Below are 126,738 nucleotides of genomic sequence, written 5' to 3'. Positions count from 1 at the left end.
CCTGGAGGCCTGAAGAGTGAGTTTGATCCCTACAACTAGATTTATGGATTGTGGTTTGAGCCTCGGTCCTCGGCCAGAGCAGCCAGTGCTTTCAATCACCAAGCCATCTCTCCAGCCCCCTAATTTTTATTTGTAGACTTTAGTTATTTGCTTATTTTTAGTGTGTGGAGTGTGTAACAAGTGGTCAGAGGATGGGCCTGAGTCTCAGTGGTTGACATGCAGTCCTGGACCAATCAGGGTGACTCTGGGAAATGAGCCAGACCATTCTTGGCTGAGCTGGAAGGGGTGACTCTTTCTCTTCACTCTCACCCAGTGATCTAGACGTTATCCCACCCTGACACATGCTGTCCCAGCACCCTAATCATGCCACCCCCCTAAGCTGGACGTCCACCATTTGTTCCAGCACTCTGGAGGTAGAGGCAGGTAGATCTCTTGAGTTCAACGTCAACTTGGTCTGCAGCAGTGGTTCTCAACCTGTGGGTCTCGGTCCCTTTGGGGATCACATATATTTACATTATGTTTCATAACAGTAGCAAAATTACAGTTATGAAGTAGCAACAAAATAATTTTATAGTTGGGGGGTCACCACAGCGTGAGGAACATGTCAAAGCATTAGGAAGGTTGAGAACCTGGTCTACAGAGTGCCTTTCAGGCTAGTTAAGGCTAGTGAGACACTGTTTAAAAAATAACCCCAAATACAAACTTGAGCTCTCCCTCCCAACTAAGGTCCATGGAGCACATGCCTCCGTCCTATGTGCACGTCTGTCCCTGCTGCAGACGAGGGTTTACAGAGCTGGCAGCAGGCACTGGGGTCTTGATGCATGGCCACCCCAGAGCCTGGAAAGATGGCTCCGTGGATAGAGACACTTGTCGCTGATCTTGACAAGCTGAGTTCAGTCCCTGGGACCCACAGGGTAAAGGGAGAACTGACTGGCACAAGCTGTCTTTGGTGTCTTAGGTCTCCACTTCTGCTTCTTGGACTCCTATGGGAACTTCTTTGTTGTCTGTTTTTTCTTTTCTTTCTTTCTCTTCTTTTTCGAGGCAGAGTTTTTCTGTATAGCCCTGGCTCTCCTGGAACTTGTCTGTAGCCCAGGCTGGCCTCGAACTCACAGAGGTCTGCCTGCCTCTGCCTCCTGAGTGCTGGGATTAAAGGCGTGCGCCACCACCGCCTGGCTGGTTTTTGTTGAGTTTCTCCCTGTAGCCTTGGCTGGGCTCATAATTCTTATCTCACTACTTAGCAGGAAGATTGCTGTGAACTCCAGGCCAGTCTGGGCTACAGAGTAAGACAACCTCTGGCAGGCTGTCCACACCTGCTCTCCTCTAGCTCATGTAGCAGCATGTGTTTTCTTTCCTGCTTTTGTTTGTCTTTGACAGGGTCATGTGTAGCCCAGGCTGCTCTTCCTGCCTGAGCCGAGAGTGCTGGGGTAAGGCGTGTGCACACTCCTGCTCTGTTGAGATGTGTGTGTGGATCACTTCTCTTCTCTCTGTGACCAGATGCCTGCCATAGCAAATGAAGGGAAGAAGCGTTTATTAGACTCTCAGCTCAAGGATACAGTCTGTCTCAGTGGGAATGTCTCGATGGCAGGGGCATGAGGCATTGGATCGCGTTGTGCTCACAGTGAGGACGTGGGGTGCTGAAGGCTGCTGCTCCTGTTTTCTCCTTTGGTTATGTTTTGTTTGTGACATTTATTTTGCAGGGGGAGGAGAGGACTCACTTCATGGTCCCCTTGTGGTTCTCTACTTCTACCACGTGGTCCAGGGACTGAACTAAAACCGCAGGGCTTAGCCGCAGGTACCTTCAGCAGCACTCTTGCCGTTGTCCAGCCCCTTCATGTTTTCAGATAAATCACGGCTTTATAGGATGACTTTAGTCTTTTCAAAACTGTGGCCATCTCCCCCGACCCCAAGTCCAGCTCATGCTGTGCCTCCATTCCACCCTCCTGCCTGGCATGCAGCTCTACTCCTGGCAGACTGGTGCAGGAAGATCTTGAGTTCAAAGTCAGCCTGAGACACATAGTGAGACTCTGTTAAAAACTAACTAGCTGGGCAGTGGTGGCACACGCACTTGGGAGGCAGAGCCAGGCGGATCTCTGTGAGTTCGAGGCCAGCCTGGGCTACAGAGTGAGTTCCAGGACAGCCTGGGATACAGAGCGAGATCCAGGAAAGGCGCAAAGCTGCACAGAGAAACCATGTCTCGAAAAACCAAAAAAACAAAAACAAAAACAAAAAAACACTAACTAACTAAATGAAGGGGGGGGGGGGGAGAAAAGGAGGAGGGGTAGAAGAAGAGGAGGGAAGAGAAGAGGAGGGGATTCCTATTTCCTCTACCGTTCCCTGCTTTCCCCTCTGCACACAGCAAAGTATATGGCTTGTGTAACGCTTAGATTGTGGCTGTGGCTCATCTGGCGGAGGGCTTGTAGCCCAGTTGGTAGAGTGCTCTAACATTCACAAAACTTCCAGCATACCATAAATCAAATGTGGCAGTGCACGCCTTCAATTTCAGCGCTCAGAAGGCAGAGGCAGGCAGATCTCTGTGAGTTCGAGGCCAGCCTGGTCTACATAGAAAAACCCTGTTTCCAAACAAAAACAATCAGGAGTTTAAGATCATCCTTGGATACATAGGGAATTCTGGGCCACCCTGGGCTACATGAGCCATTTACTTCAAAGAAACACAGTCAATAATACCAGATAGGTGAATGGGTGAGAAACAGTCTCGGGGGCAACAGGAAAGATGAACTGTTAAAAAATTTTATTAAAATGTCCAAGAAGTACATTAACGTCCACAGTGTCAGATACCACAGATCCACCGAACATTGAAGCTCCAAGAAAAAAACCAACAGAACGCGTAGCCGTTCACACACACACTCGCACTCCTGCCGCAGATGTGGCCCATGGAGGAAAAGAGCTAAAGATGAGCCTCCACTCCAGAAGAGCCCAAAGCCTCTCCATTCATGGAGCAGGGCTGGAGCAGGGCTGGGGCAGGGAGCAGCACACCCCTGCAGCCACTGAGCCCCCAGCAGCCACGCCCCAGTCCCTCCAGCCCAGGATTGCCAGGGGCTGGCTAAGGGTCTCCCTTCTGTATCATGAAATGTTAAAATAAATACAGCTGTGGCTCCCGGCTTCCCAGCCACAGCCAGAGGCCAGACAGTGGCTGTCTGCTGCAGGGCCACTAGGGATCAGGGTCCACTTTGCTTTTCTCAATCATTTCTCAAGCCAACTAGTGTGTGTGTGTGTGTGTGTGTGTGTGTGTGTGTGTGTGTGTGTGTGTGTGTGTGTGTGTGTGTTTGGAGCACAAATCAAACCAGAATTTGGGAATGGGGCTGAGTTGTGTTTGCAGCTCAGTGGATGTTCACAAAGCACACCAGATTCTGGGGTCCATGCCCGGTACTGTGTATATCAGCCATAGTGGTGCACACCTGTCATTCCAGCACTCGAGAAACTGAGGCAGGAAAATCAGGAGTTTAAGGTCGTCCTCAGCTACACAGTAAATTCAAGGCCAGCCTGGGATGCATGAGGCCCTGTCTAAAAAACAACAACCTTACACTAATTACAGTGCCCACAACGAAGTCCTTCCTGTCTGTAACTTTGTGAGCTGGGGATGGAACCCAGGACCTTGTGCAGGGCTAAGCACTCATCCCCGAGCTCCCCTGCCCATGCCTGCCGCACCAGCTCCCGCCCACACATTTTGAAAATTTTACTTGTTTATTTTGTGCTTGTGCAGTGTGTGTGGGTTTGTGCGGATGGCTTCGCCCGTGCTGCAGTGAGCGTATGGAAGTCACACGGCCTTTCGGGGCCAGCTCTGGCCTTCCACTCCCTCCAGGCTAGCTGGCTCACAAGCTCGCTGTCCCTCTTACAATACTAATCCTGTGACTACAGATTCATGCCATCCCACCTGGCTTTTCCTTTTTGAAACATGGGTTCCAGAGATTAAACTGGCTTCTTCAGGCTTCTTCGGCTACCATCTTTATCTGCTGGGCTGTGCTCAGGCTCCACACTGTGGTTTTAACACAAAATTCACAGATTTTTTTCCCCAGACTGGAGGGATTGAAAGTGGACAGAGGCCTTGGAGACAAATCTCTGGCCCCTCTGGATGAGGGACCCCATCCCTGGTTTGGAGAAGTCTTTTCTAAGGTGCAGATGGGAAGAGGGAGTGTAAGGTGGACTCTATCACATTTTAAAATGTGAAATTACGAGAGAAGGGTGTGTGTGTCACTTCTACAAGGAGACCACAAGGAGGGGTCCCTTCAAGCATTGCCAGTCCACTGGCAGGGTGTGGAGACAAGAAAGGGTGGGGCAGGGGTAGGACCCGAGGCAGGGGATTTACTGAGGTCTGCTGAAAGGGTTTAGTAAGGACAGGCTCTGGGCTAGAAAATGTGGCACCATCTTGGTCCAGGCAGGAGGTTATCTGTCTCCCTGAGAGATGGAGGGGGAATGCAGTGGCATCCAGATCTCATTTCTATACACATGGGTGTGAGAGATTTGTCATCGCAAACCCACGAAACTGCCACATGTGATGGTGTGTGCCTGTCATCCCAGCATTCAGGCAGCTGAAAAAGGATTGCTGTGGGCTGAAACCCAGCCTGGGTTATAGAATGAGATCCTGTGTCAATAAACAAAAGAAGTCTGGGCATGGTAATCCCAGGAGGCAGAGGCAGGCAAATCACTGAGTTCCAGGCCAGCCTGGTCTAGATAGCAAGTTCCAGGCTAGCCTGGGCTACACAGTGAAGTCCTGTTTCAAAACAAAAACAACCTCAAAACAGAGCCACTGTATCTCAGCACTGCACTAACCTGGGGGAGTAAACAATACACAACCCCCCATCACTCTAAGTAATCTCCCCTCAAAAGCCAAGGAGGCCAGTGACTCCAAGAGACATCCTAAAATTCAGTACATGGGGAGTTCCACACTAGATTTATGCACCAAGACCAAAGATCAAGGCTGGGGCTTAGTTAGTAGAGGGCACTTGCTGTACTCATGAGGCCCTGGGTCCCATCTGCAGCACCAAATGAACCAGGCAGGCATGGTGGTGCACAGCTATATTAGTGAGTTCAAAGCCCGCCTAGTCTATGGGGATGGGGGAGATGGAAGCTTGTGGGGAAGGAAGAAGAAAGCAAGCCAGACAGACCGAAGACCACCCTCAGGGGGAATCCCAGGTGAAGCCAGAGCAGGCCATGTTTGCGCTGTGGGCTTCTGCTGAGCCTCCACTCTCGAATCAGTGGCCTTCAGCCAAAGCTTCACCCTGGATTCAGGATGGTCCACTGTTTACTAAGCCTGAATCTCTGGTGTGAAAGCCACTCCCAGCACACACAAACATACTGTCGCCCCCTCTTGGAAGGTTAGCAGCCAGACTTCGGGATCCCTTTTCCCGTGGCTGGAGATGCTCCTAGAGACTTGGGCTGACCACTCTGTGGCCACCCCTGCAGGAGGACCTCAGGAGGGAAGGAAAGGGAGATCTGAGCTTTGTACAGAGGACCGCAGGGGTGTGGGTCTCAAGGGTGTTCCCACCCTCTCTCTCATGGCTGTCTGGGTTCTGGCTCCCCAGGTGAATGCTCTAGAGGAGGTGTGGGAGCATGTGCGTGCTTAGTCTGCATTTTCAGCAGAAATCTCCTTCGTCCTTCTCCCAGTTTTCCGCTGGGTGTCTCTTGTGTTTTCTGTGCTCCTTGTGGGGTTTGTGATGTCGGTGCTGGTGGTGGCGGTGTCTACGCATCCGATGTGACCGCCTGGCTGTAGGGATGGGAAAGAGATGAGAAGGGGTGAAGATGGATGTTGGGGTAGTTGGATGTTACTGGCCTCCTCAGGGGATGGAAAGAGAAGAAATACACTCAAGGAAGAACTCTGAGTTCAAGGCCAGCCAGAGCTGCATAGTAAGACCCTGTCTCAAAAAACTCAAAAAACCAAGCCAGGTTATGGTGGCGCAAGCCTTTGATCCCAGGACTCAAGATATAGAGGCAGACAGATCTTTGTGAGTTCAAGGCCATCCTGGTCTACAGAGCAAGTTCCAGGACAGCCAAGGCTACACAGGGAAACCCTGTCTTGAAAAACAAAAAACAAACAAAGAACCAAAACAAAAAACAACTTGTTGAGGGCTAGAAATGTGGCTTCATTTATCAAAAGAGCCACATTCCTGGGTTGTGTGGGTCCTACTTTACAGCCCAGGCTGGCCTGGGATCTACAGCTTCTTTGCACTGACCTCAGAGTAGCTGAGAACACGGTCAATACCCAGAACCCCATCAGCTGGTGTGGGGACTCGTGTACACCTGTCGACCCAGCACTTCCAGGGTAGGAAGCAAGTCTTGGCTACACATCCCAGCTTTGAAGCCAGTCTGTGCTGCAAGAGATTCTGTCTCAAAAACATACAATGAAAGCATTAGGTGGGCTGGTGAGGTTTCACTTATCTGAAAGGCTGCATTACCAGGAAGATTTTGTTTCGTTTGTTTTTCAAGACAGGGTTTCTCTGTGTAACAGCCTTGGCTGTCCTGGAACTCAATTTGTAGAGCAGGCTGGCCTAGGTCTGCCTCTGTCTCTGAGCACTGGGATTTAAGGTGACTGCCACCACTGCCCAGCCACAGGAAGACTTTTTTTGAGACAGGGTCTCACGTAGCTCAGGCTGGCCTTAAACTTACTATGTAACAAAGGATGACCTTGATCTTCTGAGCCTCCTGCCTCTACCTCCTGAGTGCTCGGAGGACAGGTCTCTGGAAATGGAGCCCTGACTCCAGCAACTGAGCTACAAGCACTGTACTCACCGAGCTACAAGCACTGTACTCACCGAGCTACAAGCACTCTACCCACTGAGCTACAAGCACTCTACCCACTGAGCCACATCCTCAGCTTAGCTTTTTCTCTCCTGTGGGTCTCACACTACAGCCCAGGCTGACCTCAAACTGTGGTCTTCCTGCCTCAGCCTCCACGTTGCTGGGATTACAGATGATGCCATCCCACTGTGTGGAGATAGGGCACGATAACCAGGACCTATAAACAACTGGAATTTTGTCAGGGACGGGTTATGGGGCACAGTACTTACGTTTGGTGCAGACAATCTGGGGCCGGTCCCACTTTCCATTGTTCCGGCATCGGATAGTGGCCACATGGTGCTGGGAGAACCCTTCATCACACTGGTATCGCACAGTGGCATGGACACTGTACTTGGCCTTGCGTACACCAACAAGGGAGGCATTTTCCACTGCTGGAGGGGGACCACACAGCACTGGGGACAGAGGGGCTCTGGTTAGGGGAGTGGCTAAGGGTGAGGATAAGCCAGTGACACATCTTGTTAGATGGCAGCCCTCCAGGTGTCAGCTCCCCACCTCTGCACACACACCCCACTCCCTAGGGCATAAGGCACAAGAATAAACTGAAGCACAAAAGAAAAGTGGACAGAATGCATACAATTATTTCCTTCACTTAGAAATTATCCAGGTGGTGGCGCACGCCTTTAATCCCAGCACTCGGGAGGAAGACACAGCAGATCTCTGAGTTCAAGGACAGCCTGGTCTACAGAGTGAGTTCCAGGACAGCCAGGATGACACAGAGAAACCGTGTCTCGAAAAACCAAATAAAAATTTTGAAAGAAAGAAAGAAAAGAAGAGAAAAAGAAATCATGCCAGGCAGTGGTGGCACACGCCTTTAAATCCCAGCACTCAGGAGGCAGAGGCAGGCGGATCTCTGTGAGTTCGAGGCCAGCCTGGTCTACAAATCGAGTTCCAGGACAGCCAGGATGACACAGAGAAACCCTATCTTGAAAGGGGTGGGGAGAAAAAGAAAAAGAAAAGAAATCATTAACCCCAAGGCACTCCTGGGAATCGTCAGGAACACAGCTACAAGTGTCTAGAGGACAAGCAGGAGGGCACGTGCAGTACCTGTGGCCTTCTTGCAGACGTATGGGAGGTTGTAGTTGCAGGGGACATCATTCCAGCGCCCACTCTCATGTGCCACCATCACCACACAATCCTCGCCACCCGCGAAGAAATTATCTGGCTGATTCTCCCTCCAGTTCTCATATTGCTTTGGAAAGAAAGAGCTGAGGTCACTCTGGTGCCTGTGTGTGAGCCCAGCTCCTGGTGCTTCCTGAGTGATTCCTGTGGCCAGACCCCTCCAACAAGAGGAGGATTGGTGCCCCCGTCTCTACAACAGGCACTGGCCATCTCTAGATGGGCACCCTTCTCTAGCTGGGAGGTTGCAACACCTTTTCTATTCTTCCTGCCTCGTTTATACCCGCTTCACAGCATAGTTGAAAAAATGCTGACCCCAGCTTGGAAGTATAGGAGGGGCTTCCCTCAGGAGGCAACAGGAGGCACTGGAGCTGAGGGGCACCCAGGCAGGGGCACCCAGGCAGGGAACAGAGTTCCAAGCACAGGGAAGTTCCTGCACAGGACAGAGAGTGGGCAGTACCAGATCTCACAGGCGGCAAGAGGAAATGAGTACTTTACAAATTGTGGTAGTGTATGTATACCATGAAACTTGCCTTTAAAGGTATTTTTATTACATTTAAATTTTTTGAGCAGGAGAGGTGGCTCAGCAGTTGAGCACTGGCTGCTCTTTCAGAGGACCTGAATTTGATTCTCAGCACCTACATGGTGGCTCACAACTATTGATAACTCCTGTTCTCTGGCCTCTGAGGGCACTGCATGTACACGGTGTACAGAGATGCACGCTGGCCAAACACTCCCACACAGTAAATAAGGAAGTAAATAAAATTTTACAAGAATTGGTTTGTTTGAGCCAGGCATGGTAGCACACACTTTTAATCCCAGCAGTCGAAAAGTAGAGGCAGTCGAATTTCTGTGAGTTCAAGTTCAGCCTGGTCCACAGATGGAGTTCCAGAACAGCCAGGGCTACACAGAGAAACTCTGTCTCAAAAACTACTATTTCAGAGAGGGACACACATAGCATGTACCTTTGGAGGTTAGAGGACACCTTTGAAAATCTCTTTTCTTTGCTCCTCAGGGGTCAAACTCAGGTGATCAGGCTTGCAACCAGCTTATACCTGCTTGTGCTGTCTCGCCGACCCCACGTAAACCGTTTGAAAGCCGCGGTTCATGACGTTACCCCATCTTAGTGTTGTGTAACCATCACCACTGCGTCTATTTCCAGAAATTGTCATCACGACAAACCAAAATTCTACACCAATCCAGGAAAAAATAATTCCTCATTCTGCCTGCCTGGCGCCTGGCACATGCCGCCTGCCCCGCCCCCACCCCACGGCTCCTCTGCAGGCTTCCTTTCAGGCAGTTGGGCATTGATGCCTTTAACCTGTTGCTTAGCTTGCTGATGCTTTTTGCTTTTTTTGAGACAGAGTCTCAACTGTGCAACAATGACTGGTCTACAATTCACTTTGTAGCCTGGCTAAAGCTCCAGCTTGCAATGATCCTCCTGCCTCAGCCTCTCAAGTACTGGAATGTCAGACAAGCACCGCAATAACCACATTATTTCAATGATACCTATTTCTTCATATTTTACAGTGTTGGGATGGAATCAGATGGAAGCCAGGCTGAGCCATGCCCCCAGCCCCTCACTGGGGATTCTAGGCGGGGCTCCACCCTGACCACGCCCCCAGCCCCTCACTGGGGTCTCTAGGCGGGGCTCCACCCTGAGCCACGCCCCCAGCCCCTCACTGGGAATTCTAGGCGGGGCTCCACCCTGACCACGCCCCCAGCCCCTCACTGGGGATCCTAGGCAGGGCTCCACCCCTGAGCCACGCCCCCAGCCCCTCACTGGGGATTCTAGGCGGGGCTCCACCCCTGAGCCACGCCCCCAGCCCCTCACTGGGGGATTCTAGGCGGGACTCCACCCCTGAGCCACGCCCCCAGCCCTCACTGGGGGATTCTAGGCGGGGCTCTTCTGCCAAGCCACTCCAGAGCTTCTGAGGACCTATGATGCCCACCAGTGGTTGCTTCACAGGAGGGTGAACTGGGGCCATTAGGCAGGCCCACTGGGGCTCAGCAGCCTGAAGACGGGGACCTGCCACTCACCAGTCCCGTGTTGTCTGTCCACTGGAAGTCCCTCTCCACAGTTCTGTCATTCAGGCCGATCCACGAGTTCTCATGTCCAAAGCCTGTTGGGAGGGAGGACTATGAGAGTATGCTCCTCCCCAGGGCTGAAGGAAAAGAAATGATGTCCAGGGGCCTTCTCTTTCCCAGACCAGAGGAGGCTGGAGGAGGGTAAAGGCTGAGGCTGGTGAGAACCACACAGGGAGTTGCCGGCAGGAGAGTGAACACAGTGGACATCAAGGGAGGGGTGGGAAATAAGCATGGGCCCGGAGACCTGAGTGCGAGGGGCCTGGAGAGAAAAACGGGGTTGGATGGGAAGGATGGGAGGGAGTTAGGAGGAGTGGCGGTGACCACACTTAGGGGTTGAGTGGGAAGTGGATGGAGAACAGCCCCACCCTCAGTAACGTGCGGTTTCTGTGGGTCAAGTGTTCTGTGGAAGGGAAGGCCTCAACTTCCCCTGGCTCAGAGGTGGGCTATGGAGCGGTGTAGTGAGTGTGGTAGCACGAGGTGAGGAAGGCCTGGAGCCCTGCCCAGTCATTGGGCAGCCAGAAAGGACAAATGTGGCACATGAGAAAACAGGCACAGGCCCCGTCAGCTCCTTCTGGAGAGGCGAGGGTGGGGAGCGGGGGACGGGGGTCACCCAGGCAGTGCTGGCTGGGGCAGGAGGGCCAGTGAGGAGCCCAAACCAGAAGCCAGTTCCAACCATGGATGATCAGACAGGGTTGACACAGTGAGCCACACAATGAACAGGGACAGGGTCAGTGCCACGTGAAGAAACTGTGACTGAAGTAATGAGTGCCACTTCCAGTTCACGCCACTTTCTGCAGAGACCCAGCTGCCTCCAAGTTCCATTCCCTGGCTCTGTTTTATTTGTCAATTCGTATAGTGTTAAAAATAGGGGTTGGGGATTTAGTTTAGTGGTAGAGCACTTGCCTAGCAAGCGCAAGGCCCTGGGTTCGGTCCTCAGCTCCGGAAAAAGGAAGAAAAAATAATAATAATAATAATAAAGCTGGGTGTGGTGGCACACGCCTTTAATCTCAGCACCCGGGAGGCAGAGGCAGGTGGATCTCTGTGAGTTCAAGGCCAACCTGGTCTACAGAGAAAGTTCCAGGACAGCCAGCCCTACACAGAGAAACCGTGTCTCAAAAAAATAATAATAATAATAATAATGATACGGAATAATACAATAAAGCATGGAAGTCATCCAAGCACCAGGCCACACATTACCTTCTTAGACATGTGCTTGATGGTCAAATTCCTCAGCCCCTTGTGAGTGTCACTTCCTAATGACCCACTTGTCTCACTGCGTATGTCAGGACCTGCCATGAGCGGGAGATAACAGGCGTGCAGAGACTGCTTGGGGAGCATCAGTGAACTAACGTGGGACTCCGCAGATGTGTGGCGGTCAAGAAGGTGCCAGGGGGTTCTAAGGTCTCCAGGGCTCCCCAGCTCACCACACTGTCCCTACCGTTAATGAACTTGTGCTCCTCTGGCGAGTGGACACTTGTCAGGTGGCCAGCCCGGCGCCTGCAGTCTCTCTCTGCATCCTCCCAGGCACGCCGATGGGCAAAGTACCGGTAGCAGTGACCCTGGAATTTGTGCCAGCCACGGTCACAACCTTCTGTGTCTGGGAGGTGGGACAGGAATGTGAGGTGGGCTAGTTACCTCCCAGGCGGCAACGCACGTGATTGCCCAGACGTACAAGCAGTCACAACACCCAAACACACAAAAAGAATAGATTGATTAAAATTTTTTAAATAAAAAAAAAAAATAGCTTGGCGGCAGTGGCACACGCCTTTAATCCCAGCACTCGGGAGGCAGAGCCAGGAGGATCTCTGTGAGTTCGAGGCCAGCCTGGTCTACAGAGTGAGTTCCAGGACAGGCATCAAAACTACACGAGAAACCGTCTCAAAAAAAAAAAAAAAGAAAAGATAAATAAATTAAAATAAAAAAAATAGGGCTAGCAAGACACTTCCGTAGATGAGGGCGCTTGCCACCATGCCCAGCGAGCCAAATAGACAGGATCAAAGGAGAAAGCTGAGTCCTGAAAGTTTTCCCGACCTCCACACACATGCCCCATGCCATGCACATACACAGAACATATAAGTTTTAAACTATATAAAATAAATAATAAAGCTAATTTACACCCTGTGGGACTCAGCCAGACCCAGAGGAGACTTGAACGTGTGTCAGGGGCAGGGACTCACCCTTCTCACACAGGCTGCCCCCATAGCTGGGGAGGCAGAGGCAGAGGAAGCCGTTCACCTCATCAATGCAGGTGCCTCCGTTCTCACAGGGGCTGCACAAACAGTCATCAATGTCTGGGAGACATGGATAGTTAGAGGTCAGAGGTCAGCCTCCACTCAGATCCCAGACCGCAGGTACAGATGGGTCAAGGTCCTTCTGACCACCCCCTGGGCACCTGGAGGGATGCAGGCGCCACCAGACAGACGAGTGGGACTCGGGCATCCAGGGACATGCAGCCTGAAAGTGTTTCCTTTGCACAACTGAAAGGGCCCCTGAGCTCCACTGGTAGTGTTTGTAGACAGAACCAAGCAATTCAGTTAACCTCTGTGTCACCTAACTTCACATGTGCGCGCGCGCGCGCGCGCGCACACACACACACACACACACACACACACGAGTGTGTGGGAGGCTAGAGGCCAATCTTAGATGCTGTTACTCAGTTGTCACTCTTTCGGATTTTTGAAATACAACATTTAAAAAATGTATCTTGTTTCTTGTGTGTGGGTTTTTGTTTTGTTTTGTTTGTTTGTTTGGAAAGGGTCTCTTTCCAAGCCCTGCCTGTCCTGGAACTCTCTCTGTAGACCAGGCTAGTCTTTACTCACAGAGATCTACCTGCCTCTATCTCCTGAGTACTGGGATTAAAGGTGTGCGCCACCATGCCTGGTCCTCATTTGTGTTTTTAGTTATGACTCTATAATTCCTATGGTTGTGAAGTCAAGCAGAGGATGCACAGTGATCAAGAAATTACACCATAGGGCCTGAAGAGATGGCTCAGAGGTTAAGAGCACTGGCTGCTCTTCCAGAGGACCCAAGTTCAATTCCCAGCACCCACTTGGTGGCTCCCAACCCTCTGTAACTCCTGTTGCCTTCTTCTGGCCTCTGCAGGCAATGCACACAAATGGTGCGACAGACAGACATGCAAGCGAAACACCCGTAAATACAAAATAAAAATAAATCTTTAAAAAAAGAAACGACACCATCTATACTTAGTGCTGTCATCTCACATTAGCAGTATGAGTGGTACCCACACTGTTGTCCACCTAGACGAGGGGAGCCTCCCAGAGCCCTTTGCTTGCTGGGGGTCATCTGACCCTTCTGTTGCCCCCCTCCTAACCTCTAATGCTCACGGTTGGAAATGGCTCTCCTGGGCTACAGCCCCCAGGCCACAGCCCCTCAGCTGACTAGTTTGGGCTCAGCTAATTTCGGTTGATTCACCTGACTCAGAGCACAGGGGGCAGGACAGTGCTCTGGCCTGGGACACTCACCAATTTCACAGTTCTCCCCAGCATAGCCCTGATCACAGCTACAGCCGTACATGGTGCCGTTGGTGTGACAGGTGCCCCCGTGCAGGCAAGGGTTGTTCTCGCAGGGATCTGTGGGGTCTGTGGGATGGACAGGCACTGTGAGGATGGACTGGCCGCCACGTCGTCTTTCATGGAATCCAGAAATTAGCCCTTGTCTGTGAAGTCCCCTCCGTTGCCTCCCCAATGAACAATGGCTCACATGCTTTGGGATAAAGACCTTACCCCTTTCAAGAATTGCACCACAGCATCTGTGGGATGCCCTGCTCACAGCAAAGTTCTCTCTCAGGTCATACTGGACTCACCAGCCTAGTGAGTTTACTCAGGGACCAGAAGACAAGTTGCAGCAGTTAATTCTCTTTGTCACTGTGTGGGTCTCGGGGCTTGGACTCATGTCTTCCAGCTTGGCGGCAAGCACCCTTAGCCACTGAACCCTCACTGGCCCGCCAGGTTCCTTTCGTACTTACTGATTTTGTCTCTCTCTCTGAGAGCAGTGACATTCCATATGGCAACCACACTCTTTCATGCTTAAATTAATTAAAATGAGATGATGCATGCATTTCTATGAGCCACATGTCAATATGACCACTCAGAGAATGTTGTTGTAGAGTATCAGCTTGCAAGGCCCAGGACACAGCAATCACTGCAGGTTAACTGAACAGTGGGGGCAGCTAGCTGTCCTGCAGTGGCTGAGACATCTGTCCCTGGGGCAGTGACACTGGGAACCGGGGGTCTGATCTGTGTGATGTGCCTGCTGAAGTCCCAGCCCTGTGTAAGCATATCTGGGACAGAGGGTGACATGAAACACTTGACAGCCACCAGGTTGCCCCACCACAACACCTACCCATGGCTGGCACTGACTCAGCTGAGCTGGTGTATTTTTGGCATTATTAGCATCTGTGCTGTGGGTGTCTTGCCACCCTCCCACCACAGCCACCTTCCGCCACCCGGAGTCCTGACTGCAGACCCTCTAATTAACTTTCGTCCAGATGCTGCCATTCTCGGGGACCCACCTCCCCACAGCCTCCGACCGCCCAGGCTGCCACTGTGTGTCACATGGCCTGTACTCTGCATCTTGCAGGCTAGTGCCGGAGACAGAGGCTCCTCTTCCCCTCTCGTCCTTCCGTCCTATTTTCCTCCCCTCCCCCCTGTCTCCCTTCTTCCCCCACTCCAGCGTTATACAGTCGCATGTCCTGGAACTCACTTCTTAGCTGAGGCTGACTTCTGACCTGTGACCCCTGCCTTTACCTCCCCAGTGCTGGGATGTGGGCTTGTGCCAAGCCCAACTCACAACTCATAAGCTCTGGTTTTTGTTTTTCTGTCCAAGTTCCAGCTCCAGCCGCAGCTGCATGAACACACTAAGTTCTCAGATATCCCTGTGCCTCAGTCTCCCCTCACACAAGAGCTTGTCCCATGAGATGTTACAAAGTTGAACCATTCTGGCATTCTGTCTGGGAATGGGAACACATGCCCATGATCCTCACACTCAGGAGACTGAGGCAGAAGGGTTGGTGAGATCTCTAGGCCAGTCTGGGCTACAGAGTGAGATCCTGTCTAAAAAAAGGGGGTGGGGTGGGGTAATTCTGTGGACATGGCTCAGACCTGAGTTCAATCCCCTGCATCCACTTCATAAAACCTGGGTGTGGCTGGGCATGGTGGCACATGCTTTTAATCCAGGCACTTGGGAAGCAGATCTCTGTGAATTAGAGGCCAGCCTTATTGATCTACAGAGCAAGTTCCAGGCCAGCAGGGCTACAGAGTGGGATCCTGTCTCAAAGTAGGAGGGGGCTGAAAAGATGGTTCAGCAGGTAAGAGCACACTGTTCTTAGGAGTTTGATTCCCAGCATGCACACGGCAGTTCACAACCATTGGTAGCTCTGATTCTAAGGGATCCCCATGGGCACTAGGCACATGTGCAGTGCACATACATGTGGGCACCCCCCCCAAAAAAAATAAGTGTGTGCCTGCAGTCCTAGCTCTGGGGAGATGTAGACAGGGGGATCCCAGGGCTTACTGACTAGACAATCTAGCTTGATTGGCAAGTTCATAGGCCAGTGAGAGACCTTGTCTTCAAACACAAGATGGAGAACTGGCATGGTTGCTCAGCAGGTGAAGATGCTTAATGCTAAGATGATGACCTGAGTTTGATTCCCACGTGGTGGAAGGAGGGAACTCGGTCCCAAAATTGTCCCCCAACTTTCACAAGAGTGCCATGGCATGCATATATTCATGTGCATGCACACACATTAAACAAAAATAATCAAAAAATAAACAAGAGGGACAGTGCCTGAGGACAAGCACCTCTGGACTGTACATGCATGTGTTTATATGTGCACCTACACATGTGTGCACTTGCATGCACATAATAAAAAGATAAATGAATTTTAAAAAACAGGCTGGGTGTGGTGGTTTGAGTAAGAATGGCCCCCTTAGGCTCATAGATTTGAATGCTTAGTCAGCAGGGAGTGGCACTGCTTGAGAAGGATTAGGGGGTGTGGCCTTATTGGAGATAATGTGTCTTCACTGGGGATGGGCTTTGAGGCTGTAAAATGCCCATGCCAGGCCCAGTTCTCTTCTCTGCTTGTGTGCCAGGATGTAGCTCTTAGCTACTGCTCCAGCACAATGCCTGCCACCATGATGATAATGGACTAAGCCTCTGAAACGATAAGCAAGCCCCAACTAAATGTTTTCTTTTATATGAGTTGCCGTGGTCATTGTGTCTCTTCACAGCAATAGGACAGTTACTAAGACACTGGGCATGATGGCATAAAACTAATATTCCAGCATTCAGAGAGCTAGGGCAGGAGGATTGTCACCAGTTCAAGGCTACCCTGGGTTCCACAGTGGCTAAGCAGGCAGTGTTGTTGGTCACTGAGCCTGCTCCCGCCTCCCATTCTCCTCAGGGCTCCAGCCCCTGCCATCTCCATGACTAAGTCAATCCAGCTCTGGTTCCTGCCCATCCTAGATACTGCTTGAACCATGTCCTGTCCTTCCTACTCTGCCTGGGATGCAACCAGATCCAATTGTCTTCTACAGACATCAAAATTGTTGAAGGTAGGCCCTTGGCATCACATTGCCCTGTTCCTCAAAGTGATCTGCATATTTGGAAACTGAATTCCCCCAAATTCAATTCCCCAGTGCCTCATGGAGCCCATGCTTTAGTCAATGGCCACATTCCTTGAGTGTTAGAAGGAACGTGTTAGCCAGACAAGGTAATGAATGCTTTTAATCCCAGGGCTCGGGAGGCAGAGACAGGTGGAACTCTGTGCACTCAAGGTCAGCCAGGTCTACATAGCCAGTTCCATACCAGCAAGGGCTACATAGAGAGACCCTGTCCAAACAACAGCACAAAACAACACAGAAAGGCCCAATGTAACTTGCCTCCTGACCTCTGACCTTTAGCATCATCCTTTGTTAGAAAATTCCAGCCCTCCCAGAGCATTTCCCCTGCTCAGGGAAGCCCCAGCCTCCAGTCCCCAGGCCCTGGCCACACTAGGACAGATGGAGAACCCAGAACTTACCCTCCTGCCCACTGGCCACCTCTTCCCAGAAGTCCTCCAATCCTGGACTCCCAGCCACAACATTCAGGTCTGATTCATCCAACCCCAGGGACACAGGCATCAGGGTACTGGGGGTGTCCCACAGCCCGGTGGGCTCCCCTGAGGAAACTGAGGTCATTTCATCCACGCTGGAGGCCAGGGATGACCATGGATGAGAAGGCAGACTGCTGTGAGGCCTTGGTGACCCCTGGGCCACCATCTGGTCCTGTGGCTCTGGGTGGTCTTCGGAGATTGTGGAGGTCAGTGTAGGCACACCCTGAGTTCCAGCCATGGTCCCTTGGTCCATGCTTGGACTCACAACCACATGGGTGCTAGAAATGGAACTTTTAGGTTCCAACCCCCAAGTGACATCAGCACCTCTGGGGACCAGCTCCATGGTGGCCTTCCTAGGACCCTCGAGGGGGCCTCCTTCCAAAGCCACGGTAGGTTTCACACTCACGGTGACTCCATGGCCTCCCAATGGTGAGGACTGGGAACCAGTGTTCAGTCCTTGGCTGGGCAGTGGTAGCCAGGTGGACAGCACCTTGCCCATAGTGACCTGTCCACTGGATGTGGGACTCTCTGATATGTCCAAGACCCCAGACTCAGTCCCTAGGATGCCAGCATCAGAGGGGACAGGATTGACAGTCACATTACTGGAGTCCAAGGACACCCATGGGCCAGAGCTGGGGTGCTTGGTAGCCTGGATGGAGCTGATACCCCCAACTTCTTTAGAATCTGTAGCAGGGGATTTGTGGCTGGTTTCAACTAGGGCATCCATAGTGGTCTGAGATGGGGTTTCAAGGCCTTCTGCTCCAAGGTTGATGGGCCCGGCAGTGGTAATATCCCCATTCTGTTCTTCTGGATGCCAGGAGGGGAGTGGAGAAGCTGGGGAGGGAGGAATGGGGGTCACATTGGGGACGAATGTGGAGTGTGGCAGGAGCCACAGTTTGGGGGCACGAAGCATTGCAACAATGGGGAAGTCTGGAGAGGTGTCATCAGGGGACGCCTCGTGGTAGACAACACTTGGGGCCTCCGAGGGGCTGGAAGGACGGACAGGAGGCTCTGAGGGAGACCAGGGCAGGTGGCGGAGGGTTGATTTAACAATGGGAGCTTCAGCTGTCCCTGGCTTCAGGCCAGGGTCACGGTCAGGGCTTGTGACAGTAGGTGAGATCAAAGATGGAGACCACATCCAGGGCTCTGGAGGACTCCTGCTGCCATGGGAACCTGTGACATCGAAAGAGTTCTCGTTAGCAGGGCCTGGCGGCACACACTGATGGTCCCAGCACTTGGGAGTGGAGGCAGGAGGATAAACATGTAAGGGCAGTCTGCACTACCCAGAGGCACAGCCTCCAGAGACACGTTTAGCAGATGTGGCGAACAAGCCCGCTCAGGAGAATCTGGGCTTCAGAGTCATCCATGGATACATGGAAGTTAGAGGCCAGCCTGGGCTACATAAGAAGTTGTCTTAACACACCCTCCCCAGCAAACAAACAACAAAAGCTAAACGTGTCAGCACACACCTGTCATCTCAGTGCTTAGGAGACCAAGGCAGGAGGATTGCTTTGAGTTCCAGGCCAGCCTTGGGTACAGAGTGAGACTCTGCCTCAAAACACAAAACTCAGGGTTGGATGATGGATCCAGAGGGTAACGTGTTTGCTATGAAGACAGGAAGACTTGAGTTCGGATCCACAGCACTCCCATAAAAACTGGCCACAGCAGCCCAGGTCTTTAACTCCAGTTCAGGGGAAGGGGGAGGGGAGGGGAGCCAAGAGGGAGCCCAGGTCTAGTGAGAGACCTGCCTAAGGTGGAGGGCCATAAAGGGAGACACTTGAAGTCAACCTCTGGTCTCCACTAGCTTGTGTGCATGCACCCACCCTCACACTCACACACACACACACACACACACACACACACACACACTCACATACCACACACACACACACACACACACTCATATACCACACACACTCCAAACACACTCACATAAACCTCACACACACACTCACTCACATACCACAACACACTCATACACACTACACACACACATACCACACACATACATACCACACACACTCCATACAAACACACTCACATAAACCTCACTCACATACACATACTTACACACCACACACACTCATATAAACACACTCACACACGCACACACAACAAAATGGGTATTTGGAGGCAGGACTATGGCAAGGTTGGGGGCGCTGGAACAATGTGAGTCTTGCTAGCCCTTCCTTTCTCCCCAGGTCACTCACCTGTCCCTGGCATGTCCACTTCGTTGGTCAGAATGACCCAGGGACTGTGACTGCGGCTCTGGTCACTCTCTGAGGCCTCTGTGGTAGCAGAAGGCCCCCAGAAGTCAGCAGTAACTTCCAGAGTCGGAGGCTGGGCACTGGCTTCTGCTGTCCCAAGCAGCTGGCCCTCTGTGCCCTGTTGCTGGAAGTGTCGACCATTTAACCCTTTGAAGCGGCCCCTCCTCGCCATGGGGGTGGAGGCTACCTGTGTGCCCGAGGGTGTTGTCTCTACCATATCCACTCCCATGCTGCTGGGGCTGGGGACACCTGTAAGCACCCATGAAGCCAGTGTGGGACCGCCTGCGGTAGAGCCAAGGGTCTTCTGAGGCTCTTGTGTCCATGTCGAGTCCAGGGGTTCATCTTCTCCACTGGACATGAGAGGTTCCTGGAACTCAGGTGCTGCCTCCTCCCTCAGGCTGGGCTCTAGTTCTTGGGCTGGGGGTCCCTCTGCTGACACAATCTCCCCATCATCTCCAGAAGAGGGGGTCTCCGGGTCTCTGTGTTGTGGTGTAAGGTGATGAGCTATAGAAAAAGCAGCAGTGGTTGAGGTGGCCCAGGCAGAGCCAGGAAAGTAAAGTGGTGTGAAGCCCCACCCAGGGCGGGATTTCTAGGGTTAAGGCATCTCAGGGAAATAGAGCCCAAGGGGAGAATGCAACTTCTCCAGAGCCCCACCCACTAGTGCGGTGTCTTCTTGTCTGTCTGCAGTCCAAGCTAACCTGGAAAATCAATATATAGCCCAGGCTTACTTCAAGCTCACAGAGATCCTCCTGCTTCAGCCTTCCAAATGCTAGGTGATACAACAGTGGCCCAGCAGTGGCCACATCAAAGGAAAGACCCATCTGAGGAGGAGGGACTCTCCCCAGAGGGTATGCTCGTCACAGGGTTTCCATGGAGACATGGGCATGGGAATGATTTTATTATTTTGTTTCTGGCTTTTTGAGACAGGATCTCATGTAGCCCAGACTTGCCCTGAACTGATTAGGTAGCCCAAGATGATCTTAGCATTTCTGATTCTTTTGCCTCTTTGTCCCAGGCCCTCAGGTGCACACCTGACTTTATCTGGTGATGGGGACAGGACTCAGGGCTTTGTGCCTGCAAGGGAGGTGCTCTACCCGCTGAACCACAGCCACAGCCAAGAACAATATAAAGGAATGCTTCTGGACCCTGCACTGGAGGCAGAAGCAGGTGCATCCCTGTGAGTTCAAGACCAGCATGGTCTACATAAAGAGTTCCAGGCCAGTCAGAGCTGCACACTGAGAACCCTGTCTCAAGAGAAACAAGTTAATGAAAAATGGTAGGGATGTGGCCTTCACTAGCCTATATCCAGAAGCATGTCCACAGAAGACTCAGCCATGGAGCATGCCCATCATCAATGGTCCTGATAGGGTTATGGGATGTGGCCTTCACCTACTCCTGATGGGCTCAAGGGAACATAACTAATGGCATGTGGTTTGTTCCACCCAATGCAGATGATGGGACACGCTCACGGAGGCCATAACCAAGCTTTCCTGGTGGGTCTGTGGTCCCAAGGGAACACATCCACAACACACAACCAGTAGCTGCAGGGGTTGGCCCGGGTGTATGCGGTCAGGCGGGGACACCACCTGGGGGCATGGCTTAGTCAGACACTCCCAACTGGGGACGGTCTGGATGACACACACCCGCGAAGGGTGGCCCCAGACAATGGCTGTGGTGGATGTGGCCTGCAGCACCCCCCCGGGGGGCATATCATAAACGCACCTCGGAAGCAGTAGGCGTCGAAACGTGCTCCAGGCGCAGGGAAGCCGGTGCGGTTGGCAAAGCGGTACACTGTGCGCACACCCGGGGCGGGACCCCCACAACGCCGTCGCGGCGTCTGGATCGGGTAGCGCACGCTGCCATCTGCCAGCCAGCCCGGGTCGCACTGGTCCAGGCCCTCGTGCCAGGCCAGGTGCAACTGCCCCACCGAGGCTAGCGCCGCACCCTGCCGCTGACACTGTGCCCGCGCGCCTGCCAGAGTCAGTCGGCGGGCGGGGCCCACGTAGAAGACCTCGCCTGGGAGAGGGACAGGGTGGAGGTCAGAAAGGGGTTGGAAAAGGAGGGAAGCTCGGAACTGAGGATGGGAAGCTCAAGGGACGGGTGGCCCAGGTCCTGGCTCCAGCTTTGGAGAGCTTTGAGGGGACTTAGAGAGACTCGGGGGCTGAAAGAACACCTGACACTCGGGGAGACGTGGCCCGGGTTCCAAGTGCAGCTTTGGAGGGCACTGAGACTTCGGAGAGATTCGTGTGGGCGTAGGGAAGTGTGAGGCCTGGGAAAGCACCTGACACTCAAGGACAGGTGGCCCCGGGTCCCAGCCGCGCTCGCCTTACCCCCCAGCTCGCGGGCAAAGCAATAGACATCGTAGAGTTCCTGCGGGTCGCGTCTCCCATAGCTCCGAACCCCAGGCAGACTGCTGCGGTCACCGTAGCAACCAGGACGCGACTGGGTGATCGGATACCTGACGGTGGGAGGGGAGTGGCTATCAGACCTGGGCTCCCGGAGCCCCTTTCTCCAGGAGCGGACCCCGTCCCAAGCCTCCCGCGCACCCCCTCACCGAACCGTGCGGTCTGAGAGCCAGCCCGCGTCGCAGTTGTCAAAGCCGTCTTCGAAGGCAGCCTGCAGATGCCGCGGGGCTGCGATGGTGGCTGAGCTCAGGCGGCAGGCCTCCTGGGCTTCAGCGAAGGTCAGTGCGTAGCGATCCCGGGCCGCCCGGTAGTGGAACACGACGCCTGTGGGGTAAGAGCCGGGAGGCCGGAGAGAGGCTTATGGTGGAATCTTAAGAGAACAGACCTCCCTTGAGCAGACTTTTTAAAAGATGGTCTTGCTGGGCCGTGGTGGCGCAGGCCTTTAATCCCAGCACTCAAGGAGCAGAGGCAGGGGGATCTCTGAGTTCAAGGCCAGCCTAGAAAACAGTGGTTTCCATGATAGCCAGGGCTACATAGTGAGACTGTCTCAAAACGAACAAAGAAACACACACACACACACACACACACACACACACACACACACACACACACACAAAGACATAGTCTCATGTAGCCCAGGCTGACTTGAGACTCACAAAGCTTCACCCACCTCTACTTGTGAGTTCACCCCCACACCCAGATCGATTTTTCTTAATCTGTTGGGAAAACAGAGGCTGCCCTAGAATGGAGCAGAGGAGCAGTGTCTTCCCAATGCACGTGTTAACTGACGTTTTAAAGATAGGCTCACTTAACCTTTTTAAAGAGATTCGTATTTGGGGGCTAGAGAGATGGTTCCGCAGTTGAGTATTTTTGCTCTTCCCGAGGACTCAGGTTCTATTCCCAGCACCCACATGGTGGCTCACAACCATTTATAACTCCAGTTCCATGGGATCCAGTGCCCTCTTCTTCTCTCTGTGGCACGAGGGCCACACCTGGTGCACAATATACATGCAAAGCATCCAAGCACATAAAACAAAAAAGTGAAGTTTTTTATTTTTTTTTTGAAACAGGGTTTCTCTGTGTAGCCCTGGCTGTCTTGGAACTCACTCTGTAGATCAGACTGGCCTCGAACTCACAGAGATCCGCCTGGCTCTGCCTCCCGAGTGCTGGGATTAAAGGTCACAGGACGACTTGAAAGGTGAACCCATGTCTGGGCCTCAGGCTTGCTCCTCCTCTCCCGATTTAGCCCCTCCCCTTCCGTCTCAGCTCCTCTCTAGTCTCACTCCCCCTTCCACGCTCAGCCCCTCTCATTCCATCCTAGCCCCCTCCCTTCAATCCTACAATGCCCCTTCTTCCTCAGGCCCTCCCCTCTGTGTCAGCCCCTTCCCTACTATTTTAGCCCCTCTTCTTCTATCCTTGGCTCCCTCCCTGCTATCTCCTCACCCCTGCACACTAGCTCCTCCCCTTCCATCCTTGCTTCCTCTTCTTTTATCTTTGTTCTCTCCCCCTTTACCCTTGCACCCCCTTCTGTCCTGGGCACCTCATCTCCATCCTCAGACCCTCTCTTTCCAGCTTCCTCTTCCTTTGCCTCTCCTCCCAGGATTCCTGGGCCCCTCCTCCCAGCCTCAACCCTTCCCCTTCATCCTAGGCCCCACCCCTTTCATCTCTGACCTGGCCATTACCTGCTGCCAACTCACCTGTCACCTCCAGGGTCACCAGGTCCTGCTCATCCTCGATACCCCCCACCACTTGGCAGCGATACAGCCCAGAGTCACTGGCCCGAAGTGGCCCCAAGAGAAGCGTAGCATTGGTTCTGTGCCGGGGATAAGCGGGCAGTGACACCCGCCCCTGCCAGCCCTTGGCCACACGCACCACATTGTCCTTGGCCACCAAGATGGGCAAATCCTGTCGCTGGCCTGATGCAGTGCGAACCTTGGTCCACTTGATTCGAGGAATGTCTCGAAGGGTGCCTAGCAATGGCTGCCAGGAAAAGAGGCAGGGCAGGGCCACCAGCTCCGCCAGGGCAGCGCGGATGGGTCCTGACCCCGACTTCAGCATGTGAAGCCCCTTTTCGGTGGTGATGGTGTCCTGTGTGTCTGGGATGGAAAGAGGACCTGAATCAGAGGCAGGGGCCAGCAGGACACTAGCATTTCTTGTTTTAGCGGATTGTTTTCTCTTTTTCTTTCACTAACTCTTTGTTTTGCTTTCTGAGACAGTGTCTCACTATGTAGACCTGGAACTCACCACATAGACCAGGCTGGCTCACACTCAGAGATTCTCCTGCCTCTGCCTCCCTAGTGTGGGATTAAAGGCGTGCACTACACTCAGCTACACTAACACTTTACAGAGAGATGGAGGCCAGAGAGGCCAGGCTGTCCGCACAGTGTCACAGTGCAAAAAGGGACTGCTGGGCCAGACCGCTCATGATTCTGTCTCTCTCGGTGGCATTCCAAAGGCTGCTTAGATGGGCGAGCTATGGCTGTCACTATCTCTGGCTTGCTGTGTGGCCCTGGGAAAACCCCTTTCCTTCTCGAAGCCTCGGAAGCCAAGCCAGAGGCAGACACTGGCAGCTGTGTTTGTTCCTTTCCTTTTCTCTCCTGGTTTCAGACATGGTCAGCTGTAGCACAGGCTGTCCTCAAACTTGCTATATAGCCCAGGATGACCTTGCGCTTCTCATCTTCCTGTTCTATTGGCCAAATGCTTGGGATTACAGAGGTGTGCCACTGTGTCGGGTGAGCGAAGTCGCCACTGAATACCCACAACCGTCCTCAGTGGTAAAGGCTTGTCTTCTTTTAGGGACCTTAGGGAACTGAAGATCAGAGAAACAAATATTCTTGCCTAGGGCCACAGAGAAACTCGGTAAGGGATTCATAAAGTCTGGAATTGACCACCATGGGGGAGATTCCAGGGGCGGCACGGAGATCTCCCGTCCCTTGTCCGCCCGTGGCAGACCTCAGTAGCCAAGCCCTGTGCTGCTGGCCCTCTCCCCACCTTTCTTTTTCAGATCATTTCAGCAAAAGACAGTGAGAGGCGGGAACCTCCAGCCTCTGCTGGTTATAACTAAAAATAACCTCTCAGGTACCTTGTTTCCCTTTGACTGTTCAAAGACTGGTCCCAGCTATTCTTGTTTTATTTTGCAGACCCAGCTAGAGGACCAGCAGGAGAAGGCTCTGGAATGAAAAGGCCTCATCCCATCCCGCTGACCCATGGTTGACAGCAGAGTGACAGGATTCCCACCCCCAGCCCCGTAGGCCCCACTCACCCTGATCCCCAGCCACCAGGAGCAGCAGCCTCAGCACCAGGAGGCCTGAGGCCCAGACAGATGTGGCCCCCATACTGGAGCTAGGAGCAGAGGAGAGGGAGGAAGGGTGAGTCATGGCACAGACCCCCTCCCCCAACCCCGAACATGGAGGAACCAGATGGCCCCAGCAAGAATTAGGAACCAGAACTCAGAAAGGCCAGCATGTCAGTGAAGGTCACAGAGCAAGGAAAGCAGGGGCCATGCAGGATTTGAACCCAGAGCATCTCACTTCAGAATCCAAGCAGTGAGGCAGAGTGCAGCTTAGTGGTGGGACACCTGCTGAGCTCGCGGGCCTGGGTTCTGGCCCAGCACCCTCCAGGCTTACACAGCCTTGGGTTCTCTTCCCAGTCCTTGCCACACTCCTGTGGGGACCCCACTTCTAGCCCCTGGCCCTGAGGCTGGGGCTTGAGTCCTGCATATCACTCCATGCTGGGTTTGGTGGCTCACACAATCTCACATCTCAGCCCTGGAGGGTGGAGACAGAATCTGCACAGGTTTAGGTCAGCGTGATCAGCACATCAAGTTCTATGACACTGCCTCTTCCTTGCTGTGTGACTTTAGCAAGGAGCTTAGCTTCTTTCTGCCTCCCTTTCCTTATGGGTCAGATGAGGATAAGAGCTGCAGGGAGGGGTGAGTCAATTTATACACAGTGTTTCCAGCAACTCTCTTGAAGGAGAACATCTTAGTGCGGCTAATATTATCATTAAACTTCACACTGCCAAGTCTGAAATCCTGTTTTTCAAGCGAGCTTCCACCACTAGATTGGGAGCTCCTAAGGGAAGCAGTGGGTCCTTATCCTTTTGGGGGTCCCCAGGCCCTTCCCCAGCTGACTGTTTACAACCCACAGAAGTAGCTTCCTCTGCCCTGGGGCCATCCTCTCCAGAGGGCCTGTGTCCCATCCGGTATATGGTAGGCAATTATTAAATGCCTGTGAGTGACTTCTACCTCGGGTGCCTAAAATAAATCCATTCCCCAGAGATTCTTCAACAAAACTTTGGCCTTCTCTCAACTTAGGCCCCTCACAGGGGACTGGAGAGGGTAAGTCACAGGGCCACTTGCAAACCCGCTCTTCAGCCTATCAAAGAAGAGCAGGCCCGTGTGGGTGGGGTCTCCAGAGGCCTTGAAGAGCTCAACTTCCTTCTGCTCTCCCTGTTTCTCCAGGCACCAGCCCATATGCCTGCCGTGGACCTGTCCTTGGTGCTGAACCCTGAGCCTGGCCTGCCTGAGCACCCAGAGAAGGCTAGCTCTTTGTTTTGGAGTGCACAGCAGAGCACAGGCTACCAACTTGCAAATGTCTACAACCTCTAACTTCAACCTAGGCCATCCCCATTCTTCCCCTGAACCCTAAGCCAATGTGAAGTACGCTAATGGCTGAAGTCACCCCATCAGGATTTTAGGAGAGATCAAGGCCAGAAAATGTGTGTTCTCTCATTCTCTCTCTTTTTCTCCCCAGCCTTCTCCACACAATTGAGTTCACATGGGTGTGGTGGCCAAAGACTGTCATCCCAGCACTTGGAAGGTGGAGGCAGGAGGATCAAGGATTTGAGGCTACCCTGAACTTCATTTTGAATTTAAAGTCAACCTGACTACATGAGACCCAGTCTCAAAAAAAAAAAAAAGAATCCATCTGGGTGTGGTGGCACATGCCTTTAATCTCAACACTCAGGAGACAAAGGCAGGTGGATCTCTGAGTTCGAGGCCAGCCCAGTCTACAGAGTGAGTTTCAGGATAGCCAAGGCTACAGAGAGAAACCCTGTCTCAAAAACAACCCCCAAAAGAATCCATGTCACATTCTACCTACTGAACCTCCATGCAACTCTGCACCAGGGGTCTTATTCCCCCATACCTCAGTTTCCCCACCTGTAAAATAAGCCTCATCCAGTCCAAACCCTCTGAAGTTACCTGGAAGGAGTGGGCTAAGACTTGTAAAAATACATCAAATGTAAGAACAGCTCTTTGTACACAAAACCTTGGGAACACCCTAAAAATACCCCAAGGTAGCCCAACACAGTGATAGACACAATGTCAGCCTCATGTTCCTCCTTAACGCCGTCTCTCTCCCTTCCCCTCACACCCTCACACACCCACAATCTTCTCTTAAAATACTTCCTCCCCTGGGCCGCCAGAGGTAAGTGGCAGCATTTGGGCTGAGGTCTGGGCCCACCCCCTCATGAATGATGCATTAGCCTCATGTATATGCAAGCAGGGGCCTGCAGAGGAAAGGGGAGACACATTCAAGTGTATGTGTGCATGCGTTCGTGTGCGTGTTCGTGTGTGTGTGTGTGTGTGTGTGTGTGTGTGTGTGTGTGTGTGTCCCATTCCCACCCACCCTGTCTCTTGTCTCTCCACCGAGTTGGAGCTGGGCACTTACCATCTAGTGTCACTGGGTGTGCGACTGCATCTGTGGTGCTGTGTCTGGGCAAGGGTATACCTGTCTGCACCCTATGGTGTGGGGACATCAGTTACATGAGCTTCAGGAGGATTTCTGGTCCTGAGCAAAGGCCACACACATTCACACACACGCACTTGCAGACACTGTGGATTCCTGGCCTGAGACTCACACTGGATTTGTGCGCACAGGCATGAATATGGAATGCTGTGTAGGAAAAGAGAAGCCAAGCTGGAGATCCCCACCCCTCCCACTGTAACTCCTCAGCCTTGCACCCCCATGCTCTGGGTCACCTGTTCCTATTCACAAAACACACCCCAGACATACACCCCAGGAGAGACACACGCGGCGACTTCCAGGGACACTAACAAAGAGAACCCTTGCAGGCGCTCACTGGGTAGGCTGTGCGGCCTCTACACAAAGACACCCACAGTCTGGAGCCCTCTGCTGAAGCCCCCAATGATCAACCACCAGGTCTGGCTCCTCCCACAGGCTGCCACACCAGCCCTGAGTACAGACTGGGATGCATGTGGCCTTGGTGTCCGATGCATGGCCACTGGTAATGTGGTCCCCATCACAGTTTTGAAACAAAAGACACTAACTGCAGTTGTATCAGGCACAGGAGACCCCAGGTCCCCTGATTATGCCTCTCCTCGTGGCATGTTGACACACAAAGACCCCCACAAAAGGGGTGGGAACCTTCCCTATTTCCCTGTGGGGATGTTCAGGGGCCACTGAGACTGCCAGGATCTGGGGTGGCACAGTGCATGCATTCATCCCATCCCAACAAGCCCAGCTTGGGACGTCGCCCACCTTGGCCTGCCTCAGCCTGGCTTCATCCCAGACACTTAGAATGAACAAAGCCACACTGTGGTATGTGGATGGGGGTCACTCGAATACCTCATTGCCAGGTGCCCTCCCTCCTAGCACCTAGACCCAAACAGTTTAAAAAATGCACCATAGAGACAGACTGGGGGTGAAACACCGGTGTGGAGGGCTGAGATGATGTGGAGATGTGCAACATCTGGGGGTTCCCTGTCTCCCCGCAGGGTCCATCCAGGTCCTGGACATCCATATGGGGGTAGATCAGAACCCACATCCAGCATTAGCATGCTCGCTGGAAAAAGGGACTGTACCCCAACTCCACATCTGTTAGAAAAACAGGGCCCCCTTAGGATGGGGCAGCCTGAGCCCAGGATGCAGTTAGATGACAGAGACCTGTCTGGCTTCCCTTCCCAGAGACCTAGGCTCATCTGCAGACACTCTTGAATTGGGGCTCCCGCCCCACCGCAGCCCTCCATTCACTTGTAAATTGGAGGTCCCCACTTCAAATTCCCGCGGTGTCTCAGCTAAAACACCGGGGTACCCAGTCCCAAGGTTCCCTGGGTTATGTCCAGGATGCCCTTGTCTTTCTTCCAAACTCGGGGTGCCCCTCCCCTAGCCCTAGCTCCCGGCGCCTCCTGCTTGATCCAGAGAACTATCCGCGGCCAGGGACCCTCCCCACCGGGAAGGGAATATCTTTTCATTCAAGACTCCCTTCCGTTCCCAACACCCCTACGACCGCCCCTCATGTGCTTGGCCCCCCCAAACTGATCCCCTCCCCCACCTCCCCCTGCCCAGCCCCATCCGGGAGGGGGGCTTCGCCTTCATCCTGGTCAGTCCTCCCCAAGTCCGAAACCTTGTTGCCCCCCTCTCTGCGGGCCCCCCACACCTGGCTCCTTAGCGCGGACACATCCCCACGGCCCTGGCACAAAGGACGCGCGGCCGGTCCCGGTGCTTCTCCAGCCCCTGCGCCGGGTGCTCAGCAAGTCAGGCTCAGCCTCCTTGCTTATAAAGGACCACGAGGATGCTGTGCGCAGGCGCAGCCAGGCCCCCAGCTGCGCTGGGCGGGGCGGGGGTGGGATCGGGGGGTCGGGGGTGGTATGGGGGGGGGGTGGCGCCCAGCCTGAGATTCCTTTCACATCTCTCTCTGACACAGCCCAGGGCCAGGCTTCGCCAGACTCCGCCCCACTTACTGTTGCCCCCTTAGGAACCCCACTAAATGCCCCCCATGCCTCCTGCGGCCGCCTGCTCCAATTCACAGGTGGGGAAACAGCCTCGGGGAGGTGAGAGTGCTTGCTAAGGCCACGCAGAGGGAAAGGGCAGAGCAGAGATTCGAACCGACTGTCCAAGACTCCGAGGACGGTTCCCAGAGCAGAGGTGGGCGGAGGAGGCGCTGGGTCACCCGGAGATAAGGCAGTGGGAGTTTTTGCTGCCAAACCTGAGGCTCTGCATTCGATCCTTGGGACCTGCAGGGTGGAAGGAGAAGTGACTGCACCCACACAGGGGAAAGGGACAGTGAACTGCAGACCTGCTCCAGCACCCCCTCACTGGCTCACTCGCCATCCCTCGCTCACTCACCATCACTCACTCACTCACTCACCATCCCTCACTCACTCACTCACCATCCCTCACTCACTCACTCACCATCCCTCACTCACCATCCCTCACTTGGTTCTATCATTTTAAGGGTGCACACCAGGGCCATGTGTTTAGGGTACTCCTACTTTGGGCAGGAGTATATGTACAGCCTTGACTGGAACCCTTGATTTTAGGGGCTGGGGATGTGCCTCAGTTGGTAGGTAGGATGCTTGCTTAGCGTGCGGGAAACCTTGGGTTGGATCCCCAGCATCTCATAAACCAGGCATGGCATGTCGGTGCACACCTGTACTCTTAGCACTTAGGAGTTCCAGGTTCATCCCCAGTTACATACGAGATCTCCATCAGCCTGGGCTACAGAAGACAGGGCTGGGTCTGGGGAGAGGGGGAGCCTCAGGATGGCTCAGTGGGCGACGTGCTTGCTTCACAAGCCCGAGTCCCCTGGGACCCATGTAGAAGTCATGTGCAGTGTCATTGTGTCATTCCTATAACCCCAGTGCAGAGGACAGAGACAGGTGGAGCCCTGTGTCTGTCTGTCTGTCTGTCTGTCTCTCTCTCTCTCTCTCTGTTTAGGACAGGGTTTCTCTGTGTAGCCCTGATTGGCCTGGAACTCACTCTGTAGACCAGGCTGGCCTCAAACTCAGAGTTCAGCCTGCCTCTGCCTCCAAGTGCTGGGACCAAAGGCGCGTTCCTCCACTGCCCAGTCCAGAGTCCTACGTCCAGCTGGTCTAGCCAAAATGATGAGCGTGTCTCAAAAACAAGTGAATGGATAAACAAATAAATTGGAGAGAAATAGAGTGAGACATTCCATGTCAACCTGTGACCTCCACACTCACATGTACAGGGGTACACCCCTGAGCACACACACACACACACACACACACACACACACACACACACACACACAGGTATTTGCTCTGCCCCATAGATTGTAGATCTCACTCAGACAAGGTGGCACACACCAGTGATACCAGCACTCACCAGGTTGAGGCAGGGGATCCTGATTTCACAGTTATCCTGGACTACAGAACTGCCTCTCCAAAGGAACCAGAATAAATCTAGATCTCCACAGTGGAATGTCACGTAGCCATGAAAAATTCTGCACACAACAGGGATAAACCTGGAACGAAGAGACTGCATTGACAGGGACAGGCAGGCACTAAAGGCTGCATCATGTTTGGTCCCAGGACAGTCCAGCCCACGGAAACAGGAAACAGATCAGGGCTGTGAATGACTGCTTGTGGGGAAGGGGTTTTCTCTCAAGGAGGGAAAATTGTGAGCTTGAGAAGAGACAGCTGTCTTCAAATAATATAAACATCCTTAAACCCACCTCGCTGCAGGATTACTAATCCGCTGACCTCAGGGCTTTGTTTGTTTGCTTGCTGTGCATTGCTTGATTGAGACAGGGGCTTACCCTGTAATCCTGGCTGGTATGAACTGGCAAGGATGTAGCCTAGGCTAGACTTGAACTTCAAATGACCCTCCTGTCTCTGCTTCCAGAACAATGGGTACAATGTTACCAACATACCCAGCCTTGTTATTGTTTTGTTGTTGTTCACAGATTTACTTCTATTTACCTTGAAGGGTGTGTCTCTGCGCGTGAGAGGTCAGAAGGAATCAGAGCCCCAGAAGCTAGCAGAATAAACAGTTTTGACCTGCTGTACAAGGGCACTGGGAACCAGACTTGAGTCCTCTGCAAGAGCAGCAAATGCTCTTAACTACCTATGTCTCAGCACCTGCCACATCCTTTAAAAAACAATGGAGGATCTCATGTATTCCAGCCTGGAACTTGCTATGTAACGAGACTGGCCTCTAACTCCCTGTGTATCCAAAGATGACTTTGAATTCCTGGTCCTCTGGCTTCACCTCCCAAATGCTGGGATTGCCCGTGCATGCTCCACCATGGCTGGGGTATGTGGTGCTGGGGACAGAACCTGGGGCTTGTGCATGCTAGGCAATAACTCTATCCACAGAGCCCTGATCCCAGCCCTACACACACACACACACACACACACACACACACACACACACACACACAAGGTTGGTTTTTGTTTTTGTTTTGGGGGGTGTTTCAAGGCAGTTTCTTTTGTTGTTGTTGTTTTTTCAAGACAGAGTTTTTCTGTGTAGCCCTGGCTGTCCTGGAACTCACTCTGTACAGGCTGGCCTTGAACTCATAGATCCACCTGCCTCTGCCTCCTGAGTGCTGAATTAAAGGCGTGTGCCACCACCACCCAGCAAAAAGTTCTTTTAAAATAATGAAATAAAATTAAAACAGTGGACAATTTTGGACTAAGATGGTGACCCAGAAGGTAAAGGCACTGAGCCTGATGACCTGAGTCCTGCAGGTTGTCCTCTGACCTCCACATTCACACTATGGCACACGTGCACCCCCTCCAGTAAATAACAATATTGCCTAACCAATGAACATGGCCCTGGGTACAGTATGTGCTTTGCACGCACTGTGATGTGGTCAGTCCCCGCTGGAGAGCCTCCACACTGGTCTGGTAGCTGTAACAAAATCCCTCAGAAAACTAATGTAAAGACAGCATATTCAGAAGGGGGACCTTCCCACCCAGTCAACTAATCTAGATAGTCCCACATGTCCAAAAGTTTGTTTCCAGGGCTGGAGAGTTGGCTCAGCCGTTAAGAGCACAGGCTGCTCTTCAGAGGATCCGGGTTCAGTTCCCAGAACCAACATGGCAGCTCGAAACTGTCTGTAACTCCAGTTCCAGGAGATCTGGCATCCTCACACAAACATATATGCAGGCAAAACACCACTGCACATAAAATTAAATAAATACATTATTTTAAAAAACAAACAAACAAAAGTTTGTTTCCTTAGGGAAACATTTTCTTAGTGAGATCCTATCAAGTTGACAATCAAATCAAGATGAACCATCCCCTCTCTCCCCTCGTCCCCCCATGCCACCCCATCAGAGCAAATTACATGCTTTCTGAATTTATCACCATGAAGACTGGGTGTGATGGCTGGCAACTGTCATCCTAGTGCTTAAGATGCTTCAGGAGGAGAATTGTCACCGGTTTTAGGACACCCTGGGCTACACAGTAATTTTTGGGTTAGACTCAGCTAAAGTAAGAATCAATCTTAAACAAACAACAGCAAGAAGAAAAAGTTATGCAGGGCAGTAGCAACGGAACACACCTTTAATCCCAGCACTTGGGAGGCAGACGCAGGTGGATCTCTGAGTTCGAGACTAGCCTGGTCTACAGAGTGAGTTCCAGAACACTCAGGGATACACAGAGAAACCCTGTCTAGGAAAACAAAACAAACAAACAAAAAAGATGTTCTGAATGAATGAGGGGAAAGATCTGCTGTTTTTACCACTCATAACGGTGCAACTCTGAACCAGCCACCTCATCCTCCCGTGCCTCAGTTTACCCCTCTCAATGAAGAGTATGAGTACTCTGCATATATTGCTAGAATGCAACAGGAAGTGTGTGTGTGTGTGTGTGTGTTGTATTGTGTGTGTGTGTGTGAGCATGAATGCGTTCGTGCATTACTGTTTTGCATTTTTGAGACCAAGTGTCAGCCCAGGCTAGCCTGCAGTTCATTTTAAGCAGCTAAGGATGACCTTGGTCCCTAAGAATAACCTTGGTCCCTGAGGATGTTGGTCCCTGAGGATGACCTTGGTCCACTGAGGATGTTGGTCCCTGAGGATGACCTTGGTCCACTGAGGATAACCTTGGTCCACTGAGTATACTTGGTCCACTGAGGATAATTTTGGTCCCTGAGGATGTTGGTCCCTGAGGATAACCTTGGTCCACTGAGGATAATCTTGGTCCTCTGATTCTCCTGCCTCAGCCCCTGGATGCTAGGATGAAGTGTGCTTTACCACACCCAGGGCTACCATCCTACTGTTGCTCATTTGGAATTTGCTGGGGGAAACTGAGGCTCAGGGAGATGAGATGCCCTGTCTAAAGTTGCACAGACCTTGTCTGCAGCCCCAGAGCCGAGCTGACCCTCCAGCTTCGCACCAAACCCATTCCTGGGCTGGTGCCAGGGCTGAAAAGAGAGGACTGGCCCAGTGCCCAGACCTGCTGTTGCCGGGGTCTTGAGTGAGGGAACCTTGCCTGGGAATCTGTAAGGCTCAAAGAGCTATTTATAGGCCCACTCTGGGATCCAGAAAGTCCCTACCTTCAGCCTGGAAGGTCTTTTCTGTCTCAAGCACCCTGGGACTGCCATCAGGGGATGAGGTAAGGGGGGCAGTGGGGATGAATGGCCCAAAGGCCACATGGGTGGCAGGAAGCTCCTGGACAGCCAGGTCTTGGGGCAATATCCCTCTAGCTGTCCATGGTCACATGTAGGCAGTTACACACAATGCCACCAACCACCTGAGAAGGACTGGGATTTTAAGGCTATTTTTGACTGCATAATGAATTTGAGGCCAGCAACTCTGTCACAAAAAAAAAAAAGAAAGAAAGAAAGAAAGAAAGAAAGAAAGAAAGAAAGAAAGAAAGAAAGAAAGAAAAGGAAAGAAAGAAAAAGAAAACTAGGCATAGTGGAGCACTCCTTTAATCCAAACACATGGGAGGCAGAGGCAGGCAGATCTCTGAGAGTTCTAAGCCAGCCTGGTCTACAGAGTGAGTTACAGGACAGACAGAGCTACACAGTGAGACCCTGTCTTGAAACAAACAAACAAACAGGAAAAAAAAATGGAGAGAGAATGAATAGAGAGATCCGGTCCTTATGGCACCGTCCCTGCCCCAGGGCCTGTAGGGCGGTGGGAAGGAGGCAGCACTCAGGCTCCCTTACTTAGGCGGATGAATGGACCGCGTTGGCTGCCTCACTGGGAACTCAGCACTACTAATTCCCTGGTGGAACAGGAGGCTCTTTCATGCCCAGGCGCCAGTGGGGTGAGGAGGCGGGAAGAGGGTAGGGAGCTGGCCATGTCCCAGGGGCCAGGCAGCCTCATGCCAGAGCCAGGAGCGATATAGGAAGGATCCGGCTGGGATTGTATGCAACCTCTTCAGGCACTACGGCCACGTTTTTTTGCATTCAGTGCCATAGAAGTGATACCAGACAGCCACAGGCAGGATAATGATGAGCCTGTGCCTGGAGACAGACCTTGTCTATGAGTCCCAGTGTTTCATATTATTGTTACTAGGCGTCAACCCAAACAGCCTACTTTCACTGACAGGAAGCTGAGCTCAGAGGTCAAATGTTTGTCTGAGATCACACAGCCAAGCTTTTAACTACACACGCTCCCTCCATAGCCCTTGGAGGACTGCTAAGCTAGGTCTGGATGGGACCCATAACTGAAGTTCTGGCAAGGAAGTTCTGGCATTTACAGGCTAGCAGGGCAGCTCTCCGGATGGTGACCCAGTTACCCTGCCAGCCCCGCTTCCTGGGGTGGGCTTGGGGAGACACTAGTGGATGCCTTGGGAACCCTTCTGGCCCTAGTAGAAAGAGGAAAAGATCTAAGACCATTCAACCCCAGGGACTGCTCTAGCTTGGGAGTCTTAATTCAGAGAGGTGGGGGTCCGACCCTCTCCCCAAAGCTGCTCCAGCTCAGTAGTCGTTGGCTCCACAGGTCTGTCACCTGAGTCTATGCCTTTACTTTTCCAATCCCTGGCCTGGAACTCATTCCCACTATGTGTTCCCTCCCAGAAAGCCCTTCCTTCAGGGCTTCCTCAGCCTGTTTGTCCTTGTGGTTCATCCCTGAACCCACGAGGTTTGTGGTGTCTGAGTCTGGTTTTGTTTTGTTCCCACTAGGATAAACTGTTCATCCTTACAAAACCCACCTATGCTGATTCTCTGAACAAGCCTTCCATAACAGGCTAGGCCACCATTTGCTGAGACTTACCACTTCATTTGGTGCTGGCGATGGAACTAACTCCCACCTAGCACTTTCTGGTAGCCTTCTATCACTGAACCACATCCTTAGCTGAGGACATGGCCAAGCTTGATGACTCAAGCTCAGTCCCCAGGATCCATGTGGTGTAAGGAGAAAACCAATTCCTAACACGTTGTGCTCTGACTTATACAAATACATGTAATAAAAAAATTTAGGGGCTGGAGAGTGGTTAAGAGCACTTTACTCTTGCAGAGGACCCACGTTCAGTTCCCAGCACCCACACTGGAAGATCTGATGTCCTCTTCTAGATGGAGAGGTACCAGACACACATGGTATATGAACATTCAAGAAAAACTCATTACACAGTAAATAAAATGGTTTTTTGTTGTTGTTGTTTTGTTTTTTGAGACAGGGTTTCTTTGTATAACCCTGGATTTCCTGGCACTCTTCTGTAGATCAAGCTGGCCTCAAAATCACAGATTTGCCTGCCTCTGCCTCCTGAGCCTGGGATTAAAGGTGTGCACCACCGTCGCCCAGCAATAAAATGTTTTTAATTAAAAAAATATATTTAAATCCCAGAGCAGGGTGTAGTGGTGCATGCCTTTAATTCCAGGGCTCAGTAGGCAGAGGCAGGAGGATTTCTGGGAGTTCCAGGCAGCCAAGTCTACACAACGAGATCCTGTCTCAAAAAGCACATTAAGGGCTTAAGAGTTGGCTCCGTGGTTAAGAACACTTGTTCTTTCCAAGGACTGGGGTTCGATTCTCAGCACCCACATGGAGTCTCATTCAAACACCAGGCTGTGCAAATGGTACACAGGCACACATGCAGACAAAGCCCTCATACACACAAGATAAATTAAGGAATATATTATATACCAAAAAAAATTTTTGAGACATCTTGCTGAATTGTCCATGTTGGCATGAAACATGCAATCCTCCTGCTTAGCCTCCCGAGGGACGGCAGGCGCCCACCAAACCCTGCTGGGGAAGCTGGATTGCATCCGCGGCGAGGGAGGCCCTCCGCAGGAGACACGATCACAAGACGGCTGTGTGAGAACGTTTTGTATCCGGCAGGGGGACTGCCTGCGTTTTCCCTCCAGCTCCACGGAATGAGAAACCTCGGGGTGCGGGCTCTTTAAGAGGCGAAGCGAAGTCGCCACAAACCCCGCCCCAGCACCTCGGGGGTGGGGGTAGGGGTGGTCCTGGCTACACTGCGCGTGCGCTGTCCGCACGCGGTTCCGGGTCTTGGTGTGGGGTTCGCAGATCTGCGGAAAGACTTGGGCTAGGTTGTAAAGTTTAGGCAGCTGCTTCTGTCTCTCTCCGGTTCCCGGATCACCCGCCTTGTCACCTGGGTCAAGTGGGGAGTGGCAGCGCCGGAGTTCGAACTCGCGCTGAGCTCTGGGCAAGGCGTCGCAGAGCCGAGATGAGCCAGTCTTTGGTTTGCCCCGAGACCGTGAGCAGGTGAGACTCAAGGACTGTGGGACTCGGGGCGGATGAACTGGGAGCTGAGCAGTGGTGGTGAGGCCAGGTGAGATCTAGGGTCCCGACCTGGTGTCGGGTAGGGGCAGGCTGGGGGCGGAGCCAGGCGGCCGTGTCCCTGGCGGGGGCGAGGACTGGTGGTCTTGTTCCAGACTGGTGGTGGCGGAGTTCTTGCGGGAGGGGCTGGCTGGCCTGGAGGGTGGCTCACAGTCGTGCCGAGGCCCCTAGCCCTGCTCCTGTCCTGCAGGGTGAGTTCTGTGCTTCATCGCAACAGCCGGCAGTTTGGGAAGAAACATCTTTTTGACCAGGATGAGGAGACGTGCTGGAACTCTGACCAGGTGAGGCGCTACCACGCCCCTCCATTCCGAGTGTGAAGCACATTCGGGGTGCAGGGTGCCTTGAGAAATTTGGGGAGAACTAGAAATGACTGCGCGCTCACTCTCCCTGGACTGGCTGTGGCCGTGGGACTTGACAGGTGAGCAGAGCATAATAGGCCCTTACCCTGCGGTTACCAAGTACCCATCTGCTTCCAGGGCCCCTCCCAGTGGGTGACACTCGAGTTTCCCCAGCGTGTTCACGTCACACAGCTGCAGGTGCAGTTCCAGGGCGGCTTCTCCAGTCGCCACAGCTGCTTGGAAGGTACTGGAAGGTCGTGAGAGGTGGGTGTCAAAGGGGTTCCCTGGATTCTCAGCTTGTCTTTCTCCACTGCAGGTTCAAAGGGCGGGGGCACCCTCAGCAAGATTGTGGACCTCTACCCTGAGGACAGCAACGCTCTTCAAATATCCTGCTTGGCCTGGGGTCTGAGGGATATGGTTGGCTCTGGAGGGTGTGGTGGTACAGGCACTGGAGAAGCTGAGGTGAAGGATCTAAAACGTTAGGCCAGCCTGGCCACGTAATACTGTCTCCAAAGAATTAAAGCTTTGGTCTCCTACACCTGAGCAGGAGCTATTACATGGAGCTTTAGTGCTCCGGAGGTATAAGTAGGAGGGTCAGGAGTTCAAGGTCATCCTCAGGTGTACAGTGAGTTTGAGGCCATCCCATGTATCAAAAAAATAAGGTGGCCGGGCAGTGGTGGGGCACACCTTTAATCCCAGCACTCGGGAGGCAGAGGCAGGCGGATCTCTGTGAGTTCAAGGCCAGCCTGGTCTACAGAGTGAGTTCCAAGACAGCCAGAGCTACACAGTAAAGCCCTGTGGGGGTGGGGGTGGGGGGGCAGAAGGTGCTGTTGATTTCTTGCTGGGTATGAGAGGCACCAAGAAAGGGTCTGTAGTCCATTGGGTGGCGTCTGAACTGGGAAGGTGGCCTGGTCGGTCAGAAACAAAGTCACCATTTCCTTGACTGCGAGAGGCCACACCTTCTCCATCCCCACTGTAGAGGTGGATCGACTGAAGTTGACCTTTGAGGACACCACCGACTTTTTTGGCCGTGTGGTCATCTACCACCTGCGGGTGCTGGGTGAGAAAGCAGTGTGAGAGCTATTGGCGGCCACCTCCTCCAGGAAGCCCCCCTGGGAGGCACCTGGAAGCCCTTCAAGATCTCCACAGATTTATTGGTTCTTGTTGGGGAAGGCCCCTTTCCCACCACTGTTCAGGAGCTGCCTCAAGCCAGTTGTGGGCAGACTGGTTTGTTCCCTGAGTGCCTGGGTTCCCAACAGGCCGTCTTCACTCGGGGTCAGCAGGCCCGAGGGTACTCTGGAACAGTTTGAGGATGTGGCTCTCCATCACCTGTTGCACTGTGGGAGGAGGTATGAGTAGGGCAGGGGCCTGGAGAGGCTGCTCAGGAGGCCATGAGCAGGGGTGAAGGAGACCCCGGAGGGGCTCAGCCCAGAGGCTGGGACCCTTCACAAGTGGTCTCTGCTCCAGCTGGGCAGGGTGGGGCAGAGCTCCCTGGAGAATCGGCTGTTTTAAGACAAGGCCTCCCGGCTTCTCTCGACTTCCTGCTTCACACCCACTCCTGCTCTTGCTCCCCACTCAGTCAGAGCAATACCAGACCCTCAGTCAGTGTGGCCACACAACTGTAGCTCTCCCACCTCCAGAACCATGAGTCTAAATAAAACTTTCTATCTTGTATTCTGTTATAGCCGCAGAAATAGATAGAAGTTTGGGGTGGCCTCAGTGAAGTGCTCCACCCCAGCACCATGTGTCACCATGCGTGCCTGTAGCAGGGAAGACTAAGATCTAAACCTACCCTGGAGCTAAGCTGGGGCTATTGGTATCTGCGTGTCTGTGTACCCCAGGGTGGCTTCCATCCCTGTCAGGCACTGGTGTCCCTACCACAGCCCAAGTGCCAAGAGCCAGGATGAGGAGGTACCTGGGTGTTAAAGGGCATCATCTAGCACCTTTCGGGGAGCATCCTGTGTACCCCTCTGTGACCACCCCACACACGGTCCACCCCAGGATCTCAAGCCCACCTTTGCGGTATCCCAGGGCCACGGCGAGGTCCATTGGGGTGTAGCCAGAGTCGGCCTCTGTGGTGAGGTCAGCACCCCGGGCTGCAAAGCAGAACAAGCACTGGGCACAGGGCTGCGTCTGAGAGTCGGGAGCCCCTGGCCGCAGGGCTTGGGGACTGCAGGGCTGAAATGACAACCCCCCCCATGGTACAGCTACAGGTCTGCAGTGACCTTGGGCAGTGGCCAGACCTCAGTGCCCCCCTACCCAAAGAACAGGACTTAGGATTTAGAGTCCCTGGGGGGCGGGGGGCTCAATGTGGCTGACTGGGTCGAACAGGAAAGCCCGCACACTCACTACTCTGCCTCTTCTTGTCTGCTTTCGGAGTCCAGGATTCCCAAAGTGCCCAGTGATCTCCTACTCACCCAGTAAGGCCTCCACACACTTCACATGGTTCCCACGCACAGCGTAAAGTAGTGGTGTCCCCCCGTTCTGTGGGATAAGACTAGGTGAAAACCATTGCCCCTGCCCTGGCTGCCAGTTCACCCCACTTGCTGTCTACCACATGGGCTCTCATGCTCTGTGTCTCTTCTTCTGACGCCCATTCTTCCAGGTAGCCCTCCCTGACTTCTCACGGCTTTGGGGCTCTTGCAGCTGCTGGTGAGCCTACCCTCACAGCTCTCTCTACTCATTCTCTTTGTGCATCTGTCTCCCAGATAATGGGAATTCTTACCAGCTGTGATAACAGTTGTCCTGCGTTCCCAGAACCCAGGGCAGGCCTAGCACCTCCCAGGGACTCCATCCATGTGGAGCAGGAATGGAAGCTTAGGAGGCTATGACAGATCCAGGTGGCAGTGCTCACCCAGTCATAGATGTTGATGTCCACGTCACGTTCAAGCAACAACCTCACAATGTCGGTGTAACCGCCCATGCTGGCAAGCGACAGGGCGCTCTCCCTCTCCTTGGCCAAGATGTGAGGGTCAGCACCCTAGGGAAGCAGAAATCTCAGGGTCCTCAAGTGGGGCAGCCCATCTCAAAGGCAGCAGCTTCAGAAGCTGAGAGCCCAGCCTGTCCCTGCGTCCCCAGGACATACCCAGTCTAGCAGGGAGCGAACTGTCTCAATTTCTCCAAAGGCTGAAGCCCAGATGAGGGGGGTGAAGCCACGTTCATCTGGTTTGTTGATCAGGTTGTCACCTGACAAGTGGGAGGGACATGGAGTGGGAGATGACTAAACTGTGCACTCTCATGAGTGGGGTGGGCAGGGTTCGGAGGTCACATAAGGGGAACATACACAAAACATACATGTACACACAAGCCACTCACACACAAGTTCCCCTACCAGACAGGCGTGTGCATGCACACAGAGGACACACGCACCCTTCCGCAGATGGTCCTTCAGTTGGCTCAGCTCCCCTTGGGCTGCAAGCTGGTGGATGGACAGAGCTAGGGCCAGAGACAGGCACAGTGTTCACCTACTCCATCCCCTCCCCAGGCCTCAGTTTACCCTGTTCAAAATTGTCCTCTTTGTTTTTTTTTTTTGAGAGGGTCTCGTAGCCCAGGCTGGCCTGCAACTTGCTATGTAGCCAAGGATGACCTGGAACTGCTGACCCTCCTGAGTGCTGAGGTGACAGGTATGTGCTACTATTCTCAGTTTATGAGGAGTTTGGGGTGAACTCAGAACTTGGTGCATGCTGGTGAGCAGACTACCAACTGAGCCACATTCCTCAATCCCTATGGCTTTTCTTTGTCTAGGCTGACCTCCAACTCAGTAAGTAGCCAGGGATGTCCTTAAACTTCTGACCCCCCTGCCTCCACCTCCCAAGTGCTGGGCCATCGGATGCCATGCCCCCACCCCACCCCTCCTAGAGTTCTACTTACAATCCAGGGTAGCTGGCAGCGCCGAGACCTCATTCCCACGCTGCCGGTTTGTGAGGGTTGTTGAGTGCTTCAAGAAGCTGCCTGCAGGGAGAGGAAGAGCCTGTTTCCCCAGTGTCTGCTTGTCTCAGGGTGTCCAGGCATATGCTGTGGGCTCCAAGCTTTCAAAGGCCACCCCTGTGATCTCCGTGTGCACACCCACATCCACACAGATGCTAACAGTAAATAAAATAACCTTTTTAAATGAAGGGCGAAGGGGCGGGGCCTAGTGGTGCAGGCTCACTTTCCCAGCTACTCAGGAGGCTGGGGCAGGTATCACAAGTCCCAGCAGCCTGGGCCACAGAATGAAACCCTATGTTAAAGAAATAGGAGGCTAGGCAGTGGTGGCACATGCCTTTGATCCCAGCACTCTAAGGGTTCTGAGTTCGAGTCTAGCCTGGTCTACAGAGTGAGTTCCAGGATAGCCAGGGCTACACAGAGAAACCCTGTCTCAAAAAACCAAAGCAAAGAAAGAGAAGGAGGGAAGGTAGAGGAAGAGAAGTGCTGTTGATCCAGGGCAGTGACAGCACTGGCCTAGTGTGTGAGGATGGGGCTGATTCCAGCACAAAACAACAAGAAAAGGGAGATGGGGGGTCATTCTTTGGTTAAGAGTGCTTGCTGCTCTTCCAAAGGACCTGAATTTGGTTCCTAGCACCCATGTTGTGTGAGTCACAACCACAACCTGTAGCGCCAGCCCCAGGGCACCCAATACTTCTGGCCTCTGTGGATAATATATACACTACACATATACATAATTAAAAATCAAAATTGGGTTAGAGAGATGGCTCAGTGGTGAAGAGCACTCTGTTCTTCCAGAGGACCAGATTTGGTTTATGGCACCCATATGTTCGCTCACAACCTACTGTAACTCCAGGTCCAGGGGACCTGACGCCTTCTTCTGGCCTCTGTGGGCACCTGGCATTCATGCTGCACAGACACACAAGCAGACAAAACACCCATACACATAATTTTTTTAAGTATAAATAAATCTTTTTGAAGACTATAAGTAAATAAAAATGAGAGATAAATAGCCAGGCGATGGTAGTACACACATTTAATCCCAGTACTCGGGAGGCAGAGGCAGACAGATCTCTGTGAGTTCGAGGCCAGCCTGGTCTACAGAGCGAGTTCCAGGACAGGTGCAAAGCTACACAGAGAAACCCTGTCTCGAGAAGGAAAAAAAAAAAAGAAATTCTGAGCTGGGTGGTGGTGGTGCACGCCTCTTGGGAAACAGAGGCAGGCGTATCTCTGTGAGTTCCAGGACAGCCAGGGCTACACAGAGAAACCAAAGAGAGAGGCCATAAAAAGGCCATAGAACAAATAGGTTTGAGGGGCACACCCCCATAATCCCAATCCTGGGGAGGTAGAGGCAGGAGGGAAATCCCAAGTTTGCGGTTATCCTGAGCTACACAGTGAAATCCTGCCACAGAAAAGAAGGAAGGAGAAAAGGCAGGTAAGTGTAGAAAACAGGACAGGCTGCGAGTCTGTCTGACAGGACGGTTAGAGCAGGTGGCTCTCAGGTGACTCCCACTCCACTCCCAAAGAGCTGGGAAGAGGTAGGGAAGGACACAGGTCCTGGTGGGACATCAAATTAGGTGTGTTTAGGGACAAGGAGGCCTGGGCTCAGGATGTTTCAAGTAAGGAAATAGAGAAGGGGAAGGGATGGACCAACTGTGTGTGTGTGTGTGTGTGTGTGTGTGTGTGTGTGTGTGTGTGTGTGTGTGCGCGCGCGCGCGCGCGCGCGCGCACGCGCACACGCACTCACATATAGAGGTCAGAGGTCAACCTCAGGTGTACTCTTCAGGAGCTGTCCACCTTGCCTTTTTTTTTTTTTGGTTTTTCAAGACAGGGTTTCTCTGTGTAGTTTTGCGCCTTTCCTGGATCTCACTCTGTAGCCCAGGCTGGCCTCGAACTCACAGAGATCCGCCTGCCTCTGCCTCCCGAGTGCTGGGATTAAAGGCGTGCGCCACCGCCGCCCGGTGCCACCTTGCCTTTTGAGACAGGCTTGAGGCTCACCATTTGGGCTAGGCTGGCTGTCCATCAGGTCCTGGGACCCTCCTGTCTCTGCCTCCTCAGAGATAGAACTGCAAGTGTGTTTTATCACACCAGCTTCTGCTCTGGCTGCTCGGGATTGAACTCAGGTCCCTGTGTTCACAGGGCAGCATTACCTGACCCAGTCATCCACGTGGGAGCCTTCCTGGCTTTTGAGACAAGGTCGTGTGTAGCCCAGGATCTCTCCATAGCTGAGGATAACCCTGAATTTCAAATCTTCCCGTTTCTACCTCTGAAGTTCTCAGACAGCCTAGTTCAAATGAAAACATGGTGCTGGAAGCAATACTATTCCCAACAGCACAGAAGAAACTGGGGGTGGGGGGGCAGAGAGCTGGCTCAGCAACTGAGAGTGCTAATTCTTAAAAAAGGACTGGGGTTCATTCAGCTCCCAGCACCCACACTGCCAGCTCACAGCCACCTCTAACTCCAGCTCTAGCGAGAGCCAGTATCTTCTGGTTTCTGTGGGCACCAGTGCATGCACACACACACACACACACACACACACACACAAATTTAAAAATAAAAAGAAACCACCCAAATGTTTGTGCATAGATAAAACAGGTCAACAAAATGTGGTCCGCCCACCCCTAGTATACTATGTGGTCATGAAGAGTAATGAAGAGCTAGCTGCCCCAGGCCACACTTGGTCAATCATGAGTTCAAGACGTTGGGCCACCCCCGGGACACATATCGACCAGAACAATGTGAACAGGCGATTACCGGAGACAGGAGGCAGATCAGTGTTGCCCCGGCCTGGGGGAGGGGAGTCTTCTCCTGCAGTGATGGAAATATTCTGGAACTAGATAGAAGTGATGGTGGCACAAGCTGGTGAGTGTGCCAAAGTTCACTAAACTGTACTGCAATTGTGTCCAAATAGTAAATGTATGTATTTTGCCACACTAAAGACATTTACAAAATGGCCAGGTGTGGTGGAGTACGCATTTGATCCAAGCATTTGATCCAAGCACTCAGGAGGCAGAGGCAGGTGGATCTCTGTGTTTGAGGCCAGTCTGGTCCATATGACAAGTTCCAAGACATCCAGGACTCTAAATAGAGAGGCTCTCTCTATATACATACATATATACACACATGCATATATATGTGCATACATATATGTGCACATATACATACAAATACACTAATTTTTTTTTGAAACATTCACTGTGTAACCCTGGCTGGCCTAGAACTCACTACATAGACCGATTGGCCTCAAAGTCACAGAGACCTGCCTGCTTCTGCCTCTAAAGTGCTGGGACTCACAGACTAGCAGGCCTAGCTGAATCAGTGAGTTTCAGGTTCAGTCAAAGACTCTGTCTTGAACATCAGGTGGCGGCCAGAATGATGGCTCAGCTGGTAAAGGCGCGTGTTGTGGGCTTGATGACCTGAGCTCTGTCCCTAGGACCCACGAGATACAAGAGAAAACCTATCCTGAAAAATTGCCTTCTATCCTCCACATACACACATGTTCATACATGTGCACAAACACACATGAAATAAATAAATGTAATGTAAAAATTTAGGGGCTGCAGAGATGTTTCTCTGGGGTTCAAGAGCCCCAGGTTTGATCGGCATCTGTGTTGGGGGAGGGTCTCCAATTGCAGTTCCAGGGTTCAGACACTCGCTTCTGGCTCCCTCAGGCACTGCATGCACATGGTGCAGATAGCACTCATACACATAAAACAAAACATTTAAAAATCCTTTACGGGGGCTGGAGAGATGGCTCAGCATTTAAGAACACTGCTCTTCCAGAGGTCCTGAGTTCAATCCCAGCAACCACATGGTGGTTCACAGCCATCTGTAATGAGATCTGGTGCCCTCTTCTGGCCTGCAGGGATACATGCAGGCAGAACACTGTACACATAATAAACAAATCTTTAAAAAAAAAAAAAAATCCTTTAGGGGCTGCAGAGATGGCTCAGTGCTTAAGAGCACACGGCAGCTCACGACTGTCTGTAACTACAGTTCCAGGGGACCCAACACCCTCACACAGGCAAAATAACAATATACAATAAATAAATAAAAAAAAACAAAAACCCTTTAAAACTTTTTTGTTTAGATATACTTATTTTATTTTATGTGTCTATTTTGCTTGCATGAATGTATGTGTACCATGTTTGTGTCTGATGTCCTCAAAGGCCAGAGGAATTCGTTGGATCTCTGGGGGTATTTGGGTTGAAGCTGGAGTTGTTAAGATGGTTATAAGCTGCCCTGTGGGTGCTGGGAATTGAACCCAGATCCTCCGGAAGAACAAGTGCTCTAAACAATTCAGCTATCTCTCTACCTATCTCACCACACTTTTTAAAGACAAGGTCTAAGTGACCATGACTGTCCTTGAATGTCCTGGAACTCCCTTGGAGCCCAGGCTGACCTTGAACTCACAGAGATGCCTAGTTCTGTCTCCTGAGAGCTGAGATTAAAGATGTGTGCCAACCATGCCTGGCAAATATTTTTAAAAATGAAATATTTTTTACAGACAAGGTATACAAGTCATTGAAGAATACAACATGTCAACATCTGGTCTCCATGCATGTGCACACATATGCACATGCAGTAGTGTGAACACATGCACACCTCAGGAACATGCACATACATCACACACACACACACACACACACACACACACACACACACACACACACACACTAAAATAAAAAAACTAATCTAGGAGGGTGGAGGGAAGAGTGGTCCCAAGTCCCCTGCCATGAGGGCAGAGAGTTCATGTGGAAGCTGACAGTTTCCCTCACCGAAACCCAGGTTCTCACCATGTAATGAGGATGCACTGGCATCTGCTTCAGGATTCACAGCCTCTGGGGTGCAGGGGAACAGACTGAGGACCACAGTATCTGAGCTGTCTGGGGATTCGTCTCTGGCGTCCTCAGGATCCTCAAGTTCAGGAGCAGGGGACTGCTGGTTTGGGATAAGGTTCTCTGCAAGCTGAGTGGGCTCCATGTGGGGAGCTAGAGGGAAGAGATGACAATAATTATCAAAAGCTCTTGGGTCCCCAAGATGGCTCAGCTTGACACCAGGCCAGATGACCTGAGTTTAATCTCAGGAACCCACATGGTGAGGGAAAGAACTGACTCTAGTAAGTTGTCCTCTGGCCTCCATAGCACATCCCACCCCCAAATAAAGGAATAAATTAGTTCTTATCAGAGGCTGGGACTTGGTTAGGTCCTGACAAGGTGGTGCACACCTTTAATGCCAGTACTCAGGAGCCAGAAGTAGGTAGATCCTTTGAGTTTGAGGCCAGCCTGGTCTACCTACTAAGTTCCAGGACAGCCAGGGCTATGTTAGAGAGACCCTATCTCAAACCCCCCCCCCCTTTGTGTGTGTGTATGTATATACATGCGCGTACACACACACACACACACACACACACACACACACTAGGCATGGTCTGCATACTCAGCCTTGTATAGTGAGAATGGGAAACTTAAGGCTTTGGATAATTGCTATTGCCAAGAAATTAACACCAGAATCCCAGGCACTTGCACCAGGCAATAAAATCGTAGTTCGGGCAGCAGTCTGTGTTCAAATCCCCTCACTTACAAGCTGTGAAAACCTGGGCTATGACTAAGCTGAACCTCAGTTTCTCCTCAATAAGGTGAAAAAACGAGGCCTCAGAGAGGTCATGTCAGAAAACAGCACAGAGAGATACTAACACTAAACGTACCAGCGTCCCTCTGTGGTTATTTGGGTCGGGGTCCTCCAAAATGACTTAGGGCTCTATAAACGATACGACACAAGAGGTCCACTCACCTCCCTCCAGCCTCCTCCGTCCCCCTACGCTGCAAGCCTGGGTATCCCAAAACTCGGGAACCCCTATTCACAAACTTTTCTGGTCCAGTGGATCTAGTGAGGTGCAAATTGGTGGTCGGACGCTCAGCACTCTAGCTTCCTCTGCTGGGACAGAGAGCAGCAACTTAATACGCGACGACTACTCCAACTGGAGCACTCCTCACTGCGCCTGCGCACCCCTTCCCAGCAAAAGTGCAAGGAACCGAAGCTGCTTCTAGCCCTTTAAGATCCGAGGACTGGGCATGGCTTCCGCAGAGGTCAATAAGTACAGCGGAGCATGCGCGCGTTCCCCTTGTGCAGGGCTGAGGCCTCAACCCGCTAAGGATTTCACTGCGCATGTGCTGCCTCTCGCGTTTCTCCACCACCACCACCACCACCACCACCACCACCACCACCACCACCACCACCGTCTTCCCCAATCCGAGCCACTTGCGGGTGGGAGAGCGGAGCGTTCTCCAGACGGAGGCGGAGACACGTGGGAGGGACTTAGCGAATTTAAAGGGACCGAGTTTCATTAGAGCCTCCCTGGTCCCAGAGGGTTATCAGCATGTGCAGGGATATGATGGCAGCAGGGAGTCCTTGACTAGGTATCCTAGAGCACCAGGAAATCTCTATCCTACCCACACGCACGCGCGGGATTGCCTTCTTTCATCTCCGGTCTGAATAAAAGCTGGCGCGAAGAGGGGTCAGCGAACCCGACACCAGAACTGGAGGCTTGCGGCGACTGTTTCGACCCGGAAAGTTTAGGCAGACGTCCCAGGCTCCAGACTTCCGGTTCCGGTTTTGGGGCCTTCACTATGGAAGAACCAGAGATGCAGCTGAAGGGAAAGAAAGGTGTTGCGGGACACCGGGCGGATTGGAAAAGGCAGTGCGGGGCTCAGCGGAAAAGGGAGGCCAGTGTCTCCCGGCGGGAGGTGATGTGAGCCGTGTAGTAGTGACCCGGAGCAGGGGAAGGCTCTCTTTCTGTTTTTTGTTTCTGAGACAAGGTCTCAGGATGTAGCCCTGGCTGTTTTGGAAAACTCGCTATGTAGATCAGGCTGGCCTCTAACACCTCTGTCTGTTTTTTTTTTTTTCTTCGAGACAGGGTTTCTCTGTGTAGCCCTGGCTGTCCTGGATCTCGCTTTGTAGACCAGGCTGGCCTTGAACTCACAGAGATCCGCCTGGCGCTGCCTCCGTGCTGGGATTAAAGGCGCGCACCCCATGCTCAATCTAATTTCTTTCTTTCTTTCTTTTTTTTTTTTTTTTTTTTTTTTTTTGGTCAGAACTTGTAGTTTTTTTTTTTTTTTTTTAGATTTATTTACTTATTATGTATACACAGCATGTATGACTGCAGGCCAGAAGAGGGCACCAGATCTCCTTATGGATGGTTGTGAGCCACCATGTGGTTGCTGGGAATTGAACTCAGGACTTCTGGAAGAGCAGTCAGTGCTCCCAACCTCCGAGCCATCTCTCCAGCCCTTAATTTGTTTCTTATCCTGTGAACACGTAAACGAGCAGGCTTGGTGATGAAGCACTCTAGTCCTTCCTCTAGAGGCAAGAAGCGGGATTACTGATTGAAGGCCAGTTTAATCCTCGTGAGACTTCTCAAGAGCTGAGGCAGTAGCTCAGTCGTGAGCATTCTGCCCAGAATGTTCAAGGCTCTAGGTTTGATCCCCGACATTGCAAAATAAATAAAAACTGGATAAGTAGGTTATTTTCTTTGTTTGGTGGAAGCCCTGGATGATAAAAAAGGCGGGGCTTACGTCATTTTTGCCTTGGGTGTTGGCGCCATCTGCAGCCCGGAGCTGGGACTGTTGTCAGAGCTGGTCTGGTACCGGCAGGGGGAGTGGGGACAAGTGCAGTTGGAAACAAGATTCTTGATGGATGGGGCAAGAAGGTTGGAGACTTGGCTGACTGGAAAGCCCTTGCTCCAAGTCCACCGTAGGATGATAGTTTATGTGCAGTTGACTTGTGGGAAACACATGAGTTCTGGGGAAAAGGAAGCAGGCGGGCTTTACAGGCACATTGCCGGGTTCTTTAGAGGGCAGCCTCAGTAGGCATGCTGCTATGGCAGGGCTGGTGATGGTGTTTACCTAAGAGTTGTTCCAGCACAGCAAGGGATGTGGGCTTTCACACCATTCCCATCTTGGTCAAAGTAGAGGCCACACAAGGATGTGGACTTGAGGCACCTTTGGGTTCTCTGGTCATCCTCTGGTCAGCTAGTGCATGCTTCTCTTCCCAGCACTTGGGAGGCAGAGGCAGGAGGATTGCTCTGAGTTTGAGGACAGCCTGGTCTACACAGTGAGTTGCAGGGAATCCAGAGCTACTGGATTCTTGTATGATGTTCCATACTGGTCTCTACTATGATGTTATAAAAGAGGCCAAGGGGTCTCAGTGGCAATAGTACTGTTCACCAGTGTCCCCTGAAAGTGGGTTTGCAGTGGGAAAAGCCTGTAAGTTCAGTGTGGATGACAGGTGCAGGAGCACCCTGGCAGCTCCTCTCCGCTGATTGGGCTCGAAGATTGAACAACCAGGAGTCTAATGTGGGCTTGGGCTCAACTGGCAGAGTGCTTGCCTGGCATGCATGAAACTCTGGGTTACATGTCCAGCACCACATAAACTAAGTGTGGCGTCACACATCTGCATTCTCAGCACTCAGGAGGTGGAGGCAGGAGGATTGGGAGTTCAAAGTCATCCTTGGTTACAGAAAGCTAACGTCTGCTCTGGGCTACATGAGACCCTAGCTTTAAAAAAAAAAGTGCTAGAGAGATGTCTCAGTAGTGGTCTTACAAATGTCTGGGGTTTGGTTCCCAGCATTCACAGTGTGCAGCTCACAACCACCACCTCTTCTGGCCTCCATGGCACTGCACTTATGTGTGTAGACACTCACATAGATACACACATACACATAATTCAAAATAGAATAAAGACAGGGTCTAACACTTGTCTCCTATTCCCATCGTGTCTCTCAGTCACAGACAAGTTCACTGAGAGTGTCTATGTCCTGGCCAACGAGCCGTCAGTGGCCCTGTACCGGCTACAGGAACATGTGCGCCGCTCACTGCCGGAGCTGGCCCAGCACAAGGTGAGTTCTGCCAGCCCTGCCGAGGATCTCCCCCAAGTCCACTCACAGCTCCTGATCAGGAGTGGGGTGCTACATGTAGAGGGCCTGAAGTCAAAGCAGAGACTCTGGTGAGGTGGCCTGTGGCAGCTGAATCAGGTTGCACAGTGGGGACAGCCCTTGGGTGGCTTTTGGAGGAGACAGCATGGTCTGTGTTGTGACCAGCAAGGTGAGCGAAGAGCCCACGGAAGGGTGTGCCAGGCAGAAGAAATAGCCAGTGCCAAGGGCTTGAGGCCTGCCAACCACATAGCTTTAAGGGGAAGAGGACTGCAGGAGAAGTCTGTGGTCTAAGCAAGGAGTAGGAAAGCCCTAACCAAGACAGCTAAGGAATGGAGGACTCAGGTAGGGGGGTGGAGGACTCAGGTAGGGGGGTGGAGGACTCAGGTGGGGGTGGAGGACTCAGGTGGGGCTCGGGGATGGGGAACTCGGAGGGGATCTGTCATAGAACACTTGTTCCCTCCAACACTCCCCAATCCTGCAGGCTGACATGCAGAGGTGGGAGGAGCAGAGCCAAGGTGCCATATACACCGTGGAGTATGCCTGCAGGTGAGACACCCTACTGCATCTATCACAGGGCAGAGTGGCGTAGATTCCCAATCCCCATCCCCACATTGCGGCAGCCAGGACACCTCTGTTGGGTCCCTCACAGTTGTTCTTAGGGAGTTTAGGGAGTTGACTATCTGCCTCTGACGGGGCGGAGGGCTCACTGGATAAAGTGCTCGCTGCACAAGTTCCATCTGAAGTACCCTTGTGGACAGTTGATGTGCACCAGCAAGTCCTGAGGAGCTGGAGGCAGGAGCATGCCCAGAGCTCCCTTAGGCAGCTGGTCCCGCCATTGAGTTCCTAGTTTAGTGAGAGACTCTTGTCTCAAATTAGGGGCTAAGATTCTGTTGCTGGCATTCTTGCGTGAAAAATAAGGTGGAGAGCAATTGATGAGCATGCCCAGTGTTGACCTCCACACACATGCAAATACCCACAAACACATATTCACACATAAACCACACAGATAAGGTCCCTCCCAGCTGAGCAGTGGCACAGAGCCTGAGACTGGACCACAGTTAAGGGGAGTCAGGATTGCCTTCCACCCTGTGATGTGTCCTCCAGTGCAGAGAGAGCCTGGCCAGCAGGTACTGAACATGCCACCACTTCTACCTGCCATGTTGTTTTTGAGTTGGGTCTTGGTGTCTCTCCAGGCTGGCCTTGAATACCCAGGTTTAAGCAGTCCTTCTGCCTCTGCCTTCCCTGGAACTGAGGTCATTTTAGTGTGTGTGTGTGTGTGTGTGTGTAGGCCCACATGTGCCATGGTGCACACAAGTAGAGGGCAGAGGACAGTTCACAAGAATCTGTTCTCCTTCCACTGTGTGGACCCCAGGCACAGAGCTATGCTGGAATTAAAGGAGTGTCCCGCCATGCCTGGCAATTCTCTGCATTCTTGGGCCTCCTCAGTAGCAGGTCAGCCCTCCTTTTGTGTCATCGTCCCTGTGTCCTGTAGCCAGAAGGTTATTCCATTCCACCCGGCCTGCATGGTCCCCCAGCCACTTACAAAATAATCATTCAGAGGCTTAATATTAATTACCAATTGCATGGCCTAGGGCAGGCTTCTTGCTGGCTAGCTCTTACAACGTAACCCATTGCTATTCATCTATAAGTAAGCCAACCGGCACTTTCACATCTTGCTTCTCCTGGCAGTGCTGGCGTCTCTCCAGACTCCGCCTTTTTCTTTCCTGTCTCTCTTCTTGGATTTCCCACCTGCCTCTAAGCTGCCTTGCCGTAGGCCAGAGCAGCTTCTTTATTAACCAATCATAGCAACACATATTCACAGCATACAGAAAGACATCCCACAGCAGTGTCCAGCCACGCTCACCCACTCCAGCATCTCACAGCTTCTGTAACGTGCAGGTTCAGATAGCCAGTTGCTTTTGATATGCACATCCTCGATTGCCTGGGCTTTTCATGGGCTCTTACTGAGGACTTGACACCCTCATTTGCACGGTTCTGTAGGGTTTTCTGGACATGAGAGTAATAAAGCCCTTCACACAGATGACTCCAGTACTCATAGGAAGGACGTGGGGCCAGACAGAGGACTCGGTGGGTGAAGGTGCCTGCGCCAAGCCTGCCTCTTGCAGTTTGCCTTCTGACCTCACAGGGCACTGCTGCAGATGCATGCCCTCCACAAAGAAATGCTTTTTTAACAAAGATTCATTCCAGGTGGTGGTGGTGCATGCCTTTAATCCTAGCACTCAGGAGGCAGAGGCAGGAGGATCTTTGTGAGTTCAAAGCCAGCCTGGTCTACAGAGTGAGTTCCAGGAAAGGCGCAAAGCTACACAGAGAAACCCTGTCTCAAAAAACCAAAAAAAAAAAAAAAGATTCATATAACTTTGAGATTGGGTCTCACTCTACAGCCCAGGCTGCCTTCAAACTCAGGATCCTCCTGCCTCAGCCTTCCCCAGTCCTAGGAGGACAGGCATGTACAACCATGCCTGACCTATACACTTCAAATCCTAAAAGCAAAGTTACACAGCCAGCCAGCCACCTTTTAAACACTGCGTAAAGAGCAGTTCCATCCCTGGAGAGCCGCACCCACAACAGTCGCTGGGTTGAGAGGTTTCCTTTCCCTGAGCAGGATAACAGTGTCTCAGGCAGACAGACACACTGAGTGTTCACTTTACAGACATGAAATCTCTTTTAGTTGTTAGTAGTTAACGGTGTTGAAGGCTGAGCTGACTTCCACAGCTCCTCACTAAGGCTGCTGGTGTGACCAGGATAGGGACTTCCTGGCAGCCTTGATGCTGATCTCCTTCCTTTCTGTTTCAGTGCTGTGAAGAGCCTAGTGGACAGCAGTGTGTATTTCCGTAGTGTGGAAGGCCTGCTCAAACAGGCCATCAGTATCCGGGACCACATGAACACCAGTGCTCAGGGCCACAGGTAGCCTCAGCCAACTCCCCGACCCCAGCCCCTGTCACCACCCGAACCAGTGAGCTGTCCAGATGTTCTTTGTTATCTGTGGCACAAATATCCTGTAACCCAGCTGCATGTGAGGAGTCCAGCGGTGCCTGATTGACAGACTCACAGGGACAGTGACCGAGAAACACAGGTCAGAGGAAGTGTGTGGTCAAGGAGCAGCCAGCCTCCTGGCATCCCCTGAAATATGACCAGAGCAAGGCCCTGAGGCTGGCACTCTGGGCCCATAAAAAGAGCAAGAGGAGTAACTCAGTGGGAAGCTGAGGTTGGTAGGGATCTGGACTTTGCACCCTGCCCTGCTGTGGTTTCTCCAGCTGAGGCCCAGTGAGATGAAAAGCACCTGCTGTCCTTGGATTTTTTGTGTGTTGGTTATAACTCAATAAACCAGAGCCGACCTGCACCGGCCTCAGCCAGTCTTTACCTGGGGTCCCCGACTCTGGCCTGTCGCTGGAGTGACAGGAGCAGCAGTAAAAAGTGCTGCCGACCCTCTCCACTCTTGCACCTGTGTGCGCCCCATCTGCCCAGGCCTGGCCTGGCCTCTGACGTAGGTCCTGATCCCACCCTTACTCAAGAGCTCAGGTCTTGGGGGGACCAGGGTGTGACTCCAGCCTCAAGTCAGCTCAGCTGAGCTGTCCCCTGACCCGTGGCATCAGTCTCATGTACCCCAAATGTTTTGTTCCAGCCAGGAGAAACCATCCCCTCCTTCTGTGGCCTGACCCTGACCACAGAAGACGCTCAGGGCCACCGGCTTCCCCATCCAGGTCAGTGCGGAGGCTGCCCCTCTGCTGAACTAACCCGTTTGTGTCCCTGCAGGGACCCTGCCTAACTGTTGGGTTTCCTGGCTGCTCTTCTGGGATGGGGGCTGGCTTGGGGTTCCCACTCTGAATCTCTGCTGATCAGGCCTCTTGTTGCCTCATCTTCCTCTCCCTCAGGCAGAGCCCTGCCTCCTCTGCCCCCGACCACTCAGCTGCTGTGGGACCCTGAGGCTGCACCCTCCCTTCTCTGGTCTTCAGCTTTTTCTTCATGTAAACATGGCTCATCCAGCTGAGGCCGCGTGGTCCGTGACGGCTGTCCATTGTGACAGCCGTGTCCGTGCGGGAGAGAATCACCCACACCCTAGCATCTTCAGGACTATAAACTGACCAGCCCGGAGGCTGCTTCAGGCTGCACACAGCTGGGGCTTCCTCTGGCCTTTGCCTGTTGCTGTGTTGGGGTGGGGGTCTAGGGTCCCCTCACCACTTCAAGCAGAGGGGCTGATCCCTATGGGCCCCATTGGTGCTGACCATCCTCTGCTGCAGAGGCCCAGGGGTTGTGAGGAGACTGACTTGCAGCCCAAAGCCCAGAGGCAGCAGAGTGCTCCTCCTAGACAGGAGTCAGAGCGCTTATGGGGTGACAGGTCATCGAGCACGACTTGAGCAGCTCCCTTGTACAGTAAGCATTTCTCAAGCTGCTTGGGTAGTAAGAACTTCCTGGGCACCAGTCAGTGGGCATTCACTGAGTGCCTCAGCCTGCCAGGTTTCTGGGCACTCACCGGCTGTCACCACCACCACCACCACAGGAGATGGGCTGTTCTTCACTTGAGAATCCCATGGGGCATCTGGGAGGACCCAAAGCTAGAAGGGCTCCCAGGTGTGTGCACTGTGATCCTGTCAGCCCTGGTGCATCCTGCCCATACCCAGCCCACACCTGGGCACCACTTCATCATGTGTCTCCTGGTCTGTTTACCTCGTGGCATCCTGGGCTCCTCCTGATCCCAGTTTGATCTCTACAGAGTTCTTCACCTTCCTGAGATTGCCACCCCTCTGTCCCCCAAAGGCACTCTCCTCCGGTCACTTCACGGGGTCAGATACACACTGCCTGTCTAAATCCATGGCCCTCAACACAGTCTCATCTTATACAGGAGGAAAGTGGTTTAGTGGTGAGGCAACTGCTCCAGGTACTGCCCGCCTGCCCCGCCTGCCCCGCCTGCCCCGCCTGCAGGCCCCAGGATCCACACCCTGGCCTTCTGACCCTTTGCCCCCTCCCCCTGCTCCTCTCCCCTTGTCCCCCTCCCAGTCCCTGCAGAAGCAGGCTCTTGGACACCACACTGAGAACGCAGCAGGAACTGAACACCTAGCAAGGTGGCCAGTGTCTGGTGCCTCCTGGCTTAGCCCTAATTGCCATGAACCAGGGTCACTGTTCCAGTAGCACCTCTGGGGCAATCTTGGTACATATACATTGAATGTCCAGAAGTTGTTCTTCCATGCTGGGGTCACATGACCTATATCATGTCACATAGCTCAAGACCAGACCCTGACCCTGCCTCTGATATGTGTGGTGCAGGGCTGGGTGCTGGCTTCTCTGAGACTGAGGTGAGCACATCTCCCTGTCTGACCTCTCAGGAGACACTGGATAACTGTCTCCTACCCTGGCTTGGCCACCAGCTCCCATCTCCTGGGTCATGATGGGGCAGGGCGCATGTCTGGCCTACAACTGGGCCCTGGGTTCCATCCCCAGAAATACACACACACCAAACAAACTAACAAAAAACTCCACAAACTCCAACCAGATAAATTGCCAAAGTTGGAACAGTTGGAGCAAGAGCCCTGTGTCACAGCTCTGCCTAAGACTGCAGGTGAGCCATGCACAGCGGGGCCAGCAGACCCAGCTGTGCCAGCCAGACATGGAGGGGCTGGGGGGATGGCTCGGTCAGCTACGCACTTGCCTCACAACTGTGAGGACCTGAGTTCAGCCACCAGAACCCACATTAAAAAAGCCAGGCATGCCAGGAAGGGGTGGTGCACGCCTTTAATCCCAGCACTCAGGAGGCGGAGGCAAGTGGGTCTCTGTGAGTTCGAGGACAGCTGGGGCTACACAGAGAAACCTTGTCTCAAAAAACAAAAACAAACAAACAAAAGGCCAGGAATGTGGCCAAAGCTTGTAACCCCAACACCCACACAAGTATGCCTTCATAGATACATGCATGTAAATCGATAGTAAATGTAAAAAGTACCTCCAGGATTCAGCCACTGAAACAACTGGGTGCTCTGAACTTTAGGGGTCAGGCCTGGGCACCTAGTGCGCTTCCAGGGCTCCTTAACACCCCCAGCCCCTGGGTGCCCCCTCATCTGGCAGCTGGCACCTTTCAGAGGTTCCAGAGTAGGACTCGGGTCTCTCCCCCACCTCAGCACCTGTTGCCCAGGCCTCTCCAGCCATGGTTAATAATTTACATCTCATTTGCATCCCTCCCACCCCCAGCTGAGCATTGATCTTGGTGCACAGTCCTGCCCCACACAAACCCAGCAGAGGCTCCTGGTCCTTTGAGAGTGAACTGAGCCTCCAAGGGACCAGGGCACTCAGCAAGCCTTATATCTGTCCCCACACTGCTCCAACCAAAGCTCACAGCCTCCCCTCTCCACCTCACTCGGTAACTTGGAGACAGGCAGTGACCTTCCTGTGCCATGGGACAAGCAAGACGGAACCTAGCAGCCACCTGACTAGGAATAACCTGCAAGGGGTCTGACCTTGAGTGAAGAATAGGCTCCTCCAGACCTGTCAGGGCTGGAAGGGAACCCACGGTGGCCTGTGCTTATGACTTTTGAAACTTTTCTTTTGCATGTATTTTATTGGGGGGCACATTAGTATCATGGCACATATGTGGAGGAGGTCAGAGGACAACTTGGGGTGTCTTCCCACTATGAGGACCAAACTCAGGTCATCTGGTTTGGCAGCTAGCACCTTTTCCACTGAGCATCTCACAGTTCCTGAATTGATTTCCTTTTAGACACGGCTCTTGCTATGTAACAGGCCGGCCATGAGCTTCAGACCCTGTGCCTCAGCTCTTCCGTGCTGAGGTCACAGCCCAGCACCACCAGGCCCAGCGTCGCTAGCTTTTTAATAAACATTTCATTGTAAAGTACAAATAAAACTTACTGTGTTTTTTAGAGATTTACTTTATTTTTAGTTTTGCGTATGTGTGTGGGTATGCGGAAGTGCTGGTGTTCAGGAGGCAGGAAGAGGGTGCTGGGGTTAAAGTTGGTTGTGAGCCTCCATGGGGGTGCTGGGAACTGAAGTCAGTCCTCTGCAAGAACAGAATGTACTCTTAAGCTCTGAGCCACCCTGCGGCCCCTCTGGCTTTCCCTGTGCTCCCCGCCCCAAGCCTGCCTTTCATTTCCTGCTTTCTCTGCCCCTAGCCTCTGGGAAACCTTCTCTATCCAGGAACAGACCTGTGTGTGCCCCAGATGTGGCTCTGCCCTCCTCTTCACAGGCTGTCTTCAGGGTCTGCAGGTCTTGAAGAGACCCATGCAGACAGTCTTTGGTGCCAGCATGCTGGGCCTGGCTCCCAGGAGTCCCCGGTAGAGGACATGGAGTCTGATGTATGCACCCCAGCACTGGGTGGATGGAGTTGAGGGAGGAGGTTCTCAAACAGAGAGGATGGGAAGGACAGAGAAATGGTTCCCCCAGAACCTGTGGCTTTTGTCCCTACTTTATCCACTAGCAGAGAGGTGAAGTGACCAGCCAGTGATCACACAGCAAGCCCTGCAGAGGGGCGGGGTTTTCTAATCCCAGGATAAGTGGGCCCCCAGAAAGCTTTCAGCCCTTCCCTGCTGGGTGTGGTGACTCACGCCTGTCACCACAGCACTGCCACAGTGCAGTCAACCAGACCTGCAGAGTGGGACCCTGTCTCAAACAGCCAGGCAGACGCACATGCCTGGCATCCCGCACCGAGGCAGGAGGGTCAGAAATGTAGGGTTAGCCCTTTGTTTTGTTCCCAATACAAGGTCTCTTTATGTAGTCCTGGCTGTCCTGGAACTCGCTCTGCAGACCAGGCTGGCCTCTAACTGAGTGATCCTCCTGCCTCTGCCTCCCGAGTATTGGGACTAAAAGCATTTGTCACCATGCCAGGCTCAGGGTTGTTATTACATAAGTAATCTGAAGCCAACTTCGCCTCCTCACAGGAGAGAGAGCAAAAAATCCAAGAAGCAAAGAGCCTTCGGTTTCAGACCTCCTTGTCCCTCGCTCCATCCACTCATGTACCGCCTCACCTGATAACTGGAGGTAGTAACTTGTCTGTCCCTCCAGGGACACTGAAGGTGATGGGATTGAAGGGGTCCAGGGCAGTGGGGTGAGCCTCTGTGGGTGTGGGGCGTGGCTTTGTGTGGGCAGGTTGGGCCCTGGCCGGGCCCTGCTGCAGCTGCCGCCCTCACGTAACCAGAGCCTGCGGGTTGCATCAGAGCCAGGGGGAGGTGGCCAGGTAAACAGCGGGGCCCCGGGGGCCGAGGCTCCCCAGGCTCCTTCACCTACAGGAGCCTTGTTCTTCATCTCGGAGCCCAGGCAGAAGCCCCCAGGCTGGGCGCGGATCTCGGTGTGTCCTGGGGACACCTGTGAGTGTGGAGTGAGCAACTGGGCGAGGGCACAGCGCAAATCTTCTTTGAGTCTGAAGAGCAAGTTTGTAACTATGGGAAGTGGTTCACTGCTGTCATCCAAATGCTTAGGGGCTAGGGCAAGAGGACTGCCCTGAGCCCTGAGTGAAACACGGTCGGGGGTCTGGGAAATTGTGCTGAACCGACAGGCAGGGTTCCAGCTACATAGGTGTGGAACAAGGCAGAGGCCACCCAGTGAGCTGTGCTCCTGCCCCACACCCCAAAGTCCTTCACCCAGGGGCAAACTCCTCATGTTGGAAAACCCACTGCCGATGTCCCAGTTTCCGGGAAGCACTCCCGTGCGCCTGGTATTGCTGTCCTCCACAATTCTGGTCCGCCCTCCCACTGACCCACTGACCCACTGGCCCAGCCCCACCTCCCAAGATTTGGGGAGTGGGGAGTACAAAGACTACTCCCGCCGTCCTGGGCTTTCACTCCACAGCCAGCCTTGTCCCTGACCTCTGATCCTGTAATTCTTTTCCCTTTGACGCTCCCCTCAAGCACTTCTGGCCTGGGTCTTCTTCTGGCCATGGCCCTATGCAGGATGGTGCTGGGACTCCAGGCTGAGGGTGGATGGGAGCCCCACACAATGACCTTCCCTCTGTGGTGGAAGACCAGAAGAGGACAGGGTAAAGTCACAAGGTCAGCAGGGTCCAGTAGAAGTCCAGGACACTGGCCGGAGGCACAGCTGGGGGGCTACATAGGTGATCCCAGGAGGCCGAGAGCCAGCATTAAAGGCTGGCTTGGTCCCATTTGCCAGCAGAATCAGGGCTCTAAGGAATTATTTTATTTATTTATTGGACAGTCTCAATCAGTAGCCTAGGTTGCCCTGGAACTTGAAGCAATCCCGCCTCTGCCTTGTTAATGCTAAGGTTACATTGGCGTTGTTTGTCCTTTCAGTGCTGGGGATGGAAGATGACTTGCTGCAGGCCAGGCAAGCACTCCATCACATCCTCACACCTCTTATTTACTCATGTATTCATTTTCTGCCACGGTGTTACCAAGTCGTCTGGACTGGCCTTAGACTCACCATCCTCCTGTCTCAGCCTCTTGAGTACCCGGGCCCAATTTATTTATTTCTTTATTTGGAGGCAGAGTCTCAGAATTGCCCAGGATGCCCTTGATCCAGAAACTTAGCATACTCCATCTGGAGGAGCTGGGAGGACAGACTGTGTCGTCAAAACAGGCAGCAGTGTGTGGTCTGGGCTAACAGTGGCAAAGTTCTGAACAAGGTCCAAGTTAAGGCCAGGGTCACTGTGAGGTGACCTCACGGAGAAACCCAGTTGTTTACATGCATCCTTGCCCTGTATTGTTTTTTAAATCATCTTTATTTATATAGATATGTGGGCCACAGGGTGGGGATGTCAGATTCCACCATTCAAGTACCAGGGATTGAACTCTGTTCATCATAGCGGTTTCAACTGGTCACCCGACCCTGTTTTCTTTTTCCTTTTTTTCCCTTTCTTTTGTATAATTTATTTATTTTTATTTTATGTTTATTGGTGTTTTGCCTGCATGTATGTCTATGTGAGGGTGTCAGATCTTGGAGTTAGAGACAGTTGTTAGCTGCCGTGTAGGAGCTGGGAATTGAACCCTGGTCCTCTGAAAGAGCAATCAGTTCTCTTAACCACTGAGCCATCTCTCCCACCCCCTCTTTCTTTTGTTTTTTGTTGGTGGTGGTATTTTGTTTTGTTTTGTTTTCCAGATATGGTTTCTTTGTATAGCCCTGGCTGTCCTGGAACTCGCTTTGTAGACCAGACTGGCCTCGAACTCACAGACATGCGCCGCCGCCAAGCCCTGCTTCTCTAGTCTGAGTTATTTCGGATCAGCCAGGAGTCTCCCAAGCATCCGCCCCTATGCAAATGAGTCCCACCTCCATCCAATCACCTCTCGGGGGCGGGGCTGCGCGGGAAGGCGGCTGCGGCCCGGCGGGAGCGGAGCTCAGTGCTGCAGCTTCAGTAGACGCGTGGACTAGCAGGCAGGTGCGGCCGGCGGGGACCTACTCCCGGGACTGCAGAGGTGTGCGCGGCTCCGGGCACGGTGGGTGCAGAGGGCAGTGTGTGTGTGCGGTGTCTGAGGGATAGGGGGCCTGGAGTGTTTGCTGAGTAGGGTCTCGGTTTAGCCCAAGCTAGTCTGGAAGTTACTATAATAGCCCAGGTCAGCCTCAAATTCACAGCAGTCTTCCTACCTCAGTCTCCAGAGTGTTGTGATCACAAGCCTGTGACCACACTCAACTGTTGGAGGCTTCTTCCCCTTGAGAGGAGGGAGTTTGAGACAGGGTCTTTGTCCAGGTTAGTCTGGAATTCACTATGTAGCTCGGGCCAGCCTCAAACCCTCCTTCCCTAGCCGCACAGTGCTGGGATCTCAAGTGTGACCACACTCCATGGTTTGAGGGTTCTTTTGGTAGTTTGAGAAAGGGTCTGTCTGTAGCCCAGGTTGGCCTAGAAGTCTGTGTAGCCGTGTTTGGTGGTGCATGCCTTTAATCCCAGTAAGGCAGAGCCAGGCAGATCTTTCCAGGCCAGCCTGGTCTATATAATGAGCCCTAAGCCAGACAAAGCTATATAGTGAGACTTTGGCAAAGAAAGACACCTCTGTAGCTCAGGCTAACCTGGACCTCACAGCAATCTATTTTTGGTCTCTCAAGTGTCACAATCACAGATGTGTACCCATTGATGGCTGTGTTTGTGAATTTCTTTTTTTTTGGGTAGAGGGGGTTTGAAAGGTTGAGATAGGGTTTCTGTATGTAGCCCAGGCTAGCCTTGAGCATTCGTCAATCCTACCTCAGTTTCCAAAATGTGAGACCACAGATGTGTCCCTGCTTGAGGCACTGTTTGAAGTTTTGGTGAGGGTTGGTTCTGTGATGAAGTTACGTCTCTGAACTGAGATACCCCTCTTGGGGTGCACACCCCTCTTGGGGCGCACACCCCTCTTGGGGTGCACACCACTTGGCAGCCATTGCCCGTTCTCCTTCGGGCATGAGTCTTCCTTAGAAACTGCATCGGGAACAATTCACAGACACCGAGCCAGTGCCCCTTTCATGGTCCTGACCCGCTCCCTGCCTCCAGGACCCTGCCCAGCCCCAGCCCTAGATGCAGACAGAGTTCAGACACAGTCTAGGCCTCCACCTGCTTGCCTTGGAGTCCTTACTGGGAAAGTTGAGGACTATGGCCTTGTGGGACTGGGGACAGGAATTCTGACTGTTGTGAACAAACCCAGGTTCAAAAGAGCCCTTGGTGGACAGGGGTTGGGGAGAATGCTTAACTAGAATTCACCAGTGAGGATCTGGGGAGATCGCCTGTGAACGTGTGCAAGTTCCATCCCGGGCACTGGAGGTGGGGGGGGGGGTCTGCTTCAGTTTAGAAGGATCAGTGTTCTCAGTTTGCTTGCTAAGTTTGCAGAGGCCCCTGAAAAGGTGGGCTTGCTCCCTCCAGGCTGGGTCTGTCACCCACTCTGTAGCTAAAGAGAGAACAAAACTTGTCCTGAGCCAGGCGGTGGTGGCGCACGCCTTTAATCCCAGCACTCAGGAGGCAGAGACAGGTGGATCTCTGTGAGTTCGAGGCTAGCCTGGGCTACAGAGTGAGTTCCAGGACAGCCGGGACTGTTAAACAGAGAAACCCTGTCTCAAAAAAACCAAAAAAACAAAACAAAACTTGTCATGAAGGGGACAGAATTTGGGGATACTTAAGGCTAGAGGCCATGTGAAAGCTGGCTTGGATTTTTCTCTTTATTGTTTTAAAGATTATTATTATTATTATTATTATTATTTGTTTTTTTGAGACAGGGTTTCTCTGTGTAGCTTTGTGCCTTTCCTGGGTCTCGCTCTGTAGCCCAGCTCTGCCTCCCGAGTGCTGGGATTAGAGGCGTGTGCCACTGCCGCCCAACTTTTTTTTTTTTTTTTTTTGGTTTTTCGAGACAGGGTTTCTCTGTGTAGCTTTGCGCCTTTCCTGGATCTCGCTCTGTAGACCAGGCTGGCTTTGAACTAACAGAGATCTGCCTGCCTCTGCCTCCCGAGTGCTGGGATTAAAGACGTGCACCACCACCGCCCGGCCCGACTTTTTTTTTTATTATTTTTAAATATTATGTATGGGGAGAGAGAGGGTACCTATGAACTGAAGTTGTGAGCCACTTGCTGTGGGTACTGGGAACCAAACTTGAGTCGTCTGCAACAGTAGTAAGAACTCTGAACCACTGAGCTTCTCTTCAGCTCGAAAGCACAGTCTTGAGCCAGGGTGTCAAGTTGCCCAGGCCAGCCTTGAAGTCCCGATCTCCCTGCTCCCACCTCCTCAGTGCTGGGGTGACAGACATCACCAGGCCCAGCTTATGAGGCTGGATTTTTCGAAGAGAGGATCCTAAGGGCAGGTGGGGAAACCCAGCCCCCTTGGAGAAAGGTGGGGCTCAAGGCTACTCCCAGGCCCTTAGAGAACAGAAGCTATGGGAGAGGACCTAACCACCGCCACCCACCTTTACTAAGGTACTGCCCTTCTCTGAACTCTGTCTGCCTTTGTGACCATGGCAAGGCAAGGCAACTTGAGCCCAAACTTGGTTTCCAGGAGTTTTGTTTTGTTTTATTGGTTTTTCAAGACAAGGTTTCCCTGTGTAACTTTGCCTTTTCTGGAACTCGCTCTATAGACCAGGCTGGCCTTGAACTTACAGGGATTCACCTGCCTCTGCCTCCCCAGTGCTAGGATTAAAGACGTGTACCACCACCACCGACTGGCTTCCTGGTTTGTTGTTGTTGTTTTTTTTTTGTTTGTTTGTTTGAGACAGTCTCATGTATCACAGGCTGGCTTCAGAGTCGCTGTGTAGCTAAGGATGACCTTGAGCTCTTGATCCTTCTGCATCTCAGAGCAAGGATGATAGGCATATGCCATCGTATCTGGCTCTGCCAGGGACATGTGTATCTGTCCTGCCATACCCAGTCTGGGACCTAGATTCGGAGTCTGGGATGACAAAAGCAGACCCCCTCCCCAGTGTGGAGTGTGGCAGGCGGACGCTTCTGCCCAAGCCTGCTCCTAACTGGGAACCTGGGAGTCTTGCCACCCAGCCCTGAGGGGAAGCCCATTTCCTCTGATTAGGAGGACCCATGTCTCTCAGTAGCTGGGCTGTTTCTCTGAGGCGGGTCGTGTGTCAATGGCTTAGGCAAACAGTAGGCGCTCAATCGTAATAGATACTGTGAGCTGTTTCCACGTAGAAGGGCTGGGGAGAGGCCACTCACCCCTGTTCACCCTCTTTAGGTCTTAGTTTACTCCAAGTCGGGGTGAGGACAAGAAGGGGGCAGAGATGGTGGTGAAGGCCTGGTGTCACCACAGCTGTGCACTCAGGCTTGTCTCATCTTTCCCAACCCGCAGCCCTGGTGGTCTTCCTGCTGTGTGCCGTCCAGGTTTCCTCCTACAAAACCGCTCTCCCCACTACAGCCACTAAATCAGAGAACCCTGGATCAGCATAACGCATCCCATAGTGCTCTGCTCCCTGCGCTCCACTTCCGCAGCCCTCACTCACCCTGTCCGACCCTGAGGGCGTGGGCGTTCCCCAAGGGTAGATGGAAGACACCCAGGTGTCTTGGTCAGGAACAGGCTTCAGCATCAGCATCAGCCTCCCTCTTCAGGACCTTTGCATTGGCTCTCCTGTCCACCAGGCAGGCTACCTGGATGGCGTCCTCAAGGCCCCTCCTCAGATGGCCACTCTCACAGTCACTGGCCCAAGTGTCCCATTTTTTCTTTCCTTTTTTAGATAGGCTCCTATGCAACCCAGGCCACCCTCAAACTCACTGTGCAGCTGAGGTAGCCTCCTGGTCCTGCCTCTACCTCCCAAATGCTGGATGAGAGGCACAAGCTACCAGACCAAGCTATTCTTTCCATTCCTTCCACACAGACCTCCCAGGCACAGTTATGGATCTGCCATTGACGACCAGAGGGGAGCCTATTGTCTGTCCACCCCTTGCCTGGGTGTCCTTGACATTTCTGGGCACACAAAGCAGGACACAGGATGTCTCCACACCTCATCTCAGGTTTCCAGCTAGTAGTCTTGGGGCTTTTGAAGCCGTGGGCAGAGTCCCTTCCGCCCAGTGCTGACAGATGTGTTAATTTCCCAAACAGGGAGGCCTGGGCCTCTGGGGACCAATTCCCTGAGGGAAGATCTTTCTGTGGAACAAAGAGGGAAATCTTGGGCTGTCCCTGTAGCCACTGTGGAGGCTCGAGGGACATGTCTGGAGGCCTTGGGTACCCCTGACATGGGGCAGCAGGATCAGGCTCAGAGCATGGGTCTGTCCCTGCTCCTGGAGCAGTGGCCATTACCAGGTGGGTGATCACACCTATGGGCGCCCTCTCACCTTTTGAGACAGTCTCTCACTAAACCTGGAACTTGCCATTTGGCAAGACTGACCAACCATCAAGTCCTTAGGCTCTGCCTGGCTTGTGTATGGGGTCTGTGGATCAAAGCCAGGTCCACATGCTTAAACATCTGACCTATTGCGCCTTCTCAGCCACATCTCTCCCCCAAGTCCCCCTCTCTGTCTCTCTTTGTTCAATCTGATTTTTATTTTATGTGCAGGATTTTTGGTTTTTTTTTCAATTTTGTTGTTGCTGTTGTTCTGAGACAGGGTCTCACTATGTAGCCTTGGCTAGCCTGGAATTCACTATGTAGACCAGGCTGGTCTTGAACTCAGAGATCTGCCTGCCTCTGCTTCACAGTGCCAGGAATAAGGCCATGTACCACCAAGTGTGGTTTGTTTTGTTTTAATATAGGGTCTCACGTAGTCCAGGCTGGCCTTGAACTCATGTAGTTGAAGTGTCCTTGAACATCTTTGTGCTGGTATTACAGGTGTGTACTATGCCTGTTTCCATGGGGTGGTGGGGATGGAATCCAGACTTCAACTGGATGAGAATGTCTTACAGAGCAGGGTCTCACATTGTTGGCCACAAGCTGTCTGTGGCCTCAGGTTTGTGTTGTGTGCCATGAGGTCCTTAAAAGGGGACCCAGGACAAGGAGTGGGCTGGCCTAGCACACACCAAGCCCTGTATGTCAACATATCTTCAGCCCAAAAGGAAGAAAGCAACTTGGAATAGCACTCGTTGGCCCTTGACCCAGCTCTGGACAACCAGCCAGTGGCCACTATGGCTCCTGACACAGTGTTGGTCCCACTGAATTCACCATCTGTGACCCCCACCTTGAACAGATCAGAGGTTCCCAACTGAGCCTCGGTTCCCTCAGAGACACCAGAGGGACCCATGGACACAGGAACACCGGGGACCTTCCTAGAATTCTGGAAATGAGATTTGCCCCACCCCCTCAGATCTCTCAGAGCCTCATGCTAAATGCTGAGCACCCACCTCAGTAGGGAAGCTGGGGCAGGGACCTAGATACAGGACCACCTGTATCTAGGGATGCGTGCATGTCATAGGGTCCAGTGTGGATCTAGAGGTCTGCATATGTCAGAGCTATTGAGGGACGATGTGTGAGTGTTTAGGGGTCTCCCTAAATGTCTGAGGGGACTGTCTGGGTCTGTGGCAGTCTGGGTGGTGGAAGCTGCGTGCATCTGAAGCTGCGTGCATCTGCGTACTTGGAGATTCCGTAGCCGGTCTCATGTTGGGGTTAATGTTTGGAGAGCTGTGTGGATTTAGGGGTATCTCTATGTTTTTGTTTTGTGAGATGGGATTTCACTGTAGCCCAGGCTACCCAGAAACTCACTATTTACTCAAGTTGGCTTCAAACTGAAAGCAATTTTCCTGCCTCACCTCCTGAACTCTGGAGTAACAAGTGTTACACTAGGCCAGATCCTTTGAAGACTATTGTAGGCAGGGATCCCGGAGTGTTTTGGGGATCCGTTGTTATATTCCCGTGGTCCGAGGTAGTCTCTCCCCATTCTGTCCATCTGATGAATGTCTGTTTCTCCAGCTCCCCCAGCCACCCAGCACCCAGCATGGGACTACTTGGGACCTTTATACTGGTCTGTCCCCTGCCCAGAGGCTGAGGAGAGGTGACCCCGAAGCCATCTGAAAGGACTAGGCAGCCAGGCACCCCCGGGCGGTCCAGACTGACCCGGTTTTCGTGGTGACGCTGCAGCTACTGCGGGGCGCTGGTCACACACACCTGCTCAGCCCGCAGGTGCTCGGCCCGAGCTGAGGGGGGCGAGGCCCCGCCCCCTGCCCTTCAGGCCCCGCCCAGTGCGGAGGGGCGTGTCGCCGGCGGCAGCTGCGGGGAGATGGGCAGCTGGGGTCGCTCTCAGCGGCTCGTCCCCCAGGAGAGGGCGGGGAGGGGTCCTGGTTTTCCAGGGGGCGCTTCCTGTCTTCGTAATGAGGAGTCCTGGGAGCAGGTGATGAAACCGCAGCCCGGGTTGCGTGAGGCCGCGTGTCCCGCGGGCCTGGCTCCCACCTGCCTCTCACTTCTGCTTTCTCTGCTCGCGCTGGGCTGTGGGTCCCTGTGCAGCCCGGTGGCCCATCGTGGGGAACAAGCAGGAGGCTGGACGTGGCCTGGCACTCAACATCCTGAGGTCCAAAGTTGGCTTCTGGGAAGGAAAGACAAATTGAAAGCCCCGGGTGGGAGGAGTGTTTCTAACCAGTTTTCATTTATGGGGGGGAGAGGGGGAACCGAGGCCTCATTTGGGTAAGAGGCTAAAGGTTACTGGAAGGTGGGATCCCTCCTAGTCACCCTCGTTTCAATCACCTAGGGACCCAGAGGCGTCACCAACCTAGGGAGGTGATAGTTTGTGGCTTGTAAGACCTTCAGGAGAGTTTGTTGATTGCCTTTCTTCTTTTTTTTCTTTTTTCTTTTTTCGAGACGGTTTCTCTGTGTAGCCCTGCCTGTCCTGGGTCTCGCTCTGTAGCCCAGGCTGGCCTCGAACTCACAAAGATCCGCCTGCCTCTGCATCCCCAGTGCTGGGATTAAAGGCGTGCGCCAACACCGCCCAGCCTGTTGATTGACTTTCTAACCACAAATCCCACCAGACAGAAGGTCTGAGAGAGATGGGGGGGCGCTAATAAAAAATTACATTCATAGCCAGGTGTGGTGCCACACCCCTTTAATCCCATCGGGAAGGAGGCAGAGGCAGGTAGACCTCAGTCCTGGCCAGCCTGGTTTACGTAATGAGTTCCAAGAGAGTCAGGGCTACATAATGAGACCCTGCCTTTAAAACAAAAAATTAACAATTGTTAATTTATCCGTGTGTGTGTGTGTGTGTGTGTGTGTGTGTGTGTGTGTGTGTGTGCATGCCTCAAGCAGTGTGTGGCGTTCAGAAGACAGTTTTCTGGAGTGGGTTCTGTCCTTCCACTGTTGGATCCTACGGTCTGTCTCAGTGCCTCAGGTTCAGCACTGAGTGAGCTGGTCCATCCGCTGGACGACCTCAGGTCTCCTGACTCTGCAGGACAGCAGCGGGCCTACCCCCTTGCCTCCCTTCGGGATCTTTGCACTGGTTCCACTGGAAACAGTCCTCCTGCCTGTCATAGATGCTGTGATTTCCGCAGCAACCCTGTGCTCAGACCTGAGACTCTGGCTCTTGGACCACCCAGGCCATGTGTGTCACCCACATTCCAGCCCCCAGTGTCCCCATCAGTCCTCCTCAGCACGGCTACAGACCCTCTTCTCACTGTGCACAGTACTTCTTCCTCCAGGACCCAGCCCGCCTCTCCCTTTCACACTACTCTGCCCTGGGTGGACACAGTCCCTGTGATGGCCATGAGCCAGTGTGGGCATTTTAGGCTTTTTTTTTTTTTTTTGGTTTTTTTGGTTTTTTTGAGACAGGGTTTCTCTGTGTAGTTTTGCGCCTTTCCTGGGACTCACTTGGTAGCCCAGGCTGGCCTCGAACTCACAGAGATCCACCTGCCTCTGCCTCCCGAGTGCTGGGATTAAAGGCGTGCGCCACCACCGCCCGGCTATTTGTTTATTTTTGAGGCAGGGTCTCATGTAGCCCAGGCTGGCCTCCAAGTACCTATGTAGCCTTGGATGACCTTGGCCTCCTAATCCTCTGTCCTCTACCTTGCCAGTCCTGGATGACAGATATGCATCACTATGCCCTGCTGAATACTCCCTTCCTGGCTGGATAGACAACACTGTTCTCAGCTGCCTCCTTACGCCCCTTCCTCCCCACATTCCGATCACCCCGACATCTGGAGCAGAGGCACTCGGGTCAGTCTGTGGCTGGGTAATTTGCATGGAAGTACAGATAGGTCTGCCCAGCGCAGGCGGCCGCCTCCGCACTCCTCTTGGCCCTTCACACCTGGGCCGCACAGGTCTCCAGCCCGTGCTGAGTGAGTGGAGATTTGCATTCTCTCGTGTATTTCTGGGCAGGGTGTCCGCTGGGGAGGTCTAAGAGGAAGTGTGCAGGGAAGCTGGGGGAGGGGAGCTAGGGGGGTGTCTCATCTTTCTTTCTTGTGTGTTGTATGAAGGCCAGAGGTCAACATGGGGTGTCTCCCTCAGTCACTATACATCTCACTATGTGGCCCTGGCCAGTCTGAACTCACAGATATCTACCAGCCTCTACTTCCCAAGGCTGGAATTAAAGGCCTGGCTCCACCTTATTTGAGACAAGGTCTTTCACTAACCCTGGAGCTCAGATTCAGATTGGCCAGTAGGCCCCACCTCAACCTCCCCAGGGAAGATGGGGTGCACACTTGGTTCTTTATGTGGGTGCTGGAATTTCAATCAGGCCCCCATGACTGGGCAGAGCCCTAGCCTCCTGCCCACCCCCCTTAGCTGCTTACACCCTGACCCCAACCATCTGCTCCCCATGAGAGTCTGAATGTCATCCCAGCACTCTGGAGCACCACCACCCGGCTGGCACACGCTTTTAATCCCAGCACTGGGTAGGCCGAGGCAGTCGGATCTCTATGAGTTCAAAGCCAGCCTGGGTTACAGAGTGAGTTCCAGGAAAGGCTCCAAAGCTACAAAGAAACCCTGTCTCAAAAGACAAAAACAAACAAACAAACAAAAAATTAAATTAGGGGGTTGAAGAGATTTCTCAGGTTAAGAGCACTGGCTGCTCTTCTAGAGGACTTGGGTTCAATTCCCAGCACCTACGTGGCTGTTTACAGCTGTCTGTAACATCTGGCCTTCCTGGACACTAGGCATGCAGCCCTACATGCACAGACATTCGTGCAGAAAAGCACATACACATGAAATAATAAATTCATTTACAACGTTTTTATCACAGAGAAAACAAGTAAATACACCCAGCCAGGTACAGTTGGGTTGGGACTTGTGCCTCTCTAGGTGGAACACTTGCCTAGCACCTGTGGAGATCTGGGTTCCATCCCCAGCAGCATACAAAACTCTCAGGAAGAGTTTAAGGGCATCCTCAGCTACAGAAGAATTGCAGAGCAAACTGGGTGTGGTGGCACACGCCTTTAATCCCAGCACTGAGGAGGCAGAGGCAGGCAGAGCTCTGTGAGAACAGCCTGGTCTACAGAATGAGTTCTAGGATAGCCTAGGCTATGACATCCTGTCTCAAGAAATGAAAATAAAAAGCCTGTTTCTCCACAACTCTCTCAAAGTCACCTGTGTGCTGGAGGCAGAGGCCCTAGCCCTGCTCCAGGCTCCGGCCCCTCCCACTGCAGAACCCTGCAGCCACTGTTCCCTCTGCTAGGAACTTGCTTCCCTGTCTGCCCTCAGGTCTGTTCAGAGAAAGCCCCCACAGCCCTTCTCCCTGCACCCCACCTCCAGCCCTCCCCCACCATTGTCCCTGCCTCACATCTCAAGGGCAGAGGGAGCTACCCTCAGGTCTTCTAGAACCCAGTGACTCAGGTCCAAGCCTGGCCTGGCTGTCACGGGACCTGGGGGTGGGGGCATTCCGGAGTCATCTTGGCCAGGGGAACCTCCGGTCCAGTGCCCCCTTTCAGCCTCCAGGGACCTGCCTGGGCTCTGACCACACATCCCAGCCCTGGGAAAGGCCTGACTCCAGCTAAGGGTAAAATTAGCGAGGGGGTTAAATTTAGTAAGAGAAGCTGGAGCAGGGCCTGCTGTTCTTGGATCTTTTTCTTGGATTTGACTCAGACCCAGCTTCGAGAGGGTGGAGGCTAGCCCACAGCATCTCACCTATGCTAGCCGAAGTATTCCACACTGTTGGATATGCAGGACTCCTAGGAAAATGGGGAGCCACAATCAGGCCTCAAGTTGGGGATTAGGGAGCAACTTGGATTGTTCAGTGGATCTGGACTTCTTTTTCTTTTTATGGGAGGGAAACAGAGTCTCATGTAGCCCAGGTTAGCCTCAAATTTATTGTTTAGTTGAGGCTGGCCTTGAACTCCTAATCTTCCGCCTCTACTTTTTCGGTGCTGAGATGGAAGGTGTGTGCCACCATATCTTTTTGTTTTGTTTTTTTCAGACAGAGCCCCACTATGTAGGCCTTGTAGGTCTGACTGGCTGGGAGCTCCAAAGCTCAAGAAACCCCCTGCCTCAGCCTCCGGAGTGCTAGTATCACTGGCGGGAGTGATCTCAGCTCAGAAACACAATATTTCATTTGTTTTGTTGAGGCAGCAACTCGCCCTGCAGCCCAGGCTAGCCCAGAACTCTCAGTAATCCTGCTGCCTCGGCCTCTGGAGTGCTAGGATCACAGGTGTGAACCACCCTTTGAGGCCTCCAGCTCATGTTCTTAGGAGCCAGCCAAGGGTGGCACTGGTCATGCTCTGTCTACCTGTCACCCACTCAACTCTCAAGATAGCAGGTAGAGGCTGAGGGAGAGGCATCCCCACGGGGAGATGGATGCAGGCCCGTGTGACCCTAAGGTGACCACTGACTGGAAGCCTCAGCCACTTGTGAGGCAAGAGCGGTTGTAGGCCCCCTAGTCTGCAGAGGGGACTGTCCCCAACGGGGTGAGGGCCCCTGTGTCTGTCTCGGCCTCCCTGTGGGAAACAGATACCTTTGTATTGTGAAAGGGTTCTAGATCCCCAACACAGTGGCCTGCTTTCGCTACAGTGAGTTTGAGGCCAGCCTGGCCTATAGAGACCCTGTCTCCTAAAAAGAAAAAAAAAAAAAAAAAAGAAAGAAAGAGAAAAAAAAGGCTCAGATCAGATCATCTGAGAATGGCCAGTTACTTCTCTGTCTCTAAGTCATGTGTCCCAGGCCCAGCCTTCAGCCCCCTGGTCAGGGTCTTTGGGAGCCCAGGCTTGTAGGCAGGATGTAGTGCCCTAGACCCCTAGCTCTCTTCTTTCCTGTGTGTGTGTGTGTGTGTGTGTGTGTGTGTGTGTGTGTGTGTACTGTGTGTACTGTGTGTACTGTGTGTATCTGTATGTGTGTGTATGTGTACTGTGTGTGTATATGTGTACTGTGTGTATCTGTGTGTGTGTGTGTATGTGTACTGTGGGTGTATGTGTGTGTATATGTGTACTGTGTGTGTATGTATATGTGTACTGTGTGTGTATGTGTGTGTATATGTGTACTGTGTCTATCTGTGTGTGTGTGTGTGTGTGTGTGTGTGTGTGTGTGTGTGTGTGTGTGCAGAGGGTACTAGGTGCCCTGATCTCACTTCCCACATTATTCTTTTCAGACAGGGTCTCTCACTGAACCTTGCTCATGACCACCAAGCCCCGGGACTCCTCCTGTGCCCCCCATTCTCAGCACTGGGGTTAGACATGGGCACCCAGACTTCATGTGGGTCCTGGGATTCAAACCCAGGTCTTCATTCTTGTGAAACCGGTGCTCTAGCCCCTCCTCCTGAGACCCCTCTTTGGGAGACATTCACTAACGTCGGCAGAGCTTGCTGCTTTGGGCAGACTGACTGGCCTGGAGCGGAGCATCTGCCTGGCTCTGCCTCCCAGTGCAAGGGCTGCAGGCCTGTGTTCTTGAGTCCTCACACTCACACGGCAAGCCCTTTACCAGCTGAGCTGTCTCCCTCGCCTCCCTCTTTTGAGACAATCCTGCAATGAAGCCCAGACTAGCCTAGAGCTCCTAGACTCCAGCAGTCCTCCTGCCTCTTTATTTAAGTTTATTTGTTTAAGTTCTCACCATAGCCCAGACTAGTCTAGAACTTCTGGAAGCCCCACTAGGGAGACTCTCCCAGGCTCTCTACCATGGAAGCCAGGAGCTGTCCAAGTCCCCATGTGAACCCTTTGGTGGAGTCCCCAGGTCTGCCAGGGTGACTTTTCCTCAAGCCCATGCAGCAAAAACACAGCAGAGCATTTTCCCTGAGGGGGATGTGGGGACCACACCTTTTCTGCTGGTACCTTGGAGGCTGAGGCAGGGGGATTTTGAGTTCTGGGCCAGCCTGGACTACTTGGCAAAACCATGTCTCAGAACACTCTCCTTCCAAGTCCCATAATGAAAATGTGAGGAGCCCCAGGCCCAGATGGTGTGTGACCCCATGTGTGGAGATGTCCAGAACAGGGAACCAACCCCACGGAGCCAGGAAGCAGAGGGAACGGGGAGGGGGGCAGGGAGCAGGAGCAACTGCTGCCTTGATGACCATGGAATATTCTGGAATTAGACTAAGGTAATGAGTACAGGAAAACACACCAAATGCCATTTAATCATGCACTTTAACATAGTGAATTTTATTCAGAATTCACTAAATTAAAGAAAAGAGCTGGGTGTGGTGGCACATGACTTTAAGCCCAGTGCTCGGGAAGCAGAAGCAGGCGGATCTCTGTGAGTTTGGGGCCAGCCTAATTTACATTACATTTCCAGACAGCCAGGGCTACATGGAGAGATCCTGTCTCAACAAAACAAAACAAAAAACAAAAACCAACAAAAAACAGGGTGGATGAGGTGGCCCAGCTGGCAGAGACACCTGCTGCCTACCCAAGGGTAGGGCCAGTGTGGTGGACAGAGGAAACTTGTCTCCACTCATCCTCCACCTGCCCCCAGTGGCAAACAGCCTCCATGTCTGCGTCCACTGCCCAGAGTGCACCCAAGTGATCCTTCCCATTTGAGTAAGTGATGTACTCCAGGCTGTCCTCCATCCAAAGCTGAGGCTGGCCTGGAACCCAGCTTCCTCCTGCTTCCGCTTCCTGGGTGCAGGGATGTGGAGGTGCATGGATCTCCATGTTGCATTGCATTTATTGAGCATGCAGTGCATCAGCTGGTGCCCAGTAGGGACTGTCTGGGTTAAGTGGCCTGCCTGCCCTCTCCTTGTCCTCATGCCTCCTCGTTGTCGGTCGGGGACAGGAAGCAGGCAGGACAGAGGCTGGTACTGTTGGCCTTGCTCCATTCACTCTCCCCCTCTGCCCTCTCCTACAGAACCGTCACTCAGAATAGCCAGGCGTGATGGGGAGGAAAAAAATCCAGATCTCACGCATTCTAGACCAAAGGAACAGGCAGGTGAGTCCGCAGGTTGCGTTGCCATTGGAGGAAGTAGCATTCTGGGCAGAGACACAGCAAGGCCAAGGCCAAATGGTCTTCAAGAGAAGTCTGAGTCCTGGGGCCAGTTTGGGGAGACTGAGACAGAAAGTGTAGGTTCTGCTTCCGGGGCCCAATCTCGGAAAAGAATTGGACACTTGGGTGGAGTTGCAGACACGCAGCGAAGTTTCCAAAGTTTCAGATGGAAACTGAATCAGAGAAGCTCGCTCTGCAATCTCTTAGGGACACCCTCCTTTAACGCCCTCATCCTACCCCCCCAACTTCGTCTCTCACCCCCGCCCCCAACTCCATCTCGCCTCTGTGGCGCAGGTGACATTCACCAAGCGCAAGTTCGGGCTGATGAAGAAGGCTTATGAGCTGAGCGTGCTTTGTGACTGCGACATCGCGCTGATTATCTTCAACAGCGCGCAGCGCCTCTTCCAGTATGCGAGCAGCGACATGGACCGGGTGCTGCTCAAATACACCGAGTACAGCGAACCGCATGAGAGCCGTACCAACGCGGATATCCTGCAGGTACCTGAAGCCACCTGCAGGCCCCGGGAGCATTCCAGCCGCGCTACATGACCTCGGTAGCTCCTGAGCTCGGGGAACTTGTTGTGGTTTCAGTCCCTGGGGTCCCCTTGGAACAGGCCACACCTGTCGCGTATCCCTCTAGGCAGACTGGCCGGGAAGGTCTCCTCTCTCAGGTACCCTAGAACCAAGTTCCAGGAGTCGGTTAAGATCCGAGGGCCCGCCCACCCTGGCATCTGCTGTTCCCACAGACACTGAAGAGGAGGGGCGTGGGCCTGGATGGGCCTGAGCTGGAGGTGGAGGAGGGGCCAGAGGGGCCTGAAGAGAAACTGCTGAGGACGCTGGGAGGCGACAGAGGCTCGGCCTCGCCCCTGCCTCGGATCTATGTAAGAGAACTTCCATGTTCCTTCTCCGAATCCCTCCGACCCCTAAACACATTTCCAATACAGATTTTGAGGTTGAAACCCAGAGAGTAGTAGAAAGGGCCGGGCGGGACAGCTGGTCTCGTCCTGGGTGGATGAGCAATCAGTCCCTGTGGAATGTGGGTTATAACTAGGTCTTTGAAAGACACGTAAGAGTTCAACAAACAAATCTTCCGGCCACAATTCCTCGGATGATCCGACACCCCATGGTTCGCAGAGAAAGGCCTGGACCCCGAACCAGGCTGATGGAGCCCACCCGGCAACCCCAGCCTTGGATCTAAGCCTGAGTGGAGAGCGCCCCCAGGGACGTCTGGGGCACGCAGGCCCTCCGCCTCATTCTCCCACATCTCTGTCCGCAGCCGGTGACCCCTGCGATGTCGGTCTCAGAACTGTCATACCGGGTCCCACTCGCCCCGCCCGGCTGCGACCCTGGCGGGCTGGGGGAGGCCCCGTCTGTCCACAGCCGCCCGCCCCACTTTCGACCCCCAGGTGAGCGCTAGGAGCAGCCAGGGTCGGGGTGTGGGGGGTGGATCCTGGGCTCTGGTCTCGCTGGTGACACTAACCTTCCCTCTCTCCCCGGGTCTCCCCTCCCCCAGGCCTGGGACACCCCATCTTCTCTCCGAGCCACCTCGCAGGCAAGACGCCCCCACCCCTGTACCTGGCGACTGATGGGCGGAGGCCAGATCTGCCAGCGGGCCTGGTTGGGGCCCGAGGGGGACTGGGCACCTCGGTGAGAGGGGGCAATGGGAGAGGATGGAGGAGGAAGAGGAGGAGGAAGGAAAGGAGGGGGAGAGAGGAAGGGAGGAGGCGGGTGGTCACACCCTGGCCACAGTGTTCCCTTTTTGCTGTCCCGACAGAGGAGCCTGTACAGCGGCCTGCAGAGCCCCGGCGCCGCCCCGGGCTCCGCTCTGGGTAGCTTTGCCTTCCTGCCACCAGGTTCCGCAGGTGCGCCCACCCTGTCTGACTTACCTGCCCGGTGGGGTCCCTCGTCCCAGCCCTGAGCCCGGGCGTGGGGAGGGCCGGGATTCGGACAGGAGCCCGACTCAGCCAGCCTCTCCCGGCAGATTGCAGCCCCGGAGACGCCGCTCCGCTCCCCCTGCAGCCCTCGCCCTGGCCCCCGGCGAGGGACGCGGTGGACCCGGCCAGGCCAGGGTGAGTTGGGCGCCCCCTGGCCGTCGGGAGACTTAGAGGGGACCCACAGAACCCCATGACCGGTAAGATTTCTTATCTACCTGTAGGTCTCTCTGACCTTCCTTGCCCCTCTCTCCAGCAGCGCCCGCAGCCTGTGTGAGGAAGGTCCCCCCAGCCGAGTGGCCACCCCTCCGACGCCCCCGGTCAGCATCAAGTCCGAGCGTCTGTCCCCCACCACTGGGGCCTCTGGCGACTTCCCCAGGCCCTTCCCCTACCCCCTGCTCCTCGCCAGGCCCCTGGCGGAGCCACTGCGTCCCGCAGCCTCCCTGCGCCGCTTGACCCCCGACGGCTGGCCGCGGTAGCGTGCAGAAGGCTCTCCAGCCTCCACAGAGATCCCCGCAGTTTCGGGTTCCCTGCACATAACCCTTCCTGGGGCTGCTGCATCAATAAAGTCCACGGCTCCGGGAGAGCGCTGGGCAGCCCCCTGCCCCCAGAGCCTCCCGAGCCTGGGGTATCCACACCCAGCCTCTCCAAAGGCCTCCTTTATGCCTACACTGATTTTGGGGTGCACGTCGTAGATACGGATTACAAGAGGAGCAGGGCCAGGTGGAAGGTGGGGATGTGACCTGAGAAGGAGCCACAGGGGATGCCACCAAGGGCAAGCCCAGGAGCTGCTCCAGGGGGTGTGAGTCTGATAGGAGTCCACAGCTGTGCCACCGTGGCCGGTGCCAGTGGAAGTGAGAGTGAGTTGCCTATGGTGACCAGGTGTTCTAGGCCAGCCTGAGACAAAAAAAGACACTGCTTAAAAAAGTAAACAGGAGGCCACCCAAAATGGCTCAGGCGTAAGGGCACTCGCTGCCCGTCTTGTCGACCTGAGTTCTATGGTGGAAGGAAAGAACCAGCCGCCTGCAGGTTGTCCACTGACCTCCTCACGCAGGCGCCGGCGCACACACAGCACTCACAAGCTGAATGAATAAATACGTAAGTGGGGAGAGGGAGGGAAAAGGTTCAGTGGTAAGAGAGCCTGCTGTGCAAGCATTAGGGTCTGAGTTCGAATCTCCAGCACCCATATAAAAAGCCGGATGTGGTCAGGGTGCCGGTGAGGTGGAGACAGGATGGCTGGGGCTTAGTGGCAGAAGATGGAAGGTGATGGAGAAGATACTCGACCCCACCCCCTTTCACAGACCCCACCCCCTTCTCGGCCTCCGGGGCTGTGACACACGACACCACCCGCTTCTTGACTGTATTGACACCATCGCACAAGTAGACAGACATAAAATATGTAAAAACAATTCAGTGGGGGAAGCAGGGCTCTGGTTGCAGCCTTCCTCCTTCACGTGTCCTGAGCTGAGAGATGGCTCAGAGGACACCATGATGGCCCAGCCCCCAGCGCTCTGGCAACAAGCCTGTGCCCTGCACATACCATTAACCCCAGCTCTGGCGGAGGCTCGCTGGCTGTTAATCTAGCCTAGAAAACTGCGCCTCACCTTCAGAGTCCCTGCCTCAAAGGGGACACCTAATGTCCTCACGGCTTTTTCGAAGGGACAGGGAAGTATACCCTGGAACTCACACACATGCACCTATATGAATAGTGCACACACACAACTTTTAGTTTCTAAAGGGGGTCATCCCCTAGGGCAGGCGAGATGGCTCATCCAGTGGGCAAAGGTGCTTGCCACTCTGAGTTCAGTTCCCAGAGGAAACACACATGGTGCAAAGAGACAATGACCCTTTCCCAGGGGTCACCTAAGATATCAGAAAACATGGATATTTACATTACGATTCATAACAGCAAAATTACAGATATGAAGTAGCAATGAAAATCATTTTATGGTGGGGGTCAGCACAACATGAGCAAAGTATTAAGAGTCGCAGCACTAGGAAGGTTGAGAACCACTGACGTAAGTCAATGTAAAAACAAGATTTTAAAAAAGGTGCCTAGGCTCAGCCCTCCCTTTCCACCAAGCCTCATGGTCTACCAGTGACACTGTGTCCTGGAGCAGGAGGGAGGAAGGTTGCCCCAGCCTTGGATGGCACTGGCAGGGTCTCCCAGACCTTCTGTGATCTTCTGCCCTGCCCTTCCTGGCTCTGCCCTCCCCCAGCTTGGTGCCTGGGACATCACTGGGGCAGGAGGCAGGGGGTTGGCTAACTGCCCTAGGCCACTCAGGTCTAGACACTGAAACAGAATCAAGGAGCACCGGCTGCACATGAGCAAGATGAAGCCTGGTTGTGAAGCCCAAAGGGACCCAGGAGAGGCCACCAGGTTCTAGAAAGATTCTCAGGGCTTCCATAGTCCAGACCTTGAGCCAGGAGGGGATAGGGAGGTTTTAAGAAATAAATAGGCCCGAGAGGCCTGGAGTAGAGTCCTAAGCCTTTAATTCCAGCACTCGGGATGCAAAGGAGGAGGATTTCTGAGTTAGAGGGCAGCCTACTATTCATTGAGATTTCCAGGCTAGCCAGAACTACATAGTGAAATCATGTCTGAAAAAGACAGTACACCAGACCGGTCCGGGTCAGACCAGACCAGGAACCTGGAGACTGGAGCTGATGCAGAGACCACGGAGAAGCAACTTGCTTGCTTTTTTTTTTTTTTATTTTTCGAGACAGGGTTTCTCTGTGTAGTTTTTGTGCCTGTCCTGGATCTCGCTCTGTAGACCAGGCTGGCCTTGAACTCACAGAGATCTGCCTGGCTCTGCCTCCCGAGTGCTGAGATTAAAGGCGTGTGCCACTGCTGCCCATCAGCCTGCTTTCTTATAGAACCCAAGACCACCAGCCTAGGGATGACATCACTCACAATGGGCTGGACCTTCCCCCATCAATCACTAATTTAAAAAATGCCCTACAGGCTTGCCTACAGCCTGGTCTTATGGAGGCGTCTTCTCAGTTGAAGTTTCCTTCTCTCAGGTGACTTTAGCTTGTGTCAACACTAACCTAAAACTCCAGCACACTGGACCAGACTACACCAGACCATATGAGACCCAGATGGCTCAGAGAACAAAGTAGCTGTGCCTAGAGCATGATGACATGAGTCTGAATCACATACTCACAAAAAGGCCAGGCATTGCATGTCTGTAGCTCCAGCAGTGGGAAGCAGAGATGCCCACCCTCTCTCAATGGGACAGTCTGACTCCAGAGGACCAAAGTCACTGTGAATTGCCTCACACAGACATCCACCTGGATTCATAAACAATGACAGGATCACCCACAGAGGCAACACAGTCAACTGTGTGGACTTCTTGCCCATGGGCATGTACCCCCAGTCGTGTCCATCACACTCAGGAGCCCTCCCTCCAAGCTACCTGGGAAATGCCGTAGGGTCCCGAGGTCCACACTGAGTTCTTTTTTTTTTAAAGATTTATTTATTTACTATGTATACAGCATATGTGACTGCAGGCCAGAAGAGGGCACCAGATCTCACTACAGGTGGTTGTGAGCCACCATGTGGTTGCTGGGAATTGAACTCAGGACCTCTGGAAGAGCAGTCAGTGCTCTTAACCTCTTATCCATCTCTCCAGCCCCACACTGAGTTCTTAATCAAGCTATGTCTGAAGCCAAGGTTGTTGCATGTGATGATGGCTTTTGTTTTTTGTGAAACAAAACAGGGTCTCCTTATAGAACCTGGGACCACCAGCTTGTGCTGGTCTCAAATTCACAAACCTCCAGCCTCAGCCTCCCAAATGCTGGATTACAGGTGTGCAACACTACATCACCTTGTGTATTGGCTTGCTCTAGCATTTTCTATTTCATGAGCCAAAATTTTCCCATTGTTGTTTGAGCTGTTTGGAATTTGTGTTTTAAGATTTATGTTGTGAGCCATTGCCTCATAATGTGTCCCTGACGGGCCTGGATGTCATGAAGACCAGGCTAGCTCCAAATGCACAAAAACGGGCCTGCTCTGTCTTGCTAGTACAGGACTTAAAGAGGTGAGCCACCAAGCCCATGCGACACCCCCTTTGTAAACATTTCTAACTAGTATTGTGTCTGTGCATAATGTATGTTTGAGTGCTGTAGAGGTCAGAGGTCAGCTTGCAGGAGTTGGTTCTTTCCTTCCATCATGGTTGTGCCGGGGTTGGAACTCAGGCCCTTTGACCAGCTTGGACTTAAAACATCCTCCTGCCTCAGCTCTCCAAGTGAGTAGACAACCATGTGATCTACCACACCTGATGGCTAGTGAGAAGAGTGCCTTAGGGAAGGCAGCCAGGTGTCCAGGCCGGTTCTGAATTGGGGTGGTGGTGGAGTGAGCTGGGGAGGTCACTCACACAGTACAAGGCTTGTCTGTGCACATCTAAGCTTCGTCCCCAGCAATGAGAAAACTGACCCAGTACACACGTCTGTCACTTGAGGCAGGAGGACCAGAACTTCAAGGTCATCCTTGGTCACATAACGTAGAACGAAGTTCAGACCCCATCTAAAAACAAATAGGCCAACAAGACCACTGAGTATGTTAAGGCCTTTCCTGTGAAGCCAGATTACCTGAGTTAGATCCCCTGAGGCCCACATGATAGAAGGAGAGTACTGACTCCAGCAAGTTGTCCTCTGTCCTACACACACACACACACACACACACACACACACACACACACACACACACAAATAAATGCAATAAAAAACAAAAAACGAGCCGGGTGTACTGTCACACCCTTTAATCCCAGCACTCGGGAGGCAGAGGCAGGCAGACCTCTGTGAGTCTGAGGCCAGTCTGAAGGAAATCCCCCACCCACAGTGGGGGCTTCCTCCTGGACCCCGAATTAGATAACACCCAAACACCTGTTTTCATAGAGAGATTCTTTATTAAGCAGGGAAGAAAAGTTAAAGTGGCTGCTTCCGACTCAGGCAGAGAACAGCAGCAAATGACCTTGCGGATGTAGTTTTTTTTTTTTTATTTTTTTTTTTATTTTTTTGGTTTTTCGAGACAGGGTTTCTCTGTGTAGCTTTGCGCCTTTCCTGGAACTCACTTGGTAGCCCAGGCTGGCCTTGAACTCACAGAGATCCGCCTGGCTCTGCCTCCCGAGTGCTGGGATTAAAGGCGTGCGCCACCACCGCCCGGCTTTACGGATGTAGTTTTTGAGAGGAGACGAAGGGGAGGTCTGTGATAGAATGGGCTAGGAGGAGACGGTGATGAGGGAGAAGGGGAGGGGGAAAGGGAGACGGGGAAGGGGTGTTGGTTCCAGAAGGACCAAGGACTGCCTCTGGATAGAAGGGAGACAGATGTGGTGCATAGGCAAATGACAGTTTATAAAGGTAAAGGGGGAAACCCCACGATAGGATGAGGTGTTTAATTTTAATTGGGGATGCTAATTAGGTGAGCCAAAGGGGGCCTTTGATAGCTGGACATTGGCAGTCAGCCTCAGGAGGAGGAAATGGCCAGATAAGGGAACAGACCTTGGTGGCTAGCTTTAGGAATGTAATCTAATGGTTTTTAAGAAGTCAGAGGATTCGGGGAGAAGGGCAAGGTCTGCCAGAGCCCATGCTCACTGCACTCAAGCTGGCCAGAGTCTTTCACAGCCTGGTCTACAGATCAAGTTCCAGGACAGCCAGGGCTACACCAAGAAACCCTGTCTCAAAAAACAAAAAATAAAAAACAACCTCCCAAGCCGGGCGGTGGTGGCGCACGCCTTTAATCCCAGCACTCGGGAGGCAGAGCCAGGCGGATCTCTGTGAGTTCGAGGCCAGCCTGGTCTCCAAAGCGAGTTCCAGGAAAGGCGCAAAGCTACACAGAGAAACCCTGTCTCGAAAAACCAAAAAAAAAAAAAAAAAAAAAAAAAAAAAAAACAACCAACCTCCCACCAATCAAAACAAATCAGGGCCGGGCGGTGGTGGTGCACGCCTTTAATCCCAGCACTCGGGAGGCAGAGCCAGGCGGATCTCTGTGAGTTCGAGGCCAGCCTGGTCTCCAAAGCGAGTTCCAGGAAAGGCGCAAAGCTACACAGAGAAACCCTGTCTCGTAAAACCAAAAAAAAAAAAAAAAAAACAAAAAAAACAAACAAATCAGGAGCTAAGAAGGTTAGTTAATTGGTTCGGAGTGAGTGCTGCTCTTGCTGGGACCCAAGCCCAGCTCCAAGCACTTTGCTCAGCCTGCAAATGACCGCTGTAACTTCAGGTTCAAAGGGTCTGGCCCCTCCTCTGGACTCCGAGGACACTGTAGTCAGGTGCACAAACCCACACGAATACAGACACATACTAAAAAATAAAAGGAATCTTACTTGTTTGTTTATTAATTTATTGGTTTTTCGAGACTGGGTTTCTCTGTGTAACATCCCTGGCTGGACTGGATCTCGCTCTGTAGACCAGGCTGACCTCGAATTCACAGAGATCCACCTCCCTCTGCCTCCAGAGTGCTGGGATTAAAAGTGTGCACAATCATTCCAGGCTATGAAGCTTTTTTTTTTTTTTTGGTTTTTCGAGACAGGGTTTCTCTGTGTAGCTTTGCTCCTCTCCTGGAACTCACTTGGTAGCCCAGGCTGGCCTCGAACTCACAGAGATCCGCCTGCCTCTGCCTCCCGAGTGCTGGGATTAAAGGCGTATGCCACCACCGCCCGGCTGCTATGAAGCTTTTTAAAAATCAGTTTTAAAAAAAAGTCCAACGTGGTGGCGTGTGCCTTAAATCTCCATACTAGGGAAGCAGAGCCCGCTAGCCTGGTCTACACAGGGAGTTCCAGGACAGCCTGGTCTACACAGGGAGTTCCAGGACAGCCAGGAAAGAAAGGAAGATAAAAAAAGGAGGAGTGGCCGGGCGGTGGTGGCGCACGCCTTTAATCCCAGCACTCGGGAGGCAGAGGCAGGCGGATCTCTGCGAGTTCGAGGCCAGCCTGGGCTACAGAGTGAGTTCCAGGAAAGGCGCAAAGCTACACTACACAGAGAAACCCTGTCTCGAAAAACCTAAAAAAAAAAAAAAAAAAAAAAAAAAAAAAAAGGAGGAAAAGGAAAGACAGCAAACATAAAAGCGCCTGCTCCTGCTAGAACTACAATTCCCGACATTCATTGCGAACCCCTCCTGGTTCTTAGCCCGATGACCGGTTTCTCAGGCTGCTCGTTAACAGGGTCCCGTCTCTAATTGGCCAAGATCCGCGTCGCTTCCCCACCTCCAGCCTTGTGCGTGGGTGCGCTCAGGGAGCGGACATGGTGAGCAGGCCCTGTGGGGTCCCTGCCGCGGGACGTGTGGGGTCCGGCTGTGCGGAGGGAGGCACAGGGGCTGCGAGGGTGGAGGGCCTCCTGGCCGAGCTGAGAGAGACCCCGAAAGCTCGGAGGGCGGGTGGGCGACTGGAAGTGGGGTGTAGTCGGTGGTACAGGACGCGGCGGGGGAGGTGAGGCCAGGGCTCTCCTCAGGGGTGAAGGGAGCCGGGACTGCAGCAGGCTGTGCTTCCTGACAGGGTCTCGTGTAGTCCAGGTTGTACTAGAACTTCTTCATAGCCTCGGTGACCTCAAACTTCTGATTCTCCTGCCTCCGCCTCCGGAGTGCTGGGATGACAGGCGTGTGCTACCATGCACGGTTTTCCGTTTTTCTTTTTAAAAGATACTTTGTTTTCATTATTTTATTTTGTTTATTTATTAAGTATGGATGCTTGTATGGATGTCTGTGCACCACGTGTATATCTGCTGTCCTTAGAGGCCGGAGAAGGTTGTAGGATCCCCTGGGACTGGAGTTAGAGTGTTATGAGCTGCCATGTGGGTGCTGGGAACTGAACCTGTGTCCTCTGGAAGAGCAGCCAGTGCTCTTAACCACTGCGTCATCTCTTCATCCTCCCCCTCCTTTTCTTTTCTTTTTTTTTTTTTTTTTTTTTTAAAGATTTATTTATTTATGATGTATGCAGTGTTCTGCCTGCACATATCCCTGCAGGCCAGAAGAGGGCACCAGATCTCATTACAGATGGTTGTGAGCCACCATGTGGTTGCTGGGAATTGAACTCAGGACCTTTGGAGGAGCAGCCAGTGCCCTTAACCTCTGAGCCATCTCTTCAGCCCTCCTTTTCTTTTCTTTAAACCCGTTTAAAAAAATTCTTTTTTAGATGGGTGATGGTGGCGCACGCCTTTAATCTCAGCATTCAGGAGACAGAGGCAGGTAGATCTCTGAGTTGGAGGCCAACCTGGTCTACAGAGTGAGTTCCAGGACAGCCAGGGCTACACAGAGAAACCCTGTATTGAAAAAAAAAAAAATGTTATTTAGAAAGGGTCTTACCATGTAGCCTTGGCCTGGAACTCATTCTGTAGGCCAGGTTGGCCTCAAATTCACAGTGATCCACCTGCCTCTGCCTCCTGAGTGCTGGGATTAAAGGTGCGCGCCACCACCGCCACCAGGCTAGGAAACATTCTTTAAGCAAATGGTTGGCTGTGGTTGCTTTGGCCTTTAATTTCCAACACTGGGGAGCCAGAGGCAGGCAGAGTTCTGTAGGTCCGTGGCTACACAGGGACATGCAGGGCTCACAGAACAAAAACATGCAGGGAAAGGGGTTCAGGGGTCTGACGATGGGAGCAGCGGTCAGGCCCAGAAATCTGAAGGTGGGTGGGGATGTCTGGGACTCCCAAGATGAACGCTGGCATCACCCCAGTTGCCTTCTGAGAGATGCCACCAAAGCCCGAGGCTGGCACTCCCCATCCGCCCATCTTCTCTGTAAATAGCTTGGGTTACTTCGGGGAGCTTTGGACTTTCTGACTAGAGCTGCTCCCTCAGGCGGTCCTCGGAGTGCAGCTGGTGGTGACCCTGTTCACCGCCACGCTCATGCACAGGCTGGCCCCCCACTGCTCCTTCGCCCGCTGGCTGCTGTGTAACGGCAGGTAAGCCCGGTCCCACCGGCCGTGGGCGGAGCCTGTGGCCACGCCCATCCGCCTGCCCGGTGTATGCTTCCTCCTCCTCCTCCCTCCCTCCTCCTTCTCCCTCCTTCTCTCCCTCCCTCCTCCCTCCTTCTCTCCTTCCCTCCTCCCTCCTCCTCTCCCTCCCTCCTCTCTCCCTCCCTCCTTCTCTCCCTCCCTCCCTCCTCCTCCCTCCTCCTCTCCCTCCCTCCCTCCCTCCTTCTCTCCCTCCCTCCCTCCTTCTCTCCCTCCCTCCCTCCCTCCTTCTCTCCCTCCCTCCTCCCTCCTCTCCCTCCTTCCTCCTCTTCCTCCCTTCTCCCTCCTTCTCTCCTTCCCTCCTCCCTCCTCCTCTCCCTCCCTCCTCTCTCCCTCCCTCCTCTCTCCCTCCCTCCTCTCCCTCCCTCCCTCCTCTCCCTCCCTCCCTCCTCCTTCCTCCTCCTCTCCCTCCCTCCCTCCCTCCTCTCTCCCTCCCTCCCTCCTTCCTTCCTTCCTTCTCTCCCTCCCTCCTCCCTCCCTCCTTCTCTCCCTCCCTCCTCCCTCCCTCCTCTCCCTTCTTCCTTTTCTCCCTCCCTCCCTCCTCCCTCCCTCTCTCTCTCAAAGATTACTTTTGATCATGTGTAGTGTGTGTTTCCACATGTGGTGCTCACATGAGTGCCGATGCCTGGGGAGGCCAGAGGCATCAGAATTGGAGTTACAGGCAGTTGTGAGCTACCCGTGCACTGCCATGCCTGGTGCCCTCTAGTGTCTGTAAAGTACATCTTGATCTTCTTGACAACAGAACCCCCCCCCCCCCCCCCCCCCCCTCCTGGCCTTTGGTAATCCAGCTCTCTCCTGTTTGCACTGTTTTGGAGTCTGGCCCCTTCAGAGGATACTGGGGGAATGTTTTCTCCTCAGAAAAATGCATGGGCCCCAGGAGAGTCAGCTCACAGGTTTAAGGGTATCCTGGATTCCCAAAACCCCTGTGACTGGATCAGTTCCCCCATCTCATTTTCCCAGAATTCCCCTGGCTATGGCTACTCCCAGGCACCCTGGGCCACCTTCCCACAGGGCCTGCCACAGCTCTGCCACTGCCTCGTGCTCTGTCCTCAAGGCCAGATCTGGGTTCTTTGCCTCATGCCCTCAGGCCACGCTTCCCTGACTGTTTTCATCCTCAGTCTGTTCCGATACATACACCCGTCAGAGGAGGAGCTGCGGGTGCTAGCCGGGAAACCGAGGCCCAGAAGCAGGAAGGAACGGTGAGTGGCCCCCATTTCGACTCCACAGGGCCCAGGCAGGGCTATGCCCTCCTGCCCAGGGACAGGCCTCACTCCTGCCCGAGGTTCTGGCCTGGGGACGGAGCCTTCCCTCCCGCTGCGGAGCTTGGCACAGGTGGGTGCAGTTAGCATCCTGTGTTCCTGGCTGTTTGCTCTGGGCTGGCCCCGTGCCTAGGCTGCCCCCACACCGAATGTGGCTGAAGGTTTCCCAAGCCAGCACCATCGGGATCCTCTGGCAGTCCCAGAGGAGATCACTACACCTCACCCTTCACTGTCCTCATGTGCTCAGCTGGACCAATGGCCTTCAGGATGAGAAGCCACTGTCAGTGCCTAGAGACGCCCCTTTCCAGCTGGAGACCTGTCCCCTCACTGCTGTGGATGCCCTCGGTAACACCCAGCTCAGCCCCCACTCCCCTCCCCTGCTGCTGGGTCACCCAGGGAATGGGGGGTTGGGTCGGCTTTGGCAGCTGAGCGCCTGTCCCCGCAGTCCTGCGCTTCTTTTTGGAGTACCAGTGGTTCGTGGATTTCGCTGTGTACTCTGTGGGCGTGTACCTCTTCACGGAGGCCTACTATTTTGTGCTGGGCCCGGTCCAGGAGGCCAACATCGCTGTGTTCTGGTGCCTGCTCACACTGGCCTTCTCTCTGTATCCTTCCTCTGGGGTTCAAGGTGTGGGGAGTGGGACTCGGGCCGAGTTTCCCTGTCCCTCTAACTTGGCTATGGGATCATCCCCTGTGCCATAGAGGTGTGCAGGCCAGCATGACCTCAAACTCCTGACTCCCTCCTGAGTGCTGCAGTGACAGGTGTGTGTCACCACACTGGACACACAGTCTGGTGGGGTTTTTTTTTTTTTTTTTTTTTTTTGGATTGGCCCCACTGGATGGGTTCCTGTCCCTTCAAGTCTATACATTTGGGAAAACCAGGGAACAGCTTGCTGGGAGTTGGTCCATCTTTCTTTGGTTTTTGTTTTGTCTTGTTTTGTTTTTTGGAGACAGGGTTTCCCTGTGTAGCCCTGGCTGTTCTGGAACTCTATAGACAGGCCTCAGACTCAGATCTGCCTGCCTCTGCCTCGGAGTGCTGCCCTAGCTTTCTTAACCCCACCCCCAGCAAGGTGTTCCTCACGGTGACCCGGCTGTACTTCAGTGCCAAGGAGGGCGGCGAGCGCTCAGTGTGTCTGGCCTCTGCCTTCCTCTTCCTCCTCCTGGCCATGCTCGTGCAGGTGGTGCGGGAGGAGACCCTGGAGCTGGGGCTGGAGCCAGGTGGGTGTGCTTCCCTGCTCACCTACCTGTTCGCTTTCTGTTTCTGTTTCTTTTTTTTTTCTTTTGAGACTGGGTCTCATTCTATGGCCCTGGCTGGCCTCAAACTCACAGAGATCCTTCAGCCTCTGCCACCCACATCCTGGGATTAAGACTTACATTATTATGGGGGCTGGAGAGATGGCTCAGTGGTTAAGAGCACTGGCTGTTCTTCCAGAGGACCTGTGTTCAGTTCTCAGCACCCACATGGCAGCTCACAGCTGTCTGTAACTCCAGCTGCTGGGGACCCAACACTCTCATGCAGGCAAAACACCAATGCACATAAATTAAAAAAAAAAAGGTTTATGTTATTACTGCTTTTAAAGGTTTATTCTTATTCCACATGTGTAGATGCTTTGCTGTCGTGTGTGTCTGTGTGTTGTTACTTAGGCTGTGAGCCACTGTGTAAGTCCTGTGAGGGCAGCAAGTGCCCTTAACTGCTGAGCCATCCACCTAGCCCGGTTTTGCTATTGTTTTTGTTTGTTAAGATTTATGTATGTCTGTATGTATGTATATGAGTGCTCTGTCTTCATACACACCAGAAGAAGGAATCAGATCCCATTACAGATGATTGTGAGCCACCATGTGGGTGCTGGGAATTGAACTCAGGACTCTGGAAAAGCAGCCAGTGCCTCCTCTGAGCCACCTCAACAGTCCAAGGTTCTATTTCTTGAAGAGTCCGGCACAGTCTGGGCCTAGCAGGTCTCCACGTGGCTCAGTGGCAGGGCACCTGCACAGCACATCTGGAGGTTCTGGGTTGCATTCCAGCACGGGAAAATAAAAGACAATTAAAATAGATTGTCCGGGGCTGGAGAGATGGCTCCGTGATTAAGAGCACTGGCTGCTCTTGCAGAGGACCAAGATTCAATTTCTAGCATCCACGTGGAATGTTCACAACTACCTGTAACTCCATTTCCAGGCTATCTGATGCCCTCTTCTGACCTCCACAGGCATCAGACACAATGTGGCAGTTATACGTGCCGGCAAAACATTCATATACAAAAAAATAGATACAATAAAATAGACCGTCAGAGCTGGGGCTTGGGCTAGTGTGAGACAACCCTCGCAAGCGTGAGGACCTGAGTGTGCGCCCATGTCAAAGGTGGACAAGGGCTGCCCATGCCTGTAAACTTCACACTGGGGAGGCAGAGACGGGTGCATTCTGGGAGCTGGAAAGCTGGCCAGCCTTGGAAACCGTAACAATCTACACACTTGATCTTCTTTCCCTAGGTCTAGCCAGTGTGACCCAGAACCTGGAGCCTGTTCTGAAGAAGCAGGGTTGGGACTGGGCGTGAGTCCTGGGGACTGGATCTTGTGGGGAGGTACAGGTAGAGGGAGCCCCACCCGCAAGGCTGAATTCTGACCTGAGACCTTTTCTTCTCCCCAGACTCCCTGTGATCAAGCTGGCCCTCCGCCTTGGGCTGGCGGTGCTAGGCTCCTTGTTGGGCGCCTTCCTCATTTTCCCAGGCCTGAGGATGGCCCAGACCCACCAGGACGCGCTGACCCTGTCTGCAGATCGGCCGCTTCTGCAGTTAGGCGGGGCTCCCGGGATGGGGTGGGAGTTGAGGTAGAGGCTGGGGATCTGGAGCCTGGCCCCACCTGGTGCTCCCCGCAGGCTGCTCCTGCATACCAGCTTCCTGTCGCCCCTGTGCACCCTGTGGCTCTGGACAAAGCCTGTCGCCCGTGACTTCCTATACCAGCCACCCAGGAGGAACGCGACCTCTTCTCTGTGCGTGTGTCGAGGTGTTGAGGGACCTGGGGTGTCTTGAGGCTGGGATGAACTGGAGAGATTGTGGCCTGGGGAGGGAGGGCTCACCCCAACTCCCTGCCCGCTTGGCTCTTGTTGCAGGCCATCAGAAGGGGCCTTCGACTCCCTGCGCCTCTGGGTGCTGGTGGCGCTGTGCCTGCTGCGGCTCGCCGTGACCCGGCCACACCTGCAGGCCTACCTGTGCCTAGCCAAGTCTCGCGTAGAGCAGCTGCGCAAGGAGGCTGGCCGCATTGAGGCCCGCGAGATTCAGCAGCGGGTATGCACCCCGGGTGGGACAGTCCTTGGGCTAAGGGGGCCTGGCCTGGTCATGGGGTCCCTGCCCTGGGAACCACCCCCTTTACTGCCTCCCTGCCAGGTAGTCCGGGTTTACTGCTACGTGACCGTGGTGAGCCTGCAGTACCTGACACCGCTCATCCTCACTTTGCACTGCACGCTGCTGCTCAAGACCCTGGGTGAGGAGCTGGTGGGAAGAGGGCGGGGCCAGCAGATAGAGGATGGGGACAGGTCTGGTAAAGTGGGGCCTTCAGATAAAAGCTAGGAGTAGGGTCTGAGCAAGGACATGGCTTGGTAAAGGTGGGGCCAGCTATAGAAGTGAGGGCAGCATTTGGGCAAGGCTCCAGACTGTTGTCCTGTGGGGACAAGACCTGTAGACAGGGAGGTTGGAGGTGGGATCAGCAGACTGGGGAGGATGGAGGCCCCCTAAGGTCAGTGGGGTATAACCTAGTAGGCGGGGTATGAAAGCTTCTAGACTCCCACTGTTCTGTCTCCACCCATAATTCCCTTCTTCCCTCCTGCAGGCGGCTACTCTTGGGCCCTGGGCCCTGCTCCAACCTCACTGGCCCCGCCCCAGTCCTCAGACGCCTTGATCTCTGTGGACCCTGCAGAGGATGAAGCCCAGCAGACTGCAGCCCAGGTCGCAGGGGTTCTGGGCAGCCTGCTTACACCCCTCTTCCTCCGTGGTGTGCTGGCCTACCTCATCTGGTGGACCGCTGCCTGCCAGCTGCTCTCCAGCCTCTTTGGCCTCTATTTCCACCAGCAGCTGGCAGCTTCCTAGCGTGATCCCCAGGACTGGGACTGCCTCCTGTGTGTGTACCTTAGTGCCCCTAGATGACCTAGGGGTGAGGGTGGGGACACCATCTCTGTCACCTCTGTGCCTAGATCATGAGTCAGGTTCCCCTGGACCTGGAGGCCATGGTCCTTGAGAGAGAGAGTGTGTGTGTGTGTGTGTGTGTGTGTGTGTGTGTGTGTGTGTGTGTGTGTGCAGGATTTCAGTGGGAGGCTCCTCTCAATTAAAGGGGTGGGCCACTTTTACAGAAACATCCCAGAGGCTGAGGAGATGAGCAGGGGAGACCTGGCTGGAGAGAAGGACTTAGGAGAGAGTGGGACCTGGCAGGAGTGGGAAGATGGAGGTTCGAGATGGCTAGGAGAGAGCTGGGGGGGCTCAGGCCCCGATTTTTTTCTTTTTCTTTTTTTTTTTTTTTTTTTTTTTTTTGAGGCAGGGTTTCTCTGTGTAGTTTTGGTGCCTGTCCTGGATTTTACTCTGTAGACCAGGCTGGCCTCGAACTCACAGAGATCCGCCTGGCTCTGCCTCCCGAGTGCTGGAATTAAAGGGGTGCACCACCACTGCCCGACTACGCCCAGCATCTCAATATCCCTGGGTCTGTCCCTATCACTAGGAAGGAAAGCGACAAGAGACACCATGCCCATCTCCCCAGCACACTGGGGAGGCTGAGGCAGGAGGATTAGCCTAGACTAGTAACAAGACCATATCTCCAAAACAAGAAGAAAAAAATAAAGGGGAAGGGGAAGGAATGTCAGCTGGGAGGAAGGAGAGGGGAGAGAAATTGAAGCTGTGAGTTGACTGCCGTCATGTATTTCAAGGCCTTGGTGACAGGGTCACCACCACCTCCAGAGTTGTCCTATTGCTATGTCTTAGTGTAGTGTGTGTACACGTGTGTTTATGAGACATGCATGGGTTGCATGACTCTCCTACATATGCAGAATGTACATTGAGAATAAAACTGGAGGCTTCCGTAGTGCTGTCCGGGACACCGCCGGTGGTCTGGAGCTGGTTTTGTTAGGACAGTGCTGTAACCCCGAGGTCTCACTGGAGAGAAGGCACCTGTCTCTGTTGGAAAGGACTTAGGAATGCGACTGTGTGCCCACAGGCCCACAGGTGCCGTGGGATCAGAGGACAACCTAGCACTCAGGCCTTGCCTTCTACCTTGAGGTTTTTTGTTCACCCTGAATTCCTCAGGTTAGCTGTTCAACAAGCTTCAGGGAGTCTCTGGTTTCCACCCCCCACCTTGCCACAGCAATGCTGGGATTACACTTGCGCTGCTCTGTCCCCTTTATGTGGGTTCTGAGGACTGGAACTCAGATCCTCATGACTACAGCAAGCAGGGCTAATGCATGTGTGATATGAATACACAAGATTTCGAAGGCGTGTCTGGAGTTTCCTTACCTCTTGGGACAGACTCCCAAACTGACCCTGACAAGGGGCTGTGGGAGCTTGTGACGTTCTGTGGGAATCAAGGATGGGCAAGTAAAGGGTGATACGCCCTTCAGGGAGCACAAAAAGCAGACAATTCTGGAAAACCAAGACTCTGCTCTGTGGGACTTAAGAGTGACTTGAGAGTGGAGGGCACACCTCAGATGGTTCCGCCCAGACACGTGGCCGGTCGGGGGCTGGGCTGTGTTCCAGAGCAGAGGTTCCTGTGGCTGATGCCTGTGTTGCCAAGCAGGGTTATTGACTCAGAGGCAGAGGCGGCCGGCCAGCACTATGCAGGAATTCCAAGTCAGCTGGGTTATATATCCCAGATGTGTAAATAAACACATGGAGCATTTTGTTATTGACGGATTCACTATGCGGTTACTATATTCTTGACTCTGTCTTTTTTGTGTTGGCAAAGGAACCCAGGATCTTTTGTGTAATAGTAAGTGCTCTACCCCAGAGCCACGCCCCAGCCCACCACTGTGGGAATGATTCTAGAAGGTCCTCTGCCCCAGAGCCACGCCCCAGTCCACCACTGTGGGGTTCTAGACAGGGGCTCTACCCCGAGCCACGCCCCAGCCCAGTTCTTCATCTTTGGCCTTCACTTTCTTTCCCAGCAGCCTGTGTCACACATGCATCCGTGAGCAGAAAGATGCACAGAGTGCTTGGGCAACACACTTGGAAACCTCAACTCTCTTAACAAGGATAACAAGGGGCTGGAGAGACGGCTCAGCAGTTAAGAGCACTGGCTGCTCTTGCAGAGAACCCAGGTTCAGTTCTGAGCACCCACATGGCAGCTCATGATCATCTGCAATTCCAGTCTCAGAGAATCTGATGTCCTCTTCTGGCCTCCTTAGGCACCAGGCATGCACAGTCAGACAGACATGCAGGCGAAGCACCCATATACAAAATATTTAAGAGAGCCAAATAGCCCGGGCCCTGTCTCAGGGCTGAAGTTCACAGTATGGGGGAGGGGCCAGAGTTGAAGAAGTGAGAAGCAGAAATTATTTAAATTTTTATTAAATATACTCTCTTGGCACAAATCTTTAAAATATATAAACATTATATATAAACAATGTTTTCATGGCATCAAAATAGAACTCCAGACTGGACAGTGACCATGGGAGAGGGCAGCCACAGAGGCCAAGAGGCCCAGGCCAGAGCTACTGGGAGGCATATGGGCAAGCAGATCAGGGACCTGTGACATCCTCGCCTCTCCCACCCAGCCGGCTGCCCGATGCAGGGCTCTGCCCAGCCATCTACATGGTGCCACCTGTCCTATCCAACCTCCTGGTGTGGGGTGCCCTGCCTCTCTCCACCTCAGTATGGGGGCCAGGCAAGGAACAGAGTGGGCAGTACACTCATAAGAGGATGAGGGTGGTCCCTCATAGCCACCACAGGGTGCCTGGTGACATGGGGATGGCCCGTCACCTTCTGCGAAGGAGGCAGGGAGATGGCCGAGCATCACAGGCACAAGGTAAGAAATAGAGGAAGAGAAGGACTGCAGTCCAGACTGAAATGCCGGGGGTCAAGCCACCCTGTGCAGGCCCCACGTGTGATGGCTGCCATCCAGCTGTGGGGCCAACACCTAGCTCACCTCTGAGCCAGAACTGGATTGCACAGGGTAGGGGTTTGTGTGTGCAGACCTGCGCCAGGATAAGTTGAAAACTAGAATCTAGAGGCAAGAGGACTGCTGCAGGTTGGAGGCTAGCCCAGGTGACCCACTGAGGGGCATGCTAGCCATGGCTTCTGGGGGGGGGGCTGTCTCAAAGACCCCAAATCAAGAACCCAGGCCCCAGGAAAGGCATGAAGTCCCTGTGACACATCGGGGACCCCAGGAGAGTTCTTGAGATCAGCCGGTGGTCCCCAGGTGCCCAAGTCACTCTGCACTCATTCTCACAGGCCACGCTGCCCATCTTGGGCCTTCATTTGGCCTCACTGAATGACAGCCTGGGTGGGGACCAGGGACCCTCAGAAGGCCCAGAGTTCGGGGTTGGGCAGTTTCAGGAGTTTGCGCCCCATTCCATGGGCGCTGTGCAAACAAAAGCCGTTGGGCCTGCATGGTGGCCCGGGTAACGTGCTTTGGAAGACATCCCAGGTGAGGGAGACCCACATGGGCATTTCCAGTGGGGCCTGTACCCGCCCGCACCTCCTGCCTGGTGGCCGTGGAGCCTCCTGGAAAAGTTACAAGCCAGGTAGTTGGCAACGATCAGGTGCAGCCCTCAGGAATGGGATGGGCACAGTGCTCTGGGGGGAAAGCTATGTGGGCAAGAGCAGCCATCTGTCACCTGGGAGAGGATGAGCAGCATGGTGGAGGGCTGAGGGACACAGGTACAGCCACCACTGAGCAAGCTGCGACCCCCCAGTGTGTGGCTTTGAGAGAAGGGCCGTCACATCTGCAGGCCAGGCACGGTTGTAGCAAGAAGGGCTGGGCTCTGAGCCCAGTGTGCTAGTGGGCACTAGAATCAGCAGCAGGCCAGCAGGTGCAGCTGACCCCTTAGGGGCCTTTGGGTAACACTCCTGGGAGACTCACCGGCCACTAGCAAGGAGCTGAAGGGAGGGAGGGGCACAACCAAGATCCATCACCACTTTGCTATGGGCTCTCGGGGCCCCAAGCCAGGTCCCACCCTCCTGCCCATCCTCAAGGTACCATCAGGGCTGCCAGTGTACAGCTGCATGCCCTCAATCCACCAGCTCACCAACCACTGTTGTGTGGGCCTAGCTCTGCAGCCGGCGCAGCAGGATCTGCATGAGGTCAAAAGTGGTGAAGCTGATTCCCACAGCAATCGGGCCCTTCAGCCAGTTCATGCTCAGGCCCTTGTAGAGGCCCCGAACCGCACCCTCCTCACGCACGATGGATCGCAGAGTGCTCAGGATGGAGCCATGCTGGTGGCCTGTGACACCCGCCGTCTGCATGCGCCGCCGCACCACGTCCAGAGGGTAGGAGGCTGACTGCCCGATAAGGCCAGCACAGGCCCCGAAGACCATGCGCTCAAAGGGGTAGGGCTGCGGGCGGCCACTGTACTCTGCAGGGCAGAGGGCACATGAGTGCCACACTTGCAGAGCAAAGACCCCACTTACAGGCCACCCTCTCTATGGGGAATGGGACCCAGGGATTCATGTAGGCCAGATCAGTGTTCTGCCACCGAGCCACACCCCAGCCTAATATAAGACACATTTTACAGCAGTGAGACTTATAACGTTACCTAGGCTACATGTACAACAGTTCTACAGGGACACAGTTTTCAGTGCCCTTCGTCTGTGGGGGTGCGTCCTAAGATTCCCCACGGAAGCTTTGAATCCCTAAGAATACAGGGTACACAGACGACGTCCTTCTACATGCAGGACGTACCTCTGCCTGACTTCAAAAAACTAATGGGGGCCGGGCGGTGGTGGCGCACGCCTTTAATCCCAGCACTCGGGAGGCAGAGCCAGGCGGATCTCTGTGAGTTCGAGGCCAGCCTGGACTACCAAGTGAGTTCCAGGAAAGGCGCAAAGCTACACAGAGAAACCCTGTCTCGAAAAACCAAAAAAAAAAAAAAAAAAAAAAAAAAAAAAAACTAATGGGGAATGCAGTGATGTGCAGGGACATCTTAGTGTCCTGTTGGGGGCTGCAGGCATGGCTCCATAGAGCAAAGGCCCAGCACAGCCCACACCATGGGAAAGGAAGATGCCAGTCTGCTGCTGTGGATTCTAGGGTCACGGCGGCCAGAGGTCACCAAGCACCTGCGGCAGGTACAGCCCAGGCTCAAGTAACCTCGGATGACAGGCTCTACTGGCGGTTGGGGTCCCGTGACAGTCTCACTGGGTAGCCCAGACTGGCCTCCACCTCATGCCATCCTCCTGCCTCAGCCTCCTGAGCGGGACGGCAGGCATGAGCCACCACACACAGCTAGACCGAAAGGGATTTAACAGCCTGTATCTGTACTGTGTGCAGACTTTCTTCTTTTCGGAGTTGCCAGCTGAACACAGTGTGCAGCTGGGCACACAGCATCCCCGCATCTAGCGGCCTGCCTTGCTGCCCTGGCCGAGCTGTGGGAGGAGGTGCGGGCTCTACACAAACACTGAACCGCTGCACAGAAGGGGCCGTGAGGGTCCAAGAAAGCCCCACAGACAGGCCACTATCCTGCCAACCAATTGAGTTTTTCATACAGGGTCTTGTTATGGAGCACAGGCTGGCCTTGATCCTGCAGCAATCTTGTCTCATTCTCCTGACTGCTCAGATCCCAGGTACACCCACAGTCCCAGTGAGAGGCCTCAGCTCCCCCAGAGACTTACTACTTAACAAGAACACCTGGGGACGGGGCTGCTGCCTGTTTGCAGGTGTCTCCCTCCAGTTCAAGAGGCTCTGGGTTTTAGTTTTTGTTTTTTTTTTTTTGGTTTTTCGAGACAGGGTTTCTCTGTGTAGCTTTGCGCCTTTCCTGGAACTCACTTGGTAGTCCAGGCTGGCCTCGAACTCACAGAGATCCACCTGGCTCTGCCTCCCGAGTGCTGGGATTAAAGGCGTGCGCCACCACCGCCCGGCTCTGGGTTTTAGTTTTATCCCTAGCACCTCCTAGGATGAGTGTGGGAGACAGCCTGTGACCCCAGTGCTGGAGATGTGGAGGAAGGAGAAAGGCAGAATTTAAGGTCTTTGTTGGCTGCAAGGCAAACCTGAGGCCAGCCTGGGTTACATCGTGAGACCTTTTCTAAAGAACTGAATAAAAATGAATGGACGCATTAAAGGCTACAACCCAAGCTCCTGCGTTCCACCTGACACAGGACGTCTTTGAATTGGGCTCTGGGTCCCTGCCTGTCCTCCTGTGTGGCTCTGGATGAGGTAGAGTCCACAGGGACAGCTCCCCGAAATCCCACCTCTCCATCTCTCCTTACCTCGGTGCAGGCTCTTCAGTGACTCGTATGTAAAGAAGCTGAGCCCCGCGTAGGGAATGACACCCAGCACAGTGGGTATGAACCCGAAGTACAGGGTCTTCAGCCCTTCCTCTCTTGAGATGCGGATAAAGACGTGAAAGATGTTGCCGTACCTGCCGAGACCATGTGACAGGGCTTAGTGCCTGCACCCCATTCACTCCTCCTGTCTAGGAGAATGAGGGAACTCCATGGAGACAAGACTACCTGCTCTGCCAGATACAGGGCTGGTACCAATGCCCTGTGCATGTGCCAGGCAAGTGTCCTAGTACCTGAGCTGCTAAGGAGACCAGGCTGGCTTTGAACTCACAGAGACCCTCATATCTCTGCCCTCCAGCTCTAGTTTTTCTGTTTGTTTTGAAGCAGGGCCTCACTATATAGGACTGGCTGACCTGGAGTTATCTATGTAGACCAGGCTGGCCTCGAACTCATAGGTATCTGTCTGCTTCTGCTAGAATTATATGTGGCACTACCCCTCTCCCTACACACCTGGCTCTCTCTCTCTTAGTGTGTATGGGTGTTTTGCCTACATGTAGGTCTACACACACATTGGAAGAGGACAGAAGAGGGCATCTGATCTCCTGGAACTAGAGTTACAGACAGTTGTGAGCCACCACATGGGTGCTGGGTATCGTCAAACCCGGGTCTCTGCAAGAGCAGCCAGTGGTCCTCACTGCTCAGCCACCTCTCCAGTCCTGTTCTTAGGGTACTTGTTTATTGCCTTGTTTGTTGAGAGGGGTCTGGATCTGTGACCCAGGCTGAGCTGGGAACCCTGATGCTACTTCTGCCTCCCTAGTGTCTGGCTCACAGGTGTGTCCCACTGTGCCCAGTTTCTTATTTGGTTTTGCTTGTTGTTGTTTTTAGACATTTAATTATTTACTGTGGAGCAAGGGTTGCCGGTGGCCCTGAGCACAGATGCAGACCAGAGGTCAGCTTTGGGGTCCATCTTCAAGGGCTGCTGACCCTTGGCTTTTTGATTGTTTTGTTCAGAGACAGGGTTTCTCTGTGCAGTCCTGGCTGTCCTGGAACTCACTCTGTAGCCCAGGCTGGCCTCGAACTCACAGAGATCTGCCTGCCTCTGCCTCCTGAGTGCTGGGACTAAAGGTGTGCGCCACCACGGCCCGCTACCCTTAGGTATTCTTTGAGATACAATGATGCTTTCTGGAACCCTGCAGAATCTCACTCATTGGAAGGATCCCCAGTGAGCACCCCCACATACACCTCTGTTGGTAACAGCAGCCAGCATGGATCCCATGGCGGGACTCACATTTCCTTGGGCGTCACAGCCATCCTCGCTCTGACCAGGTCCAGAGGGTAAGTGAGGGAAGCAGCTGTGGTTCCTGCCAGGGCTCCAGCCAAGAGGCGGGGCCATGGGGGCAGGGCTCTGCAGACAAGCAGAATAAGCTGAGGCCTGGGTAGGGACAGGGGATGCCCACACCTCAGCCTTTGAGGTACAGAAGAACAGGGGCCCAGGAGGATTCCAAGTGGCTGAGCTTATGGGGTCATTTAGGTCAGTGTCAAATGCAACCTCCGGTCTCCCTCCCCGTGTGCAGGAGTGCCTTCCCTAAGGCTGGGGCTACATGGTGCCCTGCACCTGTGGGAATCAGGTCTGGACAGTCAGAGGGATAATTAAATGACAGTTGAGACAGCACAGGGGAAGGAAGGGAGGGTGGGGTGAAGGATGAGGCGGGGAGGCTGTGGTCCTATAGGAGGTGCTAGTGAGGGGCACAGCCTGGGCAAAGAGGAGCCGAAGGGGGCGGGGTGATTTGTGAGGAGGGGCAGGTCCCGGTGGGCAGGAGCCTTACTCTCCACGGAAGCCATAGTAGTGGCCCAGGACACGCTTGTACTCCTCGTGAGCGCTGAACTGGATGGCAGCATATGGAATCACTCGAACCATGGTGGCCGAGTTCCCACGCCATAGGCTGAGGAAGCCCTCATTGAGGTAGGTGAAGTAGAGGAGCCGGAAGGCCTCCTGGAGAAGATGGGGGGTCAGCACTTCTTTGCCACCACCGGCCCTGGGTGCACTCTGCGGGCAGCACCCTCAGATGCAGAGGGTGGGTGGTGGCACCCCTCACTGGGCCTGCCCAGCTAGCAGCAGCCTGAGCTGTGATCACCTGGGCTCCCTGCACCCTGCTTTCAGGCCCCCTCAGACGCTGGATTGTGTCTAGTGATGGACAGAATCTGGGCGGCAGGGCTGGCTGGGAGCCCAGCACACAGCACACGGTTGTTGATCCAACAGTGACGCCTTCCAAAAACGTTCTAGAAACAGGCTTCCAAGTCCCACCCCACAGGTGTGTGTTAGGGTGGCAGGGCAGCAGCCTTCACTCCTCCCAGGAGACCTGTGCACGCTGGGCTCCTGGGAAACTCCCAGACCTCCCGCTCCTAGGCCCTGTAGCAGCTCACCTTGGCAGAAAATCTTTTCGAAGACACTGGAACAAACAAAAGCACAGAGACCATGAGATGTAACGGTCAGGCTCCTGGCTCTGGGGCCTGGCCCTCGCTTTGCATTGGTGTGGGCGGTGGACGGGAATGCAGTAGGGTGGGGTGCTCTGCCCAGGACCCAGGAGGGGTAGTGGAGCCAGCACAGGCCGCCTAAGAATGGCAAGGGGCTTGGGCAGAAGCTGTGAGGCTGTGTGTTGGGGATGTACACTTGGAAGGGACCCCAGTTCTCTGGCCCTGCTGCCAGCCCCGAACCTGAGCCTCCCCAGGACAAGTGCCAAGGCTATCTTGGTCTGCTGTTCTTCATGCCCCCATCTAGCACAGGAGCACTAGCTTGCCTCCCCACGGCCCCCACACGCCGGCCTCGCTCCACACTACATGTCTTTAGTCACCATATGGGCCAAGAGGCTGAGCTATGTAGGCCAGAAGGGCTTGTGGGAAAGATCCAGAAGTATAGGCCCCAAGGCTGAGGAGATCCCTGCCCAAGGCCTGGAGCCACAGCCATGCTCAGACTGCAGGTGACAGGGATGAAGATGGTCACACAGAGGCCTGCTCTTTCTCTAGTCATCCCTCCATCTCCTGAGCAGCCAGGGGACCCAGCGAGTATCAGCAGCACCGGGGCACAGTGGTGGTGGAGAGCCCCTCTCCCAGAAGCTGAGGGAGGCTGCCATCATTTGACCATTGGCAGGAGGCTCAGCCCCAAAAGTTACATCCACGTCCTCATCCAGGCCCCCGAAAAGGTGACTGGGTTTGTAAACAAAGACTGTGGGTGTGGCAGACTCAAGGTACAGGCAGGTGACCCCCAGCAGTGACTGGTATCTCTGAAGAACATGGGCTGGGTGTGGTATCAAAGACATGGGATCCCAGCACTTAGGAGGCTGAGGCAGAAGGATTTCTTCAAATTCAAGGCCAACCTGAACTCTAAAGTGAATCTGAAGCTGGTCTGGGCTACAATATGAGACTAAGTGTAAGTCTTGGGGCTGTGGAGAGAAAGGGGAGGCGACCCCTGGTGCTTCCATATTGCACAAGGGCAGAAGCACGGGCCTTACCTTGGAAGATGATCTTGGTTCGGTCCAGGGGGGCGACCGCTGTCTTGGCAAGCGCACCGGCCAGGGCTCCGGACAGCAGGGAACTGAGCACTTGCCTGTGGTCTCTCTACAACAGAGCACCAGGTCACCGGCTCAGAAAGCAAAGTGGTCACGGCCGCACAGAGGCTGGAGGGGATGCTCACCCGAGGACCAAGACCCGGAGAAGCACCAAGTCCTTTCGTGGTGGTGTGCATGAGTGCACCTGTACGTGTGGAGGCCCGAGGCCAGCATTGGGTGTTCTCCTCCATCACTGGTGCTTCTCAGTGGATCTGGGGCTTCCTGACTCGGCTAGACTGGATGGTGAGCAGGCTCCAGGCTCCTCCAGTCTACATGCCTCCCTGCCTTAGCCTGGCCTCACAGACACATGCTGTCGTGGTTCCACACAGGTCCTGGGGTCTGAACTCAGGTCTCCAAGCTTGAAAAGCCATCTCCCTCAGCCCTTTTTCCTTGTCCTCCTCCTCCTCCTCCTCCTCCTCCTCCTCCTCCTCCTCCTCCTCCTCCTCCTTCTTCTTCTTCTTCTTTCTTCTTCTTCTTCTTCTTCTTCTTTTGTTTTTATTTTGAGACAGGGCCCCTCCGTGCAATCATGGCTGGCCTGGAACCTGCTTACGTAGACCAGGATGGCTTCAAACTGACAGAGATCCTCCTGCTTCTGCCTCCGGAGCACTGGGATTAAAGGCGTGTGCCATGTGGTTCCTTCCCCCACCCCCCACACACTTTGAGCCAGGACCTTGCTCCATAGCCCAGACTGTCCTAAATCCTCAGCTACCCAAGTGTACATCCCTGGCCCACCTCAGTCCCTATTCAGCCTCAGTGTCATTTGAAATCCTGCTTGGCCTTGTGCAGTTAACCTCTTGGGGGTGAGGCTGACAGTTACCCCTGCAAGTTGTCCTGAGCTGTCCTTCCAACTTCCTGGTTTTCAAACCCCCTTGTGCAATCCCTGGCTTCCCATTCCCACCCTTGTTTGTATAACTACAGCGTGGCATTTTGAAGCCAATTTTATTTATTTATTTATTCTTTTTAAAATTTATTTATTTATTTATTTTTGAGACAAGGTTTCTCTATGTAGCCCTGGCTGTCCTGGAACTCGCTCTGTAGACCATGCTGGTCTTGAACTCAGAGATCTGCCTGCCTCTGTTCCTGAGTGCTAGGATTAAAGGTGTGCCACTACCACGCAGTACTGGAGCCAAAATTTGGAGCTGAGATCACAGGTGTGCACACTGTGCCCAGCTGGTAATTAGCCCCTCCATGGGGCTACCATAAGGGCAGAACAGCACACAAGCAATGGCTAGCAGGCAATGTTGGGGATCCAGTAGCCAGCAAGGGGGTGATGTTGGGAGTCCAGTGGTCACCAGGGGGTGATGTTGGGAGTTCAGTGGCCACCAGGGGGTGATGCTGGGGATCCAGTGGCCACCAGGGGACAGTGTTGGGGATCCAGTAGCTAGCAAGGGGGTGATGTTGGGAGTCCAGTGGCCAGCAGGGGGCAATGTTGGGAGTCCAGTGGCCAGCAGAGAGTGATGTTGGGGGTGTCCAGTGGCCAGCAGGGGGTGATGTTCGGGGGTCCAGTGGCCAGCAGGGGGTGATGTTGGGGGTGTCCAGTGGCCAGCAGGGGGTGATGTTCGGGGGTCCAGTGGCCAGCAGGGGGTGATGTTGGTGGTCCACAGGCGGGGGGGGGGGGGGGGGGGGGTTGAGGTGAGTGATGACTGAGGGAGTTCACTGGTAGTGGTGTCTTCACTGGGTCCCGGGGTGGATGGGGGGTGGGGGGTGGGCAAGAGCTGTACTGGAGGCTCTCTGGAATGCTTAATGCTTTACATTCTGTCAGGCAGTCAGCTAGCCTCAGAAAGACTATGTATAAGTACCCTATTAGTGACTTCCCAGCTGGCTCTGGTGAGTGCATCCTCTTGTCCCCCTGGCAGTCCCAGGTGCCTCCTGTAACCCAGGGAAAGGTCAGAAGGACCACAGGGTACTGCCAGCTCAGCCACTGACCCCACGGACTTTGTGACTGTTGGTGTAGTGCTTGCCAGGCCTAGGGAGGCCTGCAGGCTGTGCCAGCCGGTGTTGTGAGTTCAGCAGGACATCACTGGCAGCGGATGCCCACAGGGAACAAGGGTGGCCTGAGCTGTTGCTTTGCTGTTGTCAAGGTTTTAGAGATGGGTTTTTGCTTTACAGCCCAAGCAGGCTGGGAACTTGTGACTCTCTGGCCTCAGACTCCTGAGGAGTGGGACCACAGAGGCACGCTAGCTTGCCCAGCACCACTCTCACTTTTAGAGGACAGTCTCCTTCAACTGCAGCAAGACCTGCCACCTGCTCTCCATTCTTTAGTCCCTGCTCTCCAGTGCCTCCTGCCAGCTGTTGGGTCTGGCGGGATTCATGCGTCAACTAGGCTTTGATGATGCCTCAGGAGCAGGTATCTTCTCGTGGTGCCTCACGGCCCTTGCTCACAATAAGCAAAGATAGAAATGGTACATGATATGTAAAGGAGTGAGGGTGGTAAGGACTGTACTGTGCTCTGCTGACCCAGTGAGGACCCCAGAGACCACCCTACAGCAGTGGTTCTCAATCTGTGGGTCCAGACCCCTTTGGATTGAATGACCCTTCCACAAGGGTCACCTAACACCATCAAAACCACAGCTATTACAATACAGTTAGGAAGTAGCAATGAAAATAATTGTATGGCTGGGGGTCACCACACACGAGGAGCTGTATTAAAGAGTCTCGGCATTAGGAAGGTTGAGAACCACTGTCCCACAGGGAGGGAGATGGCAGTACTTGCCTTTGAGGAGACGGACCCAGACAGAACAGTTTCGGCATCTTCACGCAGGCGCACCGAGCCTTCCTGCACACCATTACCCATCCCAGGCGCGCTGGACAGTGGGAGACTCAGTCCTGAGGAACGAGAAAGGCTGGGTAAGATGAGCAGGACTTGGCGGGATGGTGACTGTCCAACCAAGGGTGGCTTGGCTGTTGCCTTCCGAAGTTGACCAGGTCAGCGCCATGGCCTTTTCCTTACTGGACTCTTGGTTCTCCATTCCCAAGATGGAGAAGATGCCCTTGCTCTTGACGTTAGTCAGATGCTGAAGCCCCTGGGCCCTGGGCTGAGGGCTTCATAACAAACGTCTCTCTTTCCTGTCACTTGCACATGACCATCACAGTCTGTTTTCCTGATCTCGTGCTAGCAGAACCTGTATGCCCAGAGCACCGAGCACAGTCCCACCACCATCCAGGGTGGTCTTCCAGCATGAGTCTAGACCCAAGGGTTCTCTTCGACACCAGCTGCCTGTTCTCTGCAGAAAGAAGTTGCGTAAAGGAAGGCCTTGCTCCCTGCACTCTTCCCTGAAGACCTAGCCCAGCACAGCCACCTGTGTTCAGGCCCCACCTTCTCAGGACACTGGACCTCAGGGGGAAGCAGGGATGGAGGAATGACAGAGACGCCACTGTGCACCATTGTTCTTGGAGGTCTCAGTCTTCATGGTTTTGCACGATCTAATCACCAGACTTGGTGGTGCAGGACTGTCACCCTACCATTTGGGAGCTGAGGTGGAAGGACCTGAGTGAGCTTAAGGTCAGCCTGGCAACAGTAAAAAGTAAAGGAGAGGTGGGAGTGTGGCTCGGTGGGAGAACATTGGCCTGGAACCCATCACTGAGGGGCTCGGGGCGTGGCTCAGGGGAAGAGCCCCTGCCTAGACACCCCCCACCCCCACCCCCACCCGTAAGGGGCATGGCTCAGCAGTAGAGCTCTTTCTGGCCTGTAGAAGGTGCTAGTTTCTAACCCCAGTAACTTAAGAGAAAGAAGGAAGGGAAGAAAGAAAACACAAACACAAACAACAACTGAGGTTGGGACAGGAAGCATAACTGTGAGCTTGCAAGCAGTACGCTGAGGTGCTCAGAGAGGGCAATCCCAGGGTAGGAAACAGGAAGGTGGAAGCAGGACACGTGAGTCTCCAGGACTCCACACTGACTGAGTAGATGAGTAGGACGCTGCCGAGAGGAGAGAACTCTGCTGTGCGTGGAGCCCTGAACTCCCCAGAACTCACATGGTCGAAGGGAAACCCGACGAGCTGTCCTCTGACCTCCGTGTGTACACATGTGGGTGTAAGTGCTTTCTCTCTCTCACACACACAACCTCCACACAAATAAATGTAACAGAAAAAGTAAGTAAAGGTCCCCAGGAGGATGTGCAGGCTCTGAGCAGACAGGACATTATCGAATGTGCTTGTGCGTATGTGGACTCTGGGGGCCCTGAGGCAGGCTGTGCTCCACTGTGGTGTGACAAGAAGGGTCTTCCCTTCTGCCCTGACTCTCAAAACTCACCTCCCAGCGGAACTGTGAGAAACAGGACACACATGATGAAGGGGCAGTGACACAGGTGTGTCCTTGCCTAGTGCACGAAACTGTCTGACCAATAGCACGGCCAGGGAGGAGAATGAGTGCTTACGGAAAGAGGTCTGGAGCCAGGCAGGACTGTGCACACCTCTCACTTCAATGCTCAGGAGGAGTTCAAGGCCAGCCTGGGAAACACGAGACCTTGGTTTTTTGTTTTTTTGGTTTTTTTTTGTTTTTAAAAGAAGGACTAGCCTGTCCTGGTGCACACCTTTAATCCCAGCACTTGGGAAGCAGAGGTAGGTGAATCTCTGAGCTGAGATTCTACAGAGCAGTTCCAGCAGGCAGCCAGGACTACAAAAAAGAAAGAAAAAAAAAAAGAGAAGGAGTTTAGGGTATACCTCTGTGGTAGAGCTTTTCACGTGTAAGGCCCTGGGTTCTACCCCAGAGGAATGATAGGTTGACATGGATGGAATAAGATGTAGGGTCAGGAGGCAAGGAACAGATCAGATGCTGTCTTCGAAACCCGGTGAGGTCTCTGAACTCCAAGTCTGGCCCGAGTCCAGATAAGCCCCCTACAGAGCTTAACTTGACCCAGTTGATGAGTTAGAAAGTGATGCTGCTTTATAAAGCCAGGAGTACCCTGAAAACTCAGGCGGCTCTCACCAACTCCGATGACACTGCCACCCACCCTGCAGGTCTGTGGTACCTAGCCTGGGCACCTGTCTGTTTGCACATCCTGGGGCCCCAGCCCCTCAGGACACCGGCACTTCCTCTCAGCACCCAGACTCATGGATATCCCAAGAGGAGTAACAACAGCCCAAGAGTTACTTCTGATGCACTCCAGAGGATGAGGCAGGAGGATCATAAGCTCCAGACAAGCCTGTGCTCCACACTGAGACCTTGTCTCAACAACAGAAAAACAAGCGAAAGGAAGCTATTTCTGTCAATATTTACCCTGAGGACCGCCAGGCCAAAGCTCAGCCCAGCCTGGTGATCCAGGGCTCACTACTCCAGAACAGCTGACTTGCAAGTTCAGTTGTGTATTCCTCGGAGTCAGTATGGAGCTGAGCCCCTCAGGGAGCTGTGCTGTGGACAGAAAGCCATGCTCGTGAACCAGCCAACCACCATGCAGGGTGGGCTTATATGAGGGGCCAGAGTGGGTGCTGAGGATGAGATGGGGTCCCATGAGGATGAGGAGCTGCTGCAGAGCAGTAGACAATGCTTGCTGGGTTCCACATGCAGAACCTTCAAAAAAAAAAAAAAAAAACCCTACCGAGGGGCTGGAGAGATGGCTCAGCGGTTAAGAATGCTGGCTGCTGTGGTATTGTATTTCCCCAAATATTGTGCACGCTAATAAACTTATCTGGGGTCAGAGACAGAGCAGCCACGATATTAAACATGAGGATAGACAGTGGTAGCACATGCCTTTAATCCTAGCATTCCAGAGGCAGAAATCCATGTGTTCAAGGATACAGCCAAGCATGGTGACTCACACCTTTAATTCCAGAAATCGAGCCTTTAATCCCAGGGAGTGAGGCAGAAAGCAGAAAGATATATAAGGCGTGAGGACCAGAAACTAGAAGCATTTGGCTGGTTAAGCTTTCAGGCTTTGAGCAGCAGTTCAGCTGAAAGCCATTGGGATGAGGACACAGAAGCTTCCAGACTGAAGAAACAAGACCAGCTGAGAAGTTGGCCAGGTGAGGTTAGCTGTGGCTTGTTCTGCCTCTCTGATCTTCCAGCTTCACCCCAATACTTGGCTCTGGGTTTGTTTTATTAATAAGACTCTCTAAGATTCCTGTTACAGGCTGCTCTTGCAGAGGACCCGAGTTCCATTTCCAAGCAGTCACATGTTGGCTCACAAACATCTGTAACTCCAGTTTGAGGGGATTGGACACCCATTTCTGACCTTGGTAGGCACTGCACACATGTGATACATAGACATACATGCAGGAAAAACACCCATACTCATACAAATAAACACAAATAAAATTACCACAAGTAAGCAATACGCAGGGCTGTAAAGAGACTAGCCAGGCGGTGGTGCTGCACACCATTAACCCCAGCACTCGGGAGGCAGAGGCAGGCGGATCTCTGAGTTTGAGGCCAGCCTGGTCTGCAGAGCAAGTTCCAGGACAGGCGCACAGAGAAACCCTGACTTGAAAATCAAAAGACCCAAACTAGGGCCTGGGCTGCGTCTCAGTTGGTGGAGCGCTTGCCTAGAAGTCAGGAAGCCATGGTTCCGATCCCAGCACCACACAACAACAGGTGCCGTGGGACGTACCTGTCACCCCAGCACTCAGGAGGCTCAGACATGGGGTTCATCACAGGTTCAAGGACAGTCTAGGCAACAAAGTGGGGAACTGCCTCAAATGAATAAATAAGTAAAATGAAAATGAATGGGTGAAATAAAGGTTACAAAACAATGCCAAATGAAGATGGACAGCCCCTGGGCCAGCCCAAGAGTATCTTGAGCTGTTTCGGATGTCTGTGGCTGTCGGGTGACAGGCCTGCACCTGCAGCATCTCGACAGTGGTGCCTTTGGGGCAGTAGGGTCACGCAGGGCACATGCAGGGCGCTATGGGAGGCACCCTTCTGCAGCCTTCTGCAGGGCTTTGTGCTAGGTGGTTTCCTAGGAGACCTTCTCGGCAGAGTGCACACTTCTCCTCACCAACCCTTCTCCTCACACTGGGTCTCTGAGTCTTTGGTGAAACTCTTCACCCGAGGTTGCCCTTGGCCTCTGTGTGGAGGGGTGAGGATGGGGTGATAGGAGACACACATCACAGACATGGCACAGGAGCAGCTACTGTGTGTCACATGCCAGACCTGCCCTTATCTAATCTGTCTGAGCTGATGATGGCTAGGTCTGCTTTACAGATGGGGAGTTGAGGATCAAACTCTGACAGAGCATAAGCCTAAAATCCCCCAGTGACAAGCTGGGGGTGTGGCTCGGGGGTAGAGCATCTGCCTAGAATTCTCCAATGAAAGGCAGTGGGATGGGTGTGGTTACATCCTAGGCCATGTATGGCTGCCCCTTGCTCCCTAGCCCCCACTGCCAGCAGCCTAAAATCTACAAAAATCCCCCATCGTCTGTAGGTGGGGAGGCTGTGACCTGTTGACCGCAAAGGTGACAGTCACAGTGACCCCAGGAGGTCACTGGTGTGCATATGTGGTTGCTCACTCGCCCTCTACTAAGGAGTCTCCCTTACTTTTTGGAGATGTTCAGCCAAGCCTAGCACAGGACTCCAAAGCTGCAGGAGATCCCTTCCCTAGGGAGCCCAGACCTCAAAGCTGTCCTAAAAAACATGTGTTCCTTAATTACGCCTTCACTTATCGCAGAGGAACAGCCACAGGGTCGGGGTGGGGAGGTTGGACATCAATTCCCAAAGCCAGACAGAATATCACCTGCCACAGGCAGTGTCTTGAGCAGCTCAGTGCCCTGGAAGCTGGCTCCAGCACTCGGGGAGTCCCTCTCTGAACTCATGTTGGGGTGGGGACAGAAGTCAGTGTCTGAACCACCAGGCTAAGGACTGGTTAACCTGCCCTTGCTGTAGCTAAGGCCTCATACAGCCTAGTAGAAGACGGGATGGGGAAACACACCTGAGGGACGGCAGCCAGGGTACCCAGCCTTGGCATGAGGCTACCCCAGCCTTTTACAAGCCTGGAAAAAAACAGGAAAGCATTCTGAGAGAGGCTGAGGGACTAGGCCTGCATGACTTTTAAAATCTTGGGGCAGGCAATGGCGCTCAGTGGGGAGGCGATTTCCTGGCTGGTGCAATTACGTGGCCTCCATCTCCTGCGCTGCCAAACAGCCTGTCACCCTGCATTGGGAGGCTGCTGCAGGATGGTCAAATCCAAGGCTTGGGCTCTATATACCAAGACTTTTTCAGGTAATAATAATCACCCTGGCCTTAATGAGGCACAAGACCAGACCTCAAAGGCAAAGAAGTAGATGAGCCAGCTGGTGCTCTGCAGCGCCTGTCCCCAGACAAAGCTAGGTGGGGTTTGGCTAGAAATGTCGGGTCAGGAGGACACGATGTGGTTCCTGTACACACAGTGGGAATGTGAGGACTCTGTAGAATGTGCCTCACCATCTGTGAGGCTCTGCTCCCCAGAGGCGGCCAGTTAGGTCAAGTGGACAGTGACCCATGGTGACTTGAAAAGCAAACACGGAAATTGTCTGCAAGAGCTGACGGTGTAGGCAGCTTGCTGAGCAGGCACCGGGTCAAACACCAAGCATCAGCACTGAGCATGCTCACGGTTTCCGAAACAATATAGTGAGACAGCATTTGCACTCCAGCTTATATTCTGTCGTCAAGGGAGGACACACTCGGGGGCTAGGCGAACAATGCACCACTGTACAGAAGGGCCTGGAGCTGAGCGCTTCCGATGGAGGTGGGAGGGGGTGGGAACACAATGGGGAAGGACACAGCTGACTACACCAGAACCAAGATGCACATATAAACAGCAGAGGGCGCTGTTGTTACCCTGCCACTACAGCTGCAGGTACCAGGCTTTGTCTGGGGTCTATTGCTAGTTCTTCATGTCCTTCCCCAACGTTAGGCATTACAATCCCCATCCTGTCTTTCTGATCTGTGTTGCCTCCTGTCTCCTCTCCCCAGCTTCTGTTGCTCAAGATGGGACAGCCATGGGGACACTGCCTGTGTCCTCCTTCCAGTGCTGGACAGGTCAGCTGTGCTCTCACAATGAGCCTGGGAAGACACAGCCCAGGGTTTCTCCCAGCGCTCAGGCCTGGACCTCCTAGATAAGGTCAGCTAAGCGTCTCTGGGTAGAGTGGCCACTTTGCCACCTCTGTGCTCTGCTCTATGATCACTTTGTTCTCTCTCTCTCTCTCTCTCTCTCTCTCTCTCTCTCTCTGTGTGTGTGTGTGTGTGTGTGTGTGTGTGTGTGTGTGTCCAGATGAAGTGCCAACTATGAAGCAGGGAAAATATTGATCTCTGTGACCAACATTGGTTTGTAGGAATAGATATGTCTTCTATCCTGTTTTTGTTGTTGGTGTTTGTTTTGTTTTTTTTTTGTTGTTTTTTTGAGACAGGGTTTCTCTGTGTAGTCCTGGCTGTCCTGGAACTCACTCTGTAGACCAGACTGGCCTGGAACTCAGAGATCTGCCTGCCTCTGCCTCTGAGTGCTGGGATTAAAGGTGTGCCACTACCGCCCAGCTTTTTTTTTGTTTTTGACACAGGGTCTCACATAGCTTAGGCTGGCTTGAACTCCTGATCCTCCTGCCTCAGCCTCCTAAGTGCTGGGTTTATAGATGCGCAACACCATGCCTGGCTCAAAGCCAACTTTGTTTGTCAGCCTGGGTTTGAACCAAGGCTTCCTGGGTGTTGAGAAACTGCTAAAGCACTGAGCTGTATCCAAGCCCTCTTCTCATTTTTTTTTTTCTCTTTCAAACAGGCTCTTGTGCTGTCCCTTGAGGCTGGCCAAAAACATGTTGTGCAGTTGAAAACAACTGTAAAACCCAACTCTTCTGCCTCTACCTCCTGAGTGCTGGGGTGACAGAAATGTACCACCACACCTGGCTCCAACTCACTTCTTTTCAGTACTAGGGATGGAACCCAGGACCTCACAGGTGCCAGCAAACACTCCACCACTGAGCTACCTTCCCTCTCCCGTTCTACTGTTTTACTCTGGCCATCACCCATTGCCCACACAAGCAAGGTGGGTGGGGAGTGATGTAGTGACAACTCCCAAGACAGCAAGTGGGGAAGGTCAGGTGAGGAGCACACACACAGCCTGTGGGAGACACGGGTTCCATCCTCAGCATCCTTGAGTGTCAGACCTCTGGTTACCTAGGGAGGCCCACCACCTGAACCACTGCTCAGGGTGCAGTTGGAGGTTGCAGCCCTACCCAATATCTAGAAGGCATTACTGTTCAGTGACAGGGTTTCCAAGCCTGCAGTGGCTCCTATAATGACAGCCATCAGAAGCCAATTACCATCTGTCTGCCAATGATAAAGGCTGTTTTCTTTCCTAGTTCATAGAGTTTGGTGTGTCTGGCATGGTGACTGTTGGCTGCTAACCCTGCCTGCCTGCCAGCCTCGAAGATAGCTCCTCACTCTGTGTTCTGGAGACTATGACTGTCCCCCTGGCTGGGAGCTCTATGCATGTCTCAAAAGACCCAGACAACTCTGGACACAGGGCATAGCTGCTAACCCGGCACATGGGATCTGAGGTTACCAGGCCAGCCTGGGCGGTATACATGGAAAGTCCCAGGCCAGCTTGGGCAATTTAGCAAGACTGCCTCAAAAATGAAAAGGTACATAGAGGAGTGGGGATACATACAGCTCAGTGGGAGATTGCTTATCTCTGGGTTCCATCTCCAGAACTGAAAAGGAAAAATTTTAAGAAAAGGCCAGTGAAACGGCTCAGCTCAGCGGTGGAAACTTGCTGTTGAGCCTCCTGGCCAGAGTTCCATCTCGGGAACCCGCTTGGTGAACCAAGAGAACTGACTCCTGCCAGTGGCCTCTGACCCCCCCAACACATGCTGCAGCACACACACCCTCCCCCACCACAATAAATAAACAAGTGTACAAAAAGTCACTGTCCTCTGTTCTTGCCGACCCACACTATGCCCAGCGGCCCTTGGATGTGCACTCAAGCCCCTATGCTGGGTCCCTTTCGGTTACTGCTGTTTATCTCCAAAAGCCCAGGTTCTCACCACATGGGGTGCAGTACAGTGCTGTGCACCTGGCCACTCACAGTTATGAGTGACTGACAGGTAGGTAAATCACCTGGACACACTGAACTCCACATTTTCATGCTTTGCTCTGCTAGAAAAATTTTCTGCATTCTTTGAAACCCATCCTAAAAATCCCGTCCTTACTGTTCCCAGTATTTCCTGTGCCTTGAGTATTCAAGAAGTGGTTCTTCAGCCGAGCAGGCACACACCTTTAATCCCAGCACTCAGGAGGCAGAGGCAAGAGGATCTCTGAGTTTGAGGCCAGCCTGGTCCACAGAGTTCCAAGACAACCAGGGCTACCCAGAGAAACCCTGTTGTGAACCGCCCCCCAAAAGAAGTGTTTTCCCTACCCATTTCTCCTTGATTCCCACTTAGGGGTCATGGAAGGCCAGGGCCTAGAAAGGACCCAGATGTGCAACACCTGCTTGGTGCTTTAGCCTTGCCAGCTGTTCCTGCCTTTGTGCACATCTCCACTGCTGCCCAGCGCAGCTCTTCATTATGCTGATGCTTCCCCGAATGGGGACAGATCATAGTGCTGCTGTAACAAGACAGAGGCTTGTGACTGCTACATGCCTGTCCCTCCATCTGTCACTATATTCCTGGGCAAGTGATGTGTGCTGGCTAGTGTGCTCCCTAACAAGGAAGCAGGCAGGGCTGAGACAGACCCCTTGACAACCAATGCTCCAAATGGCCATGCACCTGCCCAGTCCAGCACTCCCCACCATCTTTCTGTTTATTTGTGAGACTGGTCACACTCTGTAGCCCAGACTGGCCTTGAACTCAGAGATCCTCCTGCCTCTGCCTCCCCAATGCTGGGACTAAAGGAGTGTACCATGATGCCCGACCTCTTTATTTGAGAAAGGGTCTTACATATGGCCTTGAACTCAACTATATAACCAAGGATGACCTTGAACTCCTGATCCTTCTGCCTCCACATCCTGAGTGCTGGGAGGAAGGATACTTTTAGCTGTTCTCTGCCATGTTTAAATGCCGTCTGCTCTAGGGAAAGGCATGAGAGGCAGCAGATCCTCCTCCCAACACGCTGGGAGCTGGGCACCAGGACTGTTTCCTCCAGGTCGGGATGAGGGGACCACACACTGCAGAGGAGGATGCAGTGGCCGCAGGATTCCTGACAGCAACCTAGACTCCCGCTGAGAGCTGCCAGAAGTTTGCTGCACCCACTCATTCTGCAGAAAAGAAAGCCACACCTGAGTAAGCTGTGAGCTCTGTCATCCGTGCTGTTTTTCTTGTCCTAGGTCCCTAAACAACACCTTGTTACAACTGTGTGCACAGCACTACACTGTTTCAGCTTCTAAATGACCTAAGATGACCTGTAGTCTCAGGACCTAGAGAGCTTGGCACTGCAGCTACTCAGAAGGCTAAGGGAGGAGGACCAAAGCCCGGGGCTGGAGAGACAGCTCCGAGGTTAAGAACACTCACTGGCTGTCCTTGCAGTCAGGGGTTTGGCTCCCAGCACCCACATGGTGCCTCACAACCATCTGTAACTGCAGTTCTAGAGATCTAATGTCATGATCTGACCTCTGCTGGCACCAGGCACATGCGTGGTGCACAAATATATATGTAAGCAAAACATCCCCCCCACACACACACACAAAGAGCCCACACCAGCCTAGGCTACAGTGTGAGACCCCGTATCAAAATTAAAGATAAAAATGGCTGGGGAATATAGCTCATAGCTAAATGGGAGAAAACTTGCCTAGCATGTACAATGCCCTGGGTCCCACCCCTAGAACCACAAAAACAAATGGAGGGCATCTATGGAGGAAGCCAGACATGGCAGCACACACCTGCGATCCCAGCATTGGGAAGGCTGAGACAGGGGGACAAGTTCAAGGCTAGCTTGGCCTACATGGGGGGAACCTTGTCAGAAAGGAAAGGGAGGGAGGGAGAGAGGGAGGGAGGGGGAAAGTGAGAAGAGGAGGGAGGGAGGGAGGGAGGGAGGGAGGGAGGGAGGGAGGGGGAAAGTGAGAAGAGGAGGGAAGGAGACAGACAGAGAAGTGAGGGACTTAAACACAAGGGTTAAGGAACCAGCATGACATGAGTAGCTCATTATCTGACTGGATTCACTCGTGTGTGTGTGTGTGTGTGTGTGTGTGTGTGTGTGTGTGTGTGTGTGTGTGTGTTTTGAGACAGGGTATCAAGTAGCCAAGGCTGGCCTCCAGCCAGGTACATAGTAGAGGCTGTCCTTAAGTTCCTGACCCTCCTGCCTCATCCTCCCAATGCTGGGATGCTAAGTGCTGGGCCACAGGCAGGTAGCACCATGCCCAGCTGGTTTCCCCAGTGTTTGGAAACAAAGTGGGCCAAGCTGAGTGAATCGCCGGCCTCCTCCTGCCTACCCTCCCCAGTGCTGGAGTCACATGCGTTTGCTGTGTCTCTGTCAGCAGGACAGTCACCATACACCTCCTGTATTCACTCCCTGTAGCTGCTGTCACAGATGGCTGTGACTCAGATGATGTGGGACTGCAGAGAAGAGCCTTCTATTTGGCTAGGAGGCCTGGTGGAGGTGTTGGCAGGACCAGGTCCCTCTGTCCCAGGCCTGGTGGCTCCCAACAAGCCCAACACTCCAGGAGCTCCTTTATATCCTGCCGGCCCTCTCCCTGACAGGTGTCTCTATGTCATCTCTTCTCCTCATGAGGATGCCAGGTGTCAGTTTCTGGACATCCCTGGCATTACTTTTGAAACAAGGTCTTAATATATAGCCCAGGCTGGCCTTGAATCCAGGGATCCTCTAGCCTCAGTCTCCCCAGTGCTGGCTTGTGGAACCTCCCTGGACTTGCAGTGAAAGCTTAATAGCCAACAATGAAACAATAAAACAATGACCTGTAGTAAAAGTTGTGTGTTCTTCGCCTCTGCTCCCTTCACAGAACAAATGCCCCTGGGATGTGAGCATGTTACAAGATGGTCACAGCAAAAGGTGCCTCAGTAAGAAAACAGATGTCCAACAGGCACATTTAAAAATAGCACAATGACCCAGGAGGCTCAACAGGGGACAGCATTCTACTTCTCCAGCCCGTTACATGTTACTTTTTTTATACACTTTCTTTTCACACCACATACTACTTCTCTTTCTTTTTTAATTTTATCTATCTGTCCGTCCATCCATCCATCCATCCATATATCTACTTACCTATGTATTCTACCTATTTATTTTTGAGACTGGGTCTTTTAAATTTTTCCAAGACAGGATTTCTCTGTGTAGCCCTGGCAGTCCTGGAACTTGCTCTGTAGATAGAGATCCACCTGCTTACTGAGTGCTGGGATTAATGTTTTTTCTTCTTCTTTTTCTTTCTTTTTTTTTTTTTTTTTTTTTTTTTTTTGGTTTTTCGAGACAGGGTTTCTCTGTGTAGCTTTGCGCCTTTCCTGGAACTCACTTGGTAGCCCAGGCTGGCCTCGAACTCACAGAGATCCGCCAGGCTCTGCCTCCCGAGTGCTGGGATTAAAGGCGTGCGCCACCACCGCCCGGCTCTCTTTTTTTCTTTTTTAGGCAGGATCTTACTATGCAGCCCAGGCCAGCCTAGAATGCCCTGCTCTCCTGCCACAGCATTCTGAAGTTACAGGCACGCATCACTACTGTCAGAGAACCCTACTTTTCAGGCATTTGACACTTACATTAAAAATGCATTTCTGGGGCCGGGCGGTGGTGGCGCACGCCTTTAATCCCAGCACTCGGGAGGCAGAGGCAGGCGGATCTCTGTGAGTTCGAGGCCAGCCTGGTCTCCAAAGCGAGTACCAGGAAAGGCGCAAAGCTACACAGAGAAACCCTGTCTTGAAAAACCAAAAAAAAAAAAAAAAAAAAAAATGCATTTCTGGGGCTGGAGAGCTGGCTCAGTGTTTAAGAGCACTGAGTGCTCTTTAGGAGGACCCAGGTTCAGTTCCCAGCACCCACATAGTGCTCACAACCATCTGTAACTCCAGTTCCAGGAAATCTGACACCCTCTTCTGGCCTCTGTTGGCACTGGGCATGCATGTGGTACATAGACATACATGCAGGCAAAGAACTCCTACACATAAAATAAACATATCTTTAAAAAACCTCCCAACTGCATTTCTGACTCTGGGAGATGGCTCGGTGGGTACTTGCTGTAAAAGCAAGAGGACAGGAGTTCTAGGTATGTGAGAGGGCTCATCCGATGAAGGGGGTTTGCTGCCAATCCTGATCCTGAGTTCCACCTCAGGGCCCACATGGTAGAAAGAACCAACTTCCACAAGTCCTCTGATCTCCATCAACACCTGCTCCTTGTCACATGCACCCCACTCACACTTCTACCCCATCCTCCACAAATAAATAAATAAATGTAATTTACAACTTCTCAAAGAGGACCTGAGTTCAAATCCCAAGCACCCACATGAAAATCCAGGCATGGTCTTGTACTCTAAATATTAATATACACACAAAAACAGGAAATACACATGCAAAAACAGGATAATCCCAGGAGCTGCTGGTCACCTAACTAGCCTAGTCAAAATGGCCATCCTCGGGTTCAGCGAGAGATCCTGTCTCAAGGGAATAGGGTGGAGCACGATGGAAGAAGATACCCAACATCTGCTCCATATACATACCCAGGTGTGTGCAGACATCCACCACCACTACACAAACATGAACACAGTTCTGGTGATGGCTCAGCAGAGAAAAAGCTTGCTGCACAAGTCTGAGACCCCAAGAAGCTGCCACACAACACTGAGGACCCCTTGGAGCCAGGTGTAGTGTTAAGTGTGCATCTGTAATCCCAGAAGTGAAATGGGAGGTGCAAAAAACAGAATCCCTGGAAATCGTGGGCCAGCCAGCCTGGCCTACACAGTTGAGAACAACGGACCCTGTCTGAGGAGGAGCACCCAAGGCTGTCCTCTGACCTCCAGGCATACACCATGACCTGTACACATGCACTCACACACAGGAAAGATAAAGGAAAATAAGTAAACAAAATGCAGGTTCTTGTGTGGTACTGAGAATGGAAACAAGACTTCCTAGGGTCAGGCGGGTGCCCTACATCTGTGCCATGCCCAAAAGTGGAATGGTTATTTTGCCCTTTGTTCTTTTTTTTCCCAACATAATTTTTTTTAGTTATTTGGGAATCTCATACAATGCACCCCAATTACACTCACCTCCCATTCCTCCCAGGCCCACCCTCTCATCCTTGCATATTCCCCACCAAAAAAATAAAATAAAAAAACCTCCCAAGAGCTGGAGTTAAGTGCTCACTAGTTAAGAGCACTGGCTGCTCTTCGAGAGGACCTGTGTTCAATTCTCAGCACCCACATGGCAGCTCATAACTGTGTGTAATTCCAGTCACCCATGCCAAAACATCAACGCACATAAAATAAAAATAAATAAATTTAAAAAATATCCCCCCAAGCCAAAAACACACCAAGTCCAATTTGTGGCTCAGACTGGTGTTGAATCCACAGTCATCCTCCTGCTTCAGCCCCTGAGTACGGGCACTACAGGCCTGAATCACCATACCTGAGTACAACATGAATTTTCACACCTAATGCATTTGTTTATTCATTTTAAAAGGTTTATTTATTTCTATTTTATGTATATGAGGCCTGCAGGTGTGTCTGTGAACCCATGTATGTGCAGTGTCTGCATCGGGCAGTGAAGGCAATGGATTCACCTGGAACTGGAGTGCTGGCAATCTAACCCTGGTCTTCTGGAAACGCCGTCAGTGCCCTTAACTCCCTTATCTATTTACTTTTGAGACAGAGTCTCACTGTGTTGCCATGGTTGGCCTAGAACTCTCTGTATAGACCAGGCTGGCCTCAAACTCACAGAGATTTGCCTGCCCAATGCTGGGATTAAAGGTGTGTGCTGCCATGCCCAGCTTATTGATTTATTATTTTTATTTTTTTAAAATTAATTTATTTATTATGTATACAGTATTCTGCCTACATGTCAGAAGAGGGCACCAGATCAAATTATAGGTGGTTGTGAGCCACCATGTGGTTGCTAGGAATTGAACTCAGGACCTCGGGAAGAGCAGCCAGTGCTCTTAACCGCTGAGCCATCTCCCCAGTCCCTTATTGATTTATTTTTGAGACATCCTGAGACAAGGTCTCATATAGCTCAGTCTGAAATTGACCTTAATGCCTGATTCCTCCTGCCTATACCTGCCCAGTTCTGGGATAACAGATATGCACACTAACACACCTGGCCAGAGACACATTTTTAAAATAACCTCCCTTTTTAATATTTATTTTCATCTTTAAAAAATGTACACATGTGCATGTGTCCAGGTACCTGAGGAGGCCAGAAGAAGACAGCAGATCCTTTGGAATTGGAGTCACAGATGGCTGTGAGTTTCCAGTCAAGTACTCGGTCCTCTGCAAGAACTGCCAGGTCTCTTAACTACCTAGCCAGCTCTCCAGCCCTCTGCAAATGGCATTTTTTAAAAAAAGATTTATTTATTATGTATACAGTATATACATTGTATTATGTATACAGTGTTCTGCCTGCATGCCAGAAGAGGGCACCAAATCTCATTTCAGATGGTTGTGAGCCACCATATGATTGCTGGGAATTGAACTCCAGACCTCTGGGAGAGCAGCCAGTGCTCTTACCCTCTGAGCCATCTCTCCAGCCTGCAATAGCCAGGCGTGGTAGGGCACATCTTTAATACGAGTGAGAGGCAGAGGCAGAGGCAGAGGCAGGCAAATTTCTGACAGTTTGAGGTCAGCCTGGACAACAGTGCAAGTTCCAGGACAGCCAGGGCTGTTACACAGAAAAACACTGTCTCAAAAACAAAACAGCCGGGCGGTGGTGGCGCACGCCTTTAATCCCAGCACTCGGGAGGCAGAGCCAGGTGGATCTCTGTGAGTTCGAGGCCAGCCTGGGCTACCAAGTGAGTTCCAGGAAAGGCACAAAGCTACACAGAGAAACCCTGTCTCGAAAAACCAAAAAAAAAAAAAAAACAAAACAAAGTAAAACAAAAAACAAAACCAAAAAAATGCCATTTATTTAGGGAGGGGGCATGTGGAGGTCAGAGGACAACTTGTGGCACCACATGAGTCCTGGGTATGAAACTCAGGTCACCAGGTTTCGCAGTTGACTTCATCTGCTGAGTCACTTCATCAGCTTTCAAAGAAATAAATATTTTATAGCTGGGCATGGTAGTGCATACCTTTAATCCAGCACTTAGGAGGCAGAGGCAGGTGGATCTCTTGAACTCTATGCCAACCTGATCGAGAGTGAGTTCCAGGGCAGCTAGGGTTATGTAGAGAGACCCTGTTTCACAAATGATAGGTAGATAGATAGATAGATAGGTAGGTAGGTAGGTAGTTAGACAGACAGACAACAAATGGTCTGAAAGCATATCTCCCTGGTAAAACACTTGCCTAGCTGCCATGAACCCTTGGCCTTCACTTCAACACCAAAACAACAGATGACTAGTTCTTCCTGTATGAGTGTGTGTGCATGGGTATGTGCAAGAGTATGCATGCATTGTGTACGTGTGTCTGTGTGCATACATGTATGCACTTATGTATGTGTGTTCTTATCAGGTGCCTCCCTGGAATGGTACTCTTAACAGCTGAGATAGTTCTCTAGCCTAGTGGTCCTCAACCTGTGGGTCTCGGCCCCCTTGGGGGGGTTCCGTATCAGATCTTCACATTACAATTCATAACAGTAGCAAAATTACATTCATGAAGTAGTAATGAAATAAATTTATGTTTGGGGGTCACCACCACATGAGGAACTGTACTAAAGGGTCCCAGCATTAGGAAGGTTGAGAGTCAAGCTAGGCTTGCAGGCCAGCAAGCCCCAGGGACTCACTGGTCTCCACCTTGCTGCCCTGGGATTCCATACTTCTCTCAGAGAGGTTCTAGGACTCAGGGCCTCATGTGTGTACAGCAAGCACTGGTCAGCCATCTCCCCTGCCTCACAACTGTTTTCCTTGGGGTGCCTTATCCTAAAATATCAAGACCCAAGTCTGGGTGCCACTCATGGTCAGAGGTTTCATCCTCTGTTAATCTTGAACCCCCACTCCATGACAACAGGTCTCATGTGGTCTCCTCTCCAAGATTTCCCCTAGTGCTTTGCAGGGAGGGGTCTGGGATACATCCTGGTCTTTCACCTCGCTGTAGAGGAGGATCAGAAGTTTCTTGTGAGGCCTGCTTCCTGAGCCAGGACGTTAGAGGGGTAGATCAAAGGCTCTCCTGCACCACTGCTAGCCTGCCACAGGGGCAGGCCTGAGCCCTTAAAGCAATACTGTCTGAGTTGGCTACTGGAGGAAGCAGGCCTCCCACCTTCTCCCCAGGAGAACAATGGTCAGTTAGTAGTGCCCTTGGCCTGGCCCCAGCAGCTGCACCTCAACACGAAGACAGGGGTCACTCCGAGGGGCTGCACATGGGGAGTGGGGTGCTGACCCACCCATGTTCATTCCCTACCCGCCCTTGTGCAGCAGGAGCCTGTGCAGACCCTATGGTCCGGTCCGCTATCATCTTGCTATTTAATAACTGTTTTTTGCTTTGCTTGATACAGAGTCTCAAGTAACCCAAGTGGCTCTTGAACTTGCTGTGTAGCTGAAGATGACCTTGAACTCCTGTACTCCTGTCTCCACCTCCTAAATGCCGGTGTGGTGGCTATTAGCAGCAAATCAGCCCTTTGGGGCTTTTTGGTTGTTTGGTTTTGTTGAAACAAGATTTTAGTAGTCTAAACTGGCCTCAATATAGTCTCAGCTTCCTTTATGCTGGGATTACAGGCCTTCACCACTACACTCAGGGGGTTATCATTACTTTTCTATTTGTGTTTTGTTCTGACAGGGTCTAGCTAAGTATCTCACATTGGCCTTGAACTCACTACCCTCCAGCCTCAACCTCCCTGGAACTAGGATCACAATACTGATTTATTGGGAATAGAGTTTCACTATGTAGCCCTGGCTATTCTGAAACTCACTATGTAGACCAGGCTGGCCTCAAACTCACAAAGATCCACCTGCCTCTGCCTTCCAAGGGCTTGGTTAAGTGCACCATTGCTAACATATACTGATTTTTAACACAAATATCACTTACATTATCAAAATTTAATTTTATATACACATTTTATAAACGTGTGTATAAAAGAATAAGCTGGGCAGTGGTGGTGCACGTCTTTAATCCCAGCACTTGAGAGGTGAGTCTCTGTGAGTTTGAGGCCAGCCTGGTCTACAGAGTGAGTTCCAAGGCAGGCTCCAAAGTTACAGAGAAACCCTGTCTCGGGGAGGCTGAGCAGATGACTGTAGGTAGGAGCTCTTGCTGCAGGCAAGCATGAACACCAAGTTCAAATCCCCAGCACCCATGTAAAAAGCCAGGCATGGTTGCTGGAGAAAAACCAGACATCTCCCCTGGCCTCTGTGTGTTCATGCACACCTGCACAAATATGCACACATCTCACAAAAAGAACAGCTGTATACACACATATGCATATCTACATGGCACATATAAACACAACCTCATATACAAGTATATACACCACACACATATTCTTATTATTTTTTTTTGCAAGGCTTGGGGAGTGAAACCCAAGGCCTTGAAAATCCTAAGGAAGAATTCTACTACTGAGCTGTACCCCATGACCTTGCTTGAAATCGAATGGAAAGTCCCAAAGGCTACAGTTTCCACAGGAGAAGCTGAAGGTGACCAGGAGGAACATTCTGGCGCCATCCTCAGTGAAGAGAAAGACCATTGAAAGTGACAGCGGGGGGCCAGCCTTATAGGAAACGGACCTTTATTGATTTACCACCACCCTCCTTCTACGCTGCACACATGTAAAACAGACTCAGGAGAACTACAAAACTTCCAGAAAAACCTTTCCCCCCCAATCCAGGCCCCCACCTTTTCACTAGAAGCTTTAAGCAGTTGAAACACTATCCCTCTCAACTGTGAGAAGTATTTCCTTACTGGTGAACAGTCAAGGAGCTGGGCAGGTCACAGAGAGGGCCCTGTCTGGCCACAACCAACAGCACCCCAGACGTTCAACACCCCACCCGCCCACCCGCCCCCACACCCGCCAAGGCCTGGACACACATGCTCAGGCAGCCACCTAGGAGCTGTGCCTTCCAGCTTAGCATTTCCGGATCCAATCAGTCACGACTTGGGAGAAATGCCTGGGAATGGGGTGGAGTATGGTAGGGTTCCCCTCCTCCACCAGTTCCAGAGAGATAAACACAAGCAACCAGCCACTGACAGGGAGTGGGCTCAAAGTGTAGGTTCAGGGCTCAAGGGGCACAGAAAGAGGCTGCAGCAGCATTCCAGGGCTTCAGATCTGTGGCTGGTAAAACCGGGACCACTGTGGGGATCAGGCTGATAACATTACTCCAAGGCCAGAAACGACTTGAAAGCTGTAAAGCCCTGGGTCTTTTGTTTATTTGTGGTGCGTCTTTTGAGACAGGGTCTCTGCATAGCACAGGCTGGACGTGAACTCCCAATGCCCCTGCTTTCACTGCCAAGTGCTGAGATGACAAGTGTACTACCACCTGGCTTATGTGGTGATGGAACCCAGGGCTTCAAACTAGAGCTCTACCAACTCAGCTCCAGTCCATGCTGCTTGCTCGTTTGTGTGTTCTCTCTCTCTCTCTCTCTCTCTCTCTCTCTCTCTCTCTCTCTCTCTCTCTCTCTCTCTCTCTCTCTCTCTTTCTCTCTCTCTCTCTCCCCCCCCTCCCCCCCAAGGCTGTCTCTAGTTCACTATGTGGAAACTCCTGATCCTTCTACCTCTACCTGTCCAGTGCTGGGATGACAGATAATATAATAATATTATATTAAGGGGGGGGGCACCACAGAGCCCATGTAGACTTCAGAGGACAACTTTTGGAAGTCAGTTCTCTTTCTGGATCCTGGGGAGAGAACAGCCATCTCACCTGCCCTCAAGCACACTTCCTAAGAGTTCAACGACGGCCTGGGCGACAGAGCAAGACCTTGACCTCGAAAATAATCAATAAATAAATACAATAAAGGGAAAAAGTAGAAATAAATAAAAAACACTGTTAAAACAATAAGAGGCCAGGTGTACTGGCGCACACCTCTGATCCTAGCACTCAGGAGGCAGAGGCAGGGAGATCTCTGAGTTCAAGACCAGCCTGGTCTACACAGTGAAGCCCTGCCTCCAAAAGCAAACCACCCCACACGTAATTTTTAAAACTACAAGGGAACAGTTAGGTGGGCTTTGCTTTGGGAGTGAAGCGATAGTTGAGCGACGGGGACCGGGAAGGCACGCAGGTGCACGTGTGCAGCAGAGGGCAGCCGCAGCCGGGCGGCACCCGAAGCTTCCACCCGGGTTCCGAGGAGGGACAGGGGCTGCGGAAGGTCGGTGAGGGGATGGGTCACCGAGGCACGGGTGTGGGGTGCGTGAGCTGCCACCTCGGCCTCCGTGGGTTGTCACCCGCAGGGCAGCTCCGTGTGAGCTCAGGGTTCGGCCTGGCCGTGGGGACCCCGCGGACGCGCGACACAGTGTGTGTGAGGGGATCTGTCACCTCTCCGCGCTCGCGGCACTGCTGTCATAACGAAACGCCCCGTGCCGCGCTTCTTCCCGGCCCGGGCCTCGCGGACCCCGCCACCCCGCGTCGCCCCGTGGCGTCTGCGCTCCCGGGGTCGCGCTCACCTGCCCGGACGCGTCGCCGCCGCCGCCGCCGCCGCCGCCGCCCCAGCCGCCTCAGCCGCCGCAGCCCCGCCTCGAGCTCCCCGAAGCTCGCGGCCCGGGCGGGGCCCAGGCCGTGCCGCCATTGGCCAGGTTCTGACCAATCAGCGCCGGAGACGGCGAGACCTGCGGAGCATGACGCGGACGGACACTCTTTCTGACCAATCGCTGATGGAGGGGGCGAGGCTACGTGAGGGGTGGCTCCGGTTCTCCGAGCGGTCCACACGGGGTACGAGGCAGGGAAGCCGGGCGAGGAGGCGTGCGAGAATTGGAACCCGCAGAAAACGGGCAGCGCTCTCGACCAATGGCCTAGGGGCATAGGCGGAGCTACGTGGAGAGGCGGCGCTTGTTCTCGGAGAGTTCGGGGGACAGAAGCAAGCATTGGAGCCTGCAGAAAACGGGCAGCGCTTTTGCCCAATAACTGAAGGGGAGAGGCGGGGCCTAGAGGCGCGCGAGGATAGAAGCCTAGCATCAAACGGGCAGCGCTCTCGGCCAATCTCAGTAGAGCAAGGTCCGCACTGGAGTAGGCTGGGGTGCCCGGCGAGGGCAAGGCTGGACGAACGGAGGGTGTAGCCCGGAGGGCGACGATGATTGGATTCTAAAGACGTGCACGTACCGTGACCAATGGCAGCCGCCGTGGGCGGTGCACCCTCCAGGGGACGGGGCGCGCCAGGTGCAGACCGTAGCGATGATCTGCTCTGCCGCGCTGCTCTCCCATGCCCGGCGCGGACTCCTCGGGTTCCGGCACAGCGCAGAAGCTTACTCCCCCTTGAACTTAGACCTTGACAGTTGAAGGATGTCTGGTTATTTCTCAGCCCCTCCCTCCCCTCCTGCCCCCCTGCAGATGACACAAAGGGCAGAAACTCCAGATCACTCAGCCTCCCTCTGCAACTCGAGCTCGTGTGCAAACGTGAAAATCAAAAGTGGAATCCTGCTGACGCTATCTGGCTGACTCTCTGAAAGTGACGTCTCTGGGTCCAAGCTTTATCCTTCACAAGCTCTTAAGACATCCCTGTGGGACCTGTCTCTGCTACGCCTTAATTGAATTAACTGAACAATAAACACGATCACGGGTCAAAGGGAACATAGAAACTAACACAGAGAGGTCAAGCTCTTTGCCCGAGGTTACACAGCACTTTAGCTGTTCAATTTGTATATGAAGCTCTGAGCTCCTCGAAAAGGGAGTAAGGCAATGGGGAACAGAGTGATCTGAGCTACTCTGCTCAAGCCTTGGGCAGAACAATCCTGAGGCTCAACCCCGTCCCTCACCACCCTGTATGGAAACAGAACAAGGAAGCCATCCAGACGGCTCAGTGGGTAAATGTTAACCCCACAGATGCGAGGAGAAAGACCACTGACCCAAATCATGGCCAAATTAAAGCAAGCAATTAACTAAAGGAAGCTTCGTGTGTGTGTGTGTGTGTGTGTGTGTGTGTGTGTGTGTGTGTGTGTGTACATGGGCTGTCTCTCCTTAAGGTGGGGTTTAAGAAATCAACATTGGACATGGGGAAGATAAGGCAGGGGATTTCCAGATAGGGGATTTGGCAGGCAAAGAAGCAGAACATAAGCACAACAAGTTAGTTATACCAGCTTCTGAAACAAGACATGGGTGTGAGGTGGTCATAACAAGGTGACCACAGCAAGGTGACCACAGCAAGGTGACCACAGCAAGGTGGCCACAGCAAGGTGGTCACAACAAGGTGGTCTTAACAAGGTGACCACAATAAGGTGGTCTTAACAAATGGTCATAACAAGGTGGACATAACAACTTCTTGAAACAGAGGCATGGTTGCCATTTCCTGGAACAGGCAGTACAGAACTATTTGTAGTTAAGGTTACAAGTGGGGCATAGGGCAATCCTTGAGAAACAGAAATTTAATCATAAACAGGAATGAGCCTAGTTGTTTTTTACTATCTGATGACTTTAAGCCCAAGATGGAGCCAGGCCAGTTCTTCATAAAGGCACTGGCCTGCCCACCAGGCCTAACAACCTGTATTTAATATCCTGACCCATATGATGGAAAGAGAGAACAGACTCTCAAAGGTTGTCTTTTGACCTCCACCCACCTGTCCATGGCATGTACACCAGTGCCATGTAGAGGATCATAGGCAGGCTTTGAAGTTGCTCACAGCTGAGGGACATACACCATCCTATGCTCCTTGTCCCCAGGACCATCTACAATCCTACCTGTTTTCTGACTTCTCAGGAGCATCTTTCTTTCTTTCTCTCTCTCTTTCTTTCTCTCTCTTTTTCTTTTTCTTTTACTTTTTTCTTGAGACAGAGTTTCTCTGTGTAATATGGTGATATTTTATTTGTACTGAAATGTGATTTTATTTGTATGTTAATAAATAAAGTTGCCTGGGGGTCAGAGCTAATAGCAAGCCATAGCAGAAGCCGGGTGGTGGTGGTGCACACCTTTAATCCCGATCACATGACAGGCAGATCTCTGTGTGTTCAAGGATAGAGCCAGCATGGAGACACACACCTTTAATCTCAATACCAACCATAGAAGACCTGGAGGTCTGTATAGACAGGCAGTGACGAGGAGGTCATGTGGTTGGGTTTACAACCAATGAGAAGGCAGAACAGAAAGTCAATAAAAAGACAGATACACAGGAAGTAGGTCTTTTTCTGAGGGGAAGGACGACAGGCGGCAAATGGTAAGAAAGGGTTTTTAGTATCAGCTCTTAGCTACTGCTCTGACCTCTTGGGCTTTTAACTCTGCATTTGGCTCTGTGTTTCTTATTTAATAAGACTGTTACATCTACAGTGTAACCCTGGCTGTCCTGGAACTCACTCTGTAGACCAGGATGGCTTTGAACTCATAGAGATCCACCTGCCTCTGCCTCCCAAGTGCTTCGATTAAAGGCGTGCGCCACCACTGCCCAGCTCCAGAAATGAACTCTTATTTCCCATAGATTTGGGCAGGGCCAGTGGAGATCAAGTTCAGCACTGGAAGATCTTGGGCAGGGCTAGGCTTAATATTAAGGACTCAGGTTTCAGAGCTGTGTAAAGTCCCCAGATCTGCATTTCCAAAGTTCAAATAAGCAGACTCACATTGTGGAAGCCACTATCTACCTGCCACTGTGGGACTCCCCACAGATTCATTCACTGCAGCCTTCTGGGTAGGAATGAAGATATTCTAAAGAGACACCCGTGGGGCTGGAGAGATGACTCAGAGGTTAAGAGCACTCTGCTCTTGCAGAGGACCTGGATTCAGATCCCAGCACCCGCATGGCACCTCACAACTGCCTGTAACTCCAGTTCCAGGGGATCTGATGCCCTCTTCTGGACTCCACAGACATGTGCACACACAAAGTGCACATAAATTCATGTGGGCATACATATATACACGAGGGAGGCATCTATGCCCCTCTCTTGTCTATCAGAATATTTAAACAAGGGACTCAAAAACATTAGAGTTTCCGCAGGATTCTCTTGCTGCAAGAAGGAGAAGGCTGAAACCCTCGTGCAGCCAAAGCTGAAACTTAACTTGGCACTAGCAAAGACTCTACACAGTTCCGACTTCCTGTCAGACCACCTTGCGGGAGTGACTGGAGCTGAGACAGACATTGGTCAATGACAGGCAAAGGACTATTGCCTGAACAGGACCACTTAGCTAGCTATGCATATCTCTCCTCTTCTATTTAAACATGAACCTTGAGCTTGTGAGAAGATAGCTCAAAGACAACCTGAGTTCAGTTCCCAGGCCCCACACAGTGAAGGAGAGAACTAATTCTGTAAAGTTGTTCTCTGACCTCCATACACGAGCTGTCATGTGAGATGCACACTCACAATAAATTAAATACATAAATAAATAAATGTAATTAAAATTAATCCTGAACCTTGTATCAGGACCCTAAAACTGGACTTCGGGATCGGCAAACCTCTTCACTTGC

General features: G+C 52.9%; 7 protein-coding genes across 15 annotated transcripts; 4 read left to right on the top strand and 3 right to left on the bottom strand.

The window, feature by feature from the left end:
- Positions 1-2,732: 2,732 nt before the first annotated feature.
- Positions 2,733-29,330, bottom strand: Ncan (neurocan). Of its 2 annotated transcripts, none has more exons than XM_052752682.1 (15): positions 29,202-29,330; positions 25,063-25,142; positions 23,498-23,896; positions 21,950-22,124; positions 21,726-21,853; positions 21,118-21,411; positions 19,339-19,899; positions 17,057-18,301; positions 13,500-13,616; positions 12,195-12,308; positions 11,456-11,614; positions 9,970-10,052; positions 7,858-8,002; positions 7,023-7,205; positions 2,733-5,722 (listed from the first exon to the last, which is right to left on the bottom strand). In XM_052752682.1, the coding sequence occupies exons 2-15, from the start codon at positions 25,133-25,135 to the stop codon at positions 5,592-5,594; spliced, it is 3,807 nt and encodes a 1,268-aa protein (XP_052608642.1). In that variant the 5' UTR covers positions 25,136-25,142; positions 29,202-29,330; the 3' UTR covers positions 2,733-5,591. The 2 variants fall into 2 exon arrangements, with proteins under 2 accessions (XP_052608642.1, XP_052608643.1); XM_052752683.1 differs by lacking the exon at positions 29,202-29,330 and adding an exon at positions 27,473-28,994.
- Positions 29,331-36,575: 7,245 nt separating this feature from the next.
- Rfxank (regulatory factor X associated ankyrin containing protein) lies at positions 36,576-48,105 on the bottom strand. 6 transcript variants are annotated; one of them, XR_008221504.1, is made up of 10 exons: positions 47,316-47,681; positions 46,319-46,513; positions 41,469-41,549; positions 40,968-41,033; positions 40,684-40,784; positions 40,453-40,578; positions 40,016-40,082; positions 39,614-39,694; positions 38,557-38,654; positions 36,576-37,983 (listed from the first exon to the last, which is right to left on the bottom strand). XR_008221504.1 is itself a non-coding variant. In XM_052752678.1 (10 exons), the coding sequence occupies exons 3-10, from the start codon at positions 46,503-46,505 to the stop codon at positions 38,865-38,867; spliced, it is 780 nt and encodes a 259-aa protein (XP_052608638.1). In that variant the 5' UTR covers positions 46,506-46,513; positions 47,316-47,456; positions 47,985-48,105; the 3' UTR covers positions 38,732-38,864. The 6 variants fall into 6 exon arrangements, 3 of the variants coding, with proteins under 3 accessions (XP_052608639.1, XP_052608638.1, XP_052608637.1); XM_052752678.1 differs by lacking the exons at positions 36,576-37,983; positions 38,557-38,654 and adding exons at positions 38,732-38,935; positions 47,985-48,105 and having other exon boundaries at positions 47,316-47,456; XR_008221506.1 differs by lacking the exon at positions 36,576-37,983 and having other exon boundaries at positions 38,268-38,654; positions 39,614-39,776.
- Positions 37,077-39,272, top strand: Nr2c2ap (nuclear receptor 2C2 associated protein). Its single transcript, XM_052752680.1, has 5 exons — positions 37,077-37,185; positions 37,451-37,541; positions 37,737-37,842; positions 37,915-37,983; positions 38,557-39,272. Exons 1-5 carry the CDS (start codon positions 37,148-37,150, stop codon positions 38,673-38,675), a joined length of 423 nt encoding a protein of 140 aa, XP_052608640.1. The 5' UTR covers positions 37,077-37,147; the 3' UTR covers positions 38,676-39,272.
- On the top strand, positions 48,081-57,346 carry Borcs8 (BLOC-1 related complex subunit 8). The gene is made up of 6 exons (XM_052752681.1): positions 48,081-48,188; positions 50,306-50,418; positions 50,936-51,000; positions 53,269-53,379; positions 54,098-54,176; positions 54,348-57,346. Exons 1-5 carry the CDS (start codon positions 48,152-48,154, stop codon positions 54,129-54,131), a joined length of 360 nt encoding a protein of 119 aa, XP_052608641.1. The 5' UTR covers positions 48,081-48,151; the 3' UTR covers positions 54,132-54,176; positions 54,348-57,346.
- Positions 57,347-58,249: 903 nt separating this feature from the next.
- Mef2b (myocyte enhancer factor 2B) lies at positions 58,250-76,682 on the top strand. 3 transcript variants are annotated; one of them, XM_052752674.1, is made up of 9 exons: positions 58,250-58,452; positions 73,980-74,060; positions 74,409-74,612; positions 74,861-74,995; positions 75,391-75,520; positions 75,628-75,761; positions 75,889-75,976; positions 76,096-76,183; positions 76,302-76,682. In XM_052752674.1, the coding sequence occupies exons 2-9, from the start codon at positions 74,007-74,009 to the stop codon at positions 76,522-76,524; spliced, it is 1,056 nt and encodes a 351-aa protein (XP_052608634.1). In that variant the 5' UTR covers positions 58,250-58,452; positions 73,980-74,006; the 3' UTR covers positions 76,525-76,682. The 3 variants fall into 3 exon arrangements, with proteins under 3 accessions (XP_052608634.1, XP_052608633.1, XP_052608635.1); XM_052752673.1 differs by lacking the exon at positions 58,250-58,452 and having other exon boundaries at positions 72,062-74,060; XM_052752675.1 differs by lacking the exon at positions 58,250-58,452 and having other exon boundaries at positions 72,063-74,060; positions 76,305-76,682.
- Positions 76,683-83,168: 6,486 nt separating this feature from the next.
- On the top strand, positions 83,169-91,709 carry Tmem161a (transmembrane protein 161A). The gene is made up of 12 exons (XM_052752671.1): positions 83,169-83,284; positions 84,831-84,934; positions 86,104-86,184; positions 86,492-86,589; positions 86,690-86,846; positions 87,308-87,459; positions 88,726-88,786; positions 88,883-89,026; positions 89,111-89,224; positions 89,345-89,519; positions 89,619-89,715; positions 90,061-91,709. The coding sequence occupies exons 1-12, from the start codon at positions 83,282-83,284 to the stop codon at positions 90,315-90,317; spliced, it is 1,443 nt and encodes a 480-aa protein (XP_052608631.1). The 5' UTR covers positions 83,169-83,281; the 3' UTR covers positions 90,318-91,709.
- A 1,050-nt stretch (positions 91,710-92,759) lies between these two features.
- On the bottom strand, positions 92,760-122,909 carry Slc25a42 (solute carrier family 25 member 42). The gene is made up of 8 exons (XM_052752672.1): positions 122,803-122,909; positions 102,963-103,075; positions 100,154-100,259; positions 99,069-99,094; positions 98,471-98,637; positions 97,933-98,049; positions 96,630-96,781; positions 92,760-94,783 (listed from the first exon to the last, which is right to left on the bottom strand). Exons 2-8 carry the CDS (start codon positions 103,041-103,043, stop codon positions 94,476-94,478), a joined length of 957 nt encoding a protein of 318 aa, XP_052608632.1. The 5' UTR covers positions 103,044-103,075; positions 122,803-122,909; the 3' UTR covers positions 92,760-94,475.
- Positions 122,910-126,738: the final 3,829 nt, after the last annotated feature.

Source organism: Peromyscus californicus, unplaced genomic scaffold, assembly GCF_007827085.1.
Source record: "Peromyscus californicus insignis strain IS unplaced genomic scaffold, ASM782708v3 Scaffold_23__1_contigs__length_62951481, whole genome shotgun sequence".
NCBI lineage: Eukaryota > Metazoa > Chordata > Mammalia > Rodentia > Cricetidae > Peromyscus > Peromyscus californicus.
The sequence above is the reverse complement of the archived record's forward strand: the minus strand, read 5'-3'. Positions and strand labels throughout refer to the sequence as shown.

Bases quoted from the DNA above. Each gene is read 5' to 3' on its own strand.
- Ncan (XM_052752682.1), bottom strand. From the start codon at position 25,135: ATGGGGGCCACATCTGTCTGGGCCTCAGGCCTCCTGGTGCTGAGGCTG. The intron at 22,125-23,497 runs GTGAGTTGGCAG...CTTACCCCACAG, and splicing joins GGTGACCCTGGAGGTGACAG to GCGTCGTGTTCCACTACCGG. The intron at 19,900-21,117 runs GTGCGTTTATGA...CTTTTTCTATAG, and splicing joins CGACGCCTACTGCTTCCGAG to CTCATCACCTTACACCACAA.
- Mef2b (XM_052752674.1), top strand. From the start codon at position 74,007: ATGGGGAGGAAAAAAATCCAGATCTCACGCATTCTAGACCAAAGGAAC. The intron at 74,613-74,860 runs GTACCTGAAGCC...CTGTTCCCACAG, and splicing joins CCAACGCGGATATCCTGCAG to ACACTGAAGAGGAGGGGCGT. The intron at 76,184-76,301 runs GTGAGTTGGGCG...CCCTCTCTCCAG, and splicing joins GTGGACCCGGCCAGGCCAGG to CAGCGCCCGCAGCCTGTGTG.
- Slc25a42 (XM_052752672.1), bottom strand. From the start codon at position 103,043: ATGGGTAATGGTGTGCAGGAAGGCTCGGTGCGCCTGCGTGAAGATGCC. The intron at 98,638-99,068 runs GTGAGCTGCTAC...CATCTTCTCCAG, and splicing joins CGAAAAGATTTTCTGCCAAG to GAGGCCTTCCGGCTCCTCTA. The intron at 98,050-98,470 runs GTAAGGCTCCTG...GCTTGTCTGCAG, and splicing joins TACTATGGCTTCCGTGGAGA to AGCCCTGCCCCCATGGCCCC.
- Tmem161a (XM_052752671.1), top strand. The intron at 89,027-89,110 runs GTTAGGCGGGGC...TGCTCCCCGCAG, and splicing joins GCAGATCGGCCGCTTCTGCA to GCTGCTCCTGCATACCAGCT. The intron at 89,716-90,060 runs GTGAGGAGCTGG...TCCCTCCTGCAG, and splicing joins GCTGCTGCTCAAGACCCTGG to GCGGCTACTCTTGGGCCCTG.
- Rfxank (XM_052752678.1), bottom strand. From the start codon at position 46,505: ATGGAGCCCACTCAGCTTGCAGAGAACCTTATCCCAAACCAGCAGTCC. The intron at 41,550-46,318 runs GTGAGAACCTGG...CTCTCCCTGCAG, and splicing joins CAGTGCATCCTCATTACATG to GCAGCTTCTTGAAGCACTCA. The intron at 40,785-40,967 runs GTGCGTGTGTCC...CCCACTTGTCAG, and splicing joins GAAGGACCATCTGCGGAAGG to GTGACAACCTGATCAACAAA.
- Nr2c2ap (XM_052752680.1), top strand. From the start codon at position 37,148: ATGAGCCAGTCTTTGGTTTGCCCCGAGACCGTGAGCAG. The intron at 37,542-37,736 runs GTGAGGCGCTAC...ATCTGCTTCCAG, and splicing joins CGTGCTGGAACTCTGACCAG to GGCCCCTCCCAGTGGGTGAC. The intron at 37,984-38,556 runs TATCCTGCTTGG...CGAGAGGCCACA, and splicing joins GGACAGCAACGCTCTTCAAA to CCTTCTCCATCCCCACTGTA.
- Borcs8 (XM_052752681.1), top strand. From the start codon at position 48,152: ATGGAAGAACCAGAGATGCAGCTGAAGGGAAAGAAAG. The intron at 51,001-53,268 runs GTGAGACACCCT...TTTCTGTTTCAG, and splicing joins ACCGTGGAGTATGCCTGCAG to TGCTGTGAAGAGCCTAGTGG. The intron at 53,380-54,097 runs GTAGCCTCAGCC...GTTTTGTTCCAG, and splicing joins ACCAGTGCTCAGGGCCACAG to CCAGGAGAAACCATCCCCTC.